The sequence below is a fragment of the Pleurodeles waltl genome, chromosome 10 (assembly GCF_031143425.1).
Source record: "Pleurodeles waltl isolate 20211129_DDA chromosome 10, aPleWal1.hap1.20221129, whole genome shotgun sequence".
Taxonomy (NCBI): domain Eukaryota; kingdom Metazoa; phylum Chordata; class Amphibia; order Caudata; family Salamandridae; genus Pleurodeles; species Pleurodeles waltl.
The window spans coordinates 1,071,639,794-1,071,783,972 of record NC_090449.1 but is presented as its reverse complement, the minus strand read 5'-3'; the positions used below and the strand labels follow the sequence as shown (position 1 = coordinate 1,071,783,972).

Here is a 144,179-nt window from a genome sequence, read left to right as displayed (position 1 = left end):
TTCTCCTTACTTTCCCCCCTGTTTTTTGAGTGCCTTCTTTCTTTTCCCTCATTTTCTCTGTTTTCTCCTTGCGTTCCCCCCATTTTTGGTGTACCTTCTCCTTGCTTTTCCCTCATTTTCACTGCTTTCACATTGCTTTTTCCCTTGGTTTTTGGGCCGTACCAGCTGACGCGGGGGTGCTTGGGACAGATTACATTGTTTTACAAGTTTTCTTAGCTTTCATCCCTGGTTCAAAGGTTTTTGCATGACAGAAGGAGAAACTCATACATATTGGAAGTATAATTTACTGGAATATAACTGTAGGATGGTGGTGCAAAGAAGCATGAAACAGTGACAAAAAATAAGAGACTTTTTTTTAAAAATGACTCACCCATTGAAATCAATGGGCCTCCTTGCACTTTGCTTCACTAGCGTAAATATTTTTGACGCTAGTGGAGCAAAGCGCCACAATAGCATCAGAACTTTTGACGCTATTGGTCTAATGTGCGCCATGATGCGCTGTATTATAGATACTGGGCATCCATGGTGTTGTTCAGTGGCAGTGGGGGGGCGCAAGAAATCTGGTGCAGCAGTACTGACTCTTGCAAATCTGGGCCTTTGTTCAGTGAGGCTCAAAGGGAGGTATTTCATTTTTCTGGGTACTCGTTTGGATCTACCCAATTGCCAGGCACATTTTTCATAAATGCTTATGACCTTTTCCACATTTTGTAGTTGTGTGCTCTGCAAATTAACAATGCACGTTGTGCACTAAGAAACAGACACACATTCTTAATGCTTCCACTCCTTTCTGTGTCAAGGCCCTACTTTTTACACATTTATTTGGTGCACAAGGTATTAACGCACACTATGCAGAGCCACAAATGCAACGCCAGTTTAGCTGAAAGAATATTTTTCATGTGAACTTCATCACATGCGTGGCTGATCCTCTTCACATCAACAGGGAGCTGAGAACCGCAGGCCGCGCTTCAGCCTCAGCACCGCCTGAGATGTGCCATCTGACTGCAATCTCATGATCTTATTTATGAGGCTGAGGATCAAGAAATGCCAACTAGATATCAGAAAAAAATGATAAAAAGGAAAACACTCTTGGATCGGATGCCTAAGCGACTTCCAGGAAACCTGGGTCCCTCCTACAAACTCAGGTATTAGCATCCTTAGCATCACGGGAGGGGATCACACAGGCGCAGACCACCTGCTGCGTCCAGGCTTCTCATGCCTAGCTGCCAAAAAGAGGCAAGCACCCAGAATTGTAATTGTATTTATATAGCGCTTACTATCCCTGACAAGGCATCAAAACACTTTTCAGCAAGTAGCCGTTACTCTGGAACCCAAAGGATTACTGGTGGGTTAGTGTAGGGAAATATGAGCACAGTATTAGTATTAGTATCGGGAGGTATGAGTACAGTATTAGTATAAGTATTGGGAGGTATGAATACAGTATTAGCATTAGTACCGGGAGATATGAGTGCAGTATTAGTATCGGGAGGTATGAGTACAGTATTAGTATTAGTACTGGGAGATATGAGCACAGTATTAGTATTAGTATCGGGAGGTATGAGTACAGTATTAGTATTAGTACTGGGAGATATGAGCACAGTATTAGTATTAGTATCGGGAGGTATGAGTACAGTATTAGTATAAGTATTGGGAGGTATGAGTACAGTATTAGTATTAGTATCGGGAGATATGAGTACAGTATTAGTATTAGTATCGGGAGGTATGAGTACAGTATTAGTATTAGTACTGGGAGGTATGAATACAGTATTAGCATTAGTACCGGGAGATATGAGTGCAGTATTAGTATCGGGAGGTATGAGTACAGTATTAGTATTAGTACTGGGAGATATGAGCACAGTATTAGTATTAGTATCGGGAGGTATGAGTACAGTATTAGTATTAGTACTGGGAGATATGAGCACAGTATTAGTATTAGTATCGGGAGGTATGAGTACAGTATTAGTATAAGTATTGGGAGGTATGAGTACAGTATTAGTATTAGTATCGGGAGATATGAGTACAGTATTAGTATTAGTATCGGGAGGTATGAGTACAGTATTAGTATTAGTACTGGGAGGTATGAGTACAGTATTAGTATTAGTATAAGTATTGGGAGGCATGAGTTCATTTAAGCGGTGGACATGTGAGTCTGTTAGTTGGATTGAATGGGATATTGGAGGGGTGGGAGAGGGAGAATCTAGTAAGTGTTAGTTGGGAGATCCTGGTAGTAAGATGAGGTTTGGGATGATGGAGAGATGGAGGAGTCTGTAAAAAGCGATTAGGGAGATCATCAGGGGTGACTCCTCAATTAGGATGGACGAGCTTTGCCCCCCACTAGCAGCAACAGCTGCACAACTTTTACTATAAAATGATAATAGACTGTGTTTATTATCATTTTATAGTAAAAGGGGCGGGGCTTGGGGCTGTGACAGGGACACCCCCCTCAGTATGCATGTCGGGCCGGCCAAAACATACATGCTCATAGGGCTCTCTCCAACCCAGCAACGCAGACCGGGCGCTCCGTCCAGTCCTAACGCTGCTTTCATAGGATTGGACGCAGGCCAGGCTGGGAGCCTGTGCCGGAGTCCAGTGTAGGAGCGGATGGTTGCCACGAGATGCAGCGCGTGACAAAAAGGTCAGTTTTTTTTAAAAAAACATTTTTTTTATTTCTTAACCCCTTGCCCGCCACACGCCACCCCACCCGTTTTCCGTCCGCGAGCCGCTCCTGGAGATCCCAGTAGTAAAGTGAGGTTTCAGATGAGTCAAAGGAGAGACAATGAGGAAAGGATTTAGTAGGATTGTTTGGGAGATTATAGTAGTAAACAGAGGCTTGGAGTGAGCCAGGAGGGGTAGAGGAGGGAAAGGTCTAGGAGAGTTATTTTGGAGATCATGGTAGTAGAACTAGGTTTGGGATGAGACAGAGACTGGAGACAGAGGATAGATTGAGAGATGTCTAGGGTGAGACGGAGTCGTGCATTGGAGAGAGTGATTTTTTTTTTGTACGGTAGGAGTGAAGTAATAAATATATAGATACATGATTACATAAAAAGGGAATATATGTATAAGCAAGATAATCTATTGAGATTTAAGTTATATTACTTAAATGTATTTGAAGATAATCTATTTGTGTAATTTTTATAACTCAACCTTTCTTCAATTGTATCTTTTCCTCAATATTTCAACAGTGAAGTGCTTATAGATAAATAGTTATGATAATATTTACCTATTGTGATTGATAAATAAGACAGAGACCAATAAACATATACTCAAACAACTTATATAAAAACCTATGCAATGACCTATGAACATGTTAACCATAGAAGAATATATATATTTCGTATTGCAAGTAATATATACATATGTTAAGTAGGTCTAAAGAGTATTTATATATTTTAAAAAAGTAGTTATTATACACATCTGTACAAAGAAATACACATCTAGATATATACATACAATTAAATTATACATGTTTACGTACACAGGGATATGCTGTACATTAGTGTTTGAGAATTGTGGTTATGTAGGAAAGAGCCAACTCTTGAGTAGTCTTCTGAAGGTGAGATAGTCATCTGAGGTTCATATATTTAGGGGAATTAATTACCAGAGAAAGATGTATCACCTATTGTCTTTTTGGAATGGAACGGCGTCCCTCTATTCATCAGAAATGCGGGAAGACATATACCTTCAAAGAACAATACATTACAAACCAGCGTCAGTCCAGTTTTGCTGTCAGGACCCAGCTACCCCTCAATCACTCACGGACCGTATTTTCGTCTTTAATCCTGTATCGTGGGACACTGTTTTTTGTAAAAATACAAGATACCCATTCATGCTGCCAATGTATCACATTTTGTGAGGTTTGGCATTAGGCAAGACCGTTTAATTGTACTAAAAGTATGCGTTATACAACATTTACCTGTAGGTGCTTTCACCCAGCCCTCTTCATCCATTGGTCCACTGTTGCATCCTTCATATTTTCTTCCAACCACTACACAGCATGGGTATTTGGGTCACCCCACTTCAGCCACTAATTATGTTCACTGGCAGTGCACTCTGTTCTTTCACAAGGAGCACACCTGTGCACAAAGTAATTCCCTACAGTGACAGGGACTACCAAGGCAATGACCACTTCTTGAAACAAAAAATATATTTTAGCTTTTTGTGACTTTAAAAAAAAAATATTTATGAGGTCCTCACATCTCCTATACACTAAAGTTTTATAAAAATCATGACAAAATAAACATGGACAAAGCCAAAAGTCTGAAAGTCAATGCTAGATCTACTTGCTTTATCAATGCTTGTTTTAAAATGAATACGAACTTCAAACATGTAAAGTATTCACTAATGGCTGGTAATGATGGTCCTATTGACCACACATTGCTCTGCTTCATTTCTGGTCCAGCCCTTTATCCTGTTCCAGTAGACTTGTGGACTGCCAGGCCATTCCCCGGGGCACTTGGGAACTAAGGGGCCACTGTGTAATCCTTGTAGCAAGTGTCATCTCATGTCCCTGGAACCAAAGGTCTCAGTTACTGCTGCAAGCTTGCTCAATGGGAACAACATCCTTTTAAGACTTAGGGGCCGATTAGGAGTTTGGCAGACGGAAACACCCGGCTGCCAAACTCCTAACAGGGTGGTCGCCGCTGTGCTGGCCACCTCCCACCTGGCCTTGTCAGCCCAGTAGGAAAGGTGCAGCAACATTGTCATCGGCTCATAAAAGGGCCGGGGCAATGCTGCGGCACACAGGGGGCACCAGCACCCTTGAAATGCATACTGTCTGCACAGCAGACAGTGCGTATTTCGAGGGTGCTGGGCAGGGAGCTGGAAGCCTCCCTGTGGCCTCCTGCTCCTGTTTTCTGCCAGCCTTTTCATGGCGATCATACCACCATGAAAATGCTGGCAGAGAAAGGTTGTAATCAGTAGGGCGGGGCTGAGATCAGCTTTGCTCTGGCTGATTATAACCTGCACCGCCATCAGCCCGTCGGGATCTGAGATCCTGGTGGGGACAGCGGTAGTACCTCGTAATGTGGTTGGACCGCCACAGCCGAGGTGGTCCGACTGCCACCGTGAGGCTGGTAGTCTTCAGACCCCCAGCCTCGTAATCAATTTAGATATTGGTGGACGGGTTACTCCGTCACAACGGTGATGGATATCCCGGCTACAGAAATCTAAATCCCATTATTTCCTGTGAGATGTAGATTTCGGCAGATGGGATATCGGTGACGGAGTAACCCTTCTGTCAATTTCTAAATCAGGCCATTATGGCCTGATTTAGAACTCGGTGGATGGGTTACTCCAGCACAACGGTGACAGATATCATGTCCGCCGAAATCTAATTCCATTATATCCAATAGGATTTAGATTTCGGCTGACGGGATATCCATTGTGATGGAGTAACCCATCCGCTGAGTTCTAGATCCGGCCCTTTGACTCTCGGTGGTATAAAGGTGAATAGTCCAGGCTTTCTCTTCCAGGATGCTGTCCGGCAGAATGTTCAGGTACTGGCAACATTTGATTGGCACACGAATATAAAGCGCACAGTCATTGTTATCCCTTCATAAATCATATGACTTGATTCACAATAACTCTGCATTGCTCTTCTTTTCAGGCAGACGAATGGTTGTTCATCCATCCTCTCTCATGGTCGCGTGCGTTTCATACTCACCCAGTCAGAGCGGTGTGTCAGCAGCCAGACCACAGCTGGAAGGAGGGTATCCAGGCTGGTCCCCTCTCCGCTACCAGGGTCCTTTATGAACAAACATGCCACTGGTTGCTGCCTCACAGCTCACTGTGGTAGATGGATGTGCAGGCCTTGTGACATGACCTGTCGGGTTGTCAAGGAGATCTTCCAATGGAACCACAAGGGGCTTGTTGCCAAGTGTTGCTGCACACCAGTAGCATCCGGGCCCAGGTGGAGGAAGAGACTGGGCACTTCTGTCGAGCCACAGTGTGCTAGTGGTTCATTCAGTCAGAGCTTCAGCTCATCCCTCAAATGTCTGATGGCAGATGTGAATGAGAACTAATGGTCTGGGCACAGGGCCACAGTAGCACTTAATGATTCCCACAGTGAGTCTCACAGAAACTTGGATCTTTCTGTTTTTTTGTGTATCAATTATTTTATTGGCATTAATTAAGTACCAAAAAAAATCAGCAAATTAAATAGCATGCACGTCCAGCAGAAATCTAAAGTAAGATACAAATGCCGTTTGAATACATGTACCAATACTAAAAGTTACTAAAATATAAGAAAAGAAGAAAAAAGATGGAGAGGAGTGAGAAAATAAGCTATAGATGGAGAGAAGGAAAGAAAGGAAAAAGGAGGGAAGAGGAAACTAAAAAGTAAGGGAGAGAGAGAGTCGTGGCTCTTTGAGCTCACTGGGTAGCGGGCATGCCAAAAGGATGCCCACAAACAGAGGCAGATTTCAGTGCAAGCAGTTCTCAACTCATGGGAGGAGAGTAGCCAACCTTCCTGTTTCTGGTGAATTCCTTCTCTAGCTGGGCACATTGTCACATCCTCTCCCCTTGTCCTCAGCAGTCCTCATCATCCTCCCACCAGGTGTGTGCAATGGTACACAAGTCCATCTCAACTCAGAAGAGGTCACCAACGCCTTGCATACTGCTTAGTGCATGTCCAAGTTATATATACATTTATAGAAAATGTAAATAATAGAAACCAATTTCCAAAAACCCAAATAATCGACAAGTGAATATGGGCATGGGTCTCAGGAAGGCAGGGCCCGCAGGTTCAGTTCAGGTGCACAAAGTGTTGATGACATCTCCTCTCTGTCATCGCACTCGGTCTCTTTTTAGGGTGAGCCTCAGCCTACCAAGACAAAACTCAAATACATGGTCCATGAGAAGGATTCTGTCCTGTCACTCAAGAGGTTCAGAAAAGTTATTGATTTTGATCCCAACAAAATTGCTCACCCCAGGTCAGCTGATTGGCTAACACTTCCTGAAGTAGCAGACTATGCGCAGGCTTGTCTCTGCAAAGGCTTTGAAAGGAAGGGAAGAAACCGGCATTGAGCCAACTGCTCCAAGCTGTTCCTCACTGGTAAAGTGGCAGAAACAATTGAGATTAACCCCAATATGGCAGTCTTCCTGCACAAGTTCTTGAAGGATCCTAAGAAAGGGTTAGACCATGTGTGGCACAGCTTCCAAGATAAACTTTTGGACATATTTTAGGCCTACTGGCAAAGATACTAGAACAAAATTACAAGGCCAAAGACTCTAACATTCGCATTGACCGAGACATCCTGATTGGCTGGATGCAGTGTGCAATATGCCAGCTCAGCAACACAAATTGTGCTGTCCCTTCGAAGAGTCCAAGTCTATCCTTAGGTACACAATCGCTAAGCGGGATGATCTAGCATCCTCTGAAGCTCTCCTCTGTCCAATGGATTGTTGTTTGGCAAGGTTTTCATAAAAGATCTTGGAAAGCTCATCTCTACCGTCTCTGCCTTAGATAAGGCCCAGCTCTCTCTTTAAAAAGTTTTCAACACTGGCCTTTTTGCCAGGGCAGTTCTTGAGGCCAAGAATAGGGCTGAAATTACTTTCAGACTGTTTGAAGAGGACCTATGAACCGCAGATGTGGAAACTGAACCGGTACTAGTAAAGGAGACACGTTCTTCCTCTCCGGAGCACAGGGCGGAAACGGTTGCTTTAAGAAAGAGGGCTACAGAGGTGACGCCTCTAGACCCTTCAGTTTATCCTATACATGTAAACATTACCCAGCTTTCCTCGGTGTTCCTGGGTGGCAGGACATACACTACAGGCGAAGAATAACTCACAACCCTTGGGTCTTAGAGACAGTAGAAGGGAACAAACTGGAGGTTAAGGGAAGCCTCACTCAGCAGTGCCCTTGACTTTTTTCCAACAAGAACAACTCTTTATAGACTCCAAAATTCAGGAACTGGTGCGTAAAGACACAATGGACCTCATTAAGACGCTGCAGTGGCGGTCGGACTGCCACCAATGTGGCTGTCCAACATCCACAATTACAACTGTCGGACCGCTAGCACCACCACTTCTCCTCCACTGGATGGGCTGGCGGTGCTGGCCGTCCTAATCCACCAGGGCAGCGTAACAAACAGCGTTACCCTGGTGATTATGACCCCCCCTCCACCAGCTTTTACATGGCGGTAGCACTGTCATTTAAAGGCTGGAGGAGACGAGTTACACGGGGCCCCCATGCCCAGCCCTGTTGCGCTTTCACTGTCTGCTTTGCAAACAGTGAAGAGCGCGACGGGTGCTGGAGCACCCTATGCACCGCAACATTGCCGCCAGCTCAATTATGAGCCGGCGTCAATGTGGCGGGTTGTGTGCTGACCCAGCGGGAAACTTATAACAGGGGCAGCAGGAAGGGGATCACAATGGCATTATTCTGACCGCAGGACTTCATCGTATACGGCCTTTTCCGTCCGCCAAAGTCTTAATTAGGGCCAATATGTCTTACACAACCTCGCCCTCATAGTGATCCCAGCGAGATCTTTCTGCTGCAGAAAAAAGGCAGTGGCTTCAGATTAGTTCCGAACCTTTGCAAGTTCAATTCCTGATATTGTGTATCGGCACTTCAACATGTAGGGTATCCATCTTATGCAAAACCTTTTATGACAGGGAGATTAGATTGTGCGTCTCGATCTAAAAGATGTTTACCTCACCATGCCCATTTTCTCTGCTTGGAGGAGGTTCCTCCTTTTCCAATGGGGACCTGAGTGGTAGGAGTTCAAAGTTCTCCCATTAGGACTATCGTTGCCTCATGGTGTTTCATCAATCCCATGAGGATGCAGTTGAGACCCTCTGAGCAAAAGGCGTCCATCTTATTGTTTACCTGGACAACTTGATATTCATGACTCAGGATCAGGCACTAGTGAGGCTTCATTCTTCTTGGACGGTCCAATTGCTCCAGGAACTGGGATCCAATGTTGCAAAGTTGATACTGACGCCATTTCAGATTATAGAGTTCCTGGGGTTTCAAGTAGACTCGATTCAGGCTCAACTGACATTACAAATTCTGAAAGTGAATGCAACCAAGAGAGAATTGAGCTGTGCATTGTCCCTACATACAATATCCTTGAGGTTCTAGGCCTGGATAGTAGGCCAACTGGCTTTCTCTATACAAGTGATCTTTTTGGGTCCTTTGCACTACCAAGCTCTACAGCACCTCAAAATCCTCCATCTTCAGAAGGGACTGTTGTACTTGCAACAGATATCCCCGTCGAAGGAGGCGAGGACAGAAATACCATGATGGCTCTTTCACATGGAGGCATTGAACGGCAGAGCAATATAATCTTTGGCGATGTGTTGGAAGTCGTGATAAAACTGGATGCCAGCAGTTGGGCTGGGGTGGGAGATATGTGGCTCCATCTCTACGGGAGGCAGGTGATCTTCTTCAAAACTTCAGCTTCTTATCAACTGTCTGGAGTTACTTGCTGGGTCTTTCTCCACAGAAGACCAACTGCTGCAACTTTCTTTAGATGGACAATATCTCTGCTATGAGACATATAAACAAACTGGGGGGAACTCGCTTCCACATTTTGCTGTAAACGGCCAAAGATTTCTGGCACTTTTGCCTCCAACACCAGATCTCTGTGATCACAGAGCACATTGCAGGGCAGAAGAGTGTGGTCGCCGACTAGTTATCTCTGGGACAACCGTGACTGTGGCAAACCCAGATTTTTTGTTTCCTTAATCAATTTTGGGATCCCTTTGTGGTGGATCTCTTTGCTTCATCTCTGAATACTCATTTACCAATGTTCTTCAGTTGGAGGCGAGATGTCCTAGCAGGGAGCTCCAATGTGTTCCTACAAAAAAGGGGTGGGGGCAACCTTCTCTGAGCGTTTGCTACTTGCAGACCCTTAGAACATACAGTTAGTAATTCTGTTTTAGGGAATCACAAATTAATTTTCATTACTTCACTATTGATTCAGTAACCATTCGATATGATAACAAAAATAACGAAAGCATGGGCTCCTTGCTTTCATACATAGGGAAATCTACATTTTGTGACCGGTAGCCAGCTTGTGCTTGATTACCAAACTGTAAAGCTTTCAGACATCCGGCCCTCAATTCTTTGTGCTACTGATTATGTGGTATATGCAAATGGAACACAATATATGTTGGTGCATAATCCATCCACTGGGGGGGGGGGAGTAGAACACAGTAGAGCTAATGCTATCCATTGATATGAATTTTGTAAACTGCTGTAATCAAGAAGTAGATCTGAGAATGACCTTCTGCAAGACAGAAGACAGGATCCATGTAGGGTGAATAGGAGCACAGACTGTTCAGGCCAGAGGCTTATTGGATATTGGGGCTCAAAGCAGTTCAAATGGGACACAATGCAGACCATGTGTATCAATATTTTTGTGGACGGTGTAGGTCTGAGACTGGATATGCAAGAGGTACCTGAAGTGATGGTGACGTCTGATGGGTTCCCGATGAACTGGTTGTTTACATCCACATGTTAGAGACACTTACTTTTAGATACCTACATGACAGAATTCCTTGGTGCCTTCCATCCTTTCCTCTCACCTAGATTGCTCTGTGATAGTAAACCTCTTGTTGAATATCAGCTTCTATCAAACATCTATAGCTGCAGACTAGCTGTAGCGACTATTTATATCTTATTCAATATTTCCTCCAAAAGTGCTTTCCCCCTACATTATTGGATTCCAAAACGCTTTCGACTTTTATGGCACTTATTTGGAGTCACTATTCCAAAATGTGCCTGTAGATTAATATACATAAGTCATAAGTATGGGTTACTTATGTTTACATGATATTTAATCAAATCCCCTTTGACACAGTCACTATTCTTCCTTAGCAACACAAAAGGTGTTGCTAAAGTTGCCCTAAGTGGGAAGGGTATGCCCAGACGTGGGTCCCTTGCTCACTGTGCCACTGGATTCAAGCTAGCCTGACTTATGAAGGGTGAAACCCTGAAACCGGTTCCAGGATGCTTGGTTCCAGTCTAGGGAGGACCTGGCCTGGTAGTTCGGGCTGGACTGTTCCCACAAGGAGCAGGGTCAAGACTGATTTGTATATGGCTGGGTCCAAACTGGGGTGGCATGGTGGGCAAAAGAACGATGGATCAAACCCAGATCTGTGACTGGGGGTGAGTGTTTGAAAAGTTTCAACACTCATTTTTTTGTGTTACTATTCTTCCTTCTCCTGTGATATAGTGATGTGCATGGTTTACAGCGCATGCTTTTACATAACACAGGCCCCATCTTTGATCCTTTAGGGATTAGGTACTCACTCTCAAATGTATTCCTTTCTGTTGGCATAGACGCCACAATGATCTGCATGTTGCATTACTAAATTCATGCCTTCTAAATATGATCAATGGGTGCACTTGTTCCTCACTACTTACTTTTGTGCTTCACACTTCCTTCTATTAAACCATTCATTGGTATTTACCCATTTAAAGATGGTAGCCGTGATGTTAGAGGTTCATACAGTGATATGCAAACAAACAGCATCACACTTGTTTGTAAATTTTCATCTTTCAAGATACCGACTGACCAGCAACATGTCAACGTACTTTGACTCGTGCTCAGTGGACACGCACTGAGAACTTCACAATTATTTTGACTTTTTCCTCTTTCAAAATGGTGACTGACCAAAGGCCTGTCGCCGTTCTAAGACTTGTGCGTGGTGGACAAACACAAGCTTCATCACAGTTTCATGTAATATAAATGTTGCATCCAACATGGCAATTCACCACAATACCAATAGCACATGCTCTGATCTCTCCACACTTTCTCTTGGGATACCACTGCCAGGTGAGATGTAAGAATTTGTATCACTGATCCTACAACTTATGAGGCCACAGTGACCAGGGGAACTCAGAGCCTCATTTACAAGGTTTTGGCGCAGGGCAGAGCTACAAGGATTCTTGCTGCCCTGCATCAAAAGGAAAGGGCATGAATGTGCTGTATCTATGAGATTCCTGTTCTTCTCTCCTGCGCCGGTGCACAATGGACTGCCATGCTCCAACGCAGGCACCCTTCCACCATGGTGCAGGGATGATTGTTTTTGTGCAGAAAGGGATGCCTTCTTGCACAAAAACAATCATAACAGGTGTGTTCCTCTTTGTATGTGTGCTGCAGAATGCAGCACACACAGAAAGAGAACAAAAATGAGAAACAGTGGTATTTCTTCTCATTCCGCATCCCTTACACCTCCTCTAGGGAGGCGTAGGCTTTTGACACAATCCCCTGTTTACGAATCCTTGTAAATCTGGGCATGTGTCAAATGCCACATCCACCGCAACGCCCATGGCACGTCTCCCTATTGCAGGGTGAGGAAATACAGCGACTTCACTGCGTTGCCTCAGTCCATATCTACAAGGCCATGAAAAGCTGTGCAGGGTGGCTTTACGTGACCTTGTAGATATGGCCCTGTAGTGTGCGTCGCCGGACTGTCACCAAAGGTGATGTTTCGGCGGTGCACAGGGGCTTGTAAATAAGCCCCTTAATTTATTATTTTTTTCAACAATTTTTACCTGAAGAATATGCCAGCTCCTAAACGGATTGACAAACATTGGGACATTTATTGTCTACAAGAGAGGGACGTAGTGCATCTCTCTCAATAGATGCACTAGTTGCCAATTTCTATTATGTTATTCATGCACACACCTCCTCATGCACACATGATTCTCAAAGGTAACTTACACATTTTGCTATTCACAAAATCTGTGTGTACCTTACCACTATAAAAATGTTTCAAGACCTGCACCATGCATGGCCACTCACTACTGCTGCAACACTTCTGTGGAAAATAATGGAGGTAGGGAAAACCCCTATAGGAAGTAATGTTACATTATTTGTTTTTAAATACAAACAAACATAAATAAAAATACTAAAGATTATTATTTAATGTAATAATTAGTAATGCATAATAAAAATATTTATTTCTTTCTTTCAGTGGGAATTTATTTTTTAATTTGAACTTCAGAAAAATAATTCTAATATAATTTAATATGTTTCCATTAAGTATTTCAATGTTAAGTTAATATAAGGTGATAGTGTTGTAGCATTTTTTTGTTCTACTTTAAAACAAATACATAAAATGAATTTACATTATTATTTAATATAAAAAAAATCACATTTATTTTCAAGTTGCAAATGTTACATTAATTTTTGAATTCAATATGGGTGGTTAAAATATTTTATGAATAAATAATTGAATATGACTGTGTATATTTGTATTAACATTATATTTCATATATTTATATTTTTAATGTTTAACTATTTTATATAATTTAATTTAGTATCAGGTCCTATGGGTTTTTATTTAAAGTCCCCACCTCCATTATTTTCTATGGGCTGGTGTTGCAGTACCAGTAGTTGACCATGTGTGGTGCTGAACTTACGACTACTTTGGCAGTAGTAACTTACAATCTGGAATTTGGTTCCACCCCTTTTTCAGGGGTGGGAACATGTAAGTTACACTTTTTAAATAACTTTACACTCCGAATTTGTGAACAGTCAAAAAGTAGTAAACTTACTCAAAAGTGTATGTTACCTTCATGAATAAGCCCAACAGGGTTTTAATAGTGCATATTACAGGAAGTTCTATGCTTAACTTCACAGTGCAATCAATAATTTACTGGCAAGGAATTACCATAGAACTCTTTAACCTCTCTCCCACTAATCCCCCAGTAATTAATTTTCCCATTATTAGTATGGGCAGGTATTGGGAATAACGTTATGGTCCCTACACACTGATGACAATATATTAACTCACAATATGCCAGACTTTAACAATGAGTGAACAACACCATGGGCCTGATTTAGATCTTGGCGGTATTACATCCAATCCATGGCGGATCCAAGTACTCCGCCAAGTAAACAGTGTTCTGCCAGTCATATTGAGATGTATTGCGTCTGACCCGAAGACCCCCACGATGCAGTGCTCTTCCTAGCCTTCAGGCAGGCGGGTTCCTGCCAACCATATTTAGATGTTACAGTCCTGCAGGTGTTGTACTGCCGGCGGACTGCTGACAGAGAGGGACCATCACTGGACCCAATGAACATCATACAATGTCAGTGGCTATGGAATACAGGTAAGTCAAACACACACACACACACACTGTAGCTTAGCCATATGTGTACACCTGCACAACACAAGACCAGCACGCCATATACACGCCAATATCCATTGCCATTCCAACACCACACTACCTGTACATGCCAAAAACACACATCGCCAGACATCCAAACGCACTATACACACACCATTGGCACTGCACCCACACACGACACAACCACAACCACCAACACAACTACACACTCATCTACACAAACACAATTACACACATCACAACAATGTCCGCCACACGATACTCACCTGAATATTTCACACAGCAATACAATATGCTACCAAAAATACACAACAACATCAGACCAATGTGCACGTGGCACACATAGAGACACGACCACATCACCCACTTCAGCTCCCGCCACCTCAACCAGACAATCGCATTGTACACATACATACAAGTACAGAATCACATACACTACAGGAAACACAACATGACAGATACAGGTCCCCTTGCAATGTGCATACATGAACACAGTTGACAAGAATGAATGTCACATCATTATGGTGCCAGCATTAATTTGGCATTGTATACTGAAATGAAAATGAGATTTATGTATGTGTATATGTGCTATATGTGTAGTATACCAGTGTATCCCCATCCATGTGTGACACAGACGTGTTCCCAACATATACATGTCATGGTAATTATAACAAAAATACTATGACATGTATTTGCCTGTAGTGGTCCCGAGCTCATGCTCAGTGCCCACACAACATGCATTGACAATGCAGGTTCCCTACCTTTGAGTCCCGTGTATAGGAGGTTGTGTTTTCACCGTGGGTCAGTGGCAGCAGAGACAGCAGGTCTTGTCCAGACGTTTCCAGTCAAAAACGGAAGTGGATTTAGGAGAAAAAGTAAGTTTTTACCTCATTTCCTCTCCAATCCGCCAACTCACGTGTGGAGGTCAGACCACCACATTTGGCTCGGCAGTAAGGCACATCACAATCTGCACGGCGGGAATGGTGGCTGGAGTCCCGCCATGGTGCGGTCGACGTGGGCGGAGTTTCTTGGAGGAGACAATGGGACTGATGCGGAGGCTCTCGCCTATGGGACTGCCAACATCTAAATCAGGTGGGCGGACCATCAAGCCGGCAGACAGGTTTTCAGTCAGAAAACCAAGGGCGAGATCATTACCGCCAAGATATAAATGAGGCCCTGTGTATTTTAAGAAAGTGTATTTTTCAGGACTTACTTGACACAAGTCAGATGAAACACTAATTTTACTCATCATTCAATTCACACTGGTAGTTAAGGTTTACCTCCTCCTTTTCAGTAAGCAATACGTTATTGAACTAAAAGTACAATAATTTTTCAAATAAGTTCTTACCAATGTTAATAATGCCAATACCTTGGTTCCAGCACTGGTGAAGCCATTGGGCTGCACACCCTTTGGACGATACACGCGCTGGCAGCAGGAAGGATACATACAACACATCTCACAAGACCGTGTTGGCCAGAAAAGACTTGGGTTGTGTATTAAGATTGATTCTTGGAGTTAAAGCGAGTTGTCCCAAAGAATGAATATAAATATAGAACATGGGTTGGAAATCATGAGGACACTCCTATTTTGGAAACCCGTTTAAATTTCACTTCTGGGTCAGTGTCTGGTTCCAAATCAAGGGTTTTCTTCCAGCACTGGGTAACCGTCCACTTCTGAAACCAATCCTCAGTTTACCGCAGCCCCTCCTCCATTTACCTATTAAATTCTAGGCCAAGCCTTGAGCATTTACTTCCAGCACAAATGTTACCTTTCCTCTGGGGCAAGCTCTTCTTTCCAGCACTGCCAGTCCACCCTGTGCTGTTGGGCAAACACTTGATTACAGCTCAGCCCAGCGATTGTTCACTTCTGCCTCCAGAGCTTTTACTTTCCCCTCAGGGGCGAGACTTCTTTCAAGCACCTCTTTAAACTCCTATTTCTTACAAGTGAGGCATCACATCTGCAACACTAAAGCTTATTTCTTTCTTTCTTCCTTCCTTTCTTTCTTTCTTTCTTTCTTTCTTTCTTTCTTTCTTTCTTTCTTTCTTTCTTTCTTTCTTTCTTTCTTCCTCCCTCCCTCCCTCCCTCCCTTCCTTTCTTTCTTTCTTTCTTTCTTTCTTACTTTCTTTCTTTCTTTCTTTCTTTCCTTTCTTCTTTCTTTCTTTCTTTCCTTCCTTCTCTTTTTCTCTCTTTCTTTCTTTCTTTCTTTCTTTCTTTCTTTCTTTCTCTCTTTCTTCCTCCCTTCCTTCCTTCCTCCTCTTTCTTTCTTTCTTTCTTTCTTTCTTTCTTTCTTTCTTTCTTTCTTTCTTTCTTTCTTTCTTTCCTTCCTTCCTTCCTTCCTTCTTACTTTCTTTCTTTCTTTCTTTCTTTCTTTCCTTCTTCCTCCCTTCCTTCCTCCTTTCTTTCTTTCTTTCTTCCTCCCTTCCTTCTTCCTCCCTTCCTTCCTTCTTTCTTTCTTTCTTTCTTTCTTTCTTTCTTTCTTTCTTTCTTTCTTTCTTTCTCTCCTTCCTTCCTTCCTTCCTTCTTTCTTTCTTCCTTTCTTGTCTTTCTTTCTTTCTTTCTTTCTTTCTTTCTTTCATTCTTGCTTCTGGATTAGAGATCTCCGCTGCCATTGTGGCTTGCTCAGAAACGTCTGTTACTATACTGTCCTCCTTGCTGGGTTATGACAATAGCAGCCAGATACACAAAGACACACAAAGAACAAGAAAAAACTACAGTGCCCAGCACTCCCGGGTGCTGTAACTACCAATGTCGCCAGCACAGGTGCCTGTTTAACACGGGATATAAACAGACCGCCCACATTGTTCGCAACCTCCTCCGTCTTGCTGCTAGCCAAGTGAGTGACATTGTTTGTTCTCACTGTAGAAGTGTTTATGGCATAAACTGCATATTTGTCTAATTATCAAGTATGAGTTGACCCCGCCCCCAGGTCAGCGCAAGATGTTTCACTAGTTTTTGTTTTTTTCCTCAAGTCAGGAATTTGGGCCTGGTTTGGTTCAGATACAGGCAATTGTCACCTTTCACAAAGACCTTATTACTCATACGTCGTAGGTAACAAACTTGACAACATATGTACAAGCTACACCTTTGACCTTTTACCTGTTAAGGAAAAAAGTCATGTTAGTCAAAAACAATACATTATATTACATCACTTTACTTTTACTACACCTGTCTTTATCTGTATCTTCCTCTCCAGAACGCCTTCCAGGTCCTGGAGTGAAGAGGAAGTGAGACAACAGGTCAGTAGTCCCTCTAGAACCCCCTCCCGTGCAAGGGCACAAGGGTACCCCATCAGGTCTTCAGCCATCGTCGTCGCTGTCGTGGTCTGATCCACATATTCACGCAGGCGGCTGTGGATCATCTCACGGCAGGCTATAATCAATGTTTCCTTCTTCCCAACTACCAAGCAGTTTCTGGAAAACAGAAGAACATCTTTAAAACAGCAAAGGAGCCTCTGGCTGTCCTGGAAGTCTACGAGAGTGGGCGTCACTAGGAACAAACCATACATTACTGAGTCCCCGGTGGTGCACAATGTTGGTCTCAAGGCCCCAAGCTCACTAGTGCTTGACTCACCAGGGCTGCACTAGTGCGCCAAGATGTTCTTATCTCATTCATGCTCAAGCTCTTCCTCACCACAGACGTAAGAATCGGGATGTGGTCCGATTTTCAGCCGGACCCTGACACTCCCAGTGACAGTCCACAGAGGTCTGAATCTCCTGTAGGTGCTTGCCTGGCCTCCTGCTCTCAGATGTTTTAGGCACCACCTCCTCCGTTGTTTCAGGCAGCACCTCATTCCTGAAGGCCACCTTCTTCAGACACCCCCACTGTGGCAGAGGCCTCATCCTTCCACACGCCACTTACTTACAAGGTGAAAGCCCAATTGGACTAAGAAAATAACCAAATCCTTGGGGAACTTCTTTTCTGTGCCTTTAGTACACAATGCTTAGACACTGAATTATTTATATACATTACTGTTGTGGTCTTTCTTGATACAAAGACTGATCCCTCTCAAATTGAGGGTATATAATATAATGAAGAACTATTTAGACAAAAATTAAAACATTTGATAGGTAATTCGGTAAAATTTGCAGTTAATGCATCCATGGATTCCATTGTACAAGTTATTGAAAAAAAATAAACCAGTTGGGGCCTGATTTAGTGACTCTCTCACAAACATGGCCGATATCCTGTCCATTGTATTACAAGTGCCATTGGATATAATGAACTTGTATTACAATGGATAGGATATCCGTCATGTTTGTGAGAGAGTAACCTGTCTGCCAAACCCTTCATCAGGCCCTTTATTTCTTTGGCCCAGACCTTTCCTGCTGGTGGACACATATCAAAACAAGTTTCCAAACCTAAGATCCCTGATTCATATAACCTTCCGTTTCCATTTAAATGCAAAATTAAAGCTAAACTTTTAACACAACAGTAAGGCAAAACAAAGCATTCATCAGACATTATAGGGCCTTTTGACCTTGCAAGTTCTACTCTAAAGATAGCTCACAAGTCCGTAGCTTGATTGAGGCTGAGGATTCCTCCAAAGATAGAGGTGATCTGCCACTAAAACTACCCTCAACTCGTAAGGTAGCGTTTTGACCAAGGAAGCTTTGTTTCCATGATTCCTCAGATGAATCTGGCAATAATTCTGATATTTTACCCTTTTATCCTGATTCGGATTCCGGCCATCAAGGCGAGTCTAATTTTGAGTAGTTGGGTCCACACAACAATAGTTCAAATGTCCAAAGGAAAAGAAAACAGCCCCCCACCTAAACGAAGTAGTTGATGTATCAGGAGTTCTCTTATTTGAACCTCTCTTCTCTCCCACTCTACACTGTCAGATTGGTCTACAATTCCTCATGTAGAAGAATACTTGTATGCAAAGATACGCTGTCCCTTACACAAGGTTATAAGAAACAGTTAAGATCTGAGTGCCCCAGGCCTCTAAGGGTGGATCAAATTCTTACAAATCCAGGTATTGACTCACAAAGTTTTACATTTTTCACCAAATATGGTAAGAGACTTAAAAAGGCATTGTCAAGATAAACTGTTGGATGCCGTAGGTCCAATTACTAAGATTTTTGAAATTGTCAAAAGGGCAAAGGAGGGAAAAGATTTCAATAGATCCTTCAGAACTCTCAAATCACACACAATGCGCTATCTGCCTTATTGGCCATGCCAGCACCGCTATTTCCACGGAAGACTGTGAAGGATTACTTCTAAAGCTAGACCCCAAATTCTCTGAGTTGGCGTCACTGGAAAAAGGTACTGCAGCTACAGTCCAATGATTTGGGGCCAAATTTATCAAAGACATTTCTAAGTATGTAAACACCTTAAATTCCAACTTTCCCTTAAGAAAGTTTCAGGATAGCATGTTTTTACAAGCACCAGAAGAAAAGAGAGTTGTTATGCCGTCGTGAACAGTTTGAATGAATGTCACAGTTTTCCCAAAATAGAGAGTAACCATGATACCAAACTAGTAGGCCTATCCAGTGTCAAATCTGCCACCACAGCAGTAATTATAAAACCTCCTCTAATAGGCTTGGGATGTCATATTTCACAGTTTTTTTAAACATGGCAAAATGCACTACAGATCAGGGGGTTTGCATAACATTCTAGGTTACCTGATGGGGTTATACAGCAAACTGATTCTAATCCCAACACAGATTCCAATCTCGTTGGCCAGGAGGTAAGCAACATTCCACTCAAGGGAGCTATATAGAAAAAAACTTTAGATTCATCAGGATTTTTAAGCATTTTTTTCTGATAAGAAGAAAAAACAAGAAATTGAGCCAAGCCATGAATCTCCATCACTTCAACCATTCTGTTGTATACACATACTTCAAAATGACAACAGTCCTCCATCTCTGAGACTTTCTCCAACCAGCGGATTTGATGTTATACACAGACTTAAAGGATGCTTACCTTTTAGTTCCAATTCATTTTCTCATCGCAAATTTCTCCAGTTTCAATGAGAAGACCCTTTTTTCACTTCATAGCTTTACCTTTCGATTTTCGGCACCATAGTGTTTCACCAAACTCTAAAACCAGTGGGTTGTTTCTTTGTTCTCTGGGTATTTGTCTACTCATATACACCGACGAGATTCTTATTGTCTCTCAAATCAAGATAATTCTACTAACTTACAATTACTTTTCTATGAAATTTGGGTTTTGTCATTAATTGGGAAAAATCTGTTTTAATTTCTGTTCATCTATAGAATTACTGGGCTTCCTAGAAAATTCTCAACCTTGCATCCTAATCCCAAATTGCAAACTGTTAAGTATCAGGAAAAGGACTATCACGATCAATGCTTTCCTCTCACACATCCCTCAGACATCTGTCAAGCATAGCAGAGCTATTAGCTTCATCAATACAAGCCACATTTCAGGGCCAGCTTCATTACAGAGGTTTACAAAGATTCAAAATATGTCTCTTGAGGAGCGATCTAAGCTATTCAGATATAATTCCTTTAGACCAGGAAACTAAGGAGGAAGCAACTGGTGGCCTGAACACCTCCAATCATGGAAAAGAAAATCAGTTTTCAATTTTGTCCCATGTTTACTAATAGAATCCCTCCCAAGTTCATCAGGATGGGGTGTTCATCAGCATGGGGTGTTCATCAGGATGGCATTCAATTATTCTCAGAATGTACAACCTTACAGCCCTGCGGTATATCAAACACCTCAGATGTGCTTGTTCCAAAATGTTATCGAATATAGCAAAACAGTTCTGGGATCTCGGTTTCCAGCATCATATTTTGGTTGATAGCAGAACACCTCCCAGGTCAATTGAACTCAGTAGCTGGTTGGCGATCTCATCATCTAAGAGATTACTGTGACTGGAAACTTCAAATGTCTGTAGACATACCAATGCTTCTATCCAATGACCTACCTCTCCTTCAGAACCTGTCAGGATAATGTCATGATCTCATCTTGCCCAGCAACCTTGAACTCATTGCTTGGAGGGTGTCAGGAATCACTGGTTAATCCCAGAACTTTCATCAGAGACCATTGACTTCACTGACAAAGCTTGGGTTCCAAGTACCTCTAAAGTTTACATATGAGCTCAATTGTCTAGCTGGTGCTTGCGATCAAATTCAGACCCATTTGCAGTGGAGATCCCCAGTGTAGTAAATTACTTAGACTACCTGTTGTCATCATGCAAATCATACGGAAAGATTAGTTTACACAGATCAGCCATTTCTTTACAACACAACTACTCCGATGGAAAAGCTATTGGGAAACAAATTATGATTCTCAAATTATTATGCAAAATTAGGATAGGTACTCCTCCTACCATTAGAGACAATAGTCTATGGGATGTTAATTTAGTTCCAAACATATTTACGTTTTGGTCTGAGAGTTCCGATTTATCCTTGAAGGCCTTATCGGCAAAAATTACAAAGCTCTTATGCATGCTTTCTTGTAAAAGAGTATCTGTAAGAGCTCTAGTCTTTTCTGGAAGACAATTTACTCCTCATGGGGTCCTTTTTAATATCAAAGGAGAACAAAAATGTTGCTTTTGGGGCGACAAACACTATGGTGGTCATTCTGACCTCGGCGGTAAAAGGCGCCTACCGCCGGTCAGAAATCCTCCATAATTCCGCCGCGGTCGCGGTAACCCGCCACGGTCATTCTGACCCGCAGCAGCCAAACCTCCGAAAATCCGACAGCCACAACAGACCGCCAGACCAGCGGTCGGCGGAAAAGTGGAGGTGACAAAACCTCCACCGTCACGCCAACAGAAATACGCCCATGCCATTACGACCTACGAATCCACGCGGCGGTCTTTCAAACGCGGTTTTCCATTGGCGGTACACACCGCCGCGGTCAGAATACACACAAACAAACAAAACTCAGCCACATTGGCCGATTTGAATTCCACACACCTGATACACATACACACACCACTCCCACACACACAATACAATATAAAACACACACCCACATCACCCACAAACCCCTTTGACCAAAATCCAAAAAGAAGCACTGAGAGACACAGCAGCGATCACATAACACCATCACACAGAGGCACACTACACCATCACCCACACAATATCCACACACAAAACAACACACACCACCACACTCAACACACTTAACTACACATACTCCACCCCACACATCATACACACCACTCCATGGCACCCCAAAGACACCCCCGCTTCTCAGACGAAAAACTCAGGGTCATGGTGGAGGAAATGGTTCGGGTAGAGCCCCAGCTCTTCGGCACACAGATCCAATACACCAGCATTGCCCGGAGGACGGAGCTATGGCAGAGGATTGTCGACAGGGTCAACGCTGTGGGACAGCACCCCAGAAATCGGGAAGACATCAGGAAGCGATGGAACGACCTACGGGGGAAGGTGCGTTCCATGGTATCCAGGCACAACATCGCCGTGCAGAAGACTGGCGGAGGACCCCCACCTCAACCCCCACAATTTACAACATGGGAGGAGGAAGTCTTGAACATCCTGCATCCTGACGGCCTCGCAGGAGTCGGCGGAGGAATGGATTCTGGTAAGTTGAAGCTTCAATACTGCTACCCCCCCACCTGCATGCCAAATCATACCCCAACCCTCACCCCCATCCTCGAACCCCACCCTCACCCCCACCCCATCCTCACCCCCACCCTCACCCCCACCACCATCCTCACCCCCACCACCATCCTCACCCCCACCCCCAGCACACCTATTCTCTGCCAATGTCTCACCATCACAACCCACACATCCCAAAACCTAGGCCTGCATGCGTCCACTAAGCATGGACACCCATCACCAAAGCATGCCCAATGCATATACACATCCCCCCCACAAGCCACCCTCACCAAAGCCCCCACACACGAATGCCAGCACTTGGGGACACGGGAACCCACAGATACACCCATATGGCACACATTGAAACTATAACCATACCTCTATACCCCTGCAGGAACCGACCGCCAACACACCGCCACGGAGGGCCCAGAATTCTCCACACCCCCCACCCAAGAGGCCGTCAGCGATGACAGCAGCTCTGTCGACCTGGACACTGATGACCAGCCCGGACCATTGGGGACCTCTGGACAGTCGGTTCCCCTCACACAGGCACAGGCCACTACAGACCCAAACCCCTCTGGGAACACCAGCACAGCTCCCACCCAGCGGGCCCATGCCTCTGTCTCCAGGGCGCGTCAATCTGCGGTGTGTCTACCACTACAGGGCACCCAGGATAACCCACCACCCCAACAACAACAGGGACCTGGGGGCAGTGGTAGTGGGCACACCGGCCAGGGGGCAGAGGCCCAGGGAAACAGGGCAACTCGGAGGGCAGCTGTGCGACAGGGGGGGGACGGGCCCAGGGAACCCACTCTCCACGAGGCCCTCACCACCATCATGGGAGCATACAACCGCTCCCAGGAGACGATGGCGACGGTACTGGCCCGGTTCCAGGAGATCCAGGTACTGCAGGAGGAACACTATCGGGGGTACAGGGAGGACATCAGAGCCCTCACCTCCACCCTGGTTACCATGGTAGGGCTGCTGCAGGAACTCATCAACACCAGGACGGACACTCAACAACAACAAAGGGCCCCTGCCACTAGCCTGGACCAAGAACAGCCAACCACCTCCGCCGGCGCTAGTGGACAGGAGGCCCCCGCACAACAGCAGCCCACCAGACCCCCACCTCCTGCAGGAGAAGAACCACCCCGCAAGAGGGCCCTGAGATCTCGCAAGAAGACAGAGTAGGATGTCAAGACCCCCGCCAGCAAAGGATACCACCTGATGTCATCCCACTGTCCCACATTGTCACCCTGTCCATCCTTGAACTGCCCATGCTCCATCTCTCCACAGGCCTATGGACAATGCACCTGTGTGACTGTTACTCTGGACTCTGCCATGGACATTCCTTCACCATTGCCCCCACCCACTTGAAACCACCCATCCCATTTTGAGCACTGAAATAAACACCTATTTTGCACAAAACTATCTGGAGTCTGGCTGTGAATTCAAAATATTGTAATTGACATGACAGTGCAAATATGTCCTTGTACATAGTGAATTCAACAAACAGCTGCCACAAAGCTGTAGTCCATGGGGAAACGAAGCACAGGACTCGTAGTGGGGACCCCAGATCTGAAATAGGGAGGGAAAAGCCACAACTCAGTCATCATACACTGGGGCAAATAGACAGGCAGCAGAGATGCAGGAGAGTAGTTTACATTAACAAAATTATGTTTGAATTGTTACCTGTGTCCTATTGGAAGTACTGTGCAATGATTCTGTCCCTGTTGTCTGTTTCATCCCCGTCGTCTTCCTCCTCTTCACTCTCCACAGGTTCCACAGCTGCCACAACACCACCATCTGGACCATCCTCCTGCAGGAAAGGCACCTGGCGGCGCAAAGCCAGGTTGTGAAGCATGCAGCAGGCCACGATGATGTGACACACCTTCTTAGGTGAGTACATTAGGGATCCACCTGTCATATGCAGGCACCGAAACCTGGCCTTTAGGAGGCCGAAGGTGCGTTCGATCACCCTCCTAGTACGCCCATGGGCCTCATTGTACCGTTCCTCTGCCCTGGTCCGGGGATTCCTTACTGGGGTCAGTAGCCACGACAGGTTGGGGTACCCAGAGTCCCCCAATAGCCATACACGGTGTCTCTCTAGCTGTTCCATCACGTAAGGGATGCTGCTATTCCTTAGGATGTAGGCGTCATGCACTGACCCAGGGAATTTGGCATTTACATGCGAGATGTACTGGTCAGCCAAACACACCATCTGGATGTTCATGGAATGGTAACTTTTTCTGTTCCTGTACACCTGCTCCCTGTCTCTTGGGGGAACCAAAGCCACATGGGTCCCATCAATGGCACCAATGACGTTGGGAATATGTCCAAGGGCATAGAAATCACCCTTCACTGCAGCCAATTCGCCCACCTCAGGGAAAAGGATGTAGCTCCTCATGTATTTCATCAGGGCCGACAACACTCTGGATAACACCTTCGAAAACAGGGGCTGAGACATCCCAGAAGCAATTCCCACTGTTGTCTGAAATGACCCACTTGCAAAGAAGTGGAGTACTGACAGGACCTGTACCAGAGGGGGAATCCCTGTGGGTTGGCGGATGGGGGACATCAGGTTGGGCTCCAGCTGGGCACACAGTTCATGTATAGTGGCACGGTCAAGCCGGTAGGTCAGGATAATGTGGCGTGCTTCCATTGTCGACAGGTCCACCAGCGGCCTGTACACGGGAGGATTCATCCGTCTCCTCGCCAAACCCAGCGGATGGTGCCTAGGAAGGACAACATGGAGCACACAGTCAAGCAACCCACAGGTACGTACTCACAGCTTGCACAGTAAACGATTCTCTATGCAGTGAATGGCGTGTCTGAGTGGCTATGCAAGGCCTAGGCCTGTGTGACGCAGTTGAAATTGAGCCATGTGGACCCTCGAAATGGCGGCTGCCTGACCTGTGAAGTGTGACAATGGGATGTGAGGTCAATGCGCTGGCGTGGCACACCGTGGCGGTAGGCGGTCGAAGACCGCGGCGCGAAGCCGCATTGGTTAACATTGAAGCCTATGGGTTTCAGGAGCCAATGGCGAAGGGCGCAGGCGGTGGCGGTACGCACCACCGCGGTACGCACCGCCGCGGACGTGACCGCCATTTTCTATCTACTTATTCACTTGCGACTTGAACTTTCACAGGAGAGGACCTATACTGCAAGTGTTGCTGTGACCTCGGTCTGGAAGGGACAATGGCTGCTGCGCCTGGGGAAAGGGCCCCTGCCTTCACTGGAGAAGAGTTGGAGAAACTTGTGGATGGGGTCCTCCCCCAGTGTGCGCTACTCTACGGTCCTCCAGACCAACAAGTGAGTTTAATTCAATATGGATTTGGGGCCGCTGGCTGGCTTGGGGGCCTGGCGGGGGGCCTGGCGGGGATGGGGGGCATGTTGGGCCTGGCGGGGGGCCTGGCGGGGATGGGGGGCATGTTGGGCCTGGCGGGGGCATGGCGGGGGCCTGGCGGGGATGGGGGGCATGTTGGGCCTGGCGGGGGGCATGGCGGAGGGCCTGGCGGGGATGGGGGGCATGTTGGGCCTGGCGGGGGGCATGGCGGGGGGCCTGGCGGGGGGCCTGGCGGGGATGGGGGGCGTTGGGCCACTGGCAACGATAATGCAGACAAACTTGAACGTGGTATTTCTCCCTCCCTGTACGTGTCACATAGGTCCGCGCCCATGAGAAGATCGGGATTTGGCGTGCCATCGCCAAGGAAGTCCGGACCCTGGGGGTCCACCATCGACGGGGCACCCACTGCCGCAAGAGGTGGGAGGACATCCGCCGCGGGACCAAGAAGACCGCTGAGTCTCTGCTGGGGATGGCCTCCCAACGTAGGCGGGGTGCCTGCCGTCAACTGACCCCCCTGATGTTCCGGATCCTGGCGGTGGCCTACCCTGATTTGGATGGGCGCGTGAGGGCAGCACAGCAGACACAAGGGGGTGAGTACAAGCATAATCTACTCTGTTGTCACGCAGTGGAGGTGTCTGGGTGGGGGAGGAGGGCTGTGGGTCCCCCTAGGCCAGGGCGATATCTGTAGGCTGGGCACCCCCGTAAGCCCCTGTGTCCCCAGCCACCACCCTCAGTAGTGTGCCAGTACAGCCATCCCTGGGCCGTGTCATCCATGGGTGCAGTTGTCAACTCTAGGCATGTAGGGCATGTTCCACGGAATGCGTAGGGGACCCCAAGTGTGCAACTTAGTGCAGGGGGCATCTGTGTCTGTCATGTCCGCTAACTGTACCGGTGATCCATGTACTCAAAATCTCTTTATTTCTCTCTCCCCCCCCCTTTTTGTTTGTCTTTCTGTGCTTGTGTGCATCAGCATCATCAGGCGGAGGAGAAGTGGCATCGGGGCAGGAGGGAGCTGCATCTCACATGGCCCAGGAGGGCCATGCCACAGAGTCTGACTGGACCAGTGAGACGGAGGGCGAGGGGAGCTCCACAACGGGGACGACTGGACCCTGCAGCGACACGGACACGTCCTCGGAAGGGAGCTCCCTTGCGGGGGTGGCACCATCCGTGCCCCCCGCCATTACAGGTACAGCCGCCACCCAGCGCACCATCTCCGCCCTCCCAGCAGCCCCTCAGCGTTCGCCCCGTGCCCGCTCTGCCAGGAAGCCGGGCATCTCCTTCGCCCCAGGCACCTCAGGCCCTGCCCCTGTTACCCCCGCTGCCCTCAGTGAGGAGGTCATTGACCTCCTCCGAACGCTCATTGTTGGGCAGACTACCCTTTTGAATGCCATCCAGGGGGTGGAGAGGGAGGTTCATCGCAGCAATGCGTACCTGGAGGGCATTCATTCGGGTCAGGCTGCCCATCAGCGATCGTTCCAGGCTCTGGCCTCAGCACTGACGGCAGCCATTGTCCCTGTCTCCTGCCTCCCTCTACTAACTCCCTCCTCCCAGTCTCCTGTTCCTCTGCCTGTCTCACCCACACCATCAGACCAGCCTGCACACACCTCAACACCCAAGAGCAGCTCATCCAAACATAAGCACCACAGATCACGCAGACATTCACACAAGCAACATTCCGATGCAGACATGCCAACAGTCACTACCACCTCTGTGACCCCCACCTCCTCGTCTCCCTCCTCCCTCCCTGTGACGTCTACACTCACACCTTCATTCACCTCACCATCAGCCAGTGTTACCATCACCAGCACACCCTCCAGTACAGTCCGCACACGTGCAGTCACCACCCCCACTGCCATTTACACGTCCCCTGTGTCCTCTCCCACTGTGTCTGTCACCCCCTCTTCCACACCACACAAACGCAGCCACCCACCCACCCAACAGCCATCCACCTCACGACAGCCTCCCGCTCCTGCACCTGCACCCAAAGACAGCAAACTTGTCTCGCCTACAACCACATCCTCTCCCTCCACTCCCATACCCACTGTACCTACCACTATCCATTGTCCCAGGAAAATCTATCTCTCTACTGCTACCTTCTTTCCTGACCCTGAGCCCCCCCCCTCCTTCTCGTCGGGGTAAGAAGAGCACCTCAGCCACCACCAGCCCTGCAGCCCCCTTGACAAGGGTGCAGGGGTATTGGAGCCCACCAGCCCGCAGGTCTGGATCTTCGCCCAGCAGCAAGGGGACAGCCAGCCCACCCCCTGGGAAGAGGAGCAGAAGGCGGAAGGGGCGCCGCAGGAGCCCGGGTTCTATATCCCCCCAGGACACTAGCCAGCCACCGTCAACAGCCACAGCTCCAAAGGGAGGAAAGGGCCACAGACTCCCGACTAAGGAGGGCAAGGGCAGCAAGGCGGAGAAGTCAGGCAGCAGGCCTGCTGCCCATGGAGGACCCGTCACAGCTGCCCAGGAGGAGCCCGCAACCCCCATAGCCGCTGCCCAGGGAGGAACCGGCACAGCTGCCCCGGGAGAGCCCACCACCCCCATAGCCGCTGCCCAGGGAGGACCCAGCCCAGCTGGCCAGGAGGGCCCCACCACCCACAGCCCAGGTGGGCATTGAAGGAGCACCATCCCCGCTGCCCAGGAGGGCACCACCAGGCAATGAGCAGTTGGCCATAGAATGGCCGCCGTCTCCAGCACCGCTCCGCTGGGGACCGCCGTCTCAAGAACCGCTGAACTGGGCCCCGCCGTCTCCAGCACCGCTCCGCTGGGGACCGCCGTCTCAAGAACCGCTGAACTGGGCCCTTCAAGGCAAGAACCGCTGAACTGGGCCCTTCAAGGCAAGAACCGCTGAACTGGGCCCTTCCAGGCAAGAACCGCTGAACTGGGCCCCGCCGTCTCCAGCACCGCTCCGCTGGGGACCGCCGTCTCAAGAACCGCTGAACTGGGCCCTTCAAGGCAAGAACCGCTGAACTGGGCCCTTCAAGGCAAGAACCGCTGAACTGGGCCCTTCCAGGCAAGAACCGCTGAACTGGGCCCCGCCGTCTCCAGCACCGCTCCGCTGGGGACCGCCGTCTCAAGAACCGCTGAACTGGGCCCTTCAAGGCAAGAACCGCTGAACTGGGCCCTTCCAGGCAAGAACCGCTGAACTGGGCCCTTCAAGGCAAGAACCGCTGAACTGGGCCCCGCCGTCTCCAGCACCGCTCCGCTGGGGACCGCCGTCTCAGGAACCGCTGAACTGGGCCCTTCAAGGCAAGAACCGCTGAACTGGGCCCTTCAAGGCAAGAACCGCTGAACTGGGCCCTTCAAGGCAAGAACCGCTGAACTGGGCCCTTCCAGGCAAGAACCGCTGGCCCTTTGGCAGACGTGGCAGGGCAGGATCTGTCTCGGGCAGGGCTGCAGGATGTCCTCTGGCCAACATGCCTCCTCCAGTGGCAGTGGAGTCTGTTATGGACTGTTTGGACTGTGGCTTTGCACTCCCCAGGATGGCCCAGTGGGCAGGCCAACCACTGTATGGACTGTATGGACTGTGGCTTTGCACTCCCCAGGATGGCCCAGTGGGCAGGCCACCCACTGTATGGACTGTATGGACTGTGGCTTTGCACTCCCCAGGATGGCCCAGTGGGCAGGCCACCCACTGTATGGACTGTATGGACTGTGGCTTTGCTCTCCCCAGGATGGCCCAGTGGGCAGGCCACCCACTGTATGGACTGTATGGACTGTGGCTTTGCTCTCCCCAGGATGGCCCAGTGGGCAGGCCACCCACTGTATGGACTGTATGGGCTGTGGCTTTGCTCTCCCCAGGATGGGCCAGTGGTCATGGAGTCCCCTCGTGAATCTGACGTCGTGTACTCAAGTGGCTGAGGTGCCCCCCCTTCCCTTCCCCCTGAGGTGCCTGTCCTTTTTTCTTTCTGATGCCCCTGCAGTGTTCTCTCCGTGGAGTTCTTGTCGTGGGACTGGGCCTTGCCCCTTTGCTCAGGACCCCTGTGGTCCACGGACAGTGGTTGGACTACATATAGTAGATGTATATATTTTGTACATAGTTTATTTATTTATTTGGATTACTGCTGTCCATTTTTCAATATATCTGCCCGTTTAAGATCTCTTCTTTTGGTCTTTGCATTATTTCGGAGGGGGGGGTTTGTGGGTTGTGACAGTTATCTGTGGGAATGCATTGATGTGTGTGTTGTAGTGGGTGTGGGTGGGTGGGTGTGTGCCGGTAATCTTTTCCCTCCCCTGTGTCGTAGGTGCAGTACTCACCGATGTCTTCCGCGCCGCCGGGCGTGCTCCTGGTACAGGAGCAGGTATAGGAGTGCGGGGATGACCTGTAACTCGGGTTCCATACTGCCGGAATCTCGCGTGGAGTATGTGGAGGTGAGCGTTTTCCCGTTCGTAGTCTGTTTCCGCCGTGTTTTTATCGGCGGTGCTCCCGCCCCGGAAAAGGTGGCGGATTGGTGGGTCGTGATAGGGTGGGCGGTACATTGTCTGCCGCCTGGCTGTTGGCGGGGACCGCCGCGCTGTTTGTTTGTTCCGCCGTGGCGGGCGGAGTGTTAATGCGGCGGGCTGTGTTGGCGGTTCCCGCCAGGGTCAGAATTGCATATTTTGGACCGCCGGCCTCTTGGCGGGTTGGCCGCCGCTTTATCACCGACCGCCAGGGTCAGAATGAGGGCCTATATCTGAAGGTATTTAAGACTTGCACAACTGATCTCAGAACGTCTGTAGGCCATTTGCTTATTTCATGTGTGAAGCCTTGTTCCCCACGCACTTGGCCATTCTTGCAGGATGGGTCGAACGGATTATGTCCCAAGCAGGTATTAGTGCTTCAAACTTTGGAAGCTGTTTTTCTAGAGAACCCGTGGCTTCTAAAGTGTTCCAGCCAGAGCTAGATTAGAAGATATTCTGAGAAAAACTGTCATTTCTTCTGTTTCTACCATCAGAACATTATACTGTAAACCAATTCCTCATGCTTCTCTCTCGATTGTTAATAAACTTTGAAAAAAGCATAAAAGGAGCCTCTGTTTCTTGACATGAAACAGGATTTTTCCAAGAGCTATTGCTGGAAAGTCCTAACTTTATTAAAGACACAGAGGAGAGTATTATCCCACACATTACATAGCTTTGCTTATGTGTTGTCCCCCCATTCCGTTTCTGGTGTTTAACATACATTTTTATTTTCAGTCCCATAGTCTAAGTTTGACCAATCGAATCAGTGATGGGCAGGATATCAGAGAATGCATCGCATCACTCCTTACAATGTTTATCTGTTTTTACTTCATTTTTTTCCCCCTTTTACACAAGTTGGACTAACCTATCGAACATGAAGAAAGAGGAGGTTATGAACTATGAACCTTCTCCTACCTTACAGCGAAATCCTGGAATTACCTCCCCCTTTACCTGCGGACCTCATCCTCTTTCCTGGAATTCAGGAAAAGACTCAGGACTTGGCTGTTCGACTGATCTAAGCAGCTGCAGTTTCAGCGCCTAGATACCCCCGCGGGTTACAAGCCAGCTTTACAAATCCTGATTGACTAATTGAACTATAGGAGGTCTATTTATACTGTGCTGATTGGACACCTCTTGTGTCTACATTGGTAGTCACAGCCCCAGGGAGCGCTGGGTACTGTAGTTTTTTTGGTGTTCTATGTTTCTTTATCAGGCTGCTGCTGTAATAAGGAGGACAGTATAATACTGGCGTACATGCCTTCAATAAAATTAGGACTTTTCAGCAATTGCTCTTGGAAAATCCAGATGACCAAGGATTGCTTTCTCACAGTGGCGGCCGGCAGTTATAGGAGTGAGGGGGGCAGGCGGGAAGCACACTCACACTCATTTATTCACACACACACGCACGCACATCCATTAACAACACTCATCAACATTCAAGCATACATGCACGCACCAAACATTCATTTAAAAAGATCACACACACTTACCTTCAGCTCAGAGGTCCCAGGAGGGTTGGGACTGCTGCCTTCTCTCGCTGGCTGATCTTAGGTCAGCCAATGAGGGAAGGCAACAGTCCCAACTTAGAGTGGGATGGGGTCAGTGAGACTGCTGACCCCTCCCCACTCTGTGACGAGGTGTCACTGATTGACACTCACCCTGGGCACTTCAGGGCTTAAACCTGAAGCGCCCAGGTCGAAGTCAATGGGTGACGCTTCCCCTCGAGGCACCTTTGCTGAGCCGAGGAGGTCACGCTCATAGGAGCTGTGACCTCCTCAGCCCAGCAAAGTTCAGCTCAGGCAGCCAGGAGTTTGCGCAAATCACGCATGTCTGCTCCTGGCTGCCTGACCTGAACATGAAGTGTGTCTGTCAGGCTGGCCATTGTTCAGCTTGACCGGCACTCTTCATGAGGGGCAAAAGGTAGGGGGGTGTGGCCCCTTCACCCTAAAGTATGGGCCACGCCTCCATTCTTGCCTGCACCATGCCATGCTGGTGTTTACCACTACCAGCAAGGCCCCCCACCTGTGCTGCCCCTGAATCCTTCCAAAACCCACAACTACCGGTGTTGATCCTCAGAGACTTTTTAAGGCAATGGCAAAGTAGGCTCTGGTCCCGGGCACAGGCCTTTCAGGGACCCCTGATAGAACCAGCTCTGTTCTGCAGGGTCCTGCCCTGATGACCTTGACTAATTCTTAAACAGATGGTTTTAAGTACCGTTTTCCTTTAATTTATTTTGTGTGTGTGTGATGTGTGAGAGTCTATTACAGATACTTTGCCGTCAAATGCTATGTTTATGTTTCATGCAACATCCTTAAAAAGCTTTAGATGAAAACAGGAGCTCAGGTATGAGAAATTGGAGGGGGCACAGATATGAATTGCAGTATTATTAGTGAGCTGCTGTTGTTTTACAATATTGAAGACAAGTCACTATCCCTAAATATTAGATATAAACACATTTAGACGAGTGTGCCTGCGCACTGTCAGTGACCTGGCCAAAAAGGGCATGAAAGAGCTGAGACGGCTTCATACATTCAAGCTGTTCCCAACAGAGCCCCAAAAATATGTTTGGCCAGGGGCCCCCAAAATCCTTAAGATGTCCCTGTTGATCAGAGCTGCTCCTGTGATATGTAAGATAGTGACCAACTTTGCTGAGGGGCACCTTTAATGACCATAGGTTCCCTGATGCAATATAAGGAGATATTGTATGCCAAGCCTCTGGGTATTCTCTCCTCACCTTAGAGGGTGGGCACTGCCCCCTGGCCATCAATACCCCCCGCCTCTTCGGCTACTGGTACAGGGTTCAATCCGTAGCTGGGCAGGCGGGTCTGTAGCAACGGAGGCCCGGCCTGTCTCCCCCATCCCTCCAGAGGTTTCTAACCCTGCTGTGGTTACTGTGCACTGATATACAACTGTCTCAGAGTTATTAGTCGTAGAGTGAACATACGCCGGGGCTAACGGGGATAGAATGAGAAATTAAAGTTTATGCGCAAAGATACAATGGAAGAGTGGCTGGGCAAGGGACTGTGGACATTGAATCATACGTGTGCAAGTATAGACATGCATGTGTGAAAATCAACACATGACTCGTGTTCAAAGGTGACAAACTGCAGGGCCATCAGGTGAGAGAACACACAACAACTTGAGAAACGGCAGGAGACAGATGAATGCTGATGTGATACCGAGACGGTGTAAAATGCGGTTGTCTGAAGGGCGATCCACAGCCAAAGTGCAGATCACAACTCCAGTGTGGACCACAATCAACTTAGGGGCATATTCAGGAACTGGCGCAGGCCAGCACCGCAAGTATTTAGCTGCACTGTACTACGCCAATTCAAAAGGGCAGAAATGACCCGTACTTACGAGATATGGTGCGTTGCTGTCTTTTCTCCCCGCACTGGCGCACAAGTTGCTGCCGAGCACCAATGTAGGCACCCTTGCACTATGGCGCAAGGGTGTCCGCATTGTAGGCAGGATCGTATTTGTGCAGGAAGGGACACCTTCCTGCACAGAAACTATCAAGGGAGGCTTTTTCCTCTTTCTATGTCTGCTGCAGATTGCAGAACACAGGCAAAGAGGAAACAGAGAGGAGAAATAAAGGTATTTCTCCTCGATGCACCTCACATGGGAGGCGTTAAGTTTTTACGCATTCCCAGGTTTACAGATCCTTGTAAATCTGTGAATGTGTCAAAATCCATGGGAGTTTCGAGGGAACACCCACCACAACACCCGTGGAAAGCCTCCCTGACGCAGTGTAAGACAACACAGTGAGTTACGCTGCTTTACACCTTATCTACGATGCCATGAAAAGCTTCCCTGACGCAGTGTAAGACAACACAGCGAGTTGCGCTGCTTTACACCTTATCTACGATGCCATGAAAAGCCTCCCTGACGCACTGTAAGACAACACAGCGAGTTGCGCTGCTTTCCACCTTATCTACGATGCCATGAAAAGCCACGCATAGTGGCTTTGCGTGGACTTGTAGATATGGATCTGAGCTACGTGTCACCGGTGCGCCACAAAAAGTGCAGCGCAAGGGACTCCTTGCATTTGCACCGGGTTCAAAGACCATCATCCATGAAGGTGTAGCAAACATGCCCATTGTGGCTTCCCATTTGTATTTGTATCCTGGGCAAAGGTAGGTGTGTTCCAGTGTGACAATCTACCTGCGAAGGATGTGGTAATACTCACACAAGGATGATTTGGGGGGACTCTGCTTACATTTGCATAGGGTTTGTGGGTGCAGATTCCACACTTAAAAATTCAGCATATTTGATTAACACTAAAGGGTTGCAAATAAAATATTTCTTCTGTGCTTTGTTAAACGAAAATGTTTAGGCTTGACATGAGCGAAGTTTCAGGTCCTTACCCTGGGCCATATGTACGAACACATTTTCCCATTGACACAGAATGGGAAAAACCTTTGCTACATCTGGCCCCCTGTTCTCAGTTTGCGCGTGTTAATGTGTGTGGTTCCTGATACTTCACAAACTTCTCTTCCCTCCCTGCCTCACAGTGTGGAGCTTAGATGGGGACTTCAGGCTTCATCCTAATTGCATGAAATGTAATTAGCTGAGTGGCCTGCTTGCACTGTAACACTGTGATGGTTTGTGTTCCTGGTCTTCCTGGACAGGATAAACTTTACAACCGGATGGAAACTGAAGCCACTTCCGGAACCAAAGGGAGAAACTGTTCATATCCTGGATGTAGCATTAGTTTCTAAGTAGAGCTTTTTCATTAGATCTAGGTCAAATGTCAATATCACCATGTGATGTGCTTTCTACTTATCTATTGTTGTGATTTGTAACTTCCTCTGTCAGAACACAGTGATTGTGCAGTTTCCCATCTAGAAAATGTTTAAACGTTCACAATTCTGGAGACGAGCCAGTGCTCGGTCCCGATCCCCATCCAGGCAGAGCTTTATTCACTTTAATACTTCAGGTGACTTCTTTTCAGGCCCTTAAAGAGCAGATTCTATGTTAGTCTGTTTATCGACCTGGGTGTCCCATCTCTCCTGACTTGCTGAGCCGTCCGTATGACAATTGCTCCTTGATTTTCATTCAGCCTCGTGCTGGACCATGCTCCTGTGCCGGCTATTAGTGTTTGACTTATTTTCTGCTGCCAATTATTTTCGCATTTTGAGTATTTTGATTTGATTTGACTAACCTAGGCATTTTGCCTTCTGCGTTTTACTATTAAATTAATAAACTTTCATGGTTTGTTCCTTGAGTCCTGTCTCGCGTGGATTTCCCTGAGTGGATTTTTTTGTCCTCTGGGTGAATGTTATGTTAATTGTAGGGCTCCCTCTTGAAAAGACTCACACATGGCGCAATCCATCAATCAGCCCTTTAATGCTGAAAAGCTCCACGGATTGACCCCCATCCAATATACTACTGGCCTAGTCATCATCTCATATTTCAGTCAACACCAATAAAAAAACAGTCAGAAAATCAGCTAAACGTGATATTTGTCACCCTGAAGAACAAGTTACTTACCTTCAATGCCGCTCTTTCTGGGAGGGACTCTATCTAGCTGCAGATTCCTCGCCTTTTGAATATTTTCCAGGCATCAGACTGGATCCAAAAACTTTTCAGTAGTACCTCTGAGTGACGGAAGATGGCTCTGCACTTACAACATCCTGTTCCAGAAGTGATGTGTGGCCTGTATAGGAGCCACTTGAGTGCTGACCTCAGTTGTTTTCAAGACTGTCCATCCCCCGGACACGGAGCTCCAAAAGCAATTTGATGGACATTGAAAAGCGTCCGAACATTTGGTAGAAAATATGCCCTAGTTTGCAGAACCTGCTTATCAGGGAAACAGTGCGGTATGAAGGATTAACACACAGAGCCTGAAGCTCACTCACACATCATGCCGAAGTGATGGCAATCAGGGACACAGTGATAGTGAGAAGCCGTGGGAGACAGCTGAGGAGCAGCTCAAATGGAGTACACATCAGATAAGCAAGGATGAGAATGAGGTCCCACTGGGGCATCACAAAAAGAGAAGGGGGAAACACATGTTGCAGACCTTCAAGCAGCGCATCAAAACTGGTGATTTAAAGAAAAGGGCTGAATGTGAACCACAAGAAGACTGAGGTTACAGAAAGATAATGTCTAACTGTACCCAGAGCAGGGCCTGGTTGGGCGAGAGACAGAATAAATAATAAAACATCTGACAGTTTCGCCAGAACCAAACCACAAATATGTCCTGACGATAGGCATGTATAGTTTTTGCTGGGGGTCACCTGGCTGCCAATATATCTACAACAATCTCTGCAGTTGCAGCTCAATCTCAATTCATGAGGTTACAGTTTGCGGAGGCCAGGGTGGGAAACCCGGCCCTCCTGCTGCAACAGCAGATCCTCCCAGGGGATGGGGGAAGCCTGATCAGAGAACAGATGATCAAGCCAAGGAGTTCTGGATACCATAATCTCCGACCCCGGGCCAGAGCCACTAGCATAAATTGGGCCCAATCTGTCCTGATCTTCTTGTGAACTCGGGGCAGGAGTGGTATTGGTGGAAAGGCATACAGAGTTCCAAGTTCCACTGAGGCAGGATGTGTCTCAGAGTGGTTGACCTTAGAAACTCCGACACACAAAAGTGCTGACCTTGTGCGTTCTCAGGGGTGGCAAACAGATCGAGTCAAGGTTTTCCCTGTTTTTCAGAAAATACTGTGCACCACCTGCAACTCGTGGTCCCAATGACAGGCATATATGGTTTTCCCTGAGGGACACTTGGCTGCCAAGATGACATCAACTACATCCAGAGGAAGGCCAAAGGCATTCAGCTGTCACAGCTCAATCTCGATGCATTAGGATGGAGGTTGCGAAGTTTGGGGCGGAGAACCCCGCCATCCAGCTGAGACAGCGGATCTTTCCAGAGAGGGGCAGCCTGATTGGAGAAGAGATGATCAACCCTAGGAGTTCTGGATACCACACTGTCTATGCCCAGTCTGAAGTCACTAGCATGACTTGGGGTCGATGAGTCCTGATCTACTTATGAGCTTGGGACAGGAGTGGTATTGGCAGAAAGGCATAGAGGAGACCTGCATTCCACTTGCGGTGGAATAGTTTGCCACCAGCAAGATTTTCTGGTGGTCCAGCCATTTCCAGAGATGCAAGGTCTCATGGCACAGGGTCCGTGACCCCACCCATTTGCTGCAGTACGACATGGCGGTGGTGTTGTGCATGAGCACCTGTGCCAGCCTCCCCTTGTTGGTTAGCAGGAAGACTTTCAGTGTCAAGAAGATGGCCCTCAGCTCCAGAAGCTTGATATGGGGCTGGATTCCACCAGAGACCAGATGCCTCTGATTTCCACCTCTCCCATGTGCCTCTCCCAGCCCAGAAGTGTGTAGTATTCCGGCTTGCGGCATCGGCGCGCGGTATTTTCTTTTAACCGTGCGCCGCTCTCGCGAACCGGTTCAGCACGAGACGCGTTCGGTGAACGCTCCGTGCGGAACGAATTTGCGTTTTGAAAAAAAGAGGGAGCGTTGGAAGAAGCTGGACATAGGAGCTTCCCTGTCATATGTCGCTAGAGTGGTTTTTATTTTTAATAAATTTGAACTAAATCTACTTACGTTTGTACGGCTTCATCACCACATTTGTGGCGACAAGAGGAAAGAAACCACCCAACGAACCCACAAGACAAGATTGGAAGAGTTTTCCACACATCGTGAGCAGCGCTGTGAGTCTAAACCCCGCCTCTACAACTAGAAAGCTAACCTTAAGACACTAAGGGGGTCATTACAATCCTGGCAGACGGTGTTAAAGCGGCGGTAAGACCGCCAACAGGCTGGCGGTCTTATTTTTGGAATTATGACCATGGCGGTTATCGCCATGGTCATCCGCCGCTTCTCCGTTCCGCCTGCTGGGCTGGAGACCTGGGTCTCCAGCCCGGCGGCCGTGACAATACCGCCACCGGTATTTTGACCCGCCTTACCGCCGTGGATTTCCAGCGGTAGGAACCACCATGAAATCCATGGCTGTAAGCACTATCAGTGCCAGGGAATTCTTTCCCTGGCACTGATAGGGGTCTTCCCCATCCCCCACCCCGACTCCCTCCCCTACACCCCCCACCACCCCTGCCACCCCCCAAAGGTGGCAGGACCCCCCTCCCCACCCCGACCCCTGACATTACCTTACACACACACACCCAACACGCACGCAGGCACCACCAACACACATACACGCACACACACCGACACACATGCCAACATCAACACACACAGTCCGAACACGTACACCCACATTCACACATTCCCGCACACATCCACAGAGACATACCTACAGACATACACGCACTCATTCCCAAAACACGCAACACCCCGCAAGCATACATGCACTCACACACCCCCTACATACACAGACGCATACCCCCATGCACCCACACAACACACAACACTCCCCCACCCCCCTCCCCTAACGGACGATCGACTTACCTGTTCCGTCGATCTGCCGGGAGGGGACGGGAGCCATGGGGGCAGCTCCGCCGACACCACACCGCCAACAGAACACCGCCACGCAGAATCACAGGATGTGATTAGCTGGGCGGTGTTCTGTTGGCGTGGCGGTGGAGGTGGAGCAACCTCCACTTCCCCGCCGCCCGCAAGTATGACTGTTGGCGGCTCTCCGCCAGAAAAACGACGGAGGGCAGCCAACGGTCATAATACGCAGAGCGGCAAACCGCCACTACTGGCGGTCTTCCGCATGGCGGTCCCTCGGCGGTGTTGTTAAAAGACCGCTGAGGTTGTAATGACCACCTAAATCTGTTTCTTTGTGGCAAAGTCGAGTCGTTTTTCTGGTCTCCACTCCAGCTAAGCCTTATTTAACAACTAGAGTGCTAACCTCTTTTTGTGGATTTGTTGAGGAACAGAACCAACGCCATTTTTTATTTTTTATTTTTACTAAAGAATTCTGAACATGTATTTTATAAATTAGAAGACTTTTATATTATTCAGTCAAATTGTTAGGTTACCTACACATCGTATTTGCTCTGGAATCAGTATGCAGGCTGTTACACCACCACCGCCTTTCCTAGAAACTCCTGGTGAACCACCTATCACATGGAAACGTTGGTTTGATGCTTTTGAAACATATTTAGGAGCGTTAGGAGCTACAAGATTTAGACCAGAAAGAAAGAAATGTCTTTTACTACACTCGCTTGGCTTTGAGGGGAGATCTACGTTTAAACATCTACCAGATATACAAATACAACAAGACAAAGAACTTGATGAATTCCAAGAAGCAGTAAAAAAACTGGAATTGAGGTTCAATGAGCCCCCAAGTTTAGTCGTTTTAAGACATAAATTCTTCAAACGAACACAGAAATCTAATGAAGACATTGATACGTACATATCAGCTTTAAGATCTTTGGTAGCTGAATGTGAATTTGAAAATTTTAGTGATCAGCTGATAAGAGACCAATTTATTTGCCACTGTTTAGACATTAATATTCAACAGAAGCTCTTGACTTTGGGGAATCTAAGCCTTAATGAATGTATTAGAATTGCTAAAAGCATTGAAACATCTGTACAATCAGTGAGGGAACTTAAAGACAAACCTCAAGATCATGTCTGCCCTGTGTACAATAAGGAGTCTCCAGTCTTTAAAAAAAAAGGAGATTCCTTGAGAAACACCAACTCTAAAAAAATATTTTCACAGTCCAACTTTTGTTTCAGATGTGGAAATAATTTTCACAAGAAAGGGAGTAAACCTTGTCCAGCAAAGTTTGTTACTTGCAGATTGTGCAACAAAGTGGGCCATTTTGCTAAGGTTTGTCAAAGCACCAATTGTAACAAAACTAATGTTGATGCTATCAAAGACGAAGCTCAGGATTTTCAAGAAAGTGATCTTGTCTCTGATTTACAAGACATGGTTTTAGTTGTTAATGATGATGTTGTCAAGTGACGTGATCCTTCAGACTGTGTTGATCCATATGTGGAATTGGGCGTTGGAGACAAAGTTCTTCGTCTGTTAGTTGATTCTGGTGCACAAATTACAATGATCACTAAAGAACTTTTTCAAGATACATGGAATAATAGAATTCTTCATCCTCCAGACAGATCTCCATTGTTATATGAAGGATGGAAAATTGACTTGTTGGGATATTTTGAAGATGTTCTGAAATTCAAAGGGAGTGTTATCTATGGAAAAATGTATGTAGCTGTAAAGGGTCTTAATATCCTTGGTTGGTTTCACCAAGGATCGTTCGGTATGATATTAAGACCGGGTACACGCGAGCAATTTCTCGCCGTGAGAGATTCAGATATGGTGGAAGATTTATTAAACGATTTTCCCAAAGTCTTTTCTGGAGAACTAGGGAAAATTAAAGGTTTTAAGCACAAAATTAAAGTGAAAGAAGGTGCCCTTGCTATAAAACACAAGATGAGGGGAGTACCTTTTAGTGCACGGAATGATTTGGAAAAGGAATTGATTTCTTTAACTAAGTCAGGTATTATTGAACAAATTGAGTCTTCACTTTGGCTTTCTCCTTTAGTCGTTGCTAAAAAAAAAAATGGAGAGCTTAGGGTATGCATAGACTTAAGTGCTCTGAACAAAGAGATTTGGATTGATTCTCATCCCTTACCGAAAATCTATGATTTGTTAGCTCTTGTTGCTGGTGCTAAGTTTTTTACTAAATTAGATTTAGCATCTGCCTACCACCAAATTGAATTGGAACCTGAATCCCGACATTTCACCGCTTTTGTTTCACCGTGGGGAACCTATCAGTATTGCAGGTTACCTTTCGGTTTAGCATCAGCTGCGTCTGTTTTCCAAAGAGTAATGGAAAGTTTACTCAAAGGCATTGATAGAGTAGCCATATTTCAAGATGATGTGTTGATTTTTGGGCCGGATCGTCAATCTCATGATGCCACACTCAGACAAGTTCTGTCTATTTTTCAACAACGAGGTGTTGTGTTAAAAAGGGAAAAGTGTGAATTCCTCAAAGAAGAGGTAGAATATCTGGGCCATGTGATTTCTAGTTCTGGTGTCAAACCAAAACCTGGTTTGGTTCAGAACATTCTCGATGCGCCTCCTCCCGCTGATGAAAGTGGTGTTAAAAGCTTTTTAGGTCTTTATGAATTCTATTCACGGTTTATGAAGGATTTTGCTTCCAGAGTCAGGACTATCTCAAACTTGCTGAAAGCGAAAGTGGATTTTAACTGGAATAGTGATTGCATTGAAGCATTTGAATGGATTAAACTTCAGCTTTCCAAATGTGTGGGACTGAAACCATTTAATCCTGAGCTGAAGTCTGTACTCACTGTTGATGCCAGTAATGTGGGTTTAGGTGCAGTTCTTACGCAACAAACCCCTGAAGGTGAAAACACTGTGGGTTTTGCTTCCAGAGTCCTAAGAGATTCAGAATGCCTGTATTCTGTTATTGAAAAGGAGCTCTTAGCCTGCTGGTGGGCGATAGAGAAATTCCGCACTTATCTCTGGGGTACTAAGTTTTTGCTCCAGACAGATCACAAACCTCTCATTTTTATACTAAGTGGGAGGAATGTAAAAAATTGTTCGCCCAGGATCGCAAGGTTCTCAGCTCGCCTTCTTCAATTTCAATTTGATATTCAGCACATTTCTGGTGGGAAAAATGCGGGAGCTGATTTTCTGTCTAGGTTTCCTGCGGTTTCCCCATCTCATGTCTTAAAAGATTAATGTGACGATGAGAGTTGCATAATAGCTTCTCTTGAATTAGATGATGCTGGTCCATTTTCTGAAGCAGAATGGATTTCGGCTACAGATAGTGATCCTGTTTTGAAAACCGTTTCTAAATTTATCAGCGAGGGGTGGCCTAAGGAGAAATCTTTGGAACCAGGTATTCAGCCTTTTTTTTAAATTAATGAGGAATTATCATTGGAGGGTGGATTGGTTATGAGATCGGACAAATTGATACCTCCTCATGTTTTCAAACATCAAATAATAACAAAAGCCCATGAGGGACACCTAGGTTCGACTTTCACTAAACGTAGGGTACGTTCATTTTTCTGGTGGCCCCAAATGGATACAGAAGTAGATAATGTAGTCAAGGGTTGTGTTATTTGTGCATCTAGCGATAAAGTTCTTAAAACATGTGTACCACCCTTAATGCCCATTGAACTGCCGGAGAGATCCTGGGTGAAACTAGGCATTGATTTGATTGGTCCCTTTTACACCCTGCCGTCAAATTCTAAGTATGCATTAGTCCTGTTAGATTATTACTCAAAATGGCCAGAAGTTAGATTTATTAGTGAACCAAATTCAAAAGCTGTGGTGAAATTTATTAGAGATGTGTGCATGAGGGAGGGTTTCCCCGAATGCATTGTTTCTGATCATGAGGTTCAATTTGTTTCCAATGAAGTGGAACAGTTTTTCAGGAGTAGTAGTATTAAACACCTAAAAAGTTCTTTGTTTCACCCTCAAACTAATGGCCTTGTAGAACGCTTTAATTGGGTCCTGGGTGATTGTATTAAATGGGCCATACAGAACAAAGTTGACATTCACTCTGCTACTCAATCAATGTTGTGGTTCTATAGGACTACACCCCAATCTTCCACTTTGGTTTCTCCTTTCGAACTATTACGTGGAAGGAAACCAGCCACTGAGTTTAAGCCTGCGTGGATGTTCAAGTTATTGAAACAAGAGGTGTGTGTCCAAAGTTTAGATCATTTTGTGAGAAGGAATGTAGCAAGGGCTCAAATTTCACAAAAACTCCATTATGATGAAAGGAGGAAAGTGTCTGATTTGGAGGTGAATGCTGGAGATTTCGTGAAAATCAAATTTGGGGGTTTCATCAAGAAAGGTGACTCAAAGTTTTCGTCTCCGGTTTTAGTCAACAAAGTATGTGGAAATGCTGTCAGGGTTGAGGGTGGTCATTGGTGGAACAAGTCTAAGGTTGTGAAAGTTCTATCTCCAGCCAATATGAGCCTGCTAGTTGGTGAAGCTGAGTGTCATAAAAATTGTGATTTTCAGGATGATGGTTGCAATGAGCGTGAGGGTGCAGGCAAGGTTCGTGATGATTTCTCCATGGTACGCAGAAGTACTTGTATAAGACATAAGCCTTTCAGATTTAGATGAATAAATGTATTGTTTTTTTTTTTATTCCTTTAGAATATTGTTGTTATAAATTCAATTGTTCTATGCCTCTCGCCGTTTTATGTTTTTATCTTGTTTTTATTTGTTTTATTGTCAATACTTAAAATCCATTGTAATTTTCTAAACAGAGTTGTTTAGTATAACTACAGTTTGTATTAGTGCTATGTTCTAAGTGTAGTATATATAGTTTTCCAATGTACTGTTATATGTTTTCTCTTCCATTTGTTTTTTTTGGAAGAAGAAAACCCATGTAGTATTCCGGCTCGCGGCATCGGCGCGCAGTATTTTCTTTTACCCGCGCACCGCTCTCGCGAACCGGTTCAGCACGAGACGCGTTCGGTGAACGATCCGTGCGGAATGAATTCGCGTTTTGAAAAAAAGAGGGAGCGTTAGAAGAAGCTGGACATAGGAGCTTCCCTGTCATATGTCGCTAGGGTGGTTTATATTTTTTATAAATTTGAACTAAATCTACTTACGTTTGTACGGCTTCATCACCACAAAGTGCTCCATCAGTTCACCACCGTCAGATCTGGTTCGGAAGGGAGAGAGTCTGCAGCTGGCCCATTTGCAGTCCAGTAGACAACACTGCACATCCCTCCTAGTCTCCTCTGAAATCCAGACGTGGTCGGAGAGAACCCTTTGACATTGGGCTCACTGGGACTTCACATCCCACTGCAGAGCCCACATATACCACCTGGCATGCGCGACCAGGAGGATGCAGGAGGCCATCATTCCCAGCAGCCTCAGAACCAACCTCACTGAAATCCAAGATGGAGGCTGAAAGATTGAGATCATAGCTCGAATGTCCTGGGCTCTCTTTCACAGTAGAAAAGCAGGAAGCCAAACCGTGACCGAAATGGCTCCGATTAGGAGGAGCGCCTGAGAAGGAGTCATGTATGATTTTGGCACATTGACAGTGAACCTCAAACATGACAGAGATTCATCCTAGTCTGGAAGTGATTGGCAACTTCTTGGGCAAGCCCGCCTTCAACAGCCAGTTGTCTAGGTCGGGAAGACTGGCACCGCAGACCTCTGAAGGTGAGCTGTCACCACCGCCATCACTTTTGTGAACACCCGAGGGGCGCTGGTGAGACAAAGTGGAGCACAGCAAACTGAAAATGACCCTCTCTCACCATTAACCACAGGGAGCACTGATGGGCCGACAGGACAGGAATATGGAAATAGGCATCCTGCCGGTCCAGCACCACCAGTCATGCTCCAGGGTCGAGGGCAGACAAGACCTGGGCCAAGGTGAGCATTTTGGATTTCTCTTTCTGGGGGAAGACATTTAAAGGGAGCAGGTCTAGAATAGGCCAAAGACCACCGTCCTTCTTGGGCACCAGAAAGTAGCAGGAATAACAACCATGTCCTACTTCTGACACTGGCGCTCTCAAGATATCCCCTTTGACCAAAAGGGCTTGCGCTTTCTGCTGCAAAATGGAGAGATGGTCCTCCATCGGTCATTGAGAAGCTAATGTAAGGTGCAGCAGGGATAAAAGGAAGGGAAAGCCGTAACCTTTGCAAACATTTGGAGAACTCACCTGTCCGATGTTATCGCTTGCCAACCCAGATAGAATCGATGAATTCTGTCTCCCACCTGTAGGGTAAACTGAAGAGGTTTGGCAGGTGGGGCTGCAGGGAAGGTGGAAGGGATGGTAGGCTCAGCAGCACGCTGATCTTGGCCATGGGGTGGTGGGCACCCCGACCTCTCCTGCAAAACTACTGTGTTCCCTGCTGTGAGAGACTAGGAGTACGGAGTGCCTCGCCTGAAGCCATAAAAGGAATGCAGAAATTGTTTCTGGCAGGCTAGGTAGAAAGGCCCCAGAAAGCGAGCGATAGCCCTACACACCTTGAAGGGCAGAATCAGCCTTGTTCCCAAACAAGCGACCCCATCCCCAGAAGGGAGGATGGACATTGCTTGAGAACCAGCTGATAGTAGCCATGCACGGCGATGAATGGCAACACTTGTGCCAATAGACATTCTGGCGGAGTCGTGGTGTTCAAGCAACAACAAATTGTGTACTTGGCGGCATCACAACCATCCTGAATGGTCTATCACAGAACAGGGGTGAAGGTCTTCGGAAACAGCTGGAAGACATGACCGAATCCCAGAGGGGGAGAGTATAGCGGCCTGGCACAGAAGGCATTAACTGATCCCAGGGACAAACTGGGAGATCAGAAGTGGGGTTTTCCAAATGTCTTCACTCACTTCGATTCCCTGTCATGGGGAGTGGTAGGAAAATTGTTGGGGTTTGGTCATCTGGTGGAGGCCTGCACCATGATACTCTCAGGAGAAGGATGCTGGGGAAAAAAGGCTGGGTCACCTGGCACCGGGTGATGGTGTCTGGTAGTTTTCCAGTTAACAGGAGGGTTGGTACAAGTCTTAGCCTAAATTTGTGCCGGGAATCCATCAAGGCCTCATTACAAGGTAGGAGAGGCTCAGGAGCAGTCTGGCCGGGGTGCAGGACTTCCGTCAAGATGTTTGTTTTCATTTCCAATGTGTGGAGGTGGAGGTCATTGACTTTGACTGTCCGATCCATAACCATGGCATAGGATGCAGATTCTTCTGTGGCCTGGCCAGGAGGGGAGAAAAAGGGCTGACTCTGGGGAACTGTCCAGGCCACTAGCATCTTGTAAATCTTCAAATCAATTGTTGTCATAGGGCTGAGCGAACTCATCACCCTGGTCATAATCGTTGTCAGAGTCCATTCCGAAAAGAGACCGTAAGGAGTGCTGCCTGCCTACTGGTAAAACAGTTGCCGAAACATCGGTTGCATTTGTCTGTGATGTCAGTCATATTTGGACCAGCGTTGAGTGTGTATTGGAAAGGATGATTGGGGGAGCCACCTCTTTGGGCAGTGAAATGAGCATGGATGTACCTGGGCCTAGAGTGGGGAAAGGCGCAAGGGGCGGTGCCCAGACTGGAGTCAAGGTTAGAAGCCTCTTAGAGGGACCAACTGGTGCTGAGGGGGTTCCCATTGGTGGTAATTCAAGTGGTAGGCCTGTCGGCTCTGTGGGGCCCAAAGGCACACCAGAGGGAGTCTGTAGACAACCAAAGAGGCAGAGTATAACTGAACAAAACTCTTTGATCTGGTACAGCGTGACTGAAGTCCTGAGAAACTAGGGTTGTTGCTGAACCAGCTGTGGGATTGGCTCCAAAGTTGGCCGACTTTGGGAGCGGGAACGGAAATCTGGGTCCCGCCCACACGCTGTATCAGGAACTTGCAAGAGAGCAGAACTCAGCTTTGACTTCTTATGCTTACCTGAGGGTTTCGAATGCAATGAAGACCGGACGCAAGAGCGGCTCCACCAACTCGGAACGGGATCGGGAATAAGCCTTGGACTTGGAGCAGGACTTTGAATGGTCCTGGCAATGTGTCTTTTTGTGCTTGATGATGTAGAGTTTCAACTCACGTTCCCTGATGGCCTTTGGGTTAATCGATGCATAGTCTCCCCAGGTCTTGGAGTCGTGGCTCGACCCAAGACACTATAGGCAAACCTGGTCGGGATTTATCACAGACATCTGCTTGTGACAGGGCTTAAAACTGTCCTCTTAGGGAGTGATATCCCTTGCACACTGATTCAAATTTGTGAGAAAAAAATCTCAGAAAGCAGTCTCTGACAGAAGAGAAAAACACAAGATCTGTGCCTAGAGGCATAGAAACAAAGGAACTGGCGTCAGCATGCGGGAGTGACACCTATATAGGCCCCACACGTCAGTTCCGGAGCAACGTCAGTGCAGATCCACACGGTGTCACCTTCTGGCACACAGAGGCACTACTGATCCAATCTGACGCCCGGGGCATAGTCAAATGGTGAGGAATCTGCTGCTAGAAGTCTCTATCAGAAATGCAAGTTTTAAACAGTAAATACAAGAGGAAATTACTTCAGATGTGTTGCCAAGATCTACACACTTTGCAAATCTTTTTAAAGGAAACATGGGCATCTTTGTTATGCAAAAACAAAGAACGCAGAGCATTGTACTCATATTAAAGTGTTAGCAGCTCCAAGTATCTCCAGATTTTCAAAACTTAAACAAATGGCCGATGTTCTTCTCTGACCGAGGTGGAAAGATTTTGTGCATCGAAGTTCAAATTAGGTGGGTGACAAGCTTTGTCAGCTGGGTCCATTGAGTAATGTCTATAAACCTAAGTCACAGATCCACTCCTGGAGGTTTGGAGTAGATTTCCAAATCTTCAGGGACTTGACAGGAATCACAGAAGTGTGTGTTTCTAAAGCTCTCCGTTTCTTTGTAGAAACGTCCAAGAAACTTCGCAGAGAATTCTCATACATGACATGTATGCATGCAGAATCTCTACCAAGAGAAATGTTGTAAATAAAGTATAAAGGTGCGCTTCGATGCATTTTTTCTATGTGGAAAAAATTTGCTTTATGAAGTCTCCCATTTCCCTACAAACCTTGGTCTCAACATTTGGGGGCGTTGCCTTTACTTTCCCAGTTGTGGGGTACACATTCAGCAAGCGCTTTGGAAGCATTCTAGGCGCACGGAACGTTCTGTGAGCCTGGTGAACATGTGCTGCAGAGGTGTCTGTGGCCCCCTCATTCTCACAAGTCCTCCCTGAAAGGTGCAGATTTGCAAAATGTTCACTCCTAACGTGTAATGTTGAGTTTCAAAGTGGAGAAATCACTTTAAACGTTGTCTGAAAAGCTTGTACTGATACTTTAAAAGCAAATAAATGTCAGCTGTGGATTTAAAAGCCACGGAATGGTATTCGGGTTCCTTCCTAAACATGAAGTAAAGATTAAAAATGTAACTTCTGAAAATACTGCTGATCAGGTTCTAAATTACACCTGCATTTGTAAACCTTTGTATGCAAGCTGCAGATTTCCAAGTCTCTTGGGCCAGTATTCGAGATAAAATAAAAAACTGAGATGCAAACTTTTCTTGTAGAATTACGTCACACTGACGGCTGTCGTTGTGACCCAGAGTACACATTATGGACTCTGCAAACGTGTAGATTTCCAAAACAAGTTTCTGGTGGCAGTGGCGCGCGTGCATACGCACACAAGATGTGTACACACTGACACAGCACAACGCAGTGATGTGTGCTTCTTTCATGGGTGTGGAGGAGATGTGTTGCCTGTCCCTGGAGTGAGATACCCTGTGCTTGTCTTCAGCTCTTCCCTCGTTTCCTTCCCCCCCCCCTCTTCCTCATGACTGGCGGGGGGGGGGGGGGCTCAGGGCCCAGGCACCCTCCAGCAGTGTATAAAAGAAGCATCCACCCGGCCCTGGCCTCCACAGGCGCTACGGACGAGTGGAGAGACCAGCAAGGGTGCATCTGGTGTGGCCAGTGGGCACAGTGTCCGGGCACCGCCCACTATGGTGCCATGTGCTCAGTCCTGCATTGAATAAAAGCCCAGAAGTGCAGTAGCACCAGGACCAGAAGGCCCGGGACATCCCGGAGTGGCCAGCCCAACGGATCCTGTACCAGGCTGAACTTTGCATCTGGAGATCTCCCCATCCTTTCGACCTCCCCGGCACAGCCCACAGCCGAAGACACAACCGTTTAAGGGAAGGAAAAGAAAGTGACCAGGAAACCTGTGCAGACACAAGCACCTGCCAGAGAGGAACCGTGAGTTACCAGCAGTGCTGCAACACGCTTACGCCACCTGTGATCTTGGTACATTGCATATGTCTGCATATGTGTCATGCGGCTCAGGCGGGGTGATGGAGCGGTGAACTTTGTGTATCGCTTATGATGGCACACGTCTTACAAGCACACGGGTGAGAGGGAGTAAGGCAGACCTCACGGTAATGCATGTCATACATGGACAGGAGTGGGGGCTCCCTGCAGACCTCACATTAACATATATCATACATGCACAGATGGTGAGGGGGGGCTCCTTGCAGAGCTCACAGTAACATGTGTGAGGAGGCTCCCTGCAGAACTTACAGTAACACATGTCATACAGCCAGGGGGTGAGAGGGCTCCCTGCAGAGCTCACACTAACACACATCATACAGGCAGAGGGGTGAGGGGGCTCCCTGCAGCCCTCACAGTAACACATGTCATACAGGCAGAGGGGTGAGGGGGCTCCCTACAGCCCTCACAGTAACACACATAATACAGGCAGAGGGTGAAGGGGCTCCCTACAGCCCTCACAGTAACACGTCATACAGGCAGAGGGTGAAGGGGCTCGCTACAGCCCTCACAGTAACACACATCATACAGGCAGAGGGGTGAGGGGGCTCCCTGCAGAGCTCACAATAACACACGTCATACAGGCAGAGGGGTGAGGGGGCTCCCTGCAGAGCTCACAGTAACACGTCATACAGGCAGAGGGGTGAGGGGGCTCCCTGCAGAGCTCACAGTAACACGTCATACAGGCAGAGGGGTGAGGGGGCTCCCTGCGGAGCTCACAATAACACACGTCATACAGGCAGAGGGGTGAGGGAGCTCCCTGCAGAGCTCACAATAACACACGTCATACAGGCGGAGGGGGTGAGGGGGCTCCCTGCTGAGCTCACAGTAACACACGTCATACAGGCAGAAGGGTGAGGGGGCTCCCTGCAGAGCTCACAGTAACACGTCATACAGTCACAGGGGTGAGGGGGCTCCCTACAGAGGTCACAGTAACACAAGTCATACAGGCAGAGGGGTGAGGGGGCTCCCTGCAGAGCTCACAATAACACACGTCATACAGGCGGAGGGGGGTGAGGGGGCTCCCTGCTGAGCTCACAGTAACACACGTCATACAGGCAGAAGGGTGAGGGGGCAGGTGAGGGGGCTCCCTGCTGTACTCACAGTAACACACGTCATACAGGCAGAAGGGTGAGGGGGCTCCCTGCAGAGCTCACAGTAACACGTCATACAGTCACAGGGGTGAGGGGGCTCCCTACAGAGGTCACAGTAACACACGTCATACAGGCAGAGGGGTGAGGGGGCTCCCTGCAGAGCTCACAATAACACACGTCATACAAGCTGAGGGGGGTGATGGGGCTCCCTGCGGAGCTCACAGTAAAACATGTCATACAAGCAGAGGGGGGTGAGGGGGCTCCCTGCGGAGCTCACAGTAACACACGTCATACAAGCTGAGGGGGGTGACGGGCCTCCCTGCTGAGCTCACAGTAACACATGTCATACAAGCAGAGGGGGGTGAGGGGGCTCCCTGCAGAGCTCACAGTAACACATGTCATACAAGCAGAGAAGGGTGAGGGGGCTCCCTGCGGAGCTCACAGTAACACATGTCATACAAGCAGAGGGGGGTGAGGGGGCTCCCTGCGGAGCTCACAGTAACACACGTCATACAAGCTGAGGGGGGTGACGGGCCTCCCTGCTGAGCTCACAGTAACACATGTCATACAAGCAGAGGGGGGTGAGGGGGCTCCTTGCGGAGCTCACAGTAACACACGTCATACAAGCTGAGGGGGGTGACGGGCCTCCCTGCTGAGCTCACAGTAACACATGTCATACAAGCAGAGGGGGGTGAGGGGGCTCCCTGCTGAGCTCACAGTAACACACGTCATACAAGCAGAGGGGGGTGAGGGGGCTCCCTGCAGAGCTCACAGTAACACGTCATACAGTCACAGGGGTGAGGGGGCTCCCTACAGAGGTCACAGTAACACAAGTCATACAGGCAGAGGGGTGAGGGGGCTCCCTGCAGAGCTCACAATAACACACGTCATACAGGCGGAGGGGGGTGAGGGGGCTCCCTGCTGAGCTGACAGTAACACGTCATACAGTCACAGGGGTGAGGGGGCTCCCTGCTGAGCTCACAGTAACACGTCATACAGTCACAGGGGTGAGGGGGCTCCCTGCAGAGCTCACAGTAACACACGTCATACAGGCGGAGGGGGGTGAGGGGGCTCCCTGCAGAGCTCACAGTAACACGTCATACAGTCACAGGGGTGAGGGGGCTCCCTACAGAGGTCACAGTAACACACGTCATACAGGCAGAGGGGTGAGGGGGCTCCCTGCAGAGGTCACAGTAACACGTCATACAGTCACAGGGGTGAGGGGGCTCCCTACAGAGGTCACAGTAACACAAGTCATACAGGCAGAGGGGTGAGGGGGCTCCCTGCAGAGCTCACAATAACACACGTCATACAGGCGGAGGGGGGTGAGGGGGCTCCCTGCTGAGCTGACAGTAACACGTCATACAGTCACAGGGGTGAGGGGGCTCCCTGCTGAGCTCACAGTAACACGTCATACAGTCACAGGGGTGAGGGGGCTCCCTGCAGAGCTCACAGTAACACACGTCATACAGGCGGAGGGGGGTGAGGGGGCTCCCTGCAGAGCTCACAGTAACACGTCATACAGTCACAGGGGTGAGGGGGCTCCCTACAGAGGTCACAGTAACACACGTCATACAGGCAGAGGGGTGAGGGGGCTCCCTGCAGAGCTCACAGTAACACGTCATACAGTCACAGGGGTGAGGGGGCTCCCTGCAGAGCTCACAGTAGCACACGTCATACAGCCCCCCATGTGTTACACTGAGATCCACCGGGTGTGGCAGAGTCTGGGCTGTGGGGTACACCCTAGGGCCCCTGCACTGTTCTCTGTTCGCTCCTCGGTTACAAATGTGCAGTGTTTGAGCAGATGATTGAATGTGGGGTGAGACCACGCCCACAGCACCCTTGGGCTCCAGAGAAGAGCGCCTCTATTCAACCCATCACTGCCTCATGCGCCCAGCCCCACAGGCCTTCGGAGAAAGCGCATGTGATTTACTGGGCCCATTCGAGCCGGGCATGTGACAGGCGCCTTCCAGCCACCCCCGCATGACAGCCCCGGCCTCCCTGGAGGGTGGGCTGGCATGTGACTCAGCCCCGCTGGCCTCCAGAGGCAGTGCCCTCCGCCTCGAATGGCCCCCACTCTCTCGGAACCTCATGGCGCTATCTTTACAATTCACAGTTGGGTGGATGGATGGACGGGTGGAATGTTGGATGGATGGATGTGTGAGTGAATTGATGGATGGATGGATGGATGAGTGAGTGAATTGATGGATAGACGGATGAGTGAGTGGATGGATGAGAGAGTGAATTGATGGATGGATGGATGAGTGAGTGAAATGATGGATGGATGGATGAGTGAGTGGATGGATGGATGAGTAAGTGAATTGATGGATGGATGGATGCATCCATTTGAGTTGCTACGGATGCACTAGTGTCCATCACATGTGCGGGGTGAGCAGATGAATGGATGTAAGAATGAAGGATCGACAGGTGAGGGAAGTATGGATGAATTGTTGACAGGACAGAAGATCGGATGCTGTGTTGCGATGCGTGGGCTGCTACAAACAGAAGGATTCAGTGGGGGGGTAGATAAACAATGGATGAATGGGTTGATGGATGGAGTCATCTAATGTTGGGTGAGTGAAGCAACAGATGGAAGTTGAGGCAGGCACATTAGGGATGGATCGGTAGGTACAAGGATGTGGTGTTATTGACTGATCTGCTGAATAAGGTAGGGAGGTGCACGGACAGAGAACTGATGACTGATGGGGGCTGCAGGGATAGTGCACAGAGGACTGATAGAGACTGCATGGATGGTGCACAGACAGAGGACTGATGGAGGCTTCAGGGATGGTGCACAGACAGAGGACTGATGGGGCTTCATGGATGGTGCACAGACAGAGGACTAATGACTGATGGAGGCTGCATGGATGGTGCACGGACAGAGGACTGATGGGGGCTGCATGGATGGTGCACCGAGTGCTGATGGGGCTGTATTGATGGTGCACCGAGTACTGATGGGGGCTGCATGGATGGTGCACCTAGTGCTGATGGGGCTGCATGGATGGTGTACGGACAGAGGACTGATGGGGCTGCATGGATGGTGCACAGACAGAGGACTAATGACTGATGGAGGCTGCATGGATGGTGCACGGACAGAGGACTGATGGGGGCTACATGGATGGTGCACCGAGTGCTGATGGGGCTGTATTGATGGTGCACCGAGTGCTGATGGGGCTGCATGGATGGTGCACCTAGTGCTGATGGGGCTGCATGGATGGTGCACGGACAGAGGACTGATGGGGCTGCATGGATGGTGCACCGAGTGCTGATGGGGCTGCATGGATGGTGTACGGACAGAGGACTGATGGGGCTGCATGGATGGTGCACAGACAGAGGACTAATGACTGATGGAGGCTGCATGGATGGTGCACGGACAGAGGACTGATGGGGCTGCATGGATGGTGCACCGAGTGCTGATGGGGCTGTATTGATGGTGTACCGAGTACTGATGGGGGCTGCATGGATGGTGCACCGAGTGCTGATGAGGCTGCATGGATGGTGCACCGAGTGCTGATGGGGCTGCATGGATGGTGTACGGACAGAGGACTGATGGGGCTGCATGGATGTTGTACGGACAGAGGACTGATGACTGATCGAGGCTCTATGGATGGTGCACAGACAGAGGACTGATGGGGCTGCATGGATGGTGCACGGACAGAGGACTGATGACTGATGGGGCTCCATGGATGGTGCACGAACAGAGGGCTGATGGGGCTGCATGGATGGTGCACGAACAGAGGACTGATGGGGGCTGTATTGATGGTGCACGGACAGAGGACTGATGGGGGCTGCACGGATGGTTCAAGGACAGAGAATGGATGGAGTCTGCACGGATGGTGCACTGACATAGGACTGATGGATGCTGCACAGATGTTGTACGGACAGAGGACTGATGGAGGCTGCATGGATGGTGCACAGACAGAGGACTGATGACTTATGGAGGCTCTGTGGAAGGTGCACGAACAGAGGGCTGATGGGGCTGCATGAATGGTGCACAGAGGATTGATGAGGGCTGCATGGTTGGTGCTCCGAGTATGGGGGCTGTATTGATGGTGAACGGACAGAGGAATGATTGAGGCTGAATGTATGGTGCACGGACAGAGGTCTGATGGAGGCTGCATGGATGGTGCACGGACAGAGGACTGAAGGGTGCTGCATGGATGGTTCACAGACAGAGGACTTATGAGGGCTGCATGGATGGTGCACAGAGGACTAATGGGGGATGCATGGATGGTGCACAGAGGTCTGATGGGTGCTGCATGGATGGTGCATGGACAGAGGGCTGATGGGGCTGCATGGATGGTGCACGGACAGAGGACTGATGGGGCTACAGGGGTTGTGCACAGACAGAGGGCTGATGACTGTTGGGGGCTTCATGGATGGTGTACGGACTGAGGGCTGATGGGGACTGCATGGATGGTGCACAGACAGAGGACTGATGACTGATGGGGGCTGCATGGATGGTGCACGGACAGAGGACTGATGACTGATGTCTGTACAACATCTGTGCAGCATCCATCAGTCCTCTGTCTGTGCACCATCCGTCCAGCCTCCACCCATTCTCTGTCCTTGAACCATGGATGGTGCACAGACAGGGCTCTGCGGGAGACTACATGGATGGTGTACAGAGGACTGATGGAGACTGCATGGATGGTGCACAGACAGAGGACTGATGGTGGCTGCATGGATGGTGCACGGACAGAGGACTGACGGGCTCCTTGGATGGTGTGCAGAGGACTGAAGGGGGCTACAGGGATGGTGTACGGACCGAAGACTGATGGGGGCTGCATGGATGGTGCACAGAAGACTGATGGGGGCTGCATGGATGGTGCACAGAGGACTAATGGAGGCTGCATGGATGGTGCATGGACAGAGGACTGATGGGGCCTACATGGTGCACGGACAGAGAACTGATGGGGGCTGCATGGATGGTGCGCAGAGGACTGATGGGGCTGCATTGATGGTGCACGGACAGAGGACTGATGGAGGCTGCCTGGATGGTGCACGGACAGAGGGCTGATGGGGCTGCATGGATGTTGCACAGACAGAGGACTGATGGGGCTGCTTGGATGGTGCACAGAGGACTGATGGGGCTGCCTGGATGGTGCACGGACCGAGGGCTGATGGGGCTGCATGGATGGTGCACAGAGGACTAAAGAGGGCTGGATGGATGGTGCACAGACAGAGAACTGATGGAGGCTGCTTGGATGGTGCACAGACAGAGTACTGATGGAGGCTGCAGGGATGGTGCACAGACAGAGGACTGATGGAGGCTGCATGGATGGTGCACGGACAGAGGGCTGATGGGGACTGCATGGATGGTGCACAGACAGAGGACTGATGGGGCTGCATGGATGGTGCACGGACAGAGTATTGATGACTGATGGGGGCTGCATGGATGGTGCACGGACAGAGCACTGATGGGGGCTGCATGGATGGTGCACGGACAGAGGACTGATGACTCATGGGGGCTGCATGGATGACGCACAGACCGAGGACTGATGAATGCTCTATGGATGATGCACAGACAGAGGAGTAACATTACCATAATGTAAGATAAGATAACACACCATAAGATGACATAACATAAAAAACATGACATAACATGAGACAACATAACATAATATAACACAACATAAGATACCACAATACAACATAAACATAACATAAGAGAACATAAGATAACATGATAACATAACCTAACATAACATAAGATAACATAAGACAACATAGCATAGCATAAGATAACATAAAATAACATAATATAACATACCATAATATGACATCACATAACATTAGATAACATATACCAAACATGAGAAAACATAGGATAGCATAAGATAACATAACATGGGATAACATAACATAGGATAACATAACCTAACATAACATAACCTAACATAAGATAACATAACATAACATAACACAACATAAGACAACATAACATAACCAAACATAAGATAACACAACGTAAGACAACATAACATAAGACAACAAAACATAACCTAACATAACATAACACAACATAAGATAACATAACATAACATAACACTACATAAGATAACATAACATAAGACAACATAGCACAACATAAGATAACATTAAATAACATACCATAATATCACATCACCTTACATAAGATAACATATACAAAACATAAGATAACCTAAGATAACATAACATACGATAACATAATGTAAGATAACAGAATCTAGCATAATATAACATTAAGATAACACATGGTAAAATAACCTAGCATAAGATAACAAAGCATAACATATTAAAACATCACATAACATCACATCACGTAACATAAGATAACATAACATAATATCACATAACATAGCAGAAGATAACATGAGACAACATAACATAACATAACAACACATCCTAGGAAGGAGTGTGGAATACTGAGGACAGTGAGTGTAGGCCATGACAGAGAATGTTTGACACACCGTGAAACACTGTAGGTGAGCGGTTACCGTCTGTGTGTGTGCAGAGTGTAGTCCCCCGTTTGTGCAGGGCTGTCACCACGGTATGTGACACTCTATTTGGTTGTGTTTCATATTGTAGAGGTTTGTGTCCTAGCAGACAGTGGCGGGTAAGGTTGGAGTCCAGAAATGTGTTGTCAAGAGTTGGATTAAATTGAACTGTGGTGTGTGTGCTACATTTGTGTGTGTGTGTGTGTGTGTGTGTGGAGTGGGCATGTATAGCCCACGATGTGAGGACCAGTTCTGTCCTCATATGGTGAGTAAACACTGTCAGTTCCAGATAAACACTATCCTTGTGAGGACCGGTGCGTTAGGAAGACCGGTCCCCGTAGTGTGTTTAGGTAGTTTCGAGCAAGAGCATAAAAAAAACTGAAAGTACACTTATATTTGCCTCGATCTGCTTTAGAACCTTCTCTACTATCAAAGCGCGTGTGGAGTTAGAATAGTAAATACACACTTCATTACGGTCAGTGGCCGGTCCTCATAATTATAGGTATGTCATATTGTGTGTGTGTGTGTGTGTGTGTATGTGTGTAGAGTGTGTGTGTGTAGTCTGTGTGTGTGTAGAGTGTATATAAAGTGTGTGTGTGTAGTGTGTGTGTGTGTGTGTGTGTGTGTGTAGGGAGTGTGTGTGCGTGTGTGTGTGGAGTGTGTGTGTATAGAGTGTTTGTGTAGTATGTGTGTGTGTGTGTGTTTGGAGTGTGTATAGTGTGTGTAGTGTGTATAGAGTGTGTGTGTAGTGAGTGTGTGTGTGTGTGTGTAGGGAGTGTGTGTGTGTAGTGTGTGTGTGTGTGTGTGTAGTGTGTGTGTGTGAAGAGTGTGTGTGTGTATAGAGTGTGTGTTTAGTGTGTGTGTAGAGTGTGTGTGTGAAGTGTGTGTGTGTTTGGAGTGTGTTTAGAGTGTGTGTGTAGTGTGAATGTGTGTGTGTGTAGGGAGTGTGTTTGTGTGTGTGTTGTGGCAACTTTAAGTTAACCTCTATAACATGATCCTTACGCAGGTTGATGACAGGCTATGGGTGTGTTAGTATATCTCAAATGGAGGCACTGCTCCGATGGAGCTCTCAACATTCCAATGTTCTAATGCATGATCTGGTATGTTTAATATATTTGCCTAGCATATGTGAGTTTAGTACAACCTTGTGGCAATATTGGAGTTCAAGATCCTTCATGGTCTGGTCTCAAGAATTCCTGGTAGTTTGATTGGATAAGTATTAGTGTAGCTGTGAGTATTATGATGCTTTCGTGGTCATGTTTTTCTGTGTGTTCGGTACAGTGGTTGTTAAAGTTTAGTGTGTGTAGTTGGAGGTCTTTACCGATTTCGGTTTATGCCAACTGAAAGACTGGTAGATTATTGCCCAGCTTGAGGCATGTGTACGAGGCTTGAGGTATGTGTACGAGGCTTGAGGTATGTGTACGAGGCTTGAGGCATGTGTACAAGGCTTGAGGTATGTGTATGAGGTAACTGATCAGGATTAAACTGGTCCTGGGCTACTTGTGTTCTGGTTCAGGGAGACCCTGGCTTGGCAGTTCCCATTGGAGCAGGATCCAGACTGATTTGCATATTTCTGGGTCTAAACAGCTATTGCACGGTGGGCTAAAGAATGATGGATTGGAAAGCTACCCCAAGTCATTGCCAGTAGTTAAGGCACATTGCAAGCATTCCTCTGTTCATCCTTTGTGTGTTTATGTAATGCCCTAGGTGGCAAGGGAATGCTCAGATGAGGGCCCCGTGCTGCTACTGGAACCAAGCTACTCCCAACTAAACAGCTCCAGTCAGGGTGAAACTGGTCCTAGGTTGCTTGTGCTCCGGTTCAGGTAGGATCTGGCTTGGAAGTTCGGGCTGGACTGTTCCCATGAGGAGCAGGCTCAAAACTCACTTGCGTGTGGCTCAGTCTAATCTGAGATGGCATGGTGGGCAAAAAACAATGGGTTGGAATGCTACCCGAGTAAATGCCAGTGGTTAGACCTGCTGCACGCATTCCTCACATCACATTTTGTGTGTCCGGGATGGCTGAAGCTATGGCATTTTCATTTCTGGGAGGGTGTTGGGCTAGGGTTGTGTGTTGCTCTAGACTGGTATATTGTTTGTGAACAGCAGGGGCTGCTGTGAGTTTGGTGCCTTAGAACTGTGTTGGATTTTGGAAGAGATATGCAACTATATGGAAAATCTGAACTGCGTGGGGGGTACAATCAGTGTTCTGTCTATTGTGTTATATTGGATGTTGTGCGTTGTTTGTAATGAAAGGTTATGTGCACGGAGACACCCAAACACTGGTCGAATCTGCCATGTGCCACATTAATTTTTGCTGGCTGCTGGCTAGTGTATTCAGTTTGTGTTGTTTACTATCGTGCAGAGGTTGTGAGCTTGCTTACACCCTCCAACCGCAACATCTGAGTTGTGTGGACTGTGTGCTGCGTACTGTGTAATGTGGGTCGCTGAATGTTTGTGTGTTGCTTGGTAGGAACCGCTGTTGTGAGAGGTGTAATGGCCTACTACATGGTGAACTTGAAGTGTGTCGGACGCATACGTGGTGTTCTGTCTACTGTTTTCTGTTAGATGTGAGAACTCTGGGCCAAATTTACAGGGATTTGACGTAGGGCAGCGCAGCAGGTCGTCTTGCTGTGCTGCCTTACGCCAAAGTGTGAGAGCAGCGAATGTACTGTATTTATGCAATACGGTGTATTCCTGTCCTTGTCCCTGTGCTGGTGCCGTTCCAGCAGACTAGGGCCAACGTAGCCACCCTTGCACCATGGTGCAATGGGGCCCATGTTGTCAGCAGGATTGGTTTTGTGCAGGAAGGGACACCTTCCTGCACAAAAACAATCCTGAATGGTGCTTTCCTCTTTGTGTGTGTGTTGCAGGATGCAGCACACATGGAAAGAGATAAAAACAAGGAGAAATAAAAATATTTATCCTTGCTGTGCCTCACCTCGGAGGTGTAAGGTTTTGGTGCATCCCCAGGTTTACGTTATTTTGTAAATCTGGTGAAGCATCAAATTCCATGGCTATTGCTTGGGAAAACCCACACAATGCCAATGGAACGCCTCCCTGGCGTAGAGCAAGGCAACGCAGCGACTGGAGCTGCCTCCTCTTACTCCATATCTGTGAGACCATTCAAAGCCACATGAAGTGCCACTGTGTGGCCTAGTAGATATGGTTGAGAGGTTTGCTCCAGACTGAAACGTTCAGTGTGAAGACACAAAGTGCGTGGTTGGTTGTCCTTGCAGATCAGGAGGAATCTGAGCTAAAAAGATACACAAACGGGCAGATGATATTAGTACCATCACTGCTGTGGCAAAAGGACCCACCCTGCTTTCACTGGTTTGACATCAGAATTGCACAGATTTGGCAACGGGTTCACTTTTTCAGTCTTATCCAAGATCTTCTTGAAAGATATGTGCAGGCTTTCTGCTCTTCTCACACTGCCTCATTTAGCTTCATAATCTCTGGGTCTTGTCTCCTTGACACCCAGGACTGTGTGGCCTCTTTGTCCTTTCTACACAGCAGTACACTTCTTGATGCCCCCTACGAGTGTTCTTACCTGGCTCTGGTGCTCTGGGTTCATGGCCTCTGCAGCACAATTCCATTATTTATTTCTTTATATATTAAATGCATTTACATAGAGTGGATCTAGACAAAAGGGCTGCGGAATGCAGGAGAGTAACCTGAGCTAACAACAAGCAAACGTTAAACTCCACCTACTCTGGGAGACAGCCAGAGAGTAACAGAAAGGTACAGGTTACAGAGTAGTGCCTTCAGGATCCTTCCGACAGCTTCTTTGCCTCTGCGCCCACATCTATAATACAGCGCGGGCACAGAGGCAAAGGGGTTCCCTCATTTTCTTAGGGCCACGCCCCCATGCAAATGATGGAAAACCCTCTGGTGATAGTGTTGGCATTATGTGTGCGGCAAAGCTATCTGTATTACAAAAGTGTCTGCAGAGGCGTTTGCGGCCCCTTCTGTAATACTAAAGTGCCCAGGGGTGCACAAAGCGGGAGCAAACACCTGTTACCCCTCCGTGGCACTTGTATAATATGGCCCCAAATGAGGGGATCCTTTTGCGTCCGAGCCCGTGACGTATTATAGGTGCGGGCATAGAGGCAAAGAAGCTACAGAAGCTGTCAGCACACTGTCAGTGCGCCCCCTGGTGGCAGCCCTCTGGAGGGGGAAAGGGGTCCTATGGACCCTCCAGATATCCCCTTACAGGCGGGTGCAGTCACTCTCTGTACCTGCCTGCAAGGAGATCTCTAAACCCCCTTAAAAGTGCAGGCAGGCTGTCCCCTGCACAGTGAAACATGGATCAGCTTTAAAGCAGCCGCTCCCTTTTTCACTTGAATGAGCTGCCCCCCGGGCACCACAAGTTCACATCTGCCCTGGGGATGGCACATTCAATATAATATGGCACACTCTCCTTGTTTGCATCGGTTGCACCTTTTGAAAGGTGCGCCTGGCGCAAACAAGTAAAATGTACCACATTCCATAATACGGCCCCAGAAGGTCCGGATTTAGCCTGAATTGTTGCAATCTTATGTTCCACTGTCTGAGTGCCAAGCAGAAAAGCCTGGTTTAGGGTTCTATTTGTCTGGACTGAGAGGATGTCTTATACATTGATCTCTGTTCTCCTCTGACATGGAGTTTGTCATTTAGGTAAGATGGTGGCCAGCGTTGAGTGCTTGCAGGGTCATGATGTGACCTCTGGCCTCCAAGAAGTCTAGGCCACTTAATAAGGGAGTGGTGCGGTCCTACCTTTATCTCCAGTAACCTATCAGGGTGTAGCATGACAATGACACTCAAGGGAGCAGTGGATGATTTTGGAAGATCCACAGGTGCCCCAGTACCTCTGTCCAGGTTCTGTCCTGCAGTGTTTTGGGAAAAGATAGTTTCAGTTTACTCAGCAGCTGCAGGTGAAAGGATGCATTTCTTGACAATTGTGAGCATTCTTGTGTGATATTCAGTTTTTGATCAAAAAGAAATCCAAGAGATTTGGCATCAGGGATGCAGAAGATAGAGAACCTTTGGAAAAGCAGAGGGCCTGATTTAGATGTTGGCAGAGGGGAATAGTAATATTCTATGGAGATCTTAATACAGCGGCAGGATATCCGTCATGTTTGTGAGGGAGTATTCAATCCGCTGAGATCTAAATCATACAAGAGTCTAAATTCATGTTTGAACTGAGTGGGAAGTCACAGGAGAATAGAAGTATAAACTCAGGGGCATATTTATGACATAGCGGCACAGTGCAGCTCAGCAAGCCACAATGCTGATAGGCTTTTTCCTCTTTCTATGCGTGCTGCAGAATGCACGCATAGAAAGAGGACAAAACGAGGAGAAATAAAAATATTTCTCCCCGTTACGCCTCTACTGGGGAGGCGTACCTTTTTGGTGCATTCCCAGGTTTACCTGTTCTTGTAAATCTGGGAATGTGTCAAAAACCATGGAGAACACCCCCATAACACCTATGGAAACGCCTCCCTGACGTAGAGTAATGCAACGTAGCAATTTGCGCTGCATTACATTGCTCAAGATTTATGAAGCCACGTAGGGTCACACATGGTGCCTTGCGTGGATTCATAAATCTCACTTAAGGTTTGCGTCACTCTTACACCACAATGCCTAGTGCAAGAGCGGTGCAAAAGGGCTGATAAATATGCCCCTCAGTTTTACGGAAGTTCATCTTTAAGGGGACTGGGTACCTCCAATTTATTGATTTATCAAAGAATATTTTCAAGTTAGTTATGCTGGTCAGATTAGAGCCTATAAGATGCAGTAGTACATCAAGACTTTTGTGCAGAGGGAGGTTTTTATTCTGCAACATAGTACCAAGAGGCTCTAGTATACGGTGAATAGTTGGAGTCAAAGACCAACATCTGTGGGATGCCACGCTTGAGTTGGAGTGGGGCGGTTCACACGAACCTCAAACTAACCCAGTTTCACAGATTGGGGGACTGCACTTCTTTAGAATGTTTACATCACTGCCCATTCTGCATGAACAAATATGTATGTAACAGTGAGCTGTGGTTGATGCTGTCAGACGTCGCTGTGCAGTATAGTAAGGTGGCGCTAGCCTCATCCAGAATTCTACGAATGTTGTTGAGTGTCTGCAGTGCTGCTGTTTCCTCGCTATGTGTGGGGCACAATCTGAAAGGAAGAGTGTTCAACATACTGTTTTTGGAGATGTGGTCGAAGAACTAGGAGGTAACGGCTTGATCTTGACTAAGAGCCTGACTTGGAACTCGGTGGACAAGTTACTCTGTCACAATGGTGACTGATATCCTGTCTGTTGTAATCTAAATTCCAAAGGATAGATTTTGGTGGACGGGATATCCGTCATCGCTGTGACGGAGGAACCCGTCCACCGAGTTCTAAATCAGGCCCTAAGTTGTGTAAATGCCAGTTCTCCTTGGGGGGCCTTCTATGAAGTGACATGTCCAGACTACAGAGCAAAGGTCAGCATCCTGGCTGCCCTTGAAGCAGTCACCACCCAGGTACCCGAGGCTTGTTATGTTATGTGGATTTGTAGAGTGCGGCTACTCACCTGTGAGTGTATACAGGCGCTGGGTGGGGCAGGCACGGGGGGGGAGATCATGTCTGTTTCATCTAGAAGAGCTATGTCTTAAGGTTCCTTTGAAGTCTATGAGGGAGTGCCCGAGGTATTGTAAGAGGTCGTTCCAGTTCTTGGTGTGAGATGTGAGAAAGAGCATCCTCCGCATCTGGCCTTCTTGAAGTGAGGGAGGTGTGCTTTTTGCCTAGGACACAGATCAAAGGTGTCTAGTGGGTTGGTAGAAGTGGAGGCGGTGGTTGAGCTACTTTGGACCAGTGTTGTGGCAAGCTTTGTAGGCATATGTGAGTACCTGGACCTTACATCTTTCCTGGACTGGGAGTCAGTGGAAATTGTTGAGGAATGGAGAGATGTGGTTATTTTGTGGGATGTTCAGAATGAGTCTAGCACCAGCGTTCTGGGTGCTTTGGAGTTGGCGTAGAATATGGCCTGGCATTCCGAAGTAGAAGGCGTTTACGTAGTCAAGTCTACTTGTGATAAGAGCCTGGATGACTGTTCTGCTGGTGTGAAGTGGGATTCACTTGAAAATTTTGCGTAGTAGCATTTTCAGGATGTGGACGCATGATGAGGCGAAGGTGTTGATCTGCCTGCTCATGGAGAGTTTGGTGTTGAGGTTGATCCTGAGGTTCTTGGCATGCTCCATAGAGGTGATTGAGTTGCTGCGTGATTCTTGCAATGTGGGGTCCCACATGTTGGGCTTGTCTTGAATGGTGGACCATTTGCAGGGGAGAGGGGTGAGGCAGGCGTTTAGATACATGACACATCGGAAAGTATTTATTTCTGATCCATATGATAAATCATAAACCTTGTATGTAACACACCGCCTTAAAGAATACCATATCTCAATTCATTATCATTGTAGTTCTCATTCAGGGTCACTGGAACTATAAGGCAGAAGAAGGTCAAACTATGCAGCAGGGTTGAGTAAATTGCACATCAAGAAATGGAACGTTATGTGGCATAATGTTGCGCATTTTGCTATAGTAATACTTCATTATTTAGTCACTTTTACACTGTTTGGGTGTTGGTTGTACCTCTTTCATACCAGTTCAAAATCCCAATATAGCAATAAGCAACAGAAATGTGACCAGTCAGCCTTAGCAAAGCGCCTTACGCTGTGTGGCAACATGTGGTGCTGCATTTTTAGTAACTTTTGAACCATTTGAGCTAGAAACAAATTTATTTGTTAACATCTGCAGATTATGCTGCAGATGATGGATTATGTGGCAAATCTGGCAAATCTGTATTTATGCGAAAATTGCTACGGTCGCACAATCACATAATTCCAGTGACCCTGTTCATATTTAATGTAACAAAGAAGCCAGTAGTAGTTTCATAAACACATCCTTAACTTTCTTATTACAGCTGCAGTTTAAAAAATGAAAAGAGACAAGTAGCAGTTAACTATTTCCTCTCAACCATCCTCCTAAAATGCAGTATTTCCCTGAACAGTAGACACCTGCAGCAGCATAATTGTTATTGCACTGCTGGAGTTCACAACAGCAGCAGCACATTTTTTGCACTATAAATGTATTAATGTATAAATTACCACACATTCTATAGCATGGTTACTTCCTAAAGTACCCAGGTCCAAGTGGGACATGGATGAAGCATGTCTATACTTACCTTCGGTGCATAGAGGGCATCGGTGGAGCATGCATGCCACATGTGGTTGTGGCCACAATGGATTCCATCTTGTTTTCCTACATCCAAGTGATATCCATCATGGAGGGTGGAAAGAGCCTCAGGCAGCGAGGTGAAACGCAGGGCTCTTCCAGAGGATCCGTTGCCATAGGTCAGACTTGGGTGTGTTGGGTGTGATGCAGAGAGCCACTATGAAGCTTAGAGAGCTTCATTTGGCTTTTATTGCCCTGTTGGTCAGTGATAGGTCTCGCTCTCCCCTCTCTGCACTGCATCAGTGGAAAAGGGGGAGGGAATGTGCCATATTTAAGGCACATGGTGCATTGTTTACTTTTCCCACCGCTCTGCAGCACAAACTGCTGCCTAGCGCCAATGCAGGCACCCGTGCACCATGGTGCAAGGGTGCCGCTGTCGCAAGCAGGATTGTTTAAGTGCAGGAAGGGGCACCTTCCTGCACAAAACAGTCCTGAGAGGCGTATTCTCTGATGCAGCACACATAGAGAAAGTAACAAGGAGAAATAAAGATACGTCTCCTCGTTATGCCTCTCCTGGCGAGACGCATATTTTTGGCACATTCTGAGGTTTACAAGGACTTGTAAATCTGGGAAAGTATCAAAATCATGGGAGTTGCGTAGGAACAGCGTTACTCAGCCTTACGTTACCAGGGCAGAGTAACGCAATGCAGTGATTTGCACTGCGTTGAGTTGCTCCAGATTTTTTGAGCCACTTAAAGCCACATAAAAATCAGACTTAGAGGTTTGCGTCATGCATGTATCATGTTGCGTGGTGCAAATGTGATGCAACCCTCTCATAAATATATCCCTTAGTTTCAAACACATTTTCGTTTAAGGGAGAGTTTTAACTTGAAAATGTATTCTCAAAACGAACACTACCTCCTGTCTATACAATCTTAGGTTGTGGCTGTGTACACCCCCAATACGTCTGAGATTGATATTTTAGGAATATGTTATTACATTTTGAACATTTCACTGATCTTATTCAAGCAGATACTATAATATATGTTGAAATGCATGTGCCAAGCTCAGTTTTTAATAAATGGAGCGTGTTACCCCAGAGGAACGGTATTAGCTGTTAACTGACTAGGTTGATGCATACATGGGTAGGGTTCAGGTGGTACCTCTGTCGATCACCTGTGAAGGGTTTAGTGAAGGGACAAAGAGGAGGCCCTGGGTGTGAACTGCAGCTCCCATGGATGATGCTGCTGTAGGAGTGGGAAGATTATGGCAAGAGCAGAGAGTAGGTTAACAGGTCTTCAAGTGAGCAGACGGGGCCTAGGCAACGTTCATCCTCACTAGTTAAAGGAGATGGCCAAGTGCAGTGCAGACGATGATGTGCAGCACTTCTGAAAGGGGGGCTGTCAGTGTGGTTTTTGTTCAATGGTGAAATGCTCACCAAAAAGTGTGCCCACGAAGTGCTCGGGGGCTCTGCTGGCTAGCTGTTAGGGTGGCTTTGACAGATTGGATAGGTTGTGTCTTCGGGTGAGAAGTACGTATGGTCAGCTTTGTGATTACCAAAAAGCAAATATTTGTGATTCTCTTTTTGGTAATCGCAAACACCATGTACGAAAATGTGCTTTGCACTTTCTGCGATTCCCAGTGGGTCACAAATAGACTTACCTCATTAATATTCATGAGGTAGGTCTCACATTGCAACCTATTGGGAATCACTAAAATCACAGAGATGGTGGCCTGCTGGGGACAGCCGACCACCATGTTGGATTTCTTTTAAATAAAGCAATGTTTTTTAAATGAAGACGCATTTCAAAAACAAAAATGAAAGGTTTTCTTTTCCCCTTCCCATTTGCGAATGGGTTACCACCTCCTTGAAGTAGGTGGTAAAATGCAAATGTTTTATGACCGCATTTCAGTCGCAAAACATTCACACATACCAGCGCGAGGGACGCTATAAACACGCCCCTTCCTAATACCAAATCACAAACTCTATTTGCGATTCGGAAATAGTTTAATGAATCACAAACAGGGCATGCAAACAGCAGCAAAATGCTTTTTTTCTGTCGAAAATGGCCCTATTCTGCAAATCAGACCGTTTGCGACCCAGAGAAAGATTTGTACAACTGGCCCTTGGTTATTTTACACTCTACGGTGGTTTCACATTTTCCCGTTGTATTTCTGTGACAGTACTGGTGTTTTCTAGATTTTTCTGTCTTATTCCTCCTTTCCTTTTTCCGCTACTATTTCCCCATGCCGAGACCAGGGGTGTAACAAAGGGCCACGCAGCCCCCACGGTGCGGGGGTCCCGAGCTCCAGGGGCCCCCTCAGCTCAGTACAGTATGCACAGGCGACAGGCCCCTGACTAAGTCCAGGGTGGAGGGGGGCTCTACAGATACTTTACAGGGGGGCCTCTTTGAGTTTTGTTAAGCCTCTGGCCTAGATGGGGAAAGATGTCCTGTATGTTCCTAGGCAGCAGCAGTTATTCCATCACAGAGTCTCCCTGGACAGATGTGCCCATGACAGGCCGAGGTTCGTGGCTGACCTGAGCTACTTCTGGGTCTGCGCTGCCCGCTCCACCGTTTCAAAGTAGTGTCCAAGAATCACATTCCCATACCCTGTGGCTTTCGATAATCTGAAATAACTTGTGTATGTTTCTGTGTATTTATGTACATTGCTGGTGTCACAAGACCTTAGACAACCTAAAACAATTAGCTTCTTCAGAGATCCATTTGGTAGAATAATCATGAAATTAAGAGTATTCTACAATCTATTGAGTGAGGAACAGGTACGATGAGGATAAGTTGGCCCTTTTGTTTGAATTGTTTGAGCAAGATTGAAACTCTTAAAAATATTATCAATTACCTTCAACTGTATAATTGATATATATAGCAAATATATGATAAATGTACCTGGTTTATGATAAATTATGAAACACAAATAGTTCTAGATGGAAACAATATATCCTGTTACATGTAATTCATGGCATTTTGGATAAAGTTTGTAAACTATTTTTTCATGTATATGGCCTCAGCGCTCAATTGAGGTTTGGCATCATAGCAAAAAGGGCAGAACTGGAGTTTTGCATATTTTGAGCTTAAACCCCTTTATAAGATCTATGTGCTAATTGCACATCACTGGGCAGAGCTTTCAGGAAGCACTGGACCAGCATAATCCTGGGCTGAGAAGGAGGCCACAAATGTGCAGGAGGCTTCAGTAACAATTGTACAGTAAGCTAGGGCCAGATGTAGGTAGCCAAAAATCTGCGAGTCGGAAATTGCAAGTCTTTGCGACTCGCAATTTCCGACTCGCAAAACGGTATCCAACAAGAAGAAGCGACTTCATTTTGCGACTCGCAAATGAAGTCGCACCGCAGATTGCGAGTCCGCTGTTTGCGAGGTCGCTATTTGCAACCTCGCTAAAAACGAACACGCAATTTGCGAGTGGGTGTCGCAAATTGCGACTGTGCCGCAAATTGCATGCAGGTGCAGCAGAACACTCTGGAAAACACTTCCTGGCTCTTGATGATGACATCACAGCCAGGAAGTTTACAAATACACCTGGGAGGAGGGAGGACCACACCCATTTCCAACTGCTGAACAACTACCAGGAGGAACAGCAGCAAGAATGGAGGACTCTGGCAGGAAGAGGAAACTTAAATTTTCAGAGAAGGAACTGGAGGTGCTGACAGATGAATGCTGCCAGCACCATGATCAGCTATTTGGAAAGGCTGCCCTCAGTGTGCCAGAGTCTGATAAAAGGAGGATCTGGCCTGACATCCAGGAGAAGGTAAATGCAATCGGGGTGAGCCACAGGAGCATAGATGAGCTGAAAAAGAGATGGTACGACCTGCGCTCCAGAACCAAGGAGAGGGTGGCAGAGTGCCTCTGGGAGATGAGGGGCACAGGAGGAGGCCCATCCACCGTCCCACCACCCACACCCATGGAGGAACGTGTGCAACAGACCCTGGAGCCAGAGGCAGTGGCTGGAATAGGAGAGCTGGACACGTCAGCGCCAGGAACATCAACAAGTGAGTACCATGAAACATGCATGTACAACCATATCTGCCATACCCCCACCCACCCAGTACACAGCAGCATGCACAACCAAATTAGCTCCATTTCAGAGTAGCAACCACCAGAATGGTGCATTATGGGCAATGTAGTCCAGTAGGCAGCTGATAAACAACAGTTTATTAGGAAGCATACAACAGATGGTAGATACTGACAGTGTGTTCCCTATGTCCCACAGGTCTCCCACAAGACATCCCCACCAGCCAGACTGTCCAGGGTGCAGAGGTCAGCCAACAGGCAGCACAGGACTCAGGAGCAGCCACCACAGGGCCCAGCACCACCCGACCACAGTCCCCTCCAGCTGCACCATTGGACATTTGGGAGATTGACCCAGCACCCGGTCCCAGCCACAGTGCCAGTCAACAGGACCCTGATGCTCCACCGCGTCGCAGACGACGTGTCCATGTCCCTCCAGTGTCCCAGGGAGATGTAGGGGATTCCTCCATGGCCGCCGCCGAGGCAGCTCTCATCAGGGGTCAGCGCCTGCAAACAAGGCAAATGAGAGTCATATCAGGGGCCATGCAGCGAATGGAGAGAAATGTCACAACAGGGCTGGCACAGGTGCACACGGACTTCCAAAGCCTGAACAGTCATGTCGGTGACCTTGCACTCTCCATCAGGCAACTAGTGACTGAACTTGTTTCAGAGAGAGAGAGTGCAAGGCGCCGTGAACGCCAACTCATCCACCGTTTGGACCGCATGGCTGCCTCAATTGTCTGCCTGGCTGTCAACACAACAGGGCTGTCACGCTGCACAGTCAGTTTACAAGTAGACTTGGGCCACTTTGCAGGCGATGTGGCTCGTGGACTGGGACGGATAAGCCACGCTGTGGACATGATGGAGGCAAGACAGGTGGCTAGGGGCACGGCAGACACACCTCAAGATAGTGAGGAGGGCTCCACTGTCAGTAGTGCATCTGCCACGGACACCAGGGTTTTGAGGAGTGGCAGTGCATGTCAGGGATCTGCTGACACTCCTGGCACTAGCCATGCTGGGCGTCCCAGGCGTAGGAGTTGAGCTACGCACTTACGGGCAATTGAGGCACATGAGGTGAATGTGTCCTCATTGCAGGTGGACATTTACAGCCCCTGACCAACAGTTCAGTTCTTTAGTTATTTGGTTCACTTAATAAAAGTTCTTGTTTGTTCCACTTCACACCTGGGCTCTTTGTGTGTGACATTCGTGTGTGTGGTGACAGGCAGCACATACCTTCCAAAGTATTGGTTTGCAATGTGGTCCGTCTCTGTCTGCCTTGATTTGCAATGCTTCTATCCCCAGGATGGCGATGTGGTAGCTCTTGCTCGTCATCCTCCGAATCTGGGTCTTCTGTGGTGAGATGTAGCCCACGTCTGGTGGCAATGTTGTGCAGTATAGCGCATGCGCCAACGATCTTGAATGCTGTTATTGGGGCATACTGGAGGGCACCTCCACTTCTGTGGAGGCATCTGAATCTTGCCTTCAACAGTCCAAAGGTCCTCTCTATAACATTTTGGGTCCTCTTATGTGCACTGTTGTATCGCCTCTCAGTCTCATTGCTGGGTGTTAAGTACGGGGTAAGTATCCATGGTCGTAGTGCATATGCACTGTCACCTGTTTGGCAAAAATGAACAATGTTAGCAGGGCATGGATGCTTTCCACATTGACCTGTGTGTATGTCTTCAAGGTGTATTCAGCTATACCTAGGAGATATCCGTCTCCAAACTCCCCACGTTCTAGGTGTTGGTGTATCCCACTATGCCTGAAAATGTAAGAGTCATGTGTACTCCCTGGAAATTTGGCTACCATGTCGGTGATTACATAATGGGCGTCACATACCACCTGGATGTTCAGTGAGTGGGTACACTTCCGATTGCGGTACAGATATTCCAGATTTGCAGGAGGGCATATTTGTATATGTGTCCCGTCTACACACCCTATTACATGTGGGAAGTTGGCAAGCCTGTAGAATTCCAACTTGGTGCTGTTAATTTCTGCCTCATTCCTGGGAAGGTATATGTATCTGGACATGTGTGTGAGTATGGCATCTAAGAAACATCTGAAGAACCGTGAGAGTGCACTTTGAGATACCCCACCTGCCACTGCAATGACCCCCTGATAGCTACCCGAGGCCAAGAGGTGCAGTGAGCATAGCACTTGCACATGTGTGGGGATGGCGCTGCCGCGCACAGTCTGGCGTTGCAGCTGCGGATTGAGTATATCTATTAATTCTTATATTGCTGCACTGCTGAGTCTGTATTTATCATGTATCTCCTTCTCAGTTTGTTGGAAAAGTGTCTGCCTGGTTCTGTATATCCTCTCCTGTCTCTGGCTCCTCCTCCTCCTCTGCTGTGCGGCTATCACATATATTTCAGCCATATTGAGTAACCCAGATGCTTTCTGGGTCTCCTTTTATACTTTGGTTCTGGTTACCACCTGCTCTGAGTTAGTGGTAATTTGGATGTGCAAAATGGGCTTTTTGCGACTAGTCAAAATTTGCGAGTGGCTTTTTCATATGGTTTGCGACTCGCAAATTGCGACTTCCTATTTGGGGGTCGCACAATGGTGTCGCAATTTTTGAGAGTCGGTAATGGCTCGCGTCGCTATTTGCGATTCGGAAATGGGGTTTTTGCATCCCATTTCCGATTTTGCGGGGTCGCAAATAGCGATTCGGGCCATTTGCGACTCACAAAATTTTGCTACATCTGGCCCCTATTCCTCATTTATCTCATGGACACCCAGAGTCTGCTCGTCTTGCCACATGGGGGCTGTCAGACCCCTTTCAGATGGCCACGGGGCACGTAGGGGCTACTGGGCCCAACCATGGTGGGTGAGGACGTTTACTCCTGATGTCCCGGGGCCCGACCTACTACGGATCCCGCTCAACTGGGCCAAGTCCCCCTTCTGCACTTGACTCTCAGCGGCAGCGGTGGACAACCTGTCACAGGGCGCATGGATACAGTTTAGTGAATACGACTCATAACTCAAAGTGCACCCAGCATTGTCAATAACTTTATGAGAAAAAGAAGCATTTGATTTCTAACTCTACACAGGCAAAGGAATAAAGACACCCCTTAGCAACAACACAATCTCAAGTTCAGGGCTCTAGCGTGTGTCCCACCCTCTGCCTTGTAATGTGATCTTGGTTATTTCCCATTTACTGGTGGCTGCATTCAGGGAACACTTACTAGTAGGCCGTACTCAAACATTTGTTCCCCTTTTACCCTTTAGAAACGTAGGGCCTGATATAGATCTTGCTAGAGGAGAATATCAAATGTGACGGATATCCCCTCTGCATGAATATACTCATTACATGCACTGACCATTCATGTACAACCCAGTACTGCTCTACCCCTGTACTGTACCCTTTCCAGGCACACATACATCCTGCGCAGTCACTACTCCTGCGCTATGCAGCACTCCAAATCTGACTGATATATGCCAAGGGTGAGTTAAGCCACAACAGTGGGGCTTTTAAAAGGTGAGTGAGCCTGTAGGCCTCACTCCAGTGACACGGGGTATAAAGGACCTGTTCACTCCTACTGAACACGGCACAGTATGCTGCCACCACCATAGTCGTGCTGCTTAACTCTTGGTGAAGGCTACAGCCTTCCACCAATATGAGGGTATCGCTCTGGGCGCCCCTCCCAGTCCAACAAGACCGCAATCCGTGAGACATGTCTATGTCATGCGCACAGGCATGATCTGTGTTTGCCTATGATAACAAAAATCAGAATTAGGGTTCTGTGCAACAGTACAGATAGGCACTCAGGGCAGGGGCACACACCTTTACCGTGCAGAGGACTTTTGCGTCCCAACAGAAGCATTACCAAGAACTTTGGACAATACGTCTACTTTTTCTATGGTGCTCAGAATGTTCTTTTGCTACCACTTTGCATTGTTGCGACCCTGCTTCATCAAATGCGATGTTATTATTTTTATATTATCCCCTTGGCGGGCCGCCGTATTATGGATTCCAATACAACTAGTTTCCAGAGGGTTTCACTGAGGGTAATTTTAAACAGCACATTTCAAACCGTGGCTCTTAGTGTTTAGTTGTCCATGTGAAAGATGGCTTGGCTTTCCTTTCAGTATTTAGTTTTTGCTTAAACGCCATACAATTACATTTTCCATATCTGTCAGGTATCCAGGATCCAAAGTATTCACTTTTGCCACTCACAATTGAGTGTGCAGCATTATAACAGCTTCAAAAGTGGTATGTGAGTCACAAAAATCTTGCTTTCAAGCTCCAATTGTGCAAACCGACAAGAAAGATTGCTTTTTTAGTATAACCATCAGAGCTTAATTTGAGCCGGTGGTTTCCGGCGCTCAGCACCGGCATTTAATTGTCAGCCCCAGGGCTTATGATAGTCTGCCACATGGTGGTGCTGTTTGCCTAATTTAGTGATCAGCACAGCAACAATTCTTTATTAATTCAATATATTTTGTAATAACTAATACCTGCCACCCAAGCCATTCTTATAGCTTTGGTGACCTGGAATAGTTTGAATTGTCAAACATGTCGGAGTGTGATGGTTAGTACTTGTGTTGGTTTCATCGTTGGCAGCGCTGGCAGGGACAATAGGTGGTACACTGTAGTGGCTTTCTGACGAGGGTCCTGGAACTTTTTTTTCTTACAAATTAAGCAATGAGAAATATTTCATGGTGTGACACAAGAGGGTTGGTATTTTTAACAGCAGCATTTAGCACTCATCGGTATTTTTGTATATAGGGAAGTTTTGATAATGAAAAATGTGTTTAAAAGTAGTAGCTTTAGTTACTTTGACTTACTAAGGCCACACAAATGGTTGGAAATAGCCTGTGATTTTAACCCACTAGCCTGTGATCCCAAAATTAAATGATCACTGAATTTACTGATTTAAGGAGTGGTAGCAGACAAAGGGGGTCATTTTGACCTCGGCGGTCTTTTTTCAAGACCGCCGAGGGACCGCGGTGCGGAAGACCGCCAGTGCAGGCGGTTTGCCACTTGGCCTATTATGACCGTTGGCAGCTCTCCGTCCCTTTACAGACGGAGAGCCGCCAACAGCCATACTGGCAGAGGCGGGGAAGTGGAGGTTGCTCCACCTCCACCGCCACGCCAACAGAACACCGCCCAGCGAATCACATTCTGTGATTCGCCGTGGCGGTGTTCTGTTGGCGGTGTGGTGTCGGCGGAGCTGCCCCCATGGCTCCCGTCCCCTCCTGGAGGATCGACGGACCAGGTAAGTCGATCGTCCGTTAGGGGAGGGGGGTGGGGGGTGTTGTGTGTTGTGTGCGTGCATGAGGGTGTGCGTCTGAGTATGTAGAGGGGGTGTGTGAGTGCGTGTATGCTTGTGGGGGTGATGCGTGTTTGGGAATGAGTGCGTGTATGTCTGTGGGTATGTCTGTATGGATGTGTGCGTGTATGTCTGAATGTGGGTGTGCGTGTCTGACTGTGTGTGGATGTTGGCATGTATGTCGGGGTGTGAGCATGTGTGTGTTGGTGGTGCCTGCATGCGTGTCGGGTGTGTGTGAGTTCTGTGATGTTGGGGGTCGGGGAGGGGGGCCCTGCCACCTTTGGGGGGTGGCGGGGGTGGTGGGGGGTATAGGGGAGGGAGTCGGGGTGGGGGTGAGGGGTGGGGGAGACCCCTATCAGTGCCAGGGAAGGAATTCCCTGGCACTGATAGTGCTTACCGCCATGGATTTCATGGCGGTTCAAACCGCTGGAAATCCACGGCAGTAAGCCAGGTCCAAATACCGCCGGCGGTATAGTGACGGCTGCCGGGCTGGAGACCCAGGTCTCCAGCCCGGCGGGCGGAACGGAGAACCGGCGGATGACCATGGCGGTAACCGCCATGGTCATAATTCCACAAGGTGAGACCGCCAGCCTGTTGGCGGTCTTACCGCCGGTTCTCCGCCTTCCGCCAGGGTCGTAATGACCCCCAAAATCTTTAGGAGATATGATGCTCCAGAAATGCTCGTCTACTGCTAAATTGGTATAACTAAAAATAGGGCTCCTAGTTTTAAATTTTTACTGATTTTTGCAGATAAATACAGAGAGAAAATTATTTATTCTTCTGTTGTATTTATTTTTAAATACAGGAAAATAGGCCTTCTATGGATTATTTTTTTTCTACTGTCAGTCACGAGGGCCAGGTCAGTAGGCGTACAGACTGAGGGGTAAGGGAGATGAAAAAGACAATTGATTTCCTAATTAATCCTAAATAAGTCTACACTATATACTGCTGAAACCTTTTGTACATTCAAATGCGAGTATGCATTTATCAGTTAAATAAATGAGGGAAAATGCCCATTTCAGCTTCATGTATACAGAAAACACAAAAAATGGATAAATACAGAAAGAATAAGCAAAAAATAAATATGGAAAAATGCAGACAGAAATGTCGAAAAATAAATACCATAAAACCGGGAGCCCTAATTAAAATGTATTTTCTGAATTATAATCATGAGACCGCATGATCCTGAGTTATATCCTGTAGCCATTGTGTTTCACATTATTTTTCAATTTTCTTTGTTTTGTAGACATCTGAAACTCATCCTAAAGACCTGACCCAGCACTCCAGGACTCATTCATCTCATGGCAGGACAAGCATCATCTGCCCTGCTGGGCATCTGCCTGCAGTGTCTCCTCCTCAATGTTTACTGCCAGGAACCCCAGATCATCAGTGACTTGATAAGAACATCAGCAGCCCCACAGGTTCCAAGCCAAGAGCTGTATAATGCACTGGTCCCACTGGGGGGTGTCCAAATCCTGGGAGCCTCCAACACAAGTGAGGAGCCAGCTAGGGTCTTTGAGCCCCCAGGGCCCATGCCCCCCTTGTGCCTCATGCCTACCGAGATCCGACATGCCTTCAAGTACGTCAACACTGTGGTGTCCATCGCCATCTTCATGGTGGGCATCATCGGCAACTCCACCCTACTCCGCATCATCTACAAGAACAAGTGCATGCGCAACGGGCCAAACGTGCTCATCGGCAGCCTGGCCCTGGGGGACCTGTTCTACATCATCATCACGCTGCCCATCAATGTGTACAAGGTAGGCACTGAACGAGTGTGTGCATGCATGTGCATGTTCATATGTGCAAAGGTCTTACCATGCCCATCAGCAGCCTAGTCCTGGGGGGCCTGCTCTACATTATGATTGCGCTGCGCACCAATGTGTACAAGGTATGCAAGTGTGCGTGGACATGTTATATGTGCAATGGTCTCACTATACTCATCGGTAGCCTGGCCCGGGGGATCCCTTCTACATCATTATCCTGCTGCCCATCCATGTGTACAAGGAAGTTGAGTGTCTGTGTGTGTTCAATCAGCTCACCATAGTCTTTCGCAGCCAGGCCCTGGGGTCCTCTTATATGTCTTTTTTGTGCTGCCTATCAATACGCACAGGGTAGGCTGTGAAAGTGTGTGTGTGTGGGGGGGGGGGGATGTGTGTGCGTCTGCTGCCCATCAATATGTACAGGGTGTGTGTGTGTATGTATATATATATATATATATGTGTGTGTGTGTATATATACATATACATATATATATATACATATACATATATATATATATATACATATACATATACATATATACATATACATATACATATATACATATATACATATACATATACATATATATATATACATATACATATACATATATATATATATACATATATATATATGTTACCTAGTTGTGGTCATCAAATCTTCATGACATTTTCAAAACTTATACTCTGTTGAGTTCAGCTTCTCTCTTGAAAGTTTTGGGGTGTTCCATCAAGTAGGGGCACAGAGAGAAAAAGGGAGGGTCCCAAAGCACATTTTCCCCATTCAATTTTCCATAGGACCTTTAGACACGCCTACAGCCCGAACCACTGAACAGAATTATACCAAATTTGGCACCAAGCTAGATTTTCTTCCACAGATCACGCTTTTTGTGATTTGGTGTGAATCCGTTCAGTAGTTGCAGAGAAATTTAAGGCCAAAAACTATAGATATATGGGGACGCGGATCATCCACGGATCCAACTGTCCCCGTGTCGATATCTGATTAGCTGCCAACACTTCAGCGAGGAAGTGTTGGCAGCCATCTTGGAACACGGTTTCAGCCAAGTCCCAGAAAAAAAAGACAACAAAAAAAGAAAAGCTCAGGGTAGAGTCACCCTGGCCCCCTAGCACTGGTGCTAGGATTCCTAAGGGACCCCACAAGGGCTAATAAGCATTTAAAAAAAAAAAAGAATTGGAAAAATCCATGGATTTTTCAGAGATTTGTTTATTTAAAAAAAAAGTGGTCACCCTCGCTTTTTTAAAACTTGCCCCCGGTTGGGCCAGGTCATGGGGACATCATGGAGGAGGGGGGCACACGGGCCCCCTCTTTGGGATCTAATAAGCCTCGGGGACCGCCACCCCTTGGGGTAAAAATGCTTTAAAAAACGTTGGGGGAGGGCCTATGGCCTGCCCCTCAGCCCCAGGGACCACCACCTCCCGGGGCGATCAATTTAATTAATGCAGGGAATACACTTTATTTGGAGAAGGGTGTACATGTGCCCCCATGCCCTGGGGGACCACCACCCCCGGGGCTACACCTATTTATGAGCAAAGGCCTTGCGCCTCCCACGGCTACCCTGTGGACCACCACCCCGGGGCAAATCTTTATTAACAGAAAGGAGGTCATATGGGACCCCCAAGCCCTGGGGGGTGTTGATAGGCTCCAGGGCCTGCCCTGCGGCCAGACCCTGTGGTAAACTACCCTAACCTCTCAACCCCACACTGTGCTCAGCCCTATGGCCGTGCGCGGCGGGAGTTGTCCAGGGCCTGTCTCTCTGGTTGTGAGAATAGGTGTGAGAGGGTGTAGCTGGAGGCGAGAGTGGGTGTGAGAGTGGCTGTCTGGGCGTGAAAGTGGATGCATTAGTGTCTTAGTAGGTGTGTCAGTGTCTGTGTGGGTGGGTGAGGGTTTCAGCAGGTCTGTAAGTGGGTGTGTGCGTGAATGGGTCTGTGAGTAGGTGTATGAGTGTCTGAGTGGGGGTCTGTGAGTGGGTGCACAAGGGTCTGAGTGGGTAACGTGAGTGGGTGCGTGAATTGGTCTTTGAGTGGGTGCGTAAGGGTTGAGTAGGTGTGTGAGTGGGAGAAAGATTGAAAAAGAGAAATTGAGAGAGAGAAAGAGTGAGAGGGAGAGAGATAGGGGGTCATTCTGACTCCCGCCGGGCGCGGTCACCGCGCGCCCGGCGGGAGCCGCCAAAATACCGTACCGCGGTCGGAAGACCGGGGCGGGTATTTTGAGTTTTCCCCTGGGCTGGCGGGCGGCCTTCAAAAGGCCGCCCGCCAGCCCAGGGGAAAACGACCTTCCCACCATGAAGCCGGCTCGTAATCGAGCCGGCGGAGTGGGAAGGTGCGACGGGTGCTACTGCACCCGTCGCGTATTTCACTGTCTGCTATGCAGACAGTGAAATACAAGCGGGGCCCTCTTACGGGGGCCCCTGCAGTGCCCATGCCATTGGCATGGGCACTGCAGGGGCCCCCAGGGGCCCCGCGACACCCCCTACCGCCATCCTGTTCCTGGCGGGCGAACCACCAGGAACAGGATGGCGGTAGGGGGGTGTCAGAATCCCCAAGGCGGCGCAGCATGCTGCGCCGCCTTGGAGGATTCTGACGGGCAGCGGAAAACCGTCGGGAGACCGCCGGTTTTCCTGCACTGACCGCGGCCAAAGCGCCGCGGTCAGAATGCCCTGCGGGGCACCGCCGGTCTGTCGGCGGTGCTCCCGCCGACCCTGGCCCCGGCGGTCTGAGACCGCCGGGGTCAGAATGACCCCCATAGTGTTTTGGGCTTTGCTGAATGAAATACTTAGAATGAGATTTTTCTGGACATATTGAAAAGACAAAAGTATTTGTCAATTAAAAAGAGTGAGATCAGCTTTTATTATGAACCTTACATTTTTGAAGTAGAAAATATTTAAAGTAGGGAAATAACTACATACAAACCTGGACTAGAGCCCTCAACTTTCAGTGTGAAGGTCTGTGACCTTAACCATTATGCCACAGCTGATTTATTATTTTATTTTTTTGGATAAGTCATTGCATGGAGAGACCATTGCAATAACTCTCTCTTAATCTCTCTCTCTCTTCCATCATATTATGGGATTAAAGAGAAAGAGAGAGTGACAGGACTGCAGGGGGAGCCTCAAGGCTCCTGTGGCAGACAACATTGCTCCCACAAGAAAGGAACTTCTTTAAATAGCAGCTCCCTGCTTGTGGGAGCAATGTTTTCATCTGTCTTCCCTGCACGCATATTTGCCTTCACTGTCAGAATGCGGACTTTGTTTGCTGTCAGCTCCCACCAAGCAACAGCAAACAGCTATGTCCCAGTATGGTCATCCCAGGACATAGCAGAAGCCGGCCCTCATCATCATTGGGTCCTTGGGGGGGGGGGAGGCGCATGGCCCCCCCTCCAATGAGCATAGCCCCGGGGAGGTGGTGGTCCCTAGGGCTGCAGGAGTCTGAAACTGACCCCCTTTACTTTTTTATTATAGCCCCGGGAAGGTGGTGGTCCCCGAAGCTGCGGGGGGTGCTGCGCGGCCCTCGCATCATATTTTTTTAACGCCCCTGGGAGGTGGTGGTCCCCGGAGCAGCAGGGGGGGGCTGCGCACCCCCACATGAAATTGCTTTTTTTTGGTGGTGGTCCCCTGGGCGGTGGGGGGTGTTGCACGGTCCCTCGCATTTAATTTTATTTAAGCCCCAGTGAGGTGGTGGTCACCAGGACTGCGGGGGATGGGCAGCCCTCATACCTAAATTGTATTATATATAAGCCCTGGAGGAGGTGGTTGCCCCTGGGCAGTGGGGATTATGGGAATGCCCCCAGGACCTGGCCCACCATTGAGTGGTGTCTGTGCTATTGCTGTTCAAAATCCCTATGGAAAAATGAATGGTGAAAAAGCATTTTGAGACCCTTCCATTTTTCTCAGCCCCTGCTTGACGGGGAGAGAGAGGAGAGAAGAGAGAGAGAAAGAGAGAGAGAGAGAGAGAGAGAGAGAGAGAGAGAGAGAGAGAGAGAGAGAGAGAGAGAGAGAGAGAGAGAGAGAGAGAGAGAGAGAGAGAGAGAGAGAGAGAGAGAGAGAGAGAGAGAGAGAGAGAGAGAGAGAGAGAGAGAGAGAGAGAGAGAGAGAGAGAGAGAGAGAGAGAGAGAGAGAGAGAGAGAGAGAGAGAGAGAGAGAGAGAGAGAGAGAGAGAGAGAGAGAGAGAGAGAGGCCCTGCTGGTCGTCTTATATATGATGCCCATCAATATGTACGGGGTAGGCTGTGAGTGTATGTTCAAGTCTGTGCATTCGGCTCACCACACTCACAGGCAGCCACACCCTGGGGGACCTCATCTGTATCATGATCGCGCTGACCACTAAAGTGCACAAGGTGGGCTATCAGCTAAGTTTGGCACAAAAATGTCCTTGCCTGGTCTGCAGTGGGATACTAATGAAACCATGAGCTTGGAATAGTTACACACTGGTCTTGGATGGGCTCCCAATGAAAATCTATGGAAGGTCTTCAATATTATGCAAGATTTGTAACCACACATTAAAAGAAAGTAGGAAATACCTTATGAAGAGTGCCTATTAACTTTGTTAACATCAAAACTACATAAGAACAAATAGGACTAGAGTAATTACAGAAAATACCTTTATTAAATGTGGATATTAGGACCTTGAGGATAACTCTCTACATTGACAGGGACCGCCATCATGTTCGTTCCTGTCGGTGTAGTTAAAGTTTGATGGACAATACCCATCAACCATGACAGCCGGCCGTCAAACTTTTCTGAAGTTTTCTGTTTTCCCCAAAAAAAAATTCAGTCCCTTACCACCAGTCTTTTCCTGAGAGTGATGGATAGGGAAAAAAAGTATTTACGCAGTCCACCCTAAACAGGGCCAGCAAAGTTATTGGGGTGGAGTGCACTGTGTTTATTTATCACATTTTGTTCCTTTGGTTGGTGGGCATCTATAACCGGCAGGAAAGAAGCAGCATTGAGTTCAAGTTGTATACTTTTCCTTATGATGCTATGTTATCAGCAGTTGTTTCACTAGCATCACAGTTTGCATCTACCAGCTGCATAATCACTAGCTATCATTTTGATTTGTGACATGCATTTAATCTCTCGCAACCAGGTCTTGAACTATAATTGTTGTTTTATACAGTGAGAAAAAAAAACTGCATTGGCAAAGTCAATAGTTCTGGCCTATGCAAGCTGGTACGATGATTAATAGCTTTATTATATATAGAAATAAAATGGATAAAAAGAAAACACACACACAAAAATATTTAAAAAGGAGAAGGACTAGAAAGAAAGCATAAACTACTGGCCCACCAACCCTGGTACCGAAGTGCACATCTCTGTGTGTGTGACCAATCACACCAGAGTCTCCACTGATAGCAGACTGAACAGAGGCCCTATGGGCAGAGAGAGGTATTCATTCTGTTAACTAAAACAGTATACAGTTTTATAGGTAGTACTACACATTTTCTAAACAGGGGAAGTGACTGAAGTTCTATCACTCTACAGAAATCTCCTCCCACACTTTAATTTGCACTTTAAAATCACCCTTCTCAAAATCTCATTCAATGGTAGCTCAGTCAATCAATATTTTTCTGTTCAGAAAGTGAGCAACCTTCGATGTTTTCGGACCTCAGCCCCACCGTGGCTCACAGTGCAAGAGGAGAGTCAGGGTGTGTTTTCAACTGTGTTTACCTGTTGGTTTTAGTGCTTCCCAAGGTTTTAGATAAACGTGCTTACGTTTACGGAAGAGAGAGCAGTCCTGATTCCCACAGTCTGACGGGGCTGGAGTTTCAATGCTCGACGATTTCTACATCCTCCAGAAGAATAAAAAATGTTCTGGCTAACGGGTCATGAATTTTCAATTCTATTAAGGACACAGAGGCAAGGATTATGTTTCTCCTTTTTCACAACTGGAAAACACAGCAGCCAATCATGCAGCAGCCAATCATGCAGCAGCCAATCAAACATTAACAAAAGCAACAGCTGTGAGTGGCCACGAACGTCAAGATGGCGGTCGCACTCTAAGAGTGCTCAGGACCCCTCCGTCATCCGTCCGGAACCTGCCACTATAATCGATCCCTGGAATCCTTGGCCGTGATGCGGGGACTGCCTGAGTACCTCCCGGCTCCCGTGGGTCCGAGTCCGGGACTCCGGGAGGCTGTAGCAGTGCCAGAAGAGGAGCGACCCCAAGCGCTGGGCCACGCCCCGGAGGAGGAGCGCCGGACGCCCCGGGCTGGGGCGTGAGTCGCGGACGGACGCCTCTGGGCCGGATCTCCCGGGGGCGCAAGGGTTGCGGAGAGAGGTGCTTTCCCCCTCGGCTTGCCTGGGGGAGCCGCGGCTGTTCGCGGCCAAGCGAAGGAGGGGCGGGGCCGGTGCCGCGGAACTCCGTGGCCGGCCTGCCTGAAGACGGCCGGGGCCCCGGGGCCTGGAGAGCGGTGCGGGGAGGCCGTGGCCAGGTCAGGCGAAGCGAAGAAAAGAAGAAAAAATCAAAGAGATCGCACCCCTGGGGCTGGAGCCCTCGGGGTTTCAAAAAAGATCCTGCCAGGCGGTGCTGCGGGCTCGACCGGGCGCCGGCTGAGAGGAGAGGAGAGGTACCTGCCCACCCCGGAGGAGCTCCCGGACCGGCGCTTGAAATTTGGAGCGCCCGGGCCGGACCCACGTCGTCGCAGCGGGTGAATATGCAGAGCTGCCGGTATACATGGATAAGAAAGTAAGGAGCGAAGGAGAGTTTCAAGCTGGCTTAGAAATATGAGGGACTCTGCCCGACCCTGATTCAAGCGAGGCCAACGGAAAGGAGTGGGGAGTCGCGGGAGACCTAGGCGACCGGGGTCCGGGCGTTGCCCAATGACTTGTGCCCACCGAAGCACCAATTACGCCAAACTGGCCTGGAGGCGGTACCCACGAAAGACGCAGGGACAATAGCGGGGACGTCGGGAGAGAGACTGAGGTACCTATGGGGTCCAACGGTTCACCAACCCCCCTGGCTTGCAACCGGAGTAGAGAAAGGCCCCCCGCCGGCCATCTTGGTCCTGAGGTCGCCTTGTGACAACGCAGCAGACTCCAGTCCACTCGTGGACTGACTGGAGGCCCTGAAGCCCCTCCCGGAAATATTGCCCAACCAATAGACCCCCGTCGGACTGGACTCCGCCTCGGGGGTGGTCAGCTGGACTCAGAGCTGCCTCGGACAGAAGGGACACGAGATCTTAACCGCGACCGGGCCCCACCTTAACGGGGGCGTAACTGTGCTTACTCTGCAACACTGACACAATGGGGAAGGACAGAGCCCCCAAGCAAACACATCCATCCCAGCAGAAAATTGACCAGTTCACTACGCCGGCGGCTCCACGATCCGGAGGCGACACCCCACCCACCGATCAAGCCGCAGAAGGGGTCAACACTATCCTGCTTGCAATCCAAACCTCACAACGTCCAGTGGAATCCAAAATTGGAGAGGTGAGAGAAGAGATGGGCCTCGTGAGACAAGACCTCAGAAACGCGGTGGGCCGAATCACAGAGGTGGAGACCCGTGTTTCGCAAACCGAGGATGACCTGGCCGATCTAAGATCCAAGGTAGCCAACCTGCAAACGCGGACCGGAGAACTCCATCGCAGAGCTGAGGATGCGGAGAATCGCTCCAGGCGCAACAACCTGCGCGTCGTTGGCATGCCAGAAGGAGCTGAAGATGGCAAGACCACCGAATTCCTGGAAAAATGGATTAAATCCTGGATGCCAGAGAACTCTCTTTCGCCATGGTTCGCGATAGAGCGAGCGCACAGGGCCCTGGCCCCAAGGCTTCCGCCGGGGGGCCCCCGGCATCCCCTGATTGCACGCTTCTTCAACTTTAAAGACCGTGATGCCATCCTCAGAGAAGCTAGATGCTCCCCCAACCTCCTCTGGGACAGTCAGAAAATCTTGATTTTCCCAGACTACTCACGTGAAGTCCAAGCTAAACGTCGATCATATGAACAAGTGAAGCAGAAGCTGAGAGCTATGCAACTCTCATATATGCTCCTCTTCCCGGCTCGCCTGAAGGTGATCCTGGCTGATAAAGCGCATTTCTTCGAATCGCCTGAGGAGGCATGGGACTGGCTAACGGAAGAGGGCCTGAGAAGTCGCAAAGGCCCGACCGGTCCGCCCAAGGACCCCAAAGGGACGCGCCCGAGTATCCATGCGGACGCGAGGAGGGGCCGGAAGCGTACCAGATCCAGGCGTGTCAGACTCAGAAGTCCCAGCAGCCGAACAGAAGGGTGCCTGCGTGACCCAAGATCCTCCACCGGAGGGGGGCCCGACCGACAACCTGGGAGATCGGACCGCGGGAGAGGAGAAGATAGATGATCGCTTGAGCCAGTCCCCCGACCTTGGTTGATGGGGATCCCGCGCGCGCTGGACTCCGGCTTGTTGGGACCCTCCGGCAGCGCCAGGTACCACTCCACGCTGATGGAACAGGGATGCACGGGGGTTACCACTCTGCTGTGCGCCCCAGTGACTTTACCAAGGGTGAGGGTCTCCCACTAAGTTAATTGCAATTGATCCGACATGCAGGAGGGGTCCACCACTCCACTCAGAGGCAGTCTACATGGCTGTATTGCCCCGGTTGGGCTTTAGGGCGACAGATGCTTCAAGGGTAGAAGTGTGTGGAGGGGGGAAGTTGGGTTGTTTAAAGCTCACATTAGGGCTTAGTGTAGTGGTTAGGATAAGTCACCGAAACAGCACCGACACCTATTGTATAGATTCCTCTCACTCAATATGTCCGTCTCTGGGTCCCAAGTTGAGTCCCTAATTTCCCATTACACAGATATGGTGCAAGTGGACCCCCCACTGACACAGATCTTATCCTGGAATGTTAATGGCCTCCTCCACAGTGGTCCTTCTACAGGAGACCCACCTACTTGGCACCAAGTGCCCCATCCTGGCTCGTGCAGGTTTTGACAAGGTTTTTCACGCAGGATTCACAAGGAGTTCCAGGGGGGTGTCCACCTTTTCCACCGCTCACTGCCAATAGTAATTACCTCCACTACATCGGACCCACAGGGCAGATTCGTAACGGTGACCGGTACATTACACGGTTCAACGGTTAATTTTGTGTGTGCATACGCTCCCCCAGCCTTCGAGGCCTTTCTATCAAATCTACACCGGACGCTCATTGCCCTCCCACAGGGGCTCACACTCATAGGGGGAGACTTTAATTCAGTCTTGGACCCCAATATAGACGTAACCGGACCTGTCTCCTCGACCCGATCAGGGAGATCATCCATCCTGAGCAGGTGGATGATAAAGTTGGGACTGTGTGAGGTATGGAGGACATGGCACCCCAGGGCACGACAGTACACCCACACTTCGGCGGCACACCACTCTCAAGCAAGAATTGATCTGGTGTTTATGCCTGCCCTGGACATCTCTAGAGTCACCGGTGCTGAGATATTGGCTCGAGGAGTCTCAGACCACTCCCCAATCCGCATCCGACTGGGGAGCGTAACCCCCAATCAGCGCCCCACGTGGTGCATGAATGCATGGTATCTACAGGACGATGATTACACCTGTGAAATAAGGGACCACCTTACCCAATATTTCGATCACAACCTGGGGTCCGTTCAGTCCCCGGGCACGATCTGGGCAGCGTGCAAAGCCACACTTAGAGGCTACGCGAAGCATCGCGTTCGCGCCAGTGAGAGGGCCCGGGACCGACAGGTGACAGCCCTCGAGGCCAGAGCCCTCGCGCTGGAACGCTCTACGACCACTGCCACATCAGCCTCAGTTCTGAGACGCCTAACGGCAATCAGGGAGGAAATAAAGCAATTGGTACTCGAGGCCGCAAAACATGCTTGGAGGGCTTCGGCGGCTCGTGTGTATGGGTGGGGTGATAAATCGGCAAACTCCTTCATTGGTTGGCCACGAGCCCACTGGCCAACAGAGTTGTCCCCGAGGTCGTGGACGAGGCAGGCTTGGTCGCGAGAACCCCTAGTGGTATAGCGAGGAGCTTTGCGTCCTATTACGCTCATCTATACGTGGTGCGTCACGCCCACTAATTGAAAGGGAGTCCCCTCTCCTGAACGACATCACTCTCCCTAGCATCCCACATACAACTAAGATGCTCCTGGATGAAGCCATAAAATTGGCCGAAATCATGACAGCTATCGCAGGTCTGACGTCAGGTAAAACACCCGGACCGGACGGGTTCCCGGCTGAGCTCTACAAAAGATGCGGGGACCTCTTAGGCCCCCACCTACTTAATATGTTTAACGAGGCAGAGAAGATCGTCCGCTTCCCCGATGGGATAGACTAGGCCACAATAGTGGTGATCCCAAAGACCCAGCCACCCTCACGTGATCTCTCCGCCTATAGACCAATCTCCCTGCTGAATGCAGAGATTAAGGTACTATCAACTTTACTTGCTACAAGACTGAAAGCGGTGCTCCCCACATTGGTGCACCCGGATCAATGTGGCTTTATGCCCTCCCGCAGCACCAGACATTGCATTAGGAGACTACAAGTCGCACTGACTCAGCGCGGCGCCCTGGCTGGATCCCCTCTCGCTTTACTCCTAATAGACTTTGAAAAAGCCTTCGATACAGTGGACTGGTCATATCTAGAACAAGTCTTAAGAAGGAACGGATTTGGACCCAAATTTCGAGGCCTTGTAAAATTGCTTTACTCCAACCCAACCGCCCGTGATCAGGTAAACGGGTGGCCTCTGATTCATTCCCTATCTGTCACGGAACCCGCCAGGGATGTCCGTGTCACCGCTGCTCTTCGCCCTTGCGATTGAGCCACTGGCCAAGATGTTGAGAGAGGACTCGCTGATAACGGGCTGGGCATGGCCCACAAGCCCAGAAGACCGAGTCGCATTGTACGCAGATGACATACTCATTTACCTTTCCAACCCAGCAGCGAGTGGCCCTCGTGTCTTAGAACTCCTGGACCTCTTCTTGCAAGCCTCGGGTCTAACTCTGAATCCCAGTAAATCCCTGTTGATCCCCCTACACCCCTCGAGAGACTGCATAGACTGGCAGGAGAGCATCCCAATCCGTCGTAACAGTTTCAAGTATCTAGGAGTCCACATAACTCTGCTGCCCGAACTGACATGGGAACTTAACATCACACCACTTCTTAGGAAAACTAAAAAAGACCTCCAGCGCTGGCGGGACTTACCACTCAACACACTGGGTAGAATTGCACTATACAAAATGATGATACTCCCCAGCTTCCTATACCAGTTGCAAAACTTCCCATATCCAATCCCCCGGAAATGGATTAACGACATTGAGTCGAATGCACGCCTTTTTCTATGGCACGGCTCCCGATCTAAGCTATCCCTTACTACATGTCAAAGAGACGTAAGTGAAGGAGGTATGGGAATGTCCAACATTTATTTCTACTACCTGGCCATGCGCCTACAGGTGATCAACGACTGGCTGTCGGGAGGCTGGACGGACCCTGCATATAGACTAAAGCTCCAGATGCTAGGATATGGAGGGGTTTTCGACGCTCTATACGGAGGAGCGATCCACAGACCACCCCTGAGGTTACTAGGCTGGTATTGATGGGGTGGCGAGCGGCACAGAAGGCCACGGGGTGGTGGCCTCGACTAACTCAACGGACACCTCTTTGGCAGGGGAGATGGTTGAAGGAAGTTTCTATGCTAGAGGGATTCCAGAAATGGGACACTATAGGAATATCCACTCTGGGTGACATTTGGGGGGACTCACAAATCCGGTCCTTCGAGGAGCTTCAGAAATCGCACTCTTTAAACAAGACCCAATTTCATAAATACCTGCAACTTAGGCATGCCTTGCTAGTACACCTACACCCCGGGGATAGCATCCCAGATCACAGCCCACTCGAGGCGAAGGTCATGATGGGACACCTAAACAAAGGAGGGGTCTCCCAGATTTACCGAACTATCCTTGCAAATGCAACTCCCCCCCTTGAGAAGCTACGCCAGAAATGGGAGGGTTGAGTGGGCCCCATAGAAGACCTAGATTGGAGAGAAGCATTAATAGCCCCCCGGAACCTGGCCATATCTACACGATTTCAGCTGCTACAAACCCTCTACTTGCACTCAACTTACCTTACCCCTAAAAGGCTCCACCAAGCCAATCTCTGCCCCACAGACGAGTGCCCCCGTTGCTCTCAACCAGGAGCCGACTTCTTCCACATGATTTGGACCTGCCCAATTATAGAGTCATACTGGGGGTCGGTCCTGGGGGAGATCTCCGAGGTCCTACAGGCCAAGATAGAGTTATCTCCGATTCCAGTTTTGTTGGGGGCCATGGGCGAGATAGGGCTCAACAGAGCGAACCGAACCTTCCTGGGAGTGGCTTGCTTGGTGGCAAAGAGAGACATCATGTCAGAGTGGAAGGCCGTAAAAGCTCCGTCCCTCACCAAATGGAGACGAGGAATGGACTGGTGTGCAAGATGTGAAAAACTTGTATACGAAGTGAGGGGGTGCCCAGACAAGTACAACAGAGTATGGGGGAATTGGGACAGTCTACTGAACATTTGATTAACCTATGAGAATAGATTTCCCCAAAACTATTTGGAGAGGCCCTGTGGCTGGTGGGAAGTGGCGCATCTAGATGCAGTCCCTGCTTTGTAACGAGGGAAGGACCAAGCCCACTGGAGACAGGATGATGACGAAGCCGGACTTTATTGGGCACTGTGATAGGGAGGTCGCCAGATCCGGCGCTCTGGAGATCGGAGCATGCCTAGACCCTAATCCCTGTCCCAGTCACATGGAAGCCACTGAGGTTTTCAAAAGCATAAAGACTGGAAAGACGATCAAGTCGGATGTGACAGGTGTTACATCCCAAAGATGGTGTCGGGTTGTCGGTATTTGTATTGGTATCACTTGTTGTTATAATATGTTTTTATTGTTTCTTTTGCCTTAAATAAATAAATAAAAATCTTTATAAAAAAAGCAACAGCTACATTTCCCATCGTCCGGACTGTTCCACCAATCATGACCCATCTGACCATGTACAACCTCATGTGACCTCAGTCCTTCCTCTTTCTTTGCAAAGTCATAACAGCTTCAATAGTGCCTGAACAATCTGTCTCCAACATGGAAAACAGGAACTAACTGTAACCATCAATCAACTGAAGAACTCAAACTCGGTCTCCAGGAAAACTGATCCTCAGCTTCTGGTCATCACACCAGAACCCTTAACGGCCTGCGCCCAGACATCCTTCATGCCGTTTTCTTCTCCGTGCCTGTCAACAAGAAAAAACTGTCGTAAAATCTCATCTCCATCAGAGACACCAATAACATACAGTAGGTAAATGAATCAGAACAATATCAGACTGATTGCAAGCACCGTATACATCACCAACAATAATCATTATGACATACATAATCTAGACTCCTCAGGGTGGGAAAATATTCACCACTGTGTCCTTAATTAGAATTGAAAATTCTTGATGCGTTAGCTAGAGATTTATTATTCCATGACAGGACCGGATGCTTTGGATTCTGCTAGTTCAAATCTGTGCTGCCACGATTGAAGCCACATTCACAATTGGTTTGTGATAAAACATTTTAAAAGTGGTATCAGATGACCAGTCAGCTGCTTCCATATTGTCTTCCAGCCGAGAGCCTGCAGAAAAACCTTTAGAAGCCATGGTGCCTTGAACTGGATTCACTCCAAAACTGGGCACGTCGATTTCCGCTTCAGCCAACAACCACTTGACCCAACAGGCCAATTTTGCTGAAAAGACTGTTGGAGAGAGATAAGTAATTGTCCTAATTCATCTCTGTGAAATTCGCAGGTACAATCTTCATAAACTTTAAAACATTTTATCACTCACAATCCAATCTCTGTCAGGAAAAGTTGGATAACTTGCACAACATTAATTAGTCTTAATATACTTGAATTTACGGAAGGAGAACCCCGAGGGGGTAAATACTCTACCTGCTATATACAGAGCCCTCACATCAGAAACTCATCTACAGGAAATAAGACATGGAAGGAGAGTTAGCCAACAATTGTTTCCTTGTGAGATCCTCATTCGCTGGCCATGCTCGTAAAAACTGAAGAACCACATCAACATCCCACAAGACCATCTACTTCGGGTGGCAGGGGGAAACCATCCAGATACCCTCAGGAGTTTACATACTAACAGATGTTCCCCCAAAGGTTTACCCTCTAAATGAGGATGTCCCATCAAGATAGCTGAATGAACATTTTTGACTGTCCTATAGGCTAAACCTTGAGCGGCCAATTGTAACAAGAAATTGACAATCATCTGCACACTTGCCCCCAAGGGATCTGCGCCCAGTTCACCACAACAATGAACCAGTTGTTGCCCTGCTGCTGCATAACTCTTGTGAGTACTAGGGGCCCAAGACTGGGATAAGAAGAAAATATCATGCTCCAAAATGCCAGGCTCTTGCCACTGTCTCCTGAAATTCTCCATGAGCGGCATCTGTTCCTTGAGCACCAATGAATGAGGGAGACCTATAGGATCCGAAAGAAGGTCTTGAAATGTCCAGAAACCATTACTACGCCTTCCAAGAAGGGGTCACCAGAACCACCTCTGCAGTTTTACGACGCACCAGAGAGATAACTCTCTACTCTCTGAGGGCCAGATGTATCAAAGCTTTTTACATTCGCAAACGGTGCGAATGCCCGTTTGCGAATGCAAAAAGCCCTTTCAGAATGTATCAAAGGCATTCTGAATGCAATTTTAAGTAATCGCTAATATAGCGATTCCTTAATAGTGCGACCCTGTTTAGAGAGTCGCAAATTGCGACTCTCTAAATAAGAAATCGCAAATAAGGATTCCTTATTTGCGATTTCTTGGCACATGTATGAAGCCGTTCCTAAATGCGATTTGGGCATTTAGGAATCGCTATTTACCACCAGGTTGAACCTGGTGGTAACCATGTGCAAAATTAAAAAATGAATTTAAAATGCATTTTTAAAATGTACATGTAAAGCACACATGCCCTTTTGGCATGTGTGCACCTTACATGTTGTTAAAAAATGTTTTGGGGTGCAGCAGAGGGGGCCTTAGGCCCCCAGCACCCTGGACTTTCCATTTCCCAAAATTGCGAATTCCAGTTAGGAATTCGCAATTTGGGACATGCAAAATATTCGCAAATATGGGCCGACAGGCCCATATATGCAAATGGGGGCTGTATCGCAATTTGCGATTCGGTAATAGCATTTGCGATTTTTAAGAAATCGCTATTACCGATTCGTAAATATGACACATTGCATTTTGCGATTCAGAAATAGCGATTTCTTAAAAATCACTATTTCCGAATCGCAAAAGGCATTTTTCATACATTTGGCCCTGAATCATTTAAAAAGGGAGAAACGCATACATTACTTTCCTTGTTCATGACTGGAAAAAGGCATCCAAACGGCCGCTAGGGGGTCCTGTCTCCAACTGTAAAAGATCGGAAGATGAGTATTCAGGCATGATGCAAAAAGATCCACCCCGCAGGGTCCCCATAAACAATCCAGGGCATGGAAAATGCAAGGGTGAAGTCTCCTGTTTTTGGGGTCGCAAAGAAACTTGGAATTCCAGTCTGTCATGATAGTCGTTCCACCAAGAATGTATTCTGCCGTCACTGCTATTTGATTTTCTAGGCAGTAATGCCAAAAATCCTTGGCTATTTCTACGAGGAGACGTGAGCGCGTATCCTCCACATTGTTGAAATATTGTCTATCCGAAGGAGGATGCAGCATTTCACCCTGTGAGGAGTGAGAGTTCACGCTGAAAAACTCCAGCCAGAAGCTCGAGGAAGTTGATATGAAGGTGAAGCTCTGCCAGAGACCATTGGTCCCCTGTTTTAACTGATTCACATTGCGCTCCACAGCCCCACCTGCTGGCATCCAACTCTGTGATCACTTCTGGAACAGAGGCAAATGTGGCCTTGCTGTTCCAGGCATTCATATGATCTAGCCACCAGGAAAGTTCCGTCCTGGCATCATCTGACAAGATAATGTGTTACGAATAGGACAACCGTCTCTGGAGATGCAAGATTTTGAGTTGTTGTAGAGCCCAATAATGGAGGGGACCCGGAGAGATAGTCTGAATGGATGATGCTAGAAGGCCCACCAATCAGGCTAAAATCCTCAATGATATAGTATGAGGAACAAGGGCTTTCCTCAACTATATCTTGATGGAGTTCATCTTTGGAAGATGAAGTTTGAGTTGAGTCAAAATGGAATCCACCTGGAGCCCCAAGAACTCCGGATTCTGTGACGGAGGAAGGAGATACTTCTCGCTGTTGATGATGAAGCCCAAGTCCTGGAGGAGATGGATTGCCCAAGAGAGATGGAGAAGGACAGTCTTGCCTTGTTCAGCCATGATGAGAAGGTTGTCTAGATAGGTGATTAACCACGCTCCCCTCGCCCTGAGATATTGCACTACCGGCTAAAGGAGCTTGGTAAAACACCAAGGGACAGAGGAGAGACCAAATGGGAGGGTGGTAAATTCGTACCACTGTTGACACCAAGAAAAATGATGAAATCTCCATTGTGGAAAAAAAAATTGAACTGTGAGATAGGCATCCTTCAGATCAAGGACACCATCCAATCCCTTTCAAATCAAATAAAATCAGGGTTCATAAAGTGAAACTACTCACCCATAAGGGTCTCATGGCGTTAAGGGGGTTTGTCCTCTGAGCTTCAGTCGAAGAGCCAGGTTTTAAGGTCCTTCCTGAATTGAGGTAGCAATGGTGACTGCCTGAGGTGCAGGGTGTTCCAGCTCTTTGCCATGAGGTAGGTGAAGGATCTTCCACCCATCAAGATCTTCTGTATGTGGGGTACGGTGGCTAGTGCTTGTTGAGCAGAGCGGAGAGGTCTGGTGAGGCAGTAGAAGGTGATGCAATGGTTGAGGTAGGCATGTCCTAGGTCGTGGAGGGCCTTATCAGAGTGGACAAGGAGCCTGAAGTTAATTCTTTTCTCGATGGGAAGCCAGTGGAGGGCTCTTAGGTGATTGGAGATAGATGAGTCTGGAAGAGGCATTTTGGATGTGCTGTAGTTTCTTCAGGGTCTTCTGGGTGGTACCGGCATAGAGAGCATTGCCATAGTTGAGTCTGCTGGTAACCATGGCATTGGTTACGGTTTTGCACCAGTCCTTCGGGATCCATTTGTAGATCTTCCGGAGAAGTCGGAGTGTGTGAAAGCAGGAGGATGTGACTGAGTTGACTTGCCAGGTCATGGTGAGCGATGAGCCAAGGATGAAGCGTATGTGATTTGTTGAGGGGGGGTGGTGCCGAGGATTGATGGCCATCAGGAGTCGTCCCAGGCTGATCTGGATGTTCCCAGCAGTCCTTCATCCAGGCAGCGAGGCTTCTATCCCATTGTGGAAATTATTTCCGTCCGTAATGGGGTTTTCAATTAGTGAGATGCTGGGTGATGTTGGCATAGGCGATGATGTTCAGCCCATGGTCCCTGATGATGGATGCTAGCAGGGCCATGTAGATGTTGAAGAGTGTGGGGCTCAGGGAGGAGCCCTGTGGAACTCCGCAGCTGATCTCCGTAGGTTCTGACAGGTAAGGCGGGAGTCTGACTCTGAGTTTTGCCAGACAGGAAGGAGGGTATCCATTATAGGGCTTTTCCGTGGATGCGGCTGCGTGGAGCCTGGGGCAGAGGGTGAGGAGTGAGTCTGTGTTGAAGGCGGCCAATAGTCCAGTAGGATGAGGGCTGCTGATGTGATTGTGGCAGCGAGGAGGGTGGTCTCTGTGCTGTGATTGCTCCTGAAGCCTGATTGGGAGGTGTCCAGGATGTTGTTGTCCTCGATATGCTTACAGAGCTCAGCAATTGATGGCCATTTAGATGACTTTGGCTGGTAACAGCAGCAGAGAGTTGGGCAGCAACTCTTGAGGTCCTGGGGTGCGGCTGTGGGTTTCTTCAAGAGCGGGCAGATCTTGGCGTGCATCCAGTCCTCTGGGTAGGTGGCTGTGTCTATGGAGCAGTTGAGGGTGTGTTAGAGCTCGGTGCAATGGATGTGTTGGCCTTGTTGAAACTCTTTCCTGCAAGAGGTCTGCAGAAGATTGATGTCCTCCATCTTGAAATGGTGATTGACCACCAAAGAATTGAAGTGTCTGAAATTGAGAACTAGGCAGAAACCCCCACCTTTTTTTCTGTACCAGGAAAATAGTGCTGGCAAAGCTGTTGGGATGAGGTAAAGTGGGAATTATTGCCTCTTTCGGAAGCATTCCCTGGATCTCGATGTCTATAAAAAGACTCTCTGGCTGGGAAAAACGGAGAGGGGGCGGGAGAACCTCCTGAGAGGGGGTCGCATATAATTACAGCTTGAAGCCCTGCACTGTCTCCAGCACTCAAGAATACTCAGTAATCTTTCTCCAATTGTGCAGGAAAACTCTGAGTCTGCCCGCCAAAGTTATTTTGGAACATGGAATGATTCCTACCTGTATATGCGGAATACAATGGTGTGTTTTCTCTACACTAGCCACCTCTATTGGAGCGACCGCTGACTCCTCGAGAGCGAGAGGGGTAGACATTGTTGGAACTTGAGTAGACAGAAGTTCCTCTTCCTTTGTGAGAGGCCTGAGTGAAACCACGGCCCGGCGCCAGGCCCCTGAAGCACCCAGCCCGTGCATAAAGGCCACTATTTAAAGCCTTTGCTGATCAACAACTGGGCCTTATCTAATGCTGAGAATGTGGAAAATATTTGCATATTCAGAGAAATACTGCAGAACAGCAAACCATTTGCTATGGGAACGGCTTTGGCAGTTGCTAATTCGGCAAACTTATGATTGATGTGCATAAAAAATTATTTGCGTCTTTCATCAGAAATGGCGCAACTGGCATTGTCAAGGAGACACAATGCGTATTGGGACCATTCTAACAGGGCATCAGGATCAACTAGGGCGTTTGTGACCTTGGCCTGAACAGTTAACTCCAAGATCTTTGTGAGTGGACCTGAGAGCTCCAGAAGCTTATCCTGGCAACCGAACCAGGTGCGGTCAAACCCTTTCTTGGGATCTTTGGCAAATTCTTTCAAGAATTTTGCCTTGTTAGGATCTAGAGCACATGGTGTTACGATCCTCCCTTTCAAATCCCTTGCACAAGCGGGTCTGGACGTAATCAGCTACCTACGGACAGGGAACCCACTCTGTGGAGCAAGGGTGAATGATGTCATCCGGATTGAAGAGCAGATTTTTGGAGTGGAGACCAGCAGGGCTTTCACTGGAATGATGGGATTTACGTTTCCGCTTTGAAGAAGGTTGGGATTCACCTTGGGAGTGTTCCAAAGAGGATGATTAGGAGGAGGAGTCCTCTGTATCCTGCTCTGTCGCAAATGAGCCCTGAAGGGCCCAGCATCACCTTAGGCCCATAATTATGGTCTAGAAGAACCAAGCTGGTTATCTGCTTCAAAGCCTCAGCATGAGGCCAGCCAGTCGCCCCTTTTCAAGAAGGACCAGGGTCCGTAGACTAAACCTCTAGTTGGGGGCGTGCCTCGAAAGTCCAGCACCCAATTCTCTCCTACAATAGTGCATTAGAGGCTGAGTGAATGGGCGGAGCACCCTAATGAAGGCCCAGTTCATGGAGTCTTGCACATGGTTTTCTAGTGCCTCTACCAACTTTTCCTCCACTTGATGTTCATAATACATGTCAAAATACTCCCCAAAACAATCACTGTCATTGCCAAATTGGGCCATCATAGTGCAGAGCACTGCAGAGGAGGTAATATAAAAGGGGAGGTGGGTGAAACCCTAGGCTGGTGATGTATCAATTGTCAGAGACTCATGGGAAATGTAGTTATTATGTTTGCTAATTTTTGATTGGATGCTGTGTTTTCCAGTAGTAAAGAAAGAGAGGCATCATCCAAAGCCTTCGGTCCTGTCATAGGATTACTAGCTCGTGCTATGGCAAATGGGCAATCACTCTGAGGTATTCACAAAAAACTTCAAGGTGATTGGTCACATTGTCCTTACTCCCGCCTGACGCTACCTGGCCTGTTGAGTCCCATTCCAGCCATTCCCGATATTCGTCTCATACTCAGTATTGTAACACAGAGTATGAGCCTGGTATCCGGATTGGCTGGGCTAGGGAACTCAGCGCGCCATCGGAGACTGAGAGTTGTGTCTCTAGCTCCACCCCAGCTCTGACACACGTGTAGGTGGAGTTACCTCAATGTGCGCATGTCTTGCTTGCAGCCGCCAAGGGCGGGGCTAACTGGACATGCGCATTTGTAGGAGGCAGGTGAGGGCATGGACTGCTTTGGGAAGAGCCGAACCATGGTTGTGGTTTGGTTCTGATATGTCTTTAAACACTAAACTTCAATAATACACCCATTGCCCTGACAGGGTTGCCACTAGTTATTCAAGGCGTGTCAGTTTGTCATGGCCTCTGTTTACATATCTTATATGGTTAATAAATATGAAGCAAGATTATTTTATAATAATCATACTCATGTGAATTTTTTGTATCACATGGATCCTGAACTGAGTTATGTCTCTGCATACATGCCAAAAATCACAAATGGTGTGGTCCACCACACCCTTTGTGTTGGTTGATTTCTTTAGGGAGGACGTGGTGTTGAGAGTTTTCTCTCTGTCCCTCTTTCTCCCCCTTTGGGTTATGTGCATACATACCTACAGATCTGTTTCAGACGGGAGACTCTGAATTTTTAAGCCACAAATAGCTTTATTTTAGCTGTCTCCTGCCTAAAATTGCTTCTGCTTCAATACAAGTCAATGGGGAAAATACGTGTCCCTGATTTATTTTTTAAATATCCCACCTTCCTCTTCTAAAATGTTGGCACGTATGTCTGTTCTCCTAATTTGGTTAGGAGTACATAGTGAAGTAAAGCAATGTGCAATAGACCACACAATTTGGCCATCCCATGTGTCTCCTTGAAATGCTGTAGCCCAAGGAGAAAACTCCATCGGGCTCCAAGACCTGTTCATTTTGCCAATTAGTAAATTACAGTCCCTGAGCTGGTGATGCTCTCCAAAATGTTCTGTTTGTCAAGTCAGGTGAGCAGCACATGCAGTCATATAAAATACCATCGCCTGAATTAATTTACACTTAACTTTCTGTTTGAAAATAGTAAAATTATTTCAGATTCATTTTTTAATAGACAACATCAATGTGTATATGTAAAGTGTTGTCACTGCTGATCGCGTGACTTCTCCGAAGCTCAACATCTCAATGACTGGAAATAATTAATAAACAAAACAAAACAAAGAGGCCTTGGACCTCTCATGGAATTTGCTCATGCTACATGGTTTCAGATAGTCTTGTGCAGTGTGCAGCTTTGCATCAGTGAGGCAAGTTCTGCTACGGTGTAATCTTTAGTTCACACTCTAAAATCTTCAGGGGTGATACTGTCTGCGGAGTCTGATCCCGGTGGATTGGTGTTTGCAGGTGTAAATTTACTGCACCAGAGTTACCACACCACTCAGAATGGAGGGCTTTCTTTGCCGAAGCAGTAGGTTTAAGCCAGTAGGCTGCTACCATGATCGCCTTAGGCCTCTCTTAAATGTGCGAATGCCTAACTGGTTGCAAACTGCCCTTCTCTCTATGCTTCAAGTATCATTATTATTAATCCCTTTGGTATAACCAGTGCTTAATTTGAGCAGGTGGTGTCCTGGGCTTGGCACCGGCACTTAATTGTGAGCACCAGCTCTAGTGAGAATCCACCACATGGTGGCACTGTCTGCTTAATTTTGAGATGAGAACAATAATTGTGTTTAATAAGTCAATATACATTAAAAAGCAATAATTACTGCCGCTCGTGCCATCGCTATAGCTTTGGATGGCCTGGCATAGTCTAAATTGCCACAGATTTTGGTGTGCACTAGTTAGTAGTTGTGTTGGTGCTCTCACTGGCAGCTCTCGGCCAGGCAATGGGTGGTGCAGGCTACAGTGGCCTCCTGAGAAAGGACTTGGCACTTACTTTTTTTTTTTACAAAATAAGCACTGGGTGTCACCTTTCTGCAAGATCAGGAAGTTGCAGGCCACCCAAGAGTCATCCTACTGCTGATGTTTCCAGATGAAGACAGTCTGCGTATTTCCAATGCCCACATATACATGGCCCTGTTTGGGTTTGGCCGTAGGGCATGGCACTGATGGGAAGCACCTGTCCCACTTTTAAAGCAGCCGGCCTAGCTAAAATATTTCTGAAGAACTCCAGGTCCTGGTGCCTGGCCATCTTATCTTAGGAGTTTGCAAGGAAGCTTTCTGCCTTTTCCATTATGTGTGTTCCCATTTTTTTAGATCCTGGTAAGGTTGTCTTTCAGCCATCAAACCCCTTCCCCGTTCCTCGGCCGAGGAGCTGTTCCTCCTTGTAGGCCCCGGTGACTCATGCATGGACTCTTGTCCCCCAAGCCATAGGTAGCCTCAATTCAAGGACAAGGTTCTACTGGCCACCATCAGGAGGTCTGTGCTCTTGTGCTCCTGGAGACCTCCTCCTCGGGTCCTCTCCTTTGCGGGAGATATTCCCTCCCATCAAACTAACATTTATTTAGCAGTCTTTGTGACTGCCTTTGGCCTACTATTCTGTGAGGTGTTCTGTTCCATAGGACAGCAGCCCAGAGGCAGTCCCAGGGTCAGTGGCATAACAAAGGCCCCCGCAGCCCTCCGCGTCCTTAGCAGGGGGGGGGGGGGCTCCAGTTTTGTTACGCCACTGCCCAGGCTGAGGGAGCATGGGCAGCAGCAATGCTTCATCAGTCCATGGATTCTTTGCTTCAAGTGATTCCCTCTGTTACATCCACCACTTACTGATGGTGAGCACTTCTTTTAAATGCCTCCTCTAACAGCAAGTTCACGGCTGGAAAGTTACAAAATACTATTGTATCTTCTGCTACCATTTGCAACAACTCCCAACTATAGTGAAAGTATAGTATCTGGTCAAAATCAGTTAAACAGTGTGTCTTCATCCCTCGCACCCTTCCCTGCCTCACATCCTTCTCCTTGGGGCTTCTGTCAGCGCGCAGACCTGTATCAATGTTACCCTCCTAGACCCGCCAATGGCAGGACCAGGAGCGGCGTAGCCCCTATCCAGCGTTGGTGCTCCTTTAGTTAAATCTTGCAAGGGGTATATACTGGAAGCATTTCTGTTTAAAGGACCACAGGGCAAGGGCTCATTTTTAAAGGTTACTCAATTTGTCAACATACAGAAATGCACAGATTGAGCCATCAGAGTTAAATCAATGAGCATACAAATCTCAAATAATACACCAAGGACTCAGTAAAGTTCTACTGAAAACCCAGCAATGGTTAATCTTCTAAGAGCGGAGTAAGGGTCTCCTCCTAGCATAGAGAAATCACACCTCTTTTATAGGGCTTCAGACAAAGGCTTCGCACATCTACTACACTAGTACATGGCTCACATGCTCATGACCAATAGGAATCAAGCAAAGATCAACAGTTTGCACTAGAATACATTCAAGGGTTTTCTCACTGTTCTAATACATGGAGTTCTAGTGTTCACAACATCTGTTCTCAGCATATGAAATGTTACATAGGGCCACATGTAGGCATGTTCAGATTTGCAACCCGCAAATTGCGAGTCAGAGCAACTCGCAATTTGCGAGTCACAAATCCGAATGTAGGATGGTGTCCCTGACACCATCTGCGATTCGCAAGGGGGTCGCAAATGCCCACCTCATGAATAATCATGAGGTGGGTCGCAATTTGCGACCCCCTTGAGACTCGCGGCCCTCACAGGGATGGTGGCCTGCTGCGGACAGCAGACCACCATGTCTGTGACTGCTTTTCAGTAAAGCAGTTTTTTTTTTTTTTTTTTTTTTGGAATGCAACCTGTTTTCCTTAAAGGAAAACGAGATGCATTACAAAAACAAAAAATGAAACGTTTTCGTTTCATTTTTCCAGAGCAGGCAGTGGTCCGTAAGACCACTACCTGCTCTGAAAAAATGTTTTCAGTGACATTCACAACGGGGAAGGGGTCCCATGGGGACCCCTATACTTTTGCGAATGGGTTACCACCCATTTGAAATGGGTGCTAACTGCAATTGTTTTGCGACCGCGTTCGCGGTCACAAAACAATCCTACATTGCACTGCGAGTCGCAATTAGGAAGGGAACACCCCTTCCTAATTGCGAGTCGCACACCCGTTTTGCGATTCAGTAACCAGGAATTCGCTGTTTGGATGTGCAAAAAGCTACCTACATGTGGCCCATAGTGTGTTATCCATTCTGAGACAGTTGTATTGTCCTTGGAAAAGTAAATTTCATCCAGTGAAGCTGGGAAACTCTTAGGCCCTCATTACGACTGTAGCGGCCCGAAGACCGCCAGGGCCGCTGTGGCAGTGTCACCACCGACGGGCCGGCGGTGAGTACCACCAAGCTAGGAGATTGGCGGTTTGGCCAAAGCCATACCACCGAGCTTCCACCCACCCCGCCACATTACCACGTTCTGCCGGGCTGGAGGTTGTCGCGTAGGTTCTCATTAAGGTAATGATGCTACTGAGTTTGGGCGGTAGGATTGCCTGGGTAATGAGTACTGAGTATAATTCCACACCTGATGACACCTGTTGGCATAATCCGGGGTTTCCGGCTAACTAGCAGCACCCCATCTCTGACCGAGATGATTGTGGCTACCGAGCTCATGGTAAGATAGACTCCTCAGGGAATCGTGGTACATCAGATCGCATCCCGTTCTCTCAGTTACTAAGATCTCACTAAGGCAAAAACAACAGACGCATAATATATTTAAATAAATAAGCATTTATTAAAATATCTGCATCTTAGATAAAAGCAGGTACATAGCAATAATGAGGATAATGAAAGACAATAGGACTAGAAAGGTAAAACACAAGAACAGTCCTACCATGTTGTCTAAAACGGGAGTGGATCTATAGCCCCTCACCTACTCTAAGTATGAGCACAGCATACTAAGCCTAATCTGCCCTTGGGGTTTTCCCCTGGAAGAACATCACCCCTCATACCTGAAAAAGAGGCCTGAGGTCTAAAGAGACACCGTCCCCATCTGGATCAGGGCTCGCCATCTAAGCAGGTAGCTGTAGCGAAGCTTGCAGCAATCAGCATACAGTCGTGGTCATCTGGCTGGAATCTCCCTCTAACAAGTCTGGGACTAAGGGTTGTCTTATTAACCAGCTGACATTCTAAGAAATGGTCCCCACATATGAGTGTGGTGTTTACTATAAATGCAGGAGACACAGCATACCACGTTTGTCGGCAACCCTATATGACTGTAGTCTTGAGAAGCACAAAGTGAACTATATGTCCTACTAAGAACGCAATGCTTTCCTAGGCAAATGAACAACAAGATAGAGAGAAATAAAACAGCACCACCAATGAAGCTATTGCTAGAAAAATAAAGCAATGATGAATAAAATGTAGAGTGGTGAAAGTGCATAGCTGCAGGCCTAGTTAGCTAAAACAATGTGCTCAGAACATGGCTAAAATAGCTACACAACAAGGTGAGTACCTCCAGCATGGCAGAAGGCATGATACCGCTAGTGGTATCATGAGGCAGCAGCCCACCAGCATTTTTCTGCTGGTCGCAGCGCCAGAAAAAGCTGGCGGTCTTGCACCCTGACAACAGGAATAAGCATTTCTGTCACCAGGATACACTCATCCACATACCCACACACATGTACTCACATACTCCCCCACACAAAAACACGCCCACTCACCCAAGCACTTGCGTGATACACCCCTATTCACTCCCTCTTACCCAACACATACATACATTCACTCCCCCTGCACCACATACATACATTCACTCCCCCTGCACCGCATACATACATTCACTCCCTCCTGCACCGCATACATACATTCACACCCCCTTCCCCCTGCACAACATGCATACATGCACTCCTCCTCCTGCACTGCATACATACATTCACCCCCCTCCCCCTGCACCGCATTCACGCACTCACCGGCTCTCCCCGTTCACTCACATAAGCATGTACCCCCTCCCCGTTCACTCACACAAACACGCACCCCTTACCTGTCTGCTCACACAAACACTCGTCCCCCCTCCCTCTCCCCATCCACTTACACACTCACCCACTCCCCATCCACTTAAATATACATGCACACGCATGCATGCACTCACCCCTTCCATCCACTCAATCACTCACGCACTCAATCGCTCACACCCGCACACACGCACTCATGCCCTCATCCCATCCACAAACACTCACTCACCCCCCCACCCCATCCACATACAATCACTCACACACCCAGACACGTACTACAAACACCCCCTCACCTTCCTCATTCACGACATTGAGACACGCAGACACACACACACTGCAGCTTCAGCAGTCTTTGGAAATGACCGCCGAAATCGCGATTAGGGCTTTAGTCCTGTTACAGAAAGGCCTGAAATTCTTTATTACAAGAAAATAATAGTAGCAGCGATGGCAACGTGGCAGACTACGGTGTTGCATCAGGATGGACAACAGAACAAAGTTGTCCTATGTTAGTTAAAAGCTCAATTTCTCGTACATTATGCATCACAATTGGAAAACAGATGCCACACAACCTGCTCTCAAATTCTCCCCTCCTGGTCCACCCTCCCTCGTGTTGTTCCCTCCGAGTCTACCCACCATCGTGTTCTCCTTTCAAGGTCCACCCACCCTCATGTTCTTCTCTAAGGGTCTGTCCACCCTCGTGTCCTCCTCTCAAGGTCCATACACCCTCAAGTTCTCCCTTTCACATCCACCCTCTTTCACGGCCTCACCTCTATGTCACCAACGATCACGTCTTCCCCTCTGGGTCTGTATATCATCAAGTTTTCCTCTCCAGATCTTACTGCCCCTATGTTTTTTCCTCCTGTTCTGACTGTATTCAAGTTATCCCTCCAGAACTGCCTCTAATGCTGTGGTCTGTGCTCTTTTCATCCTCAGTTGCTGGCTGAAGACTGGCCCTTTGGAGTGCAGGTGTGCAAGCTGGTTCCATTCATACAGAAAGCATCAGTGGGCATCACGGTCCTCAGCCTGTGCGCTCTCAGCATAGACAGGTACGAACAAAGTCAGTGTGCCCTTCCCCAGCTTTAGCACCATCTCGTATACATCACCCTATGGTGCCAGGTACTGGCATGGCCAAATACTGCTCTATTGACCATCCCAACTATAGGGAGATAAATGCCAAACCTAACCTTGGGGGGTCACCACTTTGCATAGACCAGTAAGAACTAAAGGCCTGATTTAAATCTCAGCAGAGAGAATACTCTGTCACAAACATGATGGTTATAGTCAGCCCAGGTAACTCTAACTTGTAAATGTCAGTGTTTTTTTAAGTTCAAAACGTCAATGTTGTCACTCAAAAACTAATCTAACTACAATGTTAGTTTGACCTTTGTTTTTTCAGTGAATTAATATATATACAGTATATATATATACATATATATATACATACATACACACACTTAATTTAAAAATAATATGTTTTAATGCTAAAAATTAATTTTCAATACTTATGTTTAGTTTTGTAGTTACATTAATATAAATAAATTTTTTCTAGTAATTTTATTTACAATAATCTAATTTTATATCACCCATAGTGCGTCTTTCAAATCCCTTTCTACCCCTAAAGGATACCCATGCCTGAACCCTAAAACTCCTTACTACCACTAAACACTACCCATCCCAAAACCGTAAAAACTTCTCATCTCCCCTAAAACTATATATCGCAGAACCCCAAAAATTCCATACTACCACTACACACTATCCATCCCTGAACACTGAAAACTTCTAAAAACAACCCCGCCATGAACCCTAAAGGCGCCTTACGATGCTTAAAACCCAAAATGTAAAATATGAAATAGTAATTTTTAAAAACATATATATATATACAAAGTAAATTAAGTACATGATTTGAACTAGGAGGAAATAAATTAATGTAGTATAAACCTATAGAGTTTAAAATCAGTTTACAATCTGTCTTCCTTGTCGTGTATGTGTGCTTGATGCGTACTCAGTGACGCCACCTTGGGGATGCTCTGAGCTGGGCACCTGGCCCTGCCTCTCAGGTATCTGAGCTGGGCACCTGGCCCTGCCTCTCAGGTACACCCTCCTGTGTGCGCGCCTGCACTGCCCTCTCGTGGTCACTTTCCTTACTGCACGATGCTGAGTCGCCTTCTTGGATCAGGTGGGAGTCTCCTGCGCTGGAAACAAAGGTCTCTCGCCATCAGCCAGTGAATGTCTTGTGACCCCAGGTTGTGTTGTACCCCGATCCATTCCGCACTCCCACCGGCTCTGCCTGACTCTTGAGGTTTTCAGACACCCTGTTTTTATCTAGGGTAAACAGATGTCTGAAAAGGACTCAGCGTGTGCAGCGAGTGATTGAGAGGGGGTGTGTCCTTTGGCAAGGCCCGGTGTGTGACCCTTGACCCCTCGTACCTGTCCAGTGCCCCCAGGGAAGCAGCCACTCGCCTAGAGTAGGGAGGCGGTGCTCTCTCCTTGCAAGGACAGGGTGCCCTCCCACAGGGGGGTGGGAGGGGGACGACCCCTATGAAAGAGCTGCCTCTGTACCCCCTTCCTGTAGCGCTCACAGGTACCTGCCGTCTCGTTCTCTGTCCTCTACATTCTCTCGCACTTCCTCTCCCCCTTCTCCTCTGCCCTCTTCTCCCTCCCCATCTCTGCGTTGCCCTCTCTAGTCATCCTTTGCTGTGTTCCCAGCTGTGTCTGTCACCTGTCCCTTGTACCTAATGTATCTTTCCCTCTCTCTCTCGTCCATCCCTCCTCCCATACCTCACCCCTCCACTCCCCGTTCCCTGCTCTCCTCTCTTCCTTCTGGTTTTCATGCCTCTTCTGTACCTCTCCTTTCCCCAGCTATCCCTCGCCCCGTGCCTCTTCGGAGCCCCCTATCCCTGCCACCCCCACCTCCCATGCTCGCCTGCTCTCAGACTTGGATTCAGTGCTTTATCTCTTCCCCATCATCTCTCCCTCGTGCTCGCCTCTTCTCCTTCCCTTTCCTCCCATCTCAGGCTCTTGCCGGGTCTGGTTTGTATCTAGGACCCTTCCTGCCTCCCGCCCTTGCCCCACCTCTGCCTCCCACCCTTGACCCACTGCTGCCTCTTGCCCCACCTCTGCCTCCCTCTCTTGCCCCACCTCTGCCTCCCTCTCTTGCCTCACCTCTGCCCCAGCCCTGCCTCCCTCTCTTGCCTCACCTCTGCCTCCCGCCCTTGCCCCACCTCTGCCTTCCGCTCTTGCCCCACCTCTGCCTCTTGCCAACCTCTGCCTCTTGCCAACCTCTGCCCCCTCTCTTGCCCCACCTCTGCCTCTTGCCAATCTCTGCCCCCTCTCTTGCCCCACCTCTGCCTCTTGCCAACCTCTGCCTCCCTCTCTTGCCCCACCTCTGCCTCCCGCTCTTGCCCCACCTCTGCCTCTTGCCAACCTCTGCCTCTTGCCAACCTCTGCCCCCTCTCTTGCCCCACCTCTGCCTCTTGCCAATCTCTGCCCCCTCTCTTGCCCCACCTCTGCCTCTTGCCAACCTCTGCCTTCCTCTCTTGCTCCACCTCTGCTTCTTGCCAACCTCTGCCCCCTCTCTTGCCCCACCTCTGCCTCTTGCCAACCTCTGCCCCCTCTCTTGCCCCACCTCTGCCCCCTCTCTTGCCCCACCTCTGCCTCCCGCTCTTGCCCCACCTCTGCCTCCCTCTCTTGCCACACCTCTGCCCCCTCTCTCGCCCCACCGCTGCCTCCCCCTCGTTCCCCACCTCTGCCTCCAGCCCTTGCCCCACCTCTGCCTCCCACCCTTGACCCACTGCTGCCTCTTGCCCCACCTCTGCCTCCCTCTCTTGCCCCACCTCTGCCTCCCTCTCTTGCCTCACCTCTGCCTCCCCCTCTTGCCCCAGCTCTGCCTCCCTCTCTTGCCTCACCTCTGCCTCCCGCCCTTGCCACACCTCTGCCCCCTCTCTTGCCCCACCGCTGCCTCCCCCTCGTTCCCCACCTCTGCCTCCCGCCCTTGCCCCACCTCTGCCTCCCACCCTTGACCCACTGCTGCCTCTTGCCCCACCTCTGCCTCCCTCTCTTGCCCCACCTCTGCCTCCCTCTCTTGCCTCACCTCTGCCTCCCCCTCTTGCCCCAGCTCTGCCTCCCTCTCTTGCCTCACCTCTGCCTCCCGCCCTTGCCCCACCTCTGCCTCCCACTCTTGCCCCACCTCTGCCTCTTGCCAGCCTCTGCCTTCCTCTCTTGCCCCACCTCTGCCTCTTGCCAACCTCTGCCCCCTCTCTTGCCCCACCTCTGCCTCTTGCCAACCTCTGGCCCCTCTCTTGCCCTACCTCTGCCTCCCGCTCTTGCCCCACCTCTGCCTCCCACTCTTGCCCCACCTCTGCCTCCCTCTCTTGCCACACCTCTGCCTCCCGCTCTTGCCCCACCTCTGCCTCCCGCTCTTGCCCCACTTCTGCCTCTTGCCCCACTTCTGCCCCCTCTCTTGCCCCACCTCTGCCCCCTCTCTTGCCCCACCTCTGCCTCCCTCTCTTGCCCCAGCTCTGCCCCCTCTCTTGCCCCACCTCTGCCTCCCGCCCTTGCCCCACCTCTGCCTCCTGCCCTTGCCTCACCTCTGCCTCCCGCCCTTGCCCCACCTCTGCCTCCTACTCTTGCCCCACCTCTGCCTCCCGCTCTTGCCCCACTTCTGCCTCTTGCCCCACCTCTGCCTCCCTCTCTTGCCCCACCTCTTTCCCCTCTCTTGCCCCACCTCTGCCTCCCTCTCTTGCCACACCTCTGCCCCTCTCTTGCCCCACCTCTGCCTCCCTCTCTTGCCCCACCTCTGCCTCCCGCTATTGCCCCACCTCTGCCTCCCTCTCTTGCCCAACCTCTGCCTCCTTCTCTTGCTCCACTTCTGCGTCCCTCTCTTGCCCCACCTCTGCCTCCCGCTCTTGCCCCAGTTCTGCCTCCTGCTCTTGCCCCAGTTCTGCCTCTTGCCCCACCTTTGTCCCCCACCTCTGCCCCCCTCTCTTGCCCCACCTCTGCCTCCCTCTCTTGCCCCACCTCTGCCTCCCGCCCTTGCCCCACCTCTGCCTCCCACCCTTGCCCCGCCTCTGCCTCCCTCTCTTGTCCCACCTCTGCCCCCTCTCTTGCCCCACCTCTGCCTCCCTCTGTTGCCCCACCTCTGCCTCCTGCTCTTGCCCCACCTCTGCCTCCCTCTCTTGCCCCACCTCTGCCTCCCTCTCTTGCCCCACCTCTGCCTCCCTCTCTTGCCCACCTCTGCCTCCCTCTCTTGCCCCACCTCTACCTCCCTCTCTTGCCCCACTTCTGCCTCCCGCTCTTGCCCCACTTCTGCCTCCCGCTCTTGCCCCACTTCTGCCTCCCGCTCTTGCCCCACTTCTGCCTCCCTCTCTTGCCCCACCTCTGCCTCCCTCTCTTGCCCCACCTCGGCCTCCCGCTCTTGCCCCACTTCTGCCTCCCTCTCTTGCCCCACCTCTGCCTCCCTCTCTTGCGCCACTTCTGCCTCCCTCTCTTGCCCCACTTCTGCCTCCCTCTCTTGCCCCACCTCTGCCTCCCGCTCTTGTCCCACCTCTGACTCCCTCTCTTTGCACACCTCTGCCCCCTCTCTTGCCCCACCTGTGCCTCCCGCTCTTGCCCCACCTCTGCCTCCCACTCTTGCCCCACCTCTGCCTCCTGCTTTTGCCCCACTTCTGCCTCCCGCTCTTGCCCCACTTCTGCCTCCCTCTCTTGCCCCCCCTCGGTGTCCCGCCCTTGCCCCGGCTCTGCCTCCCGCTCTTGCCCCACTTCTGCCTCCCGCTCTTGCCCCACCTCTGCCTCCTTCTCTTGCCCCACCTCTGTCTCCCTCTCTTACCCCACTTCTGCCTCTTGCCCCACCTCTGCCTCCTGCCCTTGCCCCAGCTCTGCCTCCCGCTCTTGCCCCACCTCTGCTTCCCGCTCTTGCCCCACTTCTGCCTCTTGCCCCACCTCTGCCTCCCGCCCTTTCCCCAGCTCTGCCTCCCTCTCTTGCCCCACTTCTGCCTCCCTCTCTTGCCCCACCTCTGCCTCCCTCTCTTGCCCCACCTCTGCCCCCTCTCTTGCCCCACCTCTGCCTCCCTCTCTTGCCCCACCTCTGCCCCCTCTCTTGCCCCACCACTGCCTCCCTCTGTTGCCCCACCTGTGCCTCCCTCTCTTGCCCCACCTCTGCCCCCTCTCTTGCCCCACCTCTGCCCCCCTCTCTTGCCCCACCTCTGCCTCCCTCTCTTGCCCCACCTCTGCTCCCCTCTCTTGCCCCACCTCTGCCTCCCTCTCTTGCCCCACCTCTGCCTCCCTCTCTTGCCCCACCTCTGCCTCCCCCCTTGCCCCACCTCTGCCTCCCTCTCTTGCCCAGCCTCTGCCTCCCTCTCTTGCCCCACTTCTGCCCCCTCTCTTGCCCCACCTCTGACCACCTCTCTTGCCCCACCTCTGCCTCCCCCCTTACCCCACCTCTGCCTCCCGCTCTTGCCCCAGTTCTACCTCTTGCCCCACCTCTGCCCCCATCTCTTGCCCCACCTCTGCCTCCCTCTCTTGCCCCACCTCTGCCTCCCTCTCTTGCCCCACCTCTGCCTCCCCCCTTACCCCACCTCAGCCTCCCGCTCTTGCCCCAGTTCTACCTCTTGCCCCACCTCTGCCCCCCTCTCTTGCCCCACCTCTGCCTCCCTCTCTTGCCCCACCTCTGCCTCCCTCTCTTGCCCCACCTCTGCCTCCCCCTTGCCCCACCTCTGCCTCCTTCTCTTGCCCCGCCTCTGCCTCCCTCTCTTGCCCCACTTCTGCCCCCCTCTCTTGCCCCACATCTGACCCCCTCTCTTGCCCCACCTCTGCCTTCCCCCTTGCCCCACCTCTGTCTCCCTCTCTTGCCCCACCTCTGCCACCCTCTCTTGCCCCACCTCTGCCCCCCTCTCTTGCCCCACCTCTGCCCCCCTCTCTTGCCCCACCTCTGCCTCCCTCTCTTGCCCCACCTCTGCCTCCCCCCTTGCCCCGCCTCTTCCTCCCTCTCTTGCCCCGCCTCTGCCTCCCTCTCTTGCCCCACCTCTGCCCCCCTCTCTTGCCCCACCTCTGCCCCCTCTCTTGCCCCACCTCTGCCCCCCTCTCTTGCCCCACCTCTGCCTCTCTCTCTTGCCCCACCCCAGTCCTTCTCCCCCTCAGTCTCTGCTTCCAGTTGGTTGAGGTGTCAGACTCTTCTCTCTCCCCATCTCCCCTCTCCAGCTGAAACTGGTCTCCCGCTCATCTCGTGTCCAAACCTCCCCAGGGCTCTCTCCTCAGCACCCCCAGGCCGCCCCCTCCCCCCCATTAATCCTGTGTCCCACCCTCTGTCTCCCCAGGTACCGGGCGGTGGCCTCCTGGAACCGGATCCAGGGCATCGGGATCCCCCTCTGGAAGGCGGTGGAGGTCACCCTCATCTGGGCAGTGGCCATCGTGCTGGCCGCCCCGGAGGCCATCGGCTTCGAGATGGTGGAGCTCAATTACCGCGAGCGGAGGCTGTGGGTCTGCATGCTGGCCGCAGAGCAGAAGTCCGACTTCATGATGGTATGTAAGGGGGCCTGCGGGGGCTGGGCTGTGCGTGTTAACAAACCTTCAGCTCGTAGACTGACCGGTGCATGTCCACCAGCCGGCACCCCAGGGCCTGCCAGTGCTTGTTAACTGACCTCCACTCCATGGGCCGACCGGTGCGTGTCCACCAGTCGGCACCCCAGAACTCACCAGTGCTTGATAACAGACCTTCACCTCTGTGGACTGACCAGTGCATGTCCACCAGCCGGCACCCCAGAGCCTGCCAGTGCCTGATAACTGACCACTCCATGGGCTGACCGGTGCACGTCCACCAGCCGGCACCCCAGAGCCTGCCTGTGCTTGATAACAGACCTCCATCCATGGACGGACCGGTGCATGTCCACCAGCCGGCACCCCAGAGCTGGCCAGTGCTTGATAACAGACCTTCAGCACTGTGGACTGACCGGTCCATGTCCACCAGCCGGCACCCCAGAGCTGGCCAGTGCTTGATAACAGACCACTCCATGGGCTGACCGGTGCATGTCCACCAGCCGGCACCCCAGGGCCTGCCAGTGCTTGATAACAGACCACTCCATGGGCCGACCGGTGCATGTCCACCAGCCGGCACCCCCAGAGCCTGCCAGTGCTTGATAACAGACCTCCATCCATGGACTGACCGGTGCATGTGCACCAGCCGGCACCCCAGGGCCTGCCAGTGCTTGATAACAGACCACTCCATGGGACGACCAGTGCATGTCCACCAGCCTGCACCCCCAGAGCCTGCCAGTGCTTGATAACAGACCTCCATCCATGGACTGACCGGTGCATGTCCACCAGCCGGCACCCCAGGGCCTGCCAGTGCTTGTTAACTGACCTCCACTCCATGGGCCGACCGGTGCATGTCCACCAGTCGGCACCCCAGAACTCACCAGTGCTTGATAAAAGACCTCCATCCATGGACAGACTGGTGCATGTCCACAAGCCTGCACCCAGGGCCTGCCAGTGCTTGATAACAGACCTCCATCCATGGACGGACCGGTGCATGTCCACCAGCCGGCACCCCAGAGCTGGCCAGTGCTTGATAACAGACCACTCCATGGACGGACCGGTGCATGTCCACCAGCCGACACCCCAGGGCCTGACAGTGCTTGATAACAGACCACGCCATGGGCTGACCGGTGTATGTCCACCAGCCGGCACCCCAGGGCCTGCCAGTGCTTGATAACAGACCTCCATCCATGGACAGACCGGTGCATGTCCACCAACCTGCACCCCCAGAGCTTGCCAATGCTTGATAACAGACCTCCATCCATGGACTGACCGGTGCATGTCCACCAGCCTCCACCCCAGAGCTGGCCAGAGCTTGATAACAGACCACTCCATGGGTCGACCGGGGCATGTCCACCAGCCTGCACCCCCAGAGCCTGCCAGTCCTTGATAACAGACCTTCACCGCTGTGGACTGACCAGTGCATGTCCACCAGCCGGCACCCCAGAGCTGGCCAGTGCTTGATAACTGACCTCCATCCATGGACGGACCGGTGCATGTCCACCAGCCGCTACCCCAGGGCCTGCCAGTGCTTGATAACAGACCACTCCATGGACTGACCGGTGCATGTCCACCAGCCGCCACCCCAGGGCCTGCCAGTGCTTGATAACAGACCACTCCATGGGCCGACCGGTGCATGTCCACCAACCTGCACCCCCAGAGCCTGCCAGTGCTTGATAACAGACCTCCATCCATGGACGGACCGGTGAATGTCCACCAGCCGCCACCCCAGGGCCTGCCAGTGCTTGATAACAGACCTCCATCCATGGTCCGACCAGTGCATGTCCACCAGCCGGCACCCCAGGGCCTGCCAGTGCTTGATAACTGACCTCCACTCCATGGGCCGACCGGTGCATGTGCACCAGCCGGCACCCCAGAGCTGGCCAGTGCTTGATAACAGACCACTCCATGGGCCGACCGGTGCATGTCCACCAGCCTTCACCCCCAAGGCCTGCCAGTGCTTGATAACAGACCACTCCATGGGCTGACCGGTGCATGTCCACCGGCCTGCACCCCAGAGCTGGCCAGTACTTGATAACAGACCTCCATCCATGGACTGACCGGTGCATGTCCACCAGCCAGCACCCCAGGGCCTGCCAGTGCTTGATAACAGACCTCCACTCCATGGGCTGACCGGTGCATGTCCACCAGCCGGCACCCCAGGGCCTGCCAGTGCTTGATAACTGACCTCCACTCCATGGGCCGACTGGTGCATGTCCACCAGCCGGCACCCCAGGGCCTGCCAGTGCTTGATAACAGACCTCCACTCCATAGGCCGACCGGTGCATGTCCACCAGCCTGCACCCCAGAGTTTGCCAGTGCTTGATAACAGAGCAGTCCATGAGCCGACCAGTGCATGTCCACCAGCCGGCACCCCAGAGCTGGCCAGTGCTTGATAACAGAGTAGTCCATGGGCCGTCCGGTGCATGTCCACCAGCCAGCACCCCAGAGCTGGCTAGTGCTTGATAACAGACCACTCCATGGGCCAACCGGTGCATGTCCACCAACCTGCACCCCAAGGGCCTGCCAGTGCTTGATAACAGACCACTCCAAGAGCTGACCGGTGCATGTCCACCAGCCGGCACCCCAGAGCCTGCCAGTGCTTGATAACAGACCTCCATCCATGGGCTGACCGGTGCATGTCCACCAGCCGGCACCCCAGAGCCTGCCAGTGCTTGATAACAGACCTCCATCCATGGACGGACTGGTGCATGTCCACCAGCCGGCACCCCAGAGCTGGCCAGTGCTTGATAACAGACCACTCCATGGGCCGACCGGTGCATGTCCACCAGCCTTCACCCCCAAGGCCTGCCAGTGCTTGATAACAGACCACTCCATGGGCTGACCGGTGCATGTCCACCGGCCTGCACCCCAGAGCTGGCCAGTACTTGATAACAGACCTCCATCCATGGACTGACGGGTGCATGTCCACCAGCCAGCACCCCAGGGCCTGCCAGTGCTTGATAACAGACCTCCACTCCATGGGCTGACCGGTGCATGTCCACCAGCCGGCACCCCAGGGCCTGCCAGTGCTTGATAACTGACCTCCACTCCATGGGCCGACTGGTGCATGTCCACCAGCCGGCACCCCAGGGCCTGCCAGTGCTTGATAACAGACCTCCACTCCATAGGCCGACCGGTGCATGTCCACCAGCCTGCACCCCAGAGTTTGCCAGTGCTTGATAACAGAGCAGTCCATGAGCCGACCAGTGCATGTCCACCAGCCGGCACCCCAGAGCTGGCCAGTGCTTGATAACAGAGTAGTCCATGGGCCGTCCGGTGCATGTCCACCAGCCAGCACCCCAGAGCTGGCTAGTGCTTGATAACAGACCACTCCATGGGCCAACCGGTGCATGTCCACCAACCTGCACCCCAAGGGCCTGCCAGTGCTTGATAACAGACCACTCCAAGAGCTGACCGGTGCATGTCCACCAGCCGGCACCCCAGAGCCTGCCAGTGCTTGATAACAGACCTCCATCCATGGGCTGACCGGTGCATGTCCACCAGCCGGCACCCCAGAGCCTGCCAGTGCTTGATAACAGACCTCCATCCATGGACGGACTGGTGCATGTCCACCAGCCTGCACCCCAGAGCTGGCCAGTGCTTGATAACAGACCACTCCAGGGACTGACCGGTGCATGTCCACCAGCCGGCACCCCAGAGCCTGCCAGTGTTTGATAACAGACCACTCCATGGGCCGATCAGTGCATGTCCACCAGCCTGCACCCCCAGAGCCTGCCAGTGCTTGATAACAGACCTCCATCCATGGACTGACCGGTGCATGTCCACCAGCCGGCACCCCAGAGCCTGCCAGTGCTTGATAACAGACCACTCCATGGGCTGACCGGTGCATGTCCACCAGCCGGCACCCCAGGGCCTGCCAGTGCTTGATAACAGACCACTCCATGGGCCGACCAGTGCATGTCCACCAGCCTGCATCCCCAGAGCCTGCCAGTGCTTGATAACAGACCTCCATCCATGGACTGACCGGTGCATGTCCACCAGCTGGCACCCCAGGGCCTGCCAGTGCTTGCTAACTGACCTCCACTCCATGGGCCGACCGGTGCATGTCCACCAGTCGGCACCCCAGAACTCACCAGTGCTTGATAACAGACCTCCATCCATGGACAGACTGGTGCATGTCCACAAGCCTGCACCCAGGGCCTGCCAGTGCTTGATAACAGACCTCCATCCATGGACGGACCGGTGCATGTCCACCAGCCGGCACCCCAGAGCTGGCCAGTGCTTGATAACAGACCACTCCATGGACGGACCGGTGCATGTCCACCAGCCGGCACCCCAGGGCCTGCCAGTGCTTGATAACAGACCACTCCATGGGCTGACCGGTGTATGTCCACCAGCCGGCACCCCAGGGCCTGCCAGTGCTTGATAACAGACCACTCCAGGGACTGACCGGTGCATGTCCACCAGCCGGCACACCAGAGCCTGCCAGTGTTTGATAACAGACCACTCCATGGGCCGATCAGTGCATGTCCACCAGCCTGCACACCCAGAGCCTGCCAGTGCTTGATAACAGACCTCCATCCATGGACTGACCGGTGCATGTCCACCAGCCGGCACCCCAGAGCCTGCCAGTGCTTGATAACAGACCACTCCATGGGCTGACCGGTGCATGTCCACCAGCCGGCACCCCAGGGCCTGCCAGTCCATGATAACAGACCACTCCATGGGCTGACCGGTGCATGTCCACCAGCCGGCACCCCAGGGCCTGCCAGTGCTTGATAACAGACCACTCCATGGGCCGACCGGTGCATGTCCACCAGCCGGCACCCCCAGAGCCTGCCAGTGCTTGATAACAGACCTCCATCCATGGACTGACCGGTGCATGTGCACCTGCCGGCACCCCAGGGCCTGCCAGTGCTTGATAACAGACCACTCCATGGGCCGACCAGTGCATGTCCACCAGCCTGCACCCCCACAGCCTGCCAGTGCTTGATAACAGACCTCCATCCATGGACTGACCAGTGCATGTCCACCAGCCGGCACCCCAGGGCCTGCCAGTGCTTGATAACTGACCTCCACTCCATGGGAGGACCGGTGCATGTCCACCAGCCGCCACCCCAGGGCCTGCCAGTGCTTGATAACAGACCACTCCATGGGCCGACCGGTGCATGTCCACCAGCCGGCACCCCCAGAGCCTGCCAGTGCTTGATAACAGACCACTCCATGGGCCGACCAGTGCATGTCCACCAGCCGGCACCCCAGGGCCTGCCAGTGCTTGATAACAGACCTCCATCCATGGACTGGCCGGTGCATGTGCACCAGCCGGCACCCCAGGGCCTACCAGTGCTTGATAACAGACCACTCCATGGGCCGACCAGTCCATGTCCACCAGCCGGCACCCCAGGGCCTGCCAGTGCTTGATAACAGACCTCCATCCATGGACAGACCGGTGTATGTCCACCAACCTTCACCCCCAGAGCCTGCCAGTGCTTGAAAACAGACCTCCATCCATGGACTGACCGGTGCATGTCCACCAGCCGGCACCCCAGAGCTGGCCAGTGCTTGATAACAGACCACTCCATGGGCTGATCGGTGCATGTCCACCAGCCGGCACCCCAGGGCCTGCCAGTGCTTGATAACAGACCACTCCATGGACTGACCGGTGCATGTCCACCAGCCGCCACCCCAGGGCCTGCCAGTGCTTGATAACAGACCACTCCATGGACTGACCGGTGCATGTCCACCAGCAGGCACCCCCAGGGCCTGCCAGTGCTTGATAACTGACCTCCACTCCATGGACGGACCGGTGCATGTCCACCAGCCGGCACCCCAGAGCTGGCCAGTGCTTGATAACAGACCACTCCATGGGCCGACTGGTGCATGTCCACCTGCCGGCACCCCCAGAGCCTGCCAGTGCTTGATACAAGACCTCCATCCATGGACTGACCGGTGCATGTGCACCAGCCGGCACCCCAGGGCCTGCCAGTGCTTGATAACAGACCACTCCATGGGCTGACCAGTGCATGTCCACCATCCGGCACCCCACAGCCTGCCAGTGCTTGATAACAGACCTCCATCCATGGACGGACCGGTGCATGTCCACCAACCTGCGCCCCCAGAGCCTGCCAGTGCTTGATAACAGACCTCCATCCATGGACGGACCGGTGCATGTCCACCAGCCTCCACCCCAGAGCTGGCCAGAGCTTGATAACAGACCACTCCATGGGCCGACCGGGGCATGTCCACCAGCCGGCACCCCCAGAGCCTGCCAGTGCTTGATAACTGACCTCTACTCCATGGACGGACAGGTGCATGTCCACCAGCCGGCACCCCCAGAGCCTGTCAGTGCTTGATTACAGACCACTCTGTGGGCTGACCGGTGCATGTCCACCAGCCGGCACCCCAGGGCCTGCCAGTGCTCGATAACTGACCTCCACTCCATAGGCCGACCAGTGCATGTCCACCAGCCGGCACCCCAGAGCTGGCCAGTGCTTGATAACAGACCTTCACCTCTGTGGACTGACGGGTGTATGTCCACCAGAGCTGGCCAGTGCTTGTTAACAGACCTCCATCCATGGACGGACTGGTGCATGTCCACCAGCCGGCACCCCAGGGCCTGCCAGTGCTTGATAACAGACCTTCACTCCATGGGCAGGCCAGTGCATGTCCACCAGCCTGCACCCCAGAACTGGCCAGTGCTTGATAACAGACCTCCAACTCCATGGACGGACCAGTGCATGTCCACCAGCCTGCACCCCAGAACTGGCCAGTGCCTGATCACAGACCTCCAACTGCATGGGCTTACTGGTGATGGTCCACTAGCCTGCATCTCCCCGGACTGGCCAGAGCGTAATAACAGCCTTTCACCTCTGAGAACTGAGGTTCACAGCTACCCCTCCAAGCAGTGACTGGCAGAAGTTCACAGCCCACCCCTCAAATCACTGACTGGCACAAGTTCACAGCCAACCCTCCAAACACTGACTGGCACAAGTTCACAGCCTGCACCTCCAAACACTCACTGGCACAAGCTCACAGCCGCTCCTCCAAGCACTGACCAGCACAAGTTCACAGCCACCTCTCAAAGCACTGACTGTCAAAAGTTCACAACGGCCCCTCCAAGCACTGACTGGCACAAGATAACAGCCGTCTCTCAAAGCACTGACTGGCACAGGTTCACAGCAGCCTCTCAAAGCACTGACTGGCACAGGTTCACAGCAGCCTCTCAAAGCACTGACTGGCACAGGTTCACAGCAGCCTCTCTAAGCACTGACTGGCACAAGTTCTCAAACCACTGACTGGCACAAGTTCACAGCAGCCTCTCAAACCACTGACTGGCACAAGTTCACAGCCTGCCCCTCAAGCACTGACTGGCACAAGTTCACTGCCTGACCCTCAAGCACTGACTGGCACAAGATTACAGCCGCTTCTCAAAGCGCTTACTGGCACAGGTTCACAGCAGCCTCTCAAAGCACTGACTGGCACAAGTTCACAGCAGCCTCTCAAACCACTGACTGGCACAAGTTCACAGCCTGCCCCTCAAGCACTGACTGGCACAAGTTCTCAGCCGCCCCTCAAGCACTGGCCACTGCACATGCCCAGCATGTCCTGCTAAAATGCTTGGTGCCTGTTCACAGACTGCACCTCTCAGCTACTTATGTAGAGGATGGTGATTGTTCACTCATAGTTAGAGGAAAGGAACGGTGAGGGGTGTGTGCCTGTCTAACGTTTCTTGGGGAGGTTATTGTGTAACCAGAAGCTACAAGTTATGGGCAGTGTCCTTGGGATGGTCCATGGTGTGTTTGTAGCATTAGTTTTGGGTCCCATTCTATACTGGATGGTCTGTAAGCGTCCACTGCACCAACTCTAGGCAATATGCTACACAGGATGGGCACTGCATGTTTAGAAGAGGGTCAGAGTCTACATGGGATGGTCAATGCATGTTTAGATGTGGGTCAGGGTCTACGTGGGATGCTCACTACATGTTTACAGGTTGGATTCTACAGTGGACGCTCATGGAATGTTTACAGCACAAGCTCTGGGTCACATTCTACACTGGATAGTCACTGTGTGTTTACAGCACCAACTCTGGGTCACATTGTACACAGAGTGGTCACTGAGTGTTTAAAGCACCATCTCCGGCTCACATTCCACACAGAGTGGTCACTGTGTGTTTACAGCACCAGCTCTGGGTCACATTCTACACAAGATGGTCACTGTGTTTACAGCACCAGCTCGGGGTCACATTCTACACAAGATGGTCACTGTGTGTTTACAGCACCAGCTCTGGGTCACATTCTACACGAAATGGCCACTGTGTGTCAAGAGCACCAGCTGTGGGTCACATTCTACACAGGATGGTCACCGTGTTTACAGCACCAGCTCTGGGTCACATTCTACACAAGATGGTCACTGCTTGTTCACAGCACCAGCTCTGGGTCACATTCTAAATGAGATGGTCACTGCGTGTTTACAGCACCAGCAGCTCTGTGTCAAATTCTACATGAGATGGTCACTGTGTTTACAGCACCAGCTCGGGGTCACATTCTACATGAGATGGTCACTGTGTTTACAGCACCAGCTCGGGATCACATTCTACACAAGATGGTCACTGCATGTTTACAGCACCAGCTCTGGGTCACATTCTACCCAGGATGGTCACTGCATGTTAGCAGCACCAGCTCTGGGTCACATTCTACACAAGATGGTCACTGTGTGTTTACAGCACCAGCAGCTCTGGGTCACATTCTACATGAGATGGTCACTGTGTGTTTACAGCACCAGCTCTGGGTCAAATACTATACGAGATGGTCACTGCGTGGTTACAGCACCAGCTCTGGGTCACATTCTACACGGGATGGTCACTGCATGTTTACAGCACCAGGTCTGGGTCACATTCTACATGAGATGGTCACTGCGTGTTTACAGCACCAGCAGCTCTGTGTCAAATTCTACATGAGACGGTCACTGTGTTTACAGCACCAGCTCGGGGTCACATTCTACATGAGATGGTCACTGTGTTTACAGCACCAGCTCGGGATCACATTCTACAAAAGATGGTCACGGCATGTTTACAGCACCAGCTCTGGGTCACATTCTACCCAGGATGGTCACTGCGTGTTAACAGCACCAGCTCTGGGTCACATTCTACACAAGATGGTCATCGTGTGTTTACAGCACCAGCAGCTCTGGGTCACATTCTACATGAGATGGTCACTGTGTGATTACAGCACCAGCTCTGGGTCAAATACTATACGAGATGGTCACTGCGTGGTTACAGCACCAGCTCTGGGTCACATTCTAATTAGATGGTCACTGCTTGTTTACAGCACCAGCTCTGGGTCGCATTCTACACGGAATGGTCAGTGTGTGTCAAGAGCACCAGCTCTGATGTCACATTCTACACGGGATGGTCACTGCATGTTTACAGCACCAGCTCTGGGTCACATTTTGCACGAGATGGTCACTGTGTGTTTACAGCACCAGCTCTGGGTCACATTCTACACGAGATGGGCACTGTGTGTATACAGCACCAGCTCTGGGTCACATTCTGCACAAGATGGTCACTGCGTGTTTACAGCACCAGCTCTGGGTCACATTCTACACAAGATGGTGTTCTTGTTCTACACACTGTGTGTTTACAGCACCAGCTCTGGGTCTCATTCTAATTTGATGGTCACTGCATGTTTACAGCACCAACTCTGGGTCACATTCTAACAGAATGGTCACTGTGTGTCAAGAGCACCAGCTGTGGGTCACATTCTACATGGAATGGTCACTGTGAGTCAAGAGCACCAGCTGTGGGTCACATTCTAAACGGGATGGTCACTGCGTGTTAACAGCACCAGCTCTGGGTCACATTCTACATGGGATGGTCACTGTGTGTTAACAGCACCAGCTCTGGGTCACATTCTACACGGAATGGTCACTGTGTGTCAAGAGCACCAGCTGTGGGTCACATTCTAATTTGATGGTCACTGCGTGTCTACAGCACCAACTCTGGGTCACATTCTACATGGAATGGTCACTGTGAGTCAAGAGCACCAGCTGTGGGTCACATTCTACACGGGATGGTCACTGCATGTTAACAGCACCAGCTCTGGGTCACATTCTACACAAGATGGTCACTGCGTATTTAGACAACCAGCTCTGGTTCACATTCTAATGAGATGGTTGCTGCGTGTTTACAGCACCAGCTCTGAGTCACATTCTAATGAAATGGTCACAGTGTGTTTACAGCACCAGCTCTGGGTCACATTTTTCACGGAATGGTCACTGCATGTTTACAGCACTAGCTCTGGATCACATTCTACATGAGAAGGTCACAGCATATTTAGAGCACCAGCTCTGGGTCACATTCTAATGAGATGGTCTCTGCGTCTTTACAGCACCAGCTCCGGGTCACAATCTACAGGGAAAGACCACTGTGTTTTTAGCGTACGAGCTCTGGATTACATTCTATACAGGATGGTCACTGCATGATTATAGCACCATCTCTGGGCCACATTCTACACGGAATGGTCACTGTGTGTTTACAGCACCAGCTGTGGGACACATTCTACATTGGATGGTCACTGCATGTTTACAGCACCAGCTCTGGGACATATTCTACATGAGATGGTCACTGCATGCTTACAGCACCAGCTCTGGGACATATTCTACATGAGATGGTCACTGCATGTTTACAGCACCAGCTCTGGGTCACATTCCACATGGGATGGTTACTCCATGTCTAGATGTGGGTCAGTCTACATGGGGTGGTCACTCCATATTTACAACACCGTTTTTGGGTCATGTTCTACAGGCATGGTCACCGTGTTTGTACAGCACCGGCCTCTGGGTCACATTCTACATGAGATGGTTAGTCCATGTCTAGATGTGGATCGATGTACATGGGGCGGGCCCCAGCTGTGTCATGTTCTACATTGAATGTCCATTCTCTGTTTCTTTTAAGTCACATCCCTCAGAGAAGGGTGTGTTGTACTGTAACTCCAGGTCTCCTAACAAAGTTTTAGCAGGCTGCCATCTTCCACCTGTGGTCACTTTCTTTCTCTCTCCAGTTTTACAGGGATGTCAAGGACTGGTGGCTCTTTGGTTTCTACTTCTGCCTGCCCCTGGCATGCACTGGAGTCTTCTACACACTCATGTCCTGCGAGATGCTCAGTAGGACGAAAGGCATGAGAATCGCCCTCAATGACCACATGAAGCAGGTGAGTGAGGGCAGGAGGCGAGGGGACCAGGAGAGATGTCTGTGAAAACATGCATAGACTAGAGCAGCAAAAAGAAGGAACCACATCAGTGACAGACAACCAAGAAGCTGAAAAGACCTTACGTCATATCGCTGACAGTTTGCACTGGAACAGGAACGACACTGCAAATCTGTTTCATTATTTTGCTGCTTGTACAAAATGCAACAAAGCAAATATTAGCAACAGGAAAAAATACACAGTTAACTAAGTTTGCACTCTTCTTGTTTTTGCATAAGAAGTTTATAAAATACATTCCCTCCACTTTTCAATTATGAAATATGGATCTAAGTTTGAGGCAAAAACAGTTTGCTCCTTTTTTTATTACAATATCTATCAAACAAAGTGCAAAATCAGTTTGCATTAATGTATTTCTTGTTTAAAAAGGTTATTCATAGATGAGGATTTCTTTCTTAAGAATATATCACTAACTTAAAATATGTCCCATATGGCTATTACAACAGTTTTCTCAGTTTTTACCCTGTGACAGGACCTTGAGTAAAATGTGCTTGCTCATTCTGTGTTCCACAAGCAGCTGAAGGTTGGAAATGAATTTAACCTGTTTTTTTGCTCTAGTGCTAATCCAATGTATGACCTCTCAATACCCCCACCCCAAACATGCAGCTTTCAAGAGATAATTGTGGTTGTCCCTGAATAGAGAGACTAAAGATTACTGGGGCTAGTCCAGCTGTCCCGGGGCATTTCTCCAGAGGCAGTGGTAAATTATTTGGTCTTCACAAAAAGTTAATGAAAAATCATTTTGTTGGAGTAGGATCACTTGAAGAACACAGTAACCCATCACAAAAACACAAAAGTGAAGATCTTTGGCAAGAAACCCATTATGAACTGGAGCCCTGGGGTAGGTAAGAGGTGGTTGCATAAGCATCAAACTGCACTTTGAAACCGAGTGCTGCTTCTGTTGTGGTGTTAGTCTTTAGTAAACCCTGCTCAAGCTCCCACCACAACACGCAGATACCAAAGTCTCCAGTCACAATCACTGTGAGAAAGGGATCATTCTGCTAGCACAAGCCTCAACCACTTCTCGCCTCTTTTGGGTTCTGGATTTCGCACTGTATGATTGGCCCTGCTCATCCACCTTGTGTTTTCAGCGCAGGGAGGTGGCGAAGACTGTTTTCTGCCTGGTGGTGATCTTTGCCCTCTGCTGGCTGCCTCTTCACCTGAGCCGAATCTTGAAAAGAACAATCTATGATGAGACAGACCCTAACCGCTGTGAGCTGCTCAGGTAAGGGAAGCCAGAGACAATAAACTCTCATGACGCAGGAAAATCAAGAGGATGGAGCTTTCACAAACAATTTTGGGAATAAAGTCTCACTAGATCAGCAGAATGCATTTTCAAGAAAAGGAGCCATGCACTAGAAAGAAGAAGCCATTGGCATCCAACGAAAGCAGCCCAAGGAAGCTATAAATATGAACAGGAATTATATTGTTTCAATACAGGAGGCTTGGATGGGGGCGCTAACTGCAGCTCACACAGAGAAACGCTTAATGAGCGTAAGATCCCCACAGCACACCCCACCTTATCAAATCACTCTTTATGTGGGTGGGTCTCTCTCTTATAAACAATATAAATATCCATCCCTGGGGCTTTTCTCTATAACATTCATTTTCTTTGTATTGAAAATATTAGAATGTGCATGTAAATACACATTTTAAATGAGAATCCTAAATCGTTCAATGTTCATATAGCCATACCTGCCTATTTATACCTTAATACACACATAGATGGTGATGGCAGACAAGACAATAGGCCCATGCCGTCTTCTGCGGTCAAGGTGCCAAGCTCAGAAAGATGGGTTCAGCAAAGTCTAAAGTTTGATATATGAGGGGATCAGAAAATGTAAACAGTAAGCATGGTATGCTAGTGACTTGCTTGTATTCTGCCTTCACAGTTTCCTTCTGGTCATGGACTACATCGGCATCAATATGGCATCCCTGAACTCATGCATCAACCCTGTGGCCTTGTACTTTGTCAGTAGAAAATTCAAAAACTGCTTCCAGGTATGGACTGGTCAGGGGCTGAGGGAGCAGGGAGGGATACGGCTGGGACAGCACCAGGTCGGAGATCTGATACCACCTGGGATGGTTTGTCTTGTGCCAACACTAGGTCAAGGACTGTGACACATGAGGCTTTGGCCAAAGAGAACGTGGTCTTCTTGTCATTCCTCTTAGGTACTGGGAAACACTGCATGATGGAACACGGGTGAGCCAATAGAATTATACCATTCTGCGGCCGCAACATTTTCTATATAGTTCGGGATTTCCATGAAAATGCAGTTTCTAGCTGAAAAGTATCCCTGCCCACCCTCGAGGGCACCAAGTCAGCGACTCAAGAGGCTGTATGCCCCTTTCACTACACTATTGTGGGTGCTTTGGGAGAGTCTTGGTCGGGACATCACCTTGCAAGTAGTGTTTGGCCAATAAGAACTGTCATCCAGTCAGGAACCCATAGGCCCTTGGGTGGGTTTGTCTACAGCAATGCTCCCAGAAGGCATTAGATGGCGGGTAATTATAATCACTACAAACTTGAGGAACACCACAAGACAACCCTAGTGAGTCTGTCAAACATATATAAGTTCAGCACTGAGAAAAATAGGTTAGTTTCCATTAATGGGATGTAATTGTTCTAACCGTACATTAACATATCATTACTATTTACAGGAGTCTCCAATATAACCCTTGGATATCCAGAGGTGACAACTTTACCTGGATATGCCTGCTGTGTCTTGACCCCTGGCTTAGGTGATAACTTAACCCCTTCTTGTCTCTTCTTCCTTTTCAGTCCTGCCTGTGCTGCTGGTGCCAGGCCCCAGCACTTAGCATTACACCCATGGATGAAAAGGGCTCTGGAGGGAAGTGGAAGGCTAACGGCCACGACATCGGCTTGGACCGCAGCAGCTCCAGACTCACCAACAAATACAGCTGTTCCTGAAGACCCACCCGTGCAATGGGGAAACGACAATGAGGCAGACCAGAGGACAAACAAGAGCTGGATGACCGCACAGAGACATCTACCACCTTCTGCCAGCTGTTGCCATTCCTCTCAAGGTCCTCATTGATAGACACATCCTCCTACCAACTGTTGCCTTATCTCTCTTCAAGCTTTTCTCCCTCGATACAGAGAGAGCACTCACCTTGTGCCAGCTGTTGCTATAAATCTCAAGGTCATCCCCTCTATCAATAAAGTAGACACATTCTGCCAACTGTTGCCTTATCTCTCGTCAAGCTTTTCTGCATCGGCATAGAGAGATCACCTACCTGAAGCCAGATGTTGCCATAAATCTCAAGGTCGTCTACATTATCAATAGAGACAGTAGACTCCTCCTGCCAGCTGTTGCCTTTACTCTCATCAAGGTCCTCCGTGTCTTCAATACAGAGAACACTTTCTGCCAGCTGTTACATTTCCTCGTCAAGGTCTTCTCCATCTTCGATAAAAAGGTCACTTTCTATTAGCTGTTGCTTTTCATCTTGTGAAGGTCCTCTATAAGGGTCAATATTGAGGCAGCTGACACACTTACCTCTCCAAACTGCTTGCCATCATCAAAATATTTCTGCATGGACTTCAAATCCACCCCCCCAACCCACAATGCTGGTATTAATAAGATGAGGACACATTTCAATTGGTCAAGTAGACATAATGCTGGTCATCAATGAAACCTTTCTGGAGAATTCCATACTGAAACTGAAGATTACCACTCATTTTTGTATGTATTTTTTATTCCCCTCGGACAATAGCTCATGGAAAGCATTTTTTTTCTAATCTGGAACACAGTCTCCAGGTTGGGAGATATCAGACTTGATACAATGACATGAGAAGTGGCACCAAAGGGACTCTTCCACAAATCCACAATTTTATAGAATATAAAAAGTTAGGACAGACTGATGCAAATGCCACATCATGCTGAAGTATCTTGTTTGTTATTGACAGTTAATAGCTATTAGTATTGTATATAACTTGTGTTTAGCATAGCTTGATGTCGGAGTCAAGCCCCACCGTACTAAAGACTTACTAGAATCACGCAGTCGAAAACTGCCAAGAACTGGATTTTCGAAAAAGTGAAACAAACTCAGTTTCATTTACTCCTTGACTGGTCCAACTCCTGTTGGTTACAGAAAACAATCCTATCTTCTCCATCTACAGGGTGATATTGACTGTATATAGGAGTCACATGACCCCATTCGGGGGACAAACAAGAAGACAACTTGTCAAGGTGAAAGTCTGGTTGTTTAGTGGATGCCCACTTTTAAAAAGCTATAAAATAAACATTGTTTTGGGTACTTTGTGAGAAGTGCAGTATTTGACTGTATTCAGGTGCATGGTTTGATAAAACTGACCTGCACCAAAAATAAACAAGAATTTGGAACATTGAAAATTCTTTAGGAGTTTTATTTTCCTTTTTCAGTTTAACACAAATGTAGTTAAATTGCCTAAGTTAAATGTACTTTTTTATACAGAATGCCATTTCACTTACTTTTGATTACACCTCAGTGGGCTTGCCTGTCTTCATCATAGCTACCACGGAGTTTCAGTGTAATTTGGTGGTTCGGGTATGGCAGGTTGATAGCTTATCAGGGCACTTCCCTCCTGAATGTGTTTCAAAGGCATGCCTACTAAACAAAGAAGGGCCACTGCAAAATAAATATAGAGTGGCAGACCCAGTGCCCAACTCTGCCAACTCAACTAATCATACCCGAATACCATTAGGGGTTTCAAGCTTATGACCTCTAACCATTTTTTTTCTTTTTTCCTTTTCTTTTTTTAATGATATATATATATATAGATATATGTCCGTGGCATGTAGTAGTGTTGATGCTCTGCATTCTCCTGCCATCTAGTGTTAGGTCTGGAGTGTTGCAAGTTGTTTTTGTTTGAAGCTGTTTTTCAAGTCACAGGATCGAGCGACTCTTCCTTCTTGGTGATACTGCGCATGGGCATCGAGTCCTTTGTTAGATTGTTTTCCCGCAGACGGCTGAGAAACAGGAGTGAGAAGAAAGTATAGAAAAAGACATGTCCATGCAAGTGTATGTACATATATACAAATATAAGGTAAATGCAATGGCCATAGGCAATCAGAGAGGAGGGAGGACACATGTGAATCTACAACACTACATGCCACAAACATATGTCTACTGGGTAATATTTCCCATTCAATGGCATGTGTGGCTGTAAATACACAAGCTCTGCATAGACTGTAAAGCAGTCCCTTCAAAAAGCGGTGGCTAGCCAAGGGGAGTTGCAGTTGTCTGGAAGTGTTCTTCAGACAGCCTACTCTACTTGTGCTTGCTGTCATGCTTGTACATCTACACAATAATGTGTTGTGAATGTGTGTGGTGTAGACCAGTTAGCTGCTCTACAGATGTCAGCTAAAGGTATATTCTAGTGGAATGGGCCCTAGGAGTTTGCTGCAGTTGTCATTTTGCCTTAGCATAACATGTTTGTATGCATTTAACAATACATCTAGCTATTTCATTTTTTTTTAAATTGCATTGCTCTTAAAGGGCAAACCAAACGCTGCAAAAAGCTGTTTGGTTTTCCTAAACTCTTTTGTCCTATTAATATAGTACATGAGTGCTCTTTTAACATCTAAAGTATGGCGCGCCCTTTCTGTTATTGAATCAGGCTGTGGGGGGGGAAAACAGGCAATTCAATGGTTTGATTGGTATGAAACTGAGATACCACTTTTAGAAGGAATCTTGGGTTTCTGTGAAGGACTACCTTGTCTTTATGTATTTGAAAGAAATGTTCTTCTAGAGTTAATGCCTGGAGTTCACTCACACGTTTAAGGGATGTAATGGCAACTAGAAAATCCACCTCCCATGAAAGGAACTGAATAGGACATGAGCGAAGTGTTTCAAAAGGAGGATCCATGAGCGTAGTGAGTACACTGTTAAGATTCCATGATGGAATAGGAGAAAGTCTTGGTAGGATTACTCTTTTAATTCCTTCTATGAAGGGTTTAATGACCAGGATTCTAAACAATGAAATGTGTACAAACCTATTTTATAAGTATGCAGCTATGGCTGCAAGTTGTAGTCTGATTGAAGTGTAAGCCAACTTGACTTTTTGCAAGTGTAGTAAACAGCAAATATCATCTTGGACAGATGCTTTAATTGGGTCAATGTGTTTGGACTGACAGTAGCAAACAAAAAAACTCCCATTGTGCAGCTTAACACGCTCTAGTTGTTGGTCTGTGGGCCTCCTTCAAAATTTGAATTCATTCAGGAGGTAATTTGAGGTAACCAAATTCTATGATTTCAGGATGATTTCAGGATTCATAAGCAAGGTTCAGCTATTTGGGATCTGGATGTCTGGTTCGTCCATGCTCCTGCGTCAGAAGGTCCGGTCTGTTGGGGAACTACACACGAGGTCCAGAAGTGTTGTGAACCAAAGTTGACGAGCCAATGAGAGCACTACCAGTATCATAGTTAGTGATGTCTGTGTGAGGTTGTGAACCAGGAAGGGAATGAGTGGGAGAGGTGGAAAAGCATAGGCAAATATCCATGACCAGTTCATCCATAGAGCATTGTCCTTGGATAGAGGGTGTGGGTACCTGGACACTAAGTGTGGGCATTTTGCGTTTTCTGCTGTGGCGGAAAGATCTATTTGAGGGGTTTCCCACTTTTAGGAGCATTTTTGAAGGTCTTGTGGGTAGAGCTCCCATTTGTGGACATGCTGATGCATCCCGAAGAGCAGGTGTGCAAAGTCGTTGTCTGTTCCTGGGAGATATTCTGCCAATAGGTGAATGTGATGGTGGTGAGCCCATTTCTATTTTGTTTGTGCCAGATGTGATAACTGGAATGACCGTGTCCACCCGTTTTTGTACATAATACATTGCTGTCATTTTGTCTGTCCAGAGTAGGACAACTTCGTTAGAGAGGTGAGGAAAGAAAGCTTTGAGGGTTAGAATTACTGCTTGAAGTTCTATATAGTTGATGTGCATGGATAGATGTATATGATCCAAAAGACCCTGGACTGTGAAGTCTTCTAGGTGTGCTTCCCATCCTGTCAAAGATGCATCTGTGGTCAGAGTGAGTTGAGGCACAAGGTATCGAAAAGGCCGCCATGCTAAGAGTTTGGTGGAGTTCCAGCATTACAGAGAGTGGTAATTTTCGCAGTTTATCAACACTAGATCCCAACGGTGACCCTGTGACTGAGACCACTGACGAGAGAGACATTGTTGTAGCGGACGCATGTGGAGTCTGGCAATGCATGACGCCATCATCCCTAAAAGACGCATGACAGTGTTGACTGTGGGAGTGTGTTTCTCTTGAAACTGAGGAAGTAGTTGTTGAAAACTTTGTATGCGAGCTGGATTGGGGTATGCTAGCCCCAGTTGCATTTTGAGACTGGCCCCTAGATACAATTGATTCTGAAGGGATTGTACATGAGATTTTATAAAGTTGAGTGTAAACGCCAACTTGTGAAGGTTTCCTGTGATCTGGGTGTGGGATTGACACTGCTGTAGCATGCTTGCTTTGATAAGCCAGTCGTCTAGGTATGGGAAGACATGAATCTTTTGTCTTCTGAGATGTGCTACGCCAACTGCTAGACATTTGGTGAATACCCTGAAAGCAGTTGTGACCCCAAAAGGAAGTACTATGAAATGATAATGTTTGCCCACGACCACTCATCTTAGATATTTGCGGTGTGCAGGGTAGATAGTAATGTGGAACTATGCATCGTTCAGGTCTAGAGCCGTCATGAAATTGTCCTGTTCAAGGAGTGAGGTAACATCCTGAAGAGTGCCCATGTGAAAATGTTCTGAAAGAATGTATTGATTTAGGGGCCTGACATAAAATGGGTCTGAGTGACCCCCTCCTTTTTTGGAATGAGGAAATAAAGTGAGTATACTCGTGTTCCATGTAATTGGGATGGAACCAGTTCTACGAGCAGTTTTAGAAGAGATTGTACCTCTTCGTTGAGGAGGTCGAGGTGCTCTTGACACAACCTGTGTGTGGAGGAGGGATGTTGGGAGGTGTTGAACTAAGACCCAGGCAATAACCATGTTGGATAATAGAGATGACACATTGGTCCGATGCTATGTCCATGGTGTGTAGTAGTACTGAAGGAGTCCCCCAACTTGTGTTATAGGGGATTTGGGCATTTTCAGGTAGTCAATGCTTTGTTCTAGAAGCTGAACGCCCCAGGAGTAGTTTTTGCCCCTGCCTCTAAAATTATTGCCTCTGAATTAACCTTTTTAAGGAGCCTCTGGTGTAAGAGCTTGAGGCCTGTTTATTTTGGGAGGTGAAGGGGTCAGATGTTGTAGAGGATTTGTAACCCCCTCTGTACATTGGGCGGCGAAAAAAAAAAAAAAAAAAACCTTTGGGCTTGGGACTGAAGAGCCCTTATGGCCTTTGCAGTGTCCATGTCTTTTTTTAACTTCTCTAATGTACAGTTAACTTGCGGACCAAAGAGGTATTCTTTGTCAAAAGGCATATTTAACACTGCTGGTCGGAGCTCAGGCTTAAATCCTGAGCACCTAAGCCATGCATGCCTTCTTATCAACACACTGGTATTTATGCCCCTTGCCGCTGTATTGGCAGCATCTAAGTGCAGACCAAATTGAATTATTTGCAGTTGTTTGCCCCTCTAAAACAATTTGCCGGCCACGTTTGTGATGCTCCTCTGGAAGATATTAGAGGAGATCCTCCATTTCATCTCAGTGCGCTCTATCAAATCTAGAGAGTAAGACTTGCAAACTGGCAATACACCAATGATATGTGGCTCGTGCATCCACTCTCTTGCCTGCCTCATCGAGCTTTGTCTGGTGGAGGAGAGTCTCCTGTGGTCTGGCAGTTAGCCCTCTTTCTGGCGGTAGTAGTCACTATTGAGTCTGGGGGGACTTGTGACCTGATGTACAGTGGGTATTATATTTTTTATCCACTCTAGGTTTTATGATTCTGGAGCGGACAGGCTCTTGAAAGAGATCATCTCCTATGGCGCATCATCCCTGAAAGCATAGGGAGATATTAAGTATCTCTATGGGGGGTGGTAAGGGTATCAAACAAGAAGTCTTGTTCAGTGGGTTCCTTATGTAGTGGTACATTATGGAAAGCAGCTGCCCTAGCAATAACTTGCTGATAGTGTCCTCCAGAGGTGAGCCTAGCAGGAAGCAAATCCGGGTCAGGGTTTATGACCGGGTCCGGACCATAGGAATCTCAGGGGTCTGGATCCTGTTGTGGGTCCTGTAAGTAGTGCCCTGTGCACCCTGGGGAGTGAGTTCTCCTGCAGCTGGAGAGGCGGGAGAGTGAGGAGAAGAGATAGGTGTCGGAGCAGGTGAACAGGCTCCTCTGAGGAAGCAGCCTTCTCCTTCGTAATCTTTTTAGGAGGTGCCGAGCTGTCCAATGTCTCCTGAAAAGTAAGCTTCCTTTTAAAAGCCACAGATGGGACGCTACAGTTCACCCTGTGCCTTCTTGAATGTATAGTCTGCGCTGTCTAGCGTCCATAGTCTCAAGTATGGGTGAACAGGCGAGTGCGTGGAAGAAGAGTGGCCTGAGTCCAAGGAATCAGAACTAATATGTTTAGTTTTCTGAGCCGATGTTTTCAGTTGACGGACCTTTTTCGGTGCCAAACTCAGTCCGAAGAGCCTTGGCTCGAAGCGGATGCGATTGGTGTCGACTGTTTGCTGTTAACAGGTCGGACCAAAGTGGATGAGGTCGATGCCGAAGACGCAGCCGCAGTCTTCATAATTGTCAGTGCTGAGACGGCGGGTGGGCAGCCGAACCGTCCTTCTGAGACTCACCATGGCTTGATTGCAGAGGTGGTCCGGTGACCTCAGTAGTGACTTTTTTCAGAGTTTTTGTGGGTAAAGGTGGGGCCACAATACTCACTGTGCTGACATCAGTTCTCGGCTCTCCATGTCGGATCGGATGTCGGAATCAGAATCTTGGATGGAGATGGCTTCTCCCTGCTCTGGCTCTTCCTGTGCATGTTCCTGCCCAAAAATATCCAGGGTGCCTTCTGGAGATCTGAGTGCCATCTCAAACCTGCGTGCTCATCAGTCATGAAGGGTCTTCTTGGATCGAAATGATCAACACACCTCACAGGTAGCTTCTTGATGATCCGGTGAGAGGCACAGATTGTGCACCTGATGGTGATTGGTGTAAGGGTACTTCAAGTGGCACCGAGGACAGAATCAGAACGGTGTCCGTTCCATCAGGATTACATTCTTTTCGACACCATGAGTATATAGGCCCAAAGGGCGCGCCGTCGAAAGTGGACATGATGAGATAGAAAGATTGATGTGTAAACAGGAACTGCGATTGGAAGTACAATACCCTGAAATACAGCAAAGACGGGAGAAAGTCTCAGACCGGAGCGAGTCAAAGATGGAGCGAAATATTGCACATCCGAACCAGACAGCAGAGAGAAAACAATTTAACAAAGAACTGGATGCCCATGGGCATTATCACCGACAAGGAGGACTCACTCAATCCCGTGACTCAAAAAACAGCTTCTTCGAACAAAAACAACTTGCAACACTCCAGACCCAACACTAGATAGCAGGAGAATGCAGAGCATGTGTAGCTACAGCTACACGTGTGTGTATGTATATATATATATATATATATATACATATATATATATATATATACACACATATACACACACACATATATATATATATATATATATCCCTAAGAGGGTACCATTGAACTAGGGCTCTACTACTAACCTGTTCATCCTATCTAAAGATATATGTGGCTATAGTAAGAGGTACACTGAAGAAACATATACTTTGTAGTATGGTTCTAGCTGGTTGATTGGATTGAATCAGTTTTAATGGTATTCAGTTTGAGAGTGTCTGAATGAATGAAGTGTGACCGATACATAAGCGAGAGTACACGCAGTGTTTATTAGTACGAGTGGTATGTCGAGTGATAATGTCAAATAATATTTACTGGTTGTGTACATGTTTTTGTTAAATTGAAGTGATTTATGTTTCCATATATGATGTTTTAGTAAAGTGATCTACAATTGTGAAATATTCAGAAATTGTGAGAAAAAAAAGTATTTAATAAATGTTGTTGTTATACATGATCGGGCACAAGACTATATGATGTTGGTCAATTTTTCAGGAGTCATACCAAAGTTAATTAGTTTTGTGGGCACAGTTGTGTACTTTTGTAATTTATTCACAGACATGCTCCTTGAACACTGAACCAGGAATCCAGCCGCACAGAGTCCTCTCCTCCATCTTCTCCTTGTGGCTTCCACAGGGTTTTCCTGGCCGCAGCGCTCCTACCCTATGCGGTTACCCTTCAATACATGGAACATCTCAACTGGCACAGACCATTTCTTACAACTTGCACAGATGAGATGCTGAAGTGGATGGAGAGATCCTGGTGCAGACGAGGTGACCACGTGACTGGTGACCCCTTGCGTGTAGACCTACTTTTCATGAAGGACCTGGCTTTCACCATGTTGTGCTCCATTGTGACAAATGGAGTTGCTCGATTGGGAGCAGGTGGGTTGAAACCCTTCTCAAGCCATAGCCACAATCCTTGTCAAGGTGAACCACAAAAAGTCGCTAAATCTACCTCTACTTAAGCCACTGGTAGCCTGGGGCAAAAGCAGTCAGGCTTAACTTTGAAACAATGTGTAAGGTATTTTATGCAGCACTCAAACAGTAATAAAGTTAAACAAACATAGGCAAAGCCAACAGGTCTCGCCTATGCAAGAGCTACTGGCTTTGTCAATGTGTTTTAACCATGATGCAGAGTAGAGTGTTGTAGAATGGAGTGGTAAAGTGTTGTGTAATGGAGTGGCATAGTGTGGAGACGCGCAGAGTGGCATAGAGTAGAGTGAACTTGTGTGCAGTACACTGGCATACAGTGTTGCAGAGTACAGTGGCAGTGTGCAGTGACATTGAGTGTAGTGGCACTGAATTCAGCATCTTACAAAGCAGCATCATAGAATACAGTAGCATAGAGTGGTGATAGAGTGCAGTGGTGCAGAGAAGAGTGAAGCACAGTGGAGTGGCACAGAGTGGAGCGGGGCAGTGTGGAGAGACACAAAGTGGAGCGAGGCAGAGTAGAGTGGCAGATGAGTGCAGTGGCGCAAAGTGGTGCAGAATGGAGTGATGCAGAGAGCAGTGGTGCAGAGTTGAGTGATGCAGACAGCAGTGGCTTGGAGTTGAGTGGTGTAGAGTGCAGTGGTGTTGATTGGAGTAGTGTAGCGTACAGTGGCATAGAGTTCAGTGGCAGAGAGTGCAGTGATGCAGAGACAAGTGTCAGAATGCACTAGTGTAGAGTGGAGTAGAGCTGCGTGGAGGGCAGTGATGCAGAGTGCAGTGATGCAGGGTACAGTGCATTTGTGTATAATGCACTGGCGTAAGGTGCAGTGGGATAGAGTACAGTGGCGTGGACTGGGGTAGAGTGTAGTGGCGTGGAGTAGATTGTTTCAGAGTAGAGTGAAGTGGCAGAGTGAAGTGGTGAAGGGTGGAGAGCAGTTGCTTAGAGTGGCATAGGGTGTAATGGTGTAAAGTGGTATGGAGTGCAGTGAGGCAGAGTAGATTTGAGTGGCGTACAGTGGATTGGCATAGAGTGCAGGGGCATAGAGCAGAGTGCACTGGCATGGAGTGTATTGGCATAAAGTAAAGTGTTGCAGGGTGGCATAGAGGACAGTGGCGTAGAGTGGAGTTGTGCAGAGTAGGTTAGTGTGGCCTAGACTGGAGAGGTGAAGAGTGCAGTGGTGTAGAGTACAGTGGCGGAGAGTGCATTGACAGAGTAGAGTGGTAAATGGTAGAGTAGGATGGAGAGGTGTGAAGTGGAGTGGTGCAGTGGTGTGGAGTGGTGGAGATTTGAGTGGCATATAGTGGAGAATTCATGGTGAGGCAGCTCACTGCCATTACAGCCAACACATTTTCAACTGAAATGGCCATTACATTTGCACATACATAGAGTTATACTGATAAAACTATACAGTGCACAGACATAAATGTGTGAAAATTACATCACCTAGTTTAATGATTCATTTTGGTCATATTAAAGTAGTTGTTTCCAAAACACTTCAGAAATAACAAAAAAAATTGCTTCATTTGTCCGTTCATAATTCTGATAAATTCTGAGATACTGTCACAGTTCATTTAAACGCTGTCATGTGCTGGAAAACACTGTTTCCTACCCACCAGTATCCAGCAAGATTGTCACATAAATACTCTCACTTTGAAGTCAGAGAAAGAAAAGTAAACCCTTGGAAGTCAGAGCCTGACATTTGACCTCAGACTTTGAATGCATAGCAACTGTGATGAGATAGGAACAAGACTTAAATGCCTGTTAACAGAAAGCGAGTTAGTGGAAGGATGCAGAAAAAAGGTGTAGGCAACGGGAGGGACAAACTGAACTGGGAGAGCCTGAAACAAATAAAGTCAGCAAATGGAAAGCCAGAAAGTGTGAGTTAGAAACCACAAAGTCAAAGGTAATCAACAAAAGGAATGCATGCCTAGGTCAACTTTCTGAAAGTCCCTAGGATGCCTTTAGCTGCAACCTAAAACAGATCACAATAAACATCCCACATCAATTTAAAAAATAGAGTAAAATGTAATATATTATTTGACACCAAAGTGACAAAAATCCAATCAGTAGAAACGGAGACATGAAATGTAAAATATTTAAGGTAAGCATAGCGCAGAGTATCACAAAGCACCACTTGCTGTTATATAGTCATGCAAGACCAGGTGAAAGGCAAAAGTTCAGGCCAACTGCAATGGAGTGCGGGCCCGATGCAGGGACTAGGTTAGCCCATTTGAAAAATGTACCTTTTAAAGTCCAGCGCAAAGAGTCCAGGAGCAGGGAGAGCATTGTGGATGGTCGTCACTGCAGAGTGAAGAGCAAGCCAGGTGTCGCTGACCGTCACTCCAGTGCAAAAATACTGTCAGGCACTGCAGGTGGTCATTGCAGAAGCTTCGTGTTGGCAGGCACTGTGAGATGTCCATGCTGTAGTGTGAAGTGCATATCTCATGTTGCCGGTCCTTGCAGGCGATCGCTGTAGCGCAAAGAGTTGTTCACTAGAGCTTCGCTTTAGTGTTTGGTGCAGACAGAAAACTCTTGGCAAGAACAGCAAGGGTCCAGGACCTCAGGAGTCACTTCTTGGGGATCAGGAACTCACTCCACCAGAGACCAGCAGGGCCCTGGTGGGTCCAGCTGCAGGTCAGCTGCAGAGTGGCCTCTGGAGCTGCTTGTGTTCCTGTATCGGAACAGGAGGTCAGCCAGCTGACTGCTGGGGTCACTTCAGCTGGGGGTGAAGGGTGCAGGTCCAATCTTCCTTCTCAATCAACAGGGTAGGCCTTACGCAAGAGAGAAGTGTTCTGGCTTTTTCTGTAGTATCCACAGGTCCAGGAGCGTATTGAAGAGTGTGCCTGGAGGTCCCAGTTGTATTCCTCGTGCCCACTTTGAAGTGGAAGAAACGTCTGAAGTCTCCCCCTTCAAAAGTGTCTAAAATGTCCTGCCTCCCTGCACTGGTTTCAGTCTGTCCTCGGGCACAGCAGGCTAGTGTGAAACCCTTTATGTGTAAGCTGAGACAGTGTCTTTGAAGTGCAAGTGTGACAAGTGACAGCTCAGTTACTCTCAACAAGTCAGGATGGCCCATCATGCCAACATCTAGACCCTCTATTGTGGGGTTGTCTGGGAGGAATATACAAAAGTCAACAACACCCAATAATGTGACCCAGGAAACAGGCTGTGTGCACCAAATGATTAGGACAAGAAAATGCCAACTTTCTAAAAGTGGCGTTTGCAGAATTGTGATTTAAAATCAAACTTTACTATTGAAGAGGGTTTTAAATGACAAGTCCTGAAACTAAACATGACATTTTTACATGCCCCCAAACAAACATTATCACTTATTAAATGTAATAAGGTAACCTATTGTCATACTATTGGAGAGGTAGGCCTTGGAACAGTGAAAAACGAAATGGAGCAGGCCAGGTCCAACATGACCCTCACCCCCACCCCTCCCACAAGACAAACGCCAGGGTAGACTAATCGATACCTTGATGGAGTTCCCTGGTAAGGCAATAGAATGCAGACAATGGCCTTCTACCGCAGAGGCCCTTGCCAATTCTAGCCTCCTCTGAACTCAGTTGGATCCCTCTCTTTACACTCTCCTCAGCCACTGGACTGACCCATGGGGAACTCTTCTGCTCATCTGTGAACCTCATCTGTGCAGCTCCTAACCTTAACTTGCTCAAAGAAGCATCCCAGTAGGCAGACAGTAGCACCATGACCAACAAAGTGATGTGGTCCATTTCACACCAGAGATCAGATTTCTGTCCTCAACCCATAAAAATTCTGCCCATAAGGACAGCAACCAGAAGAGACTACAGACAGCTGTCGGTGTCAAGAGCAAGGCCCCCAGGCCATCCCAGGTTCTCTGACCGCTAAGGTTTCTCAAAGTAGGGAGGCAACAGCCCATAGTGTTGGCACCCTTCTTCCATTTTCATTCCCACAGTCCAGTGGTGGTAGCACAAGACTGGCCACACAAACCAGGATCTGTACTCTGAGGCTGAAAAAGTCAGGGGTGAGCCTTTCTCCCTCTGGGCCTCTGTACCCTCTGTTTGTGAGTAGTATCTGCAGAAGTTGGAGCTTTCAGGGTGCCCACCCCTCTCGCCTCTTCCACTAGCAGTGTCAGTCATTACCCAGAATGCAGTCAATGGGCATCTGAGAACTATGAACTTTCAATAGGTACCGCCCTACCATATTCCATGGATACCAGAGCCATGGGACGGTAAATGTCCTACTTCTGGGCCCAGGTTACCCTTCACATATGTCAAGTGTACTGATATGGTGAAACCAGCCTTTCTACTTCTATGGTCTGGTTGGTATCTGTTGAGACGGGCCACTCACCTGAAAAGCAGGATGTCTGCTGGGGCGATGGTATGGCCCCGACCTCCTGGAACACCTCTCGGCACATCCTGGTGGCCACAAAAACCCCGGCAGGTGTCCCAAAAGGAAAGGGTGAGTGGAAGAGAAAGAGACAAAACAATGTCACGTCTTGCCAGTCCAGCCAGGCACCTTGTATCTTCCGGGGGGCAGGTTGTTGTTGACAGAGGGATAGTATAGTGAGTGCACTCAACTTCCTTGAAACTGAATCTCTCTTTCTGATATGGGCACAGGAGCGGTAGAAGAACACCGGGATGCTCCAGCACTTTTCTTGGATAATAATAACTGTTGGCACAATTACTAACACTGCATTACCAAAAACCCAAACTGAGTACCATAACAATAAGTACTGCAACACTATGGCTGGCTTCACAGAGATTCACTGTTGTACACTACAATTAGAACTGTGCTTGCACTTATCATGCACAAGAAAGACAAACAAGGGCATTAATTATATCACATATAACTTTGCTGCACGCATAGGGTTAAACTTAAAGGAACAAAAACAATCCAAGAAATACAAATGTCCACTCTGGGTTCAAACAGTTAGGGTGGCGCAGTTTGGTTTGGTTTCACTCTGTGTGTGAAAAACCCTTCAAAAAGCAAATTCCTCAAACCTGAAACACAGGCATGAATGACACAATTTAAATCCAAGAGTTATGCTCTTAGAGAAAGAAAAGTCACATAAATGCTCTTTTAAAATTGCACTGTCACTTTTTATAATACTTGAGCTCAAACAGATTTCCTGAAGCACATTTAGGCAAGTAACTACAATAATAATGTAGAATGTTCAGAAATGCATTTGTCTCTTCAAGATAAGCACTCTGCCAAAGTACGAGGTCTGAAATACACCAGCTGTTCTAGGAAAGTGCGGCGCTCAAAGAACAAACTCCCTGGAGAATACTAGTCACTTAGCTTCAGTCTTTTCCAGAGTGCTGGAGGAATGCCTGGTGTCAGCTGGTACAGGAACGTAGAAAAGAATTGCCTCAAAAGTCCTGAATACGAGGATGACAACAGGGGCCGGACTGCCAAATCAGATGCTGAGATCAGGAAGCAAAACAAAGCCAAGCAGGGAGGCATGCTTCACTCTGCTATTTATAGCCAATCAGGAAAGTAGTTGAGTTTCCACATGTGGATGAGTCACCACACCCAATTAGAAGCACATGTCCACACCTGTCCACATTAGCAAACAAGCATTGGTAAAACAAGCATTGATAATACCAATTGTGTAACACAGCACATTATGTTTACTTAGAAACATGAAGGTTTAACCAAGAACAGAGATATGATTTAACCCTAATCCATGGGGATGCTGACAGATAACGCAGGAGGCACCTTGGGGATGCCTGACAGTATTCCTCAGAGCAGAGACAGGGATCACTATTCACTGTGAACTGGCATAACTGCCAACTTCCCCCTCAGGAATCACAGGCTCACCATCTGAGTCCACTTCCCAACTAATGGTACTAGACCAGGGGTCTGCCTCCTTAGCAGGCTCCCTGGTGTCAGTGAGCTTACTATCAACTAGGTGTTGGTGCAGCTCTGTAAAACATGTATTAAGCCTGTGCTCTCTCAGGATCAGTCTGAACTGCCCAAAATAATCATTAACTTTGCTGCCCCTCACCCAAACACTCAGTGACTTGATGGAAATACTACAAAGTCCACCAAACACTTTGGCCTGGGGTGAATGGTGCAGGTCCAGTCTTCCTCCTCAGGCAGTGTGGCAGGCCTCAGGCAGCAGGGCAATCTTCTGCTAGCAGGGCAGTTGATCTTCTGAAGTATCCACAGGCCCGGAGTATACTGAAGCGTGAGTCTGAAGGTCCCATGTTTATACCAGGTACCCACTTTGAAGTTGAAGAAACTTCTAGAGTCTGCCCACTACAGAAGTGTCTCGAATCCCCTTCTTTCCTGCACTGGTTTCAGCCTGTCAGCATGCACAATAGGCTAGTGTGAAAATCTTTGTGAATGAGCTGAGGGAATGTCTTTGAAGTGCAAGTGCCACAGGTGACAGCTCCGCCCTCTCACCAAGCCAGGATGGCCCATCCTCCAATACCCAGAACCTCTATTATGGGCTGCCTGGAAGGAATACGTAAAGGCCAACTGTCAACTACACCTAGTTATCTGAAACAGTCTACAGGCACCAAATGGATAGGAGAAGAAAATGCCAACTTTCTAAAAGTGACATTTTCACAATTGTCTCTTAAAATCTGACTTTACCATTAAAGAGGGATTTTAAATTACAATTCCTCAGACACTAAACATGAAATTGCTAACTGCTCCCAAATAAAAGTTATCACTTATTAAATGAAATAAGGTAATCCAATGTTATGGGCGTGGCAGGCCTTGCAATAGTAAAACAAAAGAGTTGGAGAGCATGTAAAATTTAAAACAGATGTCCAACTTTTTAAATACAATGCATCCTACCCTAGGGGTGACATATGGAATAAAAAGGAATTAAGTGTGTGGCACAATAAGTGCTGCAGGCCCACTAGTAGCACTTAATTGACAGGCCCTGGATACCTGCAGTACCACTTTAGTGGGGACTAATATGTAAATTCAATGTGCCAATTGTTTGGAAGCCAATTGTACCATGCTTAAAGCAGAGAGAGCAAGCACTTTAGCACTGGTTAGCAGTGTTAAAGTACACAGAGTCCTAAAAACCAGGTCTAACATTAATCATGTCTGAGAATAGGAAGACTGTGGCCATATAACACTCCCAACTTAAGGTACCACACAATGAAACAGATGAAGTTTCCCAAATCAATTTTGTATGTTGTGATTTCCTCTCCCTCATGTATAAAAGTAAGTATGTTAATTGTTCAGTATAATTTGAGAAGCTGTATCATCAAAGCCTTGATAGAATCCAAACCATGACATAATACAAGTAGGTCTTAATAAAACTCTGATGTAAAGATGTTACCATCCTAGTACTGCTATGAGAACCTGCAGATTCTCTAAATTGAAAATCCACAATTGCATTTACAAACCCCTGCATCAAAACTGCTAACACTTTCAGGGCAGTCAACCAAATTCTTGCTACAATGCTTTGCAGAACTAGCTTTTGAAGACAGCTTGGGCGAAGGCCACAGTGTAAATCTAAGCAAATTGTCGTTCCCCATTTCTCAAACAATCCAGAGATCTAAGACCAAACTGCACTCCCAATGATTTCTATATCATTTTTAATGCTGTGTAATTCCAGAACGCTATTCTTGATGTGGTCTATCTATTCACAAGTGCTAAGGGAGGCTTTAGGGGCTAGGTGCAACATTTTGATCAAACTATGGCGCAAACCCCCTTTTTGGCCACAAAGACGTAGTCAAGGCCAATCTGATCTGCAAAAGCAGAGTCATCTGGGCTTCTAGCTTATCGGATATCAAGAGATGGCGATTTGTCAATTATCTTGAGATTGCCTCTAGTTTCTCGGATAGCCTGTCACCATAATTGGGAACAAAATGGAGAAGAACGTGTTAGTTTCAGGCCCCTTAGGGTGTTTCCCCATCACTGAAGGTGGTGTTCTACATAGTGTCTTATGGAAGGGACCACATATCTGGCAAAACAGACCCTGCACAGTTTCAGAGCAGCCAGGGAGGAGTTTTCTTGCCACAGATGAAATGAACATATTCTGGCTAATAACAGCACTTATAGAATAACATGCTGGTAGGGAAAAGTGTGATCACATGAGGTGCTATTGTGAGGTGTAGTCACTACCAGTCTTTCATTCACTTAGGACCACCCAGATGTCCGTTAGTCAACCCCTGATGTTTGCAAAACAGCCTGAGCTCTGAAAAAGCGACATGCATAGTGCCTGCTAAGCAGTGACTAGTGATGCAGATACTAGGTTAGCCCTATGGGTAAGTGATACTGCAGTTCTCCAGTACTGCAGAAAACATATTTGTTGTCGCTACAGAATCCATTCCCAGTCTAAAGCTTCCTTATCAGTTTCCAAAGTCTGCTACACGCTTCTGCCAGATGATTTGGTGTATGTGACGGTCCACTCCTTCCGGTGCAAAGGTGTGGTACCCCTATAAGACGTCTGCTGTCCAGTGCTCATCTTTGGACCTACACCAGGCCCTATGCCGGTGCCACCTACTGGGGCTACTCTTGCACTACCAGGTTCCCCCTAAATCGCCCACTAAATTCAGTATTTAGTGGGCTCCCCTAGACCAAGAAATCAGATTCATCAGGAAGAAAAGAAGACAGCACCAAAGAACCCGAAAGCACGAGAACAGAGGACCTGCTGCACCAGGAGAGGCTCCAAGACCCCTGCTTGCTGCACCAGAGTCCCAACAATCGTCGCTGCAGAGGAGCTGACCACTGGACTGACCTTCAAAAGACCCCTCACCTCTTCGCCAGTAGCCCGAGATCTCCCTCCTGAGAGGAGGCCCAACTCAAGAACCAAAAGAACCAGATAACCAGTGAGGAATACTTCACCGACCGGCTGATATCTCTGCAACTGGAGGAACACACCGACAGCAGCCCGGACGAGACCTATAAGTGTGCCAACTTTGGTGGCACTGCACTCTCCTGTGGCCGAGTTGTTCCAATACCCCAGGTACTGGTCAGTGCACATCGGACTACAACAACAACAACAGTTCCCTCAAAGCTGCAACTGGACCAAGAGGAAGCCCCAGTCGAGGGACTTCAGGAACACCCCAGACCTCCCACCAGAGCGCCTTCCTCGTCCTGCAGGGCACCCGGAAGAAGACTTACCCCTGGCTCCAAAGGTTGCCATTGCGCACAGCCTTCAAGACTTCCAACTCCCCCAGCATCCACCTGCCCTGAGCCCTGCATCACGGAACCAGCTGTGAGCCACGGGTCCCTAAACCTTAGCGACCTCAACAGCCTGAGGGGACCCTGAAGCACCACCTTTAACTCTGCAAACCACCTCCTTTTCCAGGTGGGCCCTCCAAGTGGCCCTGTGCCTGTGCCAAGAGACTTTACAGCTCAGGTCCTGCTGGAACCTGGAGCAGCCAGAGGCTGTCCAGCTGGCACAGTGTGCCCATCATCCACATCGACCATCCTGGAAAAAGAAACTGGTAACAACTGTATGGTTTTATATGTATTTTTACAGGTGGCCATCAATTGATTCCTATGGTGCGTAACTACGCACAGAAAGACTAACTTTAATAAAACTTTTGAAAAATCATAACTCAAAAAGTACTTAACATATCTTAACTATTTTGGTCTTAAAAATTATGTAAAAATCTGAAGTATTTTTATAAATTCTGGTCTTGAGTTATTCATTGAGTGTGTGAGGTGCTTGATTGATACAGTGAGTACAACAAATGTTTAGCACATCTACTGGATTAACCTAACTGCTCGACCAGCTACCTAAAAAAAATGGAGCATTAGGTGATCTGATTTTAACTCTGGAAACCAACGCGTGGTCGCCATGACCCCCTGCACAGTGGGCCTAGCTTTGCACAATACATAGAGGGCCAGCCGCCTACATTTGGTGGCTCAGCAATGGGATAAAGTCTTTGCATTTGATGATACCACTTTGTTAATTGTGTGAACACACAAACAACTCTCAAAATTGTCTTTAGATAATTAGTTTTGTTTTTCTAATTGACTAACATTTTTTTTTTAAACAATTTTTTAAAATAATTGTTAGGGCCCTGGTGAGGTTACTATAACTCTAGAGAGAGTTTTAAAGTCCTTGCTTTAGTTGGTTATCCCAAAAAAGTAAATATGCCAGAAGCAGAGTCCGGAACCTAGGAACTCAACCTGGAACCTTATGAGGCATATAGCTATGACCAATTAAGAAAACTCTGCAAACTGTAAAAGATTCAGACTGGAAAAAGCCCCAAAGTTGAGAAACGTAGGTTTCTGGTGGACCAACATGAAAGAGATAATCCCCCAGGTGAAGATGATGATGCATCTGTGGTAGATGAAGATTCTATGGAGAATAGGGATGAGGGTAGCTCCTCTTCCCTCAGAAGCTCTAGAGCAGACACAGATCGGGATCTTTCCAGGCTGGCTAAAAGACTGGCTTTAGAGAGTCAGCTTTTGCAGATAGAGAAACAAAGAAAAAGTTTGGGCTTGGCACCCATCTCTGGTGGCAGCATTCAAGTGTTGAAGGAAAAATCCTTTAACATTAAACTCCCAAAATAAGTTTTCCCTCACTTCAACTAAAGGGGATGATATAGTGAAATGGTTTTCTGCCTTTGAAAGAGCCTGCATTGGGTGGGAAATTGAAAAGAAACACTGGGACACACTTAAGTGGAAGTTATTCTCAGGAAAGTGCAAGGATAGGCTCCTGACACTGAATGAGGCAGATTCTAAATCCTATGACCTCATGAAAGGTACCCTAATAGAGGTCTTTGGTTTTACAACTGAAGAGTACAGGATAAAGTTCAAGGAGGCTTGAAAATCCCATAGCCAGACATGGGTTGACTTTGTGGACTATTCAGTAAAAATGCTGGGTGGTTGGTTAGCTGGGAACAATGTGCAAGATTATGATGGGCTGTATAAGTTATTTATGAAAGAGCATCTTTTGAGTAATTGTTCCAATGATAGGCTACATTAAAATCTGGTAGACCTGGGTCCACTTTCCCCTCAAGAATTGGGGAGAGAGGCAGACCAATGGGTCAAGACAAGGGTGACCAAAACTACCAATAGGGTGGAAGACTGAAAGAAAGAGGCCAAAATGCCCCCCAAGGGAAAGATAGGAGTCAGGGTAAAAACAACAAAGAGTCTTCTCAAGGCTCCTAAAAATATGCACAGTAGGGTAGGCCCAGAGACTACTAACAGTCCAGGGGTGGGTACAAAGGGAAACACTTTGACCACAGCAAAGCTTGGTGCCAGGATTGCAAAACCAAAGGGCATCAAACTGGGGACTTTGGCAGTAAAAACAAAAAGAATGCCTCTAGTCAATCTGCAGTAAATGCAGTTGCCAATATCCAGATGAAGTCAGAGGTGTGGCCTGACCATGTCAGTGTCCCCACAGAGGCAACATTAGTCACTGAAGGTGGGGTAGATTTATCCTGTGCTGCCTGGCCAAGTAACATGAAATAAAACAGGCAGCACCCTGTAATTAAAGGGGAGAAAACATAAGCCTTGAGGGATACAGGGGCTAGTATCACCATGGGATCTCAGCACCTGGTTCCCTCAACTCAGTTCCTGGTAGGGAGGTCTTATTTTGTCACCAATGCTGACAATGAGTCCATGTTCCACCCCATTGCTGTGGTAAACTTTGAATGGGGAGGAGTAGCAGGGCAGAAAGAAGTGGTTGTGCCCTCATCCATCCCTGTAGATTGCCTGCTTGGAAATGACCTGGAGCATTCCCCCCCCTGGGTAGTGGTAGAGTTAAAGACCCATGCAGCAATGCTAGGGATCCCTGAGTGGGCATGTGTCAAGACTAGGGCATAGTGCAAACTTCAGAGGGGAAGAAAAAGGAGAAGTGGATCCTCAAATAGTGGACCAGCCTCCCAAGAGAAAAGGCAGGAAGACTGGGGGACCAGCTTCCAAACAGATCACGAGACAGGACCCCTCATCTCAGGGAGAGGAGTCACCCACCTTGGAGGGAACTGAGCCTGAAGAGCTTGGGCCTTACCACCCAGAGTTCTTGGGCCCAGGGCTACCTCCAGGGAAGATCTATGCCAGGGACAAGGAGAGTGTTGCACTCTTGAAGGCCTGAGACAGCAAGCTGCTAAGGAGGAGCTAGGAAATGTCA

At 48.7% G+C, this 144,179-nt stretch overlaps 1 protein-coding gene across 1 annotated transcript; it reads left to right on the top strand.

Annotated features, from left to right (window-relative positions):
• The first annotated feature begins 48,739 nt into the window (after positions 1 to 48,739).
• LOC138262258 (endothelin receptor type B-like) lies at positions 48,740 to 124,995 on the top strand. Its single transcript, XM_069212130.1, has 8 exons — positions 48,740 to 49,074; positions 75,469 to 75,982; positions 102,804 to 102,916; positions 109,181 to 109,385; positions 120,419 to 120,568; positions 121,714 to 121,847; positions 122,515 to 122,623; positions 123,405 to 124,995. The coding sequence occupies exons 2-8, from the start codon at positions 75,524 to 75,526 to the stop codon at positions 123,552 to 123,554; spliced, it is 1,320 nt and encodes a 439-aa protein (XP_069068231.1). The 5' UTR covers positions 48,740 to 49,074; positions 75,469 to 75,523; the 3' UTR covers positions 123,555 to 124,995.
• Positions 124,996 to 144,179: the final 19,184 nt, after the last annotated feature.

Bases quoted from the DNA above. Each gene is read 5' to 3' on its own strand.
- LOC138262258 (XM_069212130.1), top strand. From the start codon at position 75,524: ATGGCAGGACAAGCATCATCTGCCCTGCTGGGCATCTGCCTGCAGTGT. The intron at 109,386-120,418 runs GTATGTAAGGGG...TTCTCTCTCCAG, and splicing joins AGAAGTCCGACTTCATGATG to TTTTACAGGGATGTCAAGGA. The intron at 122,624-123,404 runs GTATGGACTGGT...CTTCCTTTTCAG, and splicing joins AATTCAAAAACTGCTTCCAG to TCCTGCCTGTGCTGCTGGTG.